This window comes from Haemaphysalis longicornis, unplaced genomic scaffold (assembly GCF_048455015.1).
Source record: "Haemaphysalis longicornis isolate Haplotype H1 unplaced genomic scaffold, Haemaphysalis longicornis Haplotype H1 scaffold_2, whole genome shotgun sequence".
Lineage (NCBI taxonomy): Eukaryota > Metazoa > Arthropoda > Arachnida > Ixodida > Ixodidae > Haemaphysalis > Haemaphysalis longicornis.
Window position 1 is genome coordinate 188,545,537 of NW_027526295.1, and position 144,179 is coordinate 188,689,715.

The following is a 144,179-nucleotide window of genomic DNA, read 5'->3' on the forward strand; positions in this document are numbered from 1 at the left end:
AGAGCGTGGTAGGCTTGACGTTTCAGGTAGCTGCGTTACAAGCAACGCAATGATTTCGTACCTAAAATTTCAACTTGTGCATATGAATTGCAACTACCTAGAAAATAAGAATGTCATAAAAGGTAAGATAAGGTAAAGGTAAGTAAATAAAAGGTGACTCCCTTTAATTGTACCGCAAGAAATACTTATGGAACGCGCGAAGTCTGGTTGGGGCCGAAGAAGCTACTGGAAATACACCCCCCGTTAACTAGAACTCGGATCTTTCGAAATATTGGTTAAGTCGAAACTTTTTTTCGCCCTGAATTTACCTCCCATAGGCGTCATCTATTTGTCACCCTTTATCTCGAAACGTTTTTTTAGGGGGACCGCGGATAGCTCGAAATTTTGACAGAGGCGACACAAGGCAAAGTCCGCTACAGGCAGCTGATAATGCCTCCGTTCTTCCGCTTAGCTCCTACTCCGCGCCCAGCGCGGTCGTGAACGGCAAATGTACGCTGTACGAGGCCGATGTTCCCGTTACCAAAATGCTATTCGACGCCTACAGCGTTGAGAGAGAGAGAGCTGTGAACGATGCAGCTGATAATGAGGATAAAGAGAATCCTCGAGAAATGTCTACAGCTGCAGAAACAAGAAACATGCTGCGCCTACTTTGCAACAAGGTATAATGTAGTGATGGCTACCAAGAGTTTATGCGATGCATTGAGCAGCTGCAGAAGGCTTTTCTGGGACCAGATGTGAACGCGAAACAGACAAGCACCACGCCGTTCTTTTTTCCGCAATAATAAAAATTCGTTTTTCCTCCATATTTTTTTACCTTCATTATGGAAGCTGTCCTGAAAAGCGGTTCATTACTTACCAGCTTTGGCTCTTACTTGAGTGACCTGGCCACAAAACTTTGGCATTCCGCTTATCTTGAAACTTCGCTTGTCGAAATTATCAACGGACTTTACGACTTCGAGTTAACGAGGGATTACGGTGTTCGACAATACACGCACGGGATATCATACAACTCGCTATTTGTACCATATAAGTTCTACGCAATTCGTATGATCGGTACGTAATTAAGTTATTTCATATGCAGAATTGACGTCCCTTGCACCAACGGGATCACTTTCCATGGAATGACTCCGGCATCACCGTGTGCGGGTGGGTGTATAATGCTGGTTTAGAGTATACGGGTGCTAAGATCATTGAAAGCGGCCACAATAGTTGACACGCAAGCATTCAATGTTGATGTCGAGTTGGCAGATGGATGAAGTGCACAGGCTAACGAGTAAAAACTCGAATGGTGGGGATGGTAAGTCTCTAATTGCAGAAATAATCAATGTGCCTTGTTCCAGTTGCAATATATTTAAAGCTCCCCCTTAATTTGATTAAATCCCGATCAATAGTTCATTAAACTGGCTGAATTTCAAACAGTTTATAAATGTGCGAACGCATATCGGAAATTTTTATGTTGTTCAACGTTGTATACTGTTCACCCCCGCGCCTGCTCCGTTCAGGAAAAAAATTACGGAGAACAATTTCTGTGTTTGTGTGTTACATTATGCTTACATTTAACCATGTATTACTATATTTCATAACATGTTATTACTGTGGCTGTTTTAGGATTTTAGAGGCCAAACTGTTACTTCCATGTTTTGAGAAAAGCTTTGTTGTTCTTGTTGTTTTTGTTGTGGCCAGGTGCATAAAATGTCCGCCTCGGGAAAGGGTAAATAAACAACTCGTGTGTGATTCGATAGGATTTGAACCAGAGACCGAAGAGCCGTAACCCGGTGCCTTTGCCTGCGCTACCTCGGCATGCTGCCAGCGGCGGAACAAAACAGAAAGCAGTGCCGGCGGCGGGACACGTGAACTTGACGGCCCCTTAGTAGAAAAGAAGCATCCCGGCCACGAAGAACTGTGACGTGCACCATCATTACGTTTGTTCAAGTACTTCTCACCAAACGATCATGAAATGCAAGCAAACTAAGTGCAGCAGAAAAGAGCTCCGTTAAAGTAACTCTCACCGAAAGACGAAAACGTGAAGGCCAAAACACAAATACGATATAGCCGTACAGGAGCTGTTTATATGTATGGCCAGTCTTTGACCTTCAAAGCAAGTAAGCAGATTAAGTTGCCCAGGGAGTTTTGTTTTTTGTGCTTCTTCTGGGTTTTGTCGCTTATGCTGCATTTGAAGCCTTTTTTTACCGTTAAAACATATATACCAAATTCACAAAAATAAATTCCTCTAAACTGGAGATATTAGTTTAGATCTCAGATGCGTGTTTTAGGGTGTGTTGTAAAGACTTCAAAGCAATTGGTGGACGAAAATGGGGAATTTGAAATTGTGCAATTATGCGGGAGGCCACAATTTAGGGAAAAGAGAGGGGCACGAACGGGAAGGGGTTTTCTGCAACGGGTTCAAACGAAACTGCCCCACATGGGAATTTGTTGCTTCACGCGTCACCCTGCGAGCCGGCGCCCTTCACTTTTAATGCGTTGCATTCTTTGGCGAGTATTCCCACATCCACGACGGCGTAACGCCCGGAACTTCCAGAATAATGCAGATTTCCCTTAGGTTTCACCTGTAATCAATATAATAGCGTAGATGGAGATAATCGAGGAAACGAGTGTCCCCGTGCGTTATTTCAGTACGCGTTCGTTCTAGCGCGTGGCGTCAACCAGTGTCCCGGTGTTTTAGTGCCGTGATTACAAAAGACGACGACATGAGACACCGACAGCCCCAGCCCCTAAGGGGCCTAGCCGCTAAAAATGCAGATTTGGCGCAATTGACACCTGTAACCGTTATAACAGCGTAAAAAGAGATAATTGGTTGGACAGGATTTAGAATAAAAAATTGGCTGTAAAGAACTCCCCTCGAGACAAGCGGCATAAGAAGGCTACGCATTAGTAGACAATTCTCTGAATTTCTGCAGATTTTTTCAGTTTGACGAACTCCCAGTTTTTTTAACTGCAAATCGCTCGCCTGTTTTACATTTTCTGATTCTTTCTGTCCGGGCCTGCTGTTGATTCTTTTTACCAACCCACAGAGGAAGAAAGGAGAGTCAGCAATTTTTAGATAGCGCGACGTGTAATTTGAATGCTTTCTTTAACGAGCATTGTGGGCATACACGATTGGTGAACAGTTGTCTTTGCTTCTGTCCCAACGATTTTAACCCATATCCTTCCAACAATACCCCACCAACTAGCCTCTAAAACTCTTTGATTGTGGGCAAATGACCATGAATACGAGGCTTCTGCAGAACGGCACTGTCTAAAGCATTACCGCTGACGAAACAGTAGCAGTGACATGAATCATTTGCGAATACACAGGCATAACAGGAGCCGAGTGAGCGCATTTCTATTTATTGATTGATTGATTGATTGATTGATTGATTGATTGATTGATTGATTGATTGATTGATTGATTGATTGATTGATTGATTGATTGATTGATTGATTGATTGATTGATTGATTGATTGATTGATTGATTGATTGATTGACGATCCCACTCGCGTGCTGTGTTTCAGATCCTCGGAAATTTCCGCACACGTCATAGCTCTCGCCCGATCGGTTCATGCTCCATTGATGAGCCAGCGTTGCGCACTTGACCTTTCTTTCAGGAGATGTACGCTTGAAGATTTCCGCTCATGATAGCAGTGTATGCAGAAGGCGGGAGTCGACTGCCTGTGCCGACGATAACAAGTTGTTGTCTCTCAAGACGGCAGCGGTGAATACTAACTCCTCCTGTTAGAGTGTTTGTGCCAGCGCCACGTCCGTCTCAAGAGTATGTTTTGAGTCCAAGGAGTAGCGGAAGAACGGCAAACCATACCACGGCTACTGTTGAGCTACAATCTTCTTCCTTATCTCTTGTTACTTTTTGTAACGCGACAGTGGTAAGTCCCCCACCTCGCAAAATTGCGTCTGTCGGTGCGAAGCGTCAAGGTCACAGAGCGAAAGAATGCACCGCAAAAGAAAAAAGGGTTGCTGGGCAATGCCGGCTTTCGGGCCTTTTTCTCCCATCTCCCCCCCCCCCCCCCCCCCCCAAAAAAAAAAAACAACCTCATCGCATCGCAGGCGGGAGCGTTCTATACGCGTGGCCAGCTACACTTCTTCCCTTTCCTGTTTCCCCTTTACTCAGCACTGCAAATACGTAGGTAGCAGTGCTTGGCACAGCAGTTGCTGTATATGACAATGGCGATCGCAGTAGATACGCATTGTGCACATACGATAGCCGCATGGAGAGGAGGTTAGCATGTATACTGTTACGCGGTGGCAGAACAAATGAGGCAAACCATGATGCCAACGATGTGTTGAAAACTATTAAAAATTTGGCAGTCACCGAGACCGCGCTTCCCACTCATCACGCACGTCTTCGTCTTCCTCGGTGGTGTACACCAGAGCACTTCGTGACATTTCCTTCGTCTTGCTCTCGTCGCATCGCGCGCCTCGTCGAGAAGGGCCGTACCGGGCGAACCGCCGTGCCCAAGTGCGTGCAATGAAAACGAAAGATAAGACGAAAATAAACAACGAAGTAGTCCTTGCCACCACACATGACGATGTTGAGATCGGTGAACAATAGATTCAGAGACTTGATGCGCCAAGCACTTCAACCGACATCGATCGTCACCGTCACCAGCGTAAGCGATGCCAAGCTCAGTAATAGCGAAGCTTGCAAATTTAAAATAAAATTAAGAAGACAAACAAACCAAGTGGGAGTCCGCGCACTCATGCGCTACCACTCGCATTCATATTAGAAATGACTTCCATACTTTTGTGATATTCCCGTCTTCTCAACACTTATTTAGTTCGTATCCAGTCGTTTGGTTTGTGTATCTGTTCATTTCACATTCTTTTCTATTGGCAGAACATGACAGTAAATTCACTACCATTCGTGAGCAAGTGGATTTTAAAAAATGAGTGAATTATGAGCACAGCATAACTGTATTTCAAATGTTATCGGCGTTTCTCGTCAATTTTTGTCAATAACCAGTAAATAACTAAATTTTGATAAGCAAAGGGTGGCCTCTGGCTTTGAAGACGTAAAGGGCAGCACTTGTTCCATGTGGAGTCCACATCATGAGGTGGAATAATAAATAAATTAAATCTGTCGAAATAGCGCATTGGCTCGGCGTCCTTTCGGGTTTATCAAGAAGTAATTTGAGAGAGGTTTTTTTCACAGTACATGAAAAAATGTATTAAACAGTCAAGTACTCCAACAACAATCCCTCCAGTCATAAATCATATAAGCACACACCGAAGCTCGCTCTGAAAGACAGAAATGAGTAGGAGAGTGAACTTCGATGCATGGTAAGGTGCATGCTCTGCAACCTTCACCGCCTATAAACCTTGGTTGGAGGCGCTTCACATAGGGACAGATTTGCGCCACCAAGAAATATATTTTATACAACAGGTAGGCCCTCCAAACCTTGCAACTTTCGCTGACTTTAAAGCGTACTGTTCCGAACTGTTTTAGAGCGTAATCACGTGAAGGTGACCTTTTGATGAATGCTCCTCGAACATCATGAATATAACAACCGTTAGATATGGAACGAGCGCAGTGGCCAGGAAATTTCATTCGGATAATTTAAATGTCCAATATATTCCATGTCCCGACATCCCCGTCGCCGAGTGTGATGCTGAAAGCTGTGAGGTCTTCGCGCTTCTTCAGAGGCTCGTCAGTGCCATAGAAAACGCTACCCTTAATAAAGCACCAGATGCAGTTTTTAAGCGCGAAGTTCCGGAGGCTTACGGATCAATTAATTTCGCCAACCTTGAGTTCTTAAAAATGTGATAAACCCCCCCCCCCCTCTCTCTCTCTCTCTCTCTCTCTCTCTCTCTCTCTCTCTCTCTCTCTCTCTCTCTCTCTCTCTCTCTCTCTCTCTCTCTCTCTCTCTCTCTCCCCCACACACCTTTTTGTTTTTCCATCGGGGAAGAAAGCAGTCTACGTGGCCCCGAATCAAACCCGAGACATTTTGTTCCGCAGGACTACACCTTAGCCACTGAGCTTCCGTAATGAGTAGTACGTTCGGAAGGGGAACACCCGAATAGAATGTTAAATACTTACCAAAATAGTTCTTGTTCGTTTCGGGGCAGGTTTTCAATAAGGTTCATAATTTACGAGAATATTTGTTTGGATTTTACAAGAACAAATATTTGCGTTTCCTTGTCTACATGTACTACAGCCAGATCCTCCATCATTCGGTTTTACAATTACAAAAGAAAAGATTAGTTGACTCTCATGAGAACGTCTTCAAATCTGAACCGCTTCCAAGCTTTCCTGATGTATGAAAAAGTTCGAGGCAGGTTGGTGTATATTTTGTCATGTTTGATGGCCAACTGAATTTTTGCCCGCAAAGTTGTGGTGACAGCTGTACTGATTTATGGGGTTTGCATAGGCTTTCAATACTAGAGAGTTTTAGCATATCGTTACCGTCTTTGCGTTACCGTTTACCGGGTTTGCGGGAGTCGACTGCGCATGCGGGACGAGTTACCGGGTCCGGTAACTTTCCGGCACAGCCTTTACCGTCGCCACGGCGCTTCCCTAGGAGACGAAGTGTACCCTCTCGTCTTGATTACAGCAAACACCGTGCGCTCGGCGCTGGATGCTTGGTACAGCCGGTAAACCTATTCTTAGTTGATGTTTTTTATTACATTTTTCTCGGCAAATGGTGCTCAGGAGTACGACAAACAATTATTTCTTTTGCGGATGGGTGAGCAAAATGGCCGCCCGTACTCGTGCTAAGCCTCGTTCACCTCAAATAGTTCAGATACGTTTCTGAGCACACAAAGCACTTTTACGTCTCGAAAATTGTGCTGGGCAAGGTAATGTAGGTCATTGAGTAATTATTTCGACATATTTTACCCATTAAATGCCCAAATATTTAGCGCAGACGTAAATTCTAGTTTACCTTGATTCCTACTGTACTCAGTAGATGGTGCCACCGACATCACTTTTCTTTTTTAAAGCTATACAGGTAATGGCTACAGTATTCTCAAAACTAATAATGTTATTGTGAACTTTTCACCCGAAACTTGAAACATTCAAGCTACCTTAAACAAAAGCAGATAGCTGTGAGCAGCGAAATTATGCGCGATTTGTTTCGATACGAATGCATTAGATGCCGCTGTATGTCCCACGGTGGCCGGTAAGTCATAACACGCAAACCGCAACCCATGTGCTAAAACGCGTGTTACCGTTTTAACCGGTAAACGTAAACTCCCGATTACGGAAACATGGTAAATGGTTACGCGAACACGGTAACGATATGCTAAAATTGCCTACAGACCTCCAGTGTGGGCCCACGTGCGGTTTAAAAATCTAGTATTACTTTTGTTTGAAAATGTTCACATGAAAATACTTTGGATACCTGCTGAAGTCTTGTTTGCAAAGGTTTCCCAGCGTACTGCCTTTGCAGAATAAATAATGATCTTCCCACTTGCTCGCAGCAGTAGCCTCTTTCAAACAACGACCTCACTAATATCTCTGCCGCCATTATAATATATACAATTGCTAATTTAAAATTGAGCGTTTATCTGATAACCTCCAGTTCAGGGAAAAACATTGTGCGCACGCATGTAACAATGTGATAAAAGTATCCATTTTTAGCAATTCGAACTCGCTGTTTTAAATGGCGATCTGACTATTTCTTGGACGCTTCTGTGAGCCGTAAATTTTTTACACTTTATAAATATTCATATTGTATACAGTACAGATATTCCGAAGTACTAGGAAGTTTTTGACAAAGCTGTATTTCTTTTCTTTGTAGCCGTACTGCTGCATTCCAGGCGGATGTCAAATTTTTCTTTGCTATATTCGTGTCATGTTTGCGGATATGCCCCGTTCGCGCGTCCGTAAGCGACATGCCCTTGCCCGCGTTAATAAACCTGCACAGGACTGCACGTCCGATAGTTATTAATTTCACCCTGTGCGTTCGACTGTAACCAACACACCCCTTTGCGTTTACTTGAGCATTACGTAACCGTTTTCGTACCTTACACATTCTTGTTCATGCCTGCGCAAGTGACGGGCCAATTGACCCTATCCCGTATGATATGCGGCCGCTCCAATTTTGCTAAAAGGAACGAAGATACTGTGTGCATGTCCAACAAAATTCGCACTCAGTATTGGGCAACATATTTAAATTAACGCTTTTTTTGTTCAGCATGTCGGACGGCAGATCCGACAATGCCACCACGCGATTGAATGCGCTTCCCTGCATGCGCACATAATCCCACAATGAATTTTTTTAAAACCACGGTGAACTGTCGTTAACTGCAAGCCTCGGTGACTCGTATGAATGAAGCTGAAGGGCTAAACGACTGCCGACATAGATCCTCTCTCATTTTAGATAAAGATTATCTCTGAAACTGGCATGACGCCGCGTGGATCAATCTTTCCACCCCCCGCTCTAAAATTGTTAAGCCCTCGACATAGCTAACACCACTAATAAGGCAGAAAATCATGTTCTTGTGTTAATGCGAGGCAGGTAACGCAAGGCTTAGTGATGACGCTGCAATGGGTAAGCCATATATTGGATCGACTTCCCCGTCGCCATCCCACACTACTCCAACAAAAGCTATTTCAAATTATCCCTCTATCAAGCCATCAGACAGTGCTAGACCATGTCCGCAAGATAGAGCACTGGGCTAACATAGCATCGTAATCTAGCAAGGAGCCATAACGATCCAAGGACGCCTAGGCCAATGGAAGTTGGGAATGCGAAAGGATTAATATACATTTAAAAGCCACTCAGCGCTCATGTAATATTTTGTAGTACGAGTAGTGTGACCTAGAAATCGCAAACTGGGCGGCATTGTTCACTTTTACGTGTAGTGAAGACATTCAGAAATTGCGAGCAATGGCATATAAAGAGCGTAGGGAAAAAAAGCGATCTGGCCGTCGTGCCGTACGCCTTGGAGTGGCTCCCAAACGATGTTCTGTAGTTTGCTGCTTTGAGAGGCCTTGTAAACAGCTTCTATTCGTCTTCAACTCAGTGCAGACCTTGCACGCAATTTTTCCAACATTGCTTTAAGGCGCAGTGTTCCTTCTCAAGGAACTACACTGAGGGGAGCAGAACTTGCAGAGTACTGTTCCCTTTTTGTGCCTGAAATATTTTCATGTACACTTCACGCTGTTTCTACCTTGGAGAACACAACATAAGCCAACAGCGGGAAGTTTTCATTTATTTCTGTGGCCTTGTTCACATACACCGTTGAAAACACCCAGTACTGGCATAAAAGAGAATGACATAGCAACACCCAAAACGATGTAATGAACGCCATAAAAGCTACAGGCGCATGTGTATTCACATGGTTTTCATCTTTGTATTAGTTCTTAAAATACAATCTGTGTTCATCTTGAAACTTCTGGAAACCATGTAAAAAGACTGCGAAAAAATAAATATCTTGCAAATTTGGTCCCCAAAGTTACAAGCTACAGAAAAGTATTGCGACTATGGATGTGAAAATATTAACAGTAAAATTGTATTAATTTCTAAATACGTTTAGGAGGTCCCTTGTCATTGCAATTCAAGAACACTTCAAGGCTTTGCCTTGAGGAAGCATAAAGAAGAATTGTGCTGCCGATAATAAATATTTGATCTCACTCCGAAATGGCTAACAATCTAAAAGGTTAAATTACGGCTGTGTGAAAAGGATACCTGGGTTGTGATCAAAGCTAACATTCATTAGGATCCCCGTCCAAGAATGCATTCGAAAGAGCATTGAGTATTCAACCGAACATTTTCCAGTTATAAATTCACACGACTTCATAAAATTGATAAAAAAGCCAGCACAAGGCACCAATTTCTGTGGTAAAAGTACGTCCTTCATAGGCACCGGGTTCTTGGCAACACCAACACATACCACCAATAACACTTCAGCTGCGTCCATTTCGCTATATCTCTGACGACTTGCTTACGCAACGAGCACTGCGCATGTAAAGACAGTCCGGCGCACGGGAACATTCATAGACCTTTGGTTGAGCCAGCAGCAACGCCTGCTTCATCTACGTGCAGGTAGGCGGGTTGAAGGGTCCGAAGACGTTGAGCTCGTACAGGCATGCTAGTACGATGAAGATAACGTACATGATGACGCAGGCGATTCCCACTTTGTAGTTAAGCGTCCAGTGCGTGAGCACAAATGTGAAAAACAGAAGAAATACGGTGGAGAGTAGTGTAACACTGGTGTAGGTCATAGCGGTGCTGTTGATATAGACCTCATGGGATGTGGAAGCGAACAGCGCCTTGAACAGCCACGGAACACCGAGACAGAAGAGCACGTCGAAGATGTTGCTGCCAAGCAGGTTGCAGATGGCCATGTTTCCCAGACCTATTTTGTGCAAAAAGAAATGCGAACAGAATGAGACACAGAAACGTCGTCATACGGCAGCGGACATAACACATCTTGGCCATCCTAAAGGTTGCTCATTCTAAGACACAAACACGATCATCCTGACGCCAAGAAGATATTTTAAAGGTTACGCTTTTAAATTGTACGCAGCGGTATTAAGGCTTAATAAACGAATAATTAATTCCGGCTGTACCCCCCGGCAGTGACAGCTAACTGCGAAAGACCAGATCGTCTAGCTACTGGGGATAATACGATGGGGCCAGACAAACATTAGGAGCCAGCTATAATTAATTTGCGACGGTTTCTGGCTTAAATTTATATGTGTAGCTATTTAATTTAGCCCATGAAACATAAGTGCCAGCTTCAAGCGCGAAAACTTCTGCATGCCTACTGTACGGTGTAGTTCATGCTTACCGAGAAGTTGGTGTTTGTAAAACAAAAGCTAACCCAGCGGCAGTTCCCCCAAAAGGGAAATTGATCGAGATTATTACAATTACCCTTGACAAATTGATTACCGTCCATGAATTTCAATCCCGCAATAATCATTTTCAACCAAGAAACAATTTGAATGACTCCATTTGGTGCTGAGGTTTGCAGCTCCACCTGATTCTCGCGATTAATTTTTATCTTAAACTTTTATCGGACACTGGAATCACTCTTAGTCATTCTTACTGCTGTGAACCATCCCATGCTCTTCATAAAGTATTACAAACTATGGAACAACAATTTCATCTCCCAGATTGCAGGTATCTCACTTTTCCGCAGCCTTCCTCCGGAAAAGGTTTAGGAAGATTGTTTCGAGTGTCTTACAGTCACTTGATTCATTAATCAGCTATTTTGTAATGTTCATATGTCCTTTTTAAAGGGTTTCATTCCCATAAATAAAAAAAGTTGCTGGAAGCAGCGGTAAATGTGTTGCCTGGCGTCCTAGCTGCATTCGCGTGTCTGTCCACACCAGCGGCAATGTAAATATTTCCCGTTTCGACATTCTAACACCTCAACTAATAATGAAACCAACACGAGGGAGTGTTACACATCGGTATCCATTGTTAATACACACCGGGACAAAACTGCGGGTTTTGCATAGAATCAAGACGTGTACATGCTATTCGGGTAGTTGAAATACGTTTCTCTAGATTCATTCGGGTGTTTACAAGACACATACATTGAAAATCAATTTTACGGCGAAAATAACATTAAGGACGACAGGCATGGCGTGAGAAAGAAGAAAGGGAAGCATACTGTCCCTTCTCAACTCAGCCAGAATAGGCTAAAGTACGTTGCAGAAGTCATCAGGCGAAATATGCCCCTGGCAAGTTAACGTACGTTTCGAGCCAAGCGTTGGCCATTTAGTTTGGAAAGCCAAGTTAGCTGAAACATCCGTTATTGCTAGCTTGGTTATTACAGCTCTCGCCATGTCGTAAGGGGCACCGACTTTGTTTGCGCACTGTTTTTAGAAATACAGTGAAAACTCAATCTAACGAACAAATCAAAATTACCCCGCAGGTGCATACACGGATCAATGCTTTTATGGTGTCGAACTAACGAAATGCATTAATCGCCATTCCCTCTTTGAAGAAGTATGTCGAGAAACATACAGTTAAAATAGGAGCACTTTCGAATGGGTCTCACCAGAACGCCATGGAGATTATTGCACCATGTCAGAAAAACGAACCAGACACCTATTTTTGTTTTTGCCGAGATCTTGGAGCTAAATTGAGCAGTCCCGTGGCCGCAGAAGACGGCGTTCCAGGCGGCACGCTTTCTACAATCTTGAAGTGAAAGGACCGCATCATCCATGCCACTTCGTCTGAAATTCCGTCGAAGAAAAATAACCTCAAGAGCACCCCGCACGAGAATTTGGAGGAAACCCTGTTTACCTGGTTCAAAGATATGAAACTAAGAACGTTCCGCTCAGCGGAGAAGTGGTACAACAAAAAGCGCTGTTTTGCGCGTGTGTTGGGGAGCGACGACTTCAGCGCAAGCCCTCTCTGGCTTATTTTCACCGCAGACTTCAGCGAATTGCTAAATCATCGACTGGCGAGGGCCTCGGACGCCGAAATTACGATGTCATAATAGCTGCTGGGATGAGCCTTCCTTAAACATAGAGTTTATAGAATCAACTGCATGTAAAATTTCATTCCCAATTTTTTGCAGTTCTCGATTGAACGAAATATTTCGCGGTTCCCGGTGACTTTCACAAACCTGATTTTAACTGTTATTCGTTTAAGGCACACTCCGCACCACGTTATATCTCTAAGCATTAAACGACGCGGCATCGAACATCGGGACAAGTTCGCGATGTTCGTATTTGTTCAACAAGCATGGAAATTAGGGCTATTGCGCTGGCTAGAGTATACATGCTACAAATGAAATACGTATGTGAGGAGACAAAGTTGTGGCAACACTGTGGATCCACCACAAGAGCACGTTGTTACGATTCAGCGCGCCGCTGCCCTGGACGCGCGGGCTGAAAGTTTAGTGTAGTGCGGGGAAGGTCTGCTGTGCAGCAGGAAAGCCTGCCTTCCTCGAGGAAAGCCTGCCTTCCTCGAGAACAGGAATGAAGAGAGGGAGAGGTGTTGGCATGCTCATTAAACAAGGGACCGACTGGCAGAGAGTGCATGAAAGCTGTAAAGAGCATCTATGTGTTAGAGGCACCATAGCGGGGGGAAATACATGGTTAGGAGTGGTGTATCTGTTAACCAGAAGTAGTGCTAGGGAGGAAAATGAGGAAATGGTAAACTGTTTGTGAAGAGATATAAACGAGTTCATAGATTCGCGTGAAATAATGTTAGATGAAGATATGAATGCCCACATAGAAGGTTACACAGACCTCAACGGTTCTGTAGTGATACTAGATCTATGTCAGGAAAACCGGCTTGTAATACTAAACATGGAAAGCAAGTGTGACGGACAAACAACGTGGCAAAACGGTAACAGACAGTCCAGCATAGACTATAGTCTAGTATCACAGACAGTATACGAAAGGTTGCGGAAAACGAGTTTAGGTGGAAATGCAACAGACAGCTCAGGAAGTGACCACAAGCGGCTTACCTTGCACTTCGGAGGCGATTCCCGGACAAATTTAGAAATAGGTACGACGAAAGAAACTCATTTGAACAATGAGCAGTTAAAGATCGTCGCTGATAGGATGGAACATGAAATCAATAAATACCCCGACAAAAATTGGGATTACGACAAAATGATTGCGTTCACAAAGGGTAAGATGAATGAAGCAAAGCAACGAAACCGATGGAAAGGGTAGAGAAAGCCGGGAAGCTGGTGGAATAAGGAAATAAAAGAGGCTACTGACCACCAAAAAAAGGCATCGAGAGAACACAGAGAAACAAAAAGAACTGGTATGGAACCGGAGGGAGTTAAGGAAACTTGGGATATCTACCGGGGGAAAAAACTAGAAGTGCAGATCTGGTGCAAGCAATTATAAAGCAGAAAAGCGAACAATGGATGGAAGAAATACAGAAGAAGGACAAAAGCGTATCCAAGAAGTTTCGGAACCATGTAAAATTACTAAGCTTAAAAAACGATATCCATCAAAAATTCTTGATTGATGAAGAGGGGAGACATTTTGAAGGAGAGCACACGTTGGCGCATATTCATCGAGTGATTAGTGAGAAGTTTAGGGCAATGGTGGTAGGGAAGCCTTCACCGATAACATCAGCGCCACAGAAGACTGCGGAAAGGGAAATATATTTTAGCAAACTTGATTGGAAAAAACCAGAGCGAAAGGTTTCCCCCCAGACCGCAGTGGGCCCCGACGGAATGCCAATGCAACTGATCAACCTTCTTGGACCTAAAAGTAAGACATTGTTTATTAGGGCAATAGATGAGGTGATACAAACCAAACATATAACGGAGGACTAACTAGAAAGTAGGATAAATTAAATATATAAAGGCAGAGGCAACAAATCCAGTATTGATTCATACAGACCACTCACAGTAACGGCAGTGGTGTATAGATTCGTAATACAGGCGATAAAATCAGAAATTCAAGCATGGAGGGAAGAAAATGAACTACTTGGGTAAGTTCGGAATGGATTTAGACAAGACAGGCGATTGGATGATAATTTGTTCGTGATAACGCAATGCATTGAAATTGCGAAAGCTCAGGATAAACCATTATGGATTACGTTCTTGGACATTAAAGGGACATATGACAACGTAAACAGATAACTGCTGTGGAGAATGCTGAAACTCCAGGGGTTAGATGACGAGTTAATACTGTCCCTTATACTAATCTATAATGACAATAGAGTGCACCTTAAATGGGAAGGAGAGAAATGCACCCAGCAGGTCAACACACATCGGAGACTGAAACAGGGATACCCTTTGAGCCCAATACTGTTTATACTTGACATGGCAGGGTAAGATAAGAAACTAGAAGAAAGTTAAGCAGGGTTCAGCCTAACACATATGCTGCAAGGAGAAGCGGTACAACAGCGCATTCCGGGGATGAAAAATCGGGAATAATGGTTTCAATTATGCTACCGCTGACGCAGTGTCTATCCAGCAAGGCGAATTACCCAGAGTGAAGGAATATAAATATTTGGGAGTGTGGATAAACCAAGGGGTTAACTACTTAAGAGCTTCCTAGGAGCAACTTAAGGGTAAAGGAAAGCGAAACGCAGCTATAATGAAGCATAGAGCTCTGTGGGATATAACAATTATGAAGTAGTGAGAGGAATGTGGAAAAGAGTAATGGTTCCGGGCCTCACATTTGCGAATGCTGTACTCTGCTTAAAATCAGATGTTCTATCAGTCCTTGAAGTGAACCAGAGAACGGTAGGCCGTTTGGCCTCAGGCACGCATGTAAAACAACTAATGAAGCAGTGCAGGGAGATATGCGCTCGGTGTCGTTTGAAGTTCGAGAAGCGCAGAGTAAAATATGTTTTCATATGAGGTTGAGAGCAATAGAGCAACGTAGGTGGACGCTAAGGTTTTTAGGTACCTATACTTGAAAAACGTGGACACGCAGTGGCGAAGGAAGACTATAGAAGGCTAACCATGGAAAACGGGAAGAACTTTGTAGAGTACAAAACAGACTAAGTAACCAAAAAAAGTGTCAAGGCAGATAGAAACGATTAACTGAAGAGAAAAATTGGAAGCTAAAACGTCGCTAGAGATGTGCAGGACTGAGCAACTGGTCGTCGGAAAGAAAACTTTCTACGAAAATTACAAGGGCAGTGCGTTGCTTTTTGAGTCTACAGCAGATTGCTTGCAAACTAAGAACTTGTGGGGAAGTATTTACAAAATGATGGGGTATGCGTCGCCTGCGAAAAGAAACCAACTATGCGGCACATAGTGCTATAATGGGAGGGTGTCCATCCAAATCTACATGAGGGAAATATTCTGGTTCCGGAAGGCCTAGGATTTAGGGGTAGCACAGAGGAATTTAACTTCAAGGCTGTCGAGGCGACGAAAAGATTAGAATGCTGGTGGACGAAAAGCAGAGAAGGGAATATTGCCTAGGACAGTTACCACCTGTAACAGGAAAAAAAATTATTTTGTGCTTAAGGTTTTTAAATATGCTCCCCCCCCCTTCCCTCTGAGACTGAACGTGCGCCTGCTATGACAAGACCGGCAAAGAGTGTTCTTGTGTGTCTGTACTTTTTCCGTGTCGCGTGCAAAGCACTGTGAAAGCTGTTTGGCCACTGGAGCTTCGGGGTATAAATACGCGTTCTCTTCAAGCTTGTTTCATTCGGTCGACAGCATCTACGGAGCAAGAATACATAGGAAGCCAAATGGCCCTTTGCGGCAAGAGCGGGCGAGCGACTACATAATGTCGCAATAAAACCCAAGGCGGACGGCAAAGCTTTGTAGCTGTGACGGCGAAGAAGTTCGTAGTGGGGCCTGATGGACGAAACGATAGCGGCCGAAACTCATTCCGTGGCTGCCGAGTGAAATGCCGATCGCGGTGGACGCGCAGTGTCTTCACCCGTGGCAGACGCCGCCAGCTTAACCTATGACAAGCGCTTGTGACATCTGGGCGCGCTAGGAAGCCTCGTTTCACCTCCTACCTTATGCTTGCTCGGTGACAGCATCGGATCCGGCTGTTGCTCTGTTCGAGTCATGCTGTAAGCTCACCCGGAAGGGTGCTGTTCCTGTATCGTCGCGATGCGGAAAACATTAAATTTGCCTTCAATTTTTTGTCGTCAAACAAAGGCAGCTGCTTCTGCTCGCGGCACGTCCACCACGCTACCACTACATAAAGGAGGCGATGGAGCCCGGTTCGGGGATGCCTACCCCAATGTAACAATATGCGGCATGTTCATGCAGTCGCAGACGGTAGTCGTACGGCGTATCTTCCCGATATCAGGCGTATGAGGAGTGAAGTAAGCGTTACTTATGACGATGCCATTTGCCCCTTTGATAACAACGAGTAGGCACCCGATACGCTCCTTATTCACCCCTGTGCGAGTTGGAGAAAAGCAAAATGAAGTTCCACTTCCCCTCATTGGTAGCGAGTTTTTGAACCGTTCTTTCTGCCCCTCAGTATCCTAAGTTTGACACGGGGGGTCATAATACAGCTTTCCGTACCGATTTTTACGTTGGTGAAAAGCTGGACGAAAGGGCTGTTTCTTATGGCGCCACACAAACGGGGCCGTTACAGTCAAAGGGTCAGGACATGACTCAAATCTACTCTCTTCATCATTGGGGAGTCCCATGTAACATGACTAACATATGAGGGGAGTCATACTCTCACTCCTTTAGTCGACCAGTCAGGTCAGTCACAACCCCTCCTTCCCTACTGAAATTCGGTGTATGGCTGTTAACATGGCGTAAGAACATTTGTACGAAGAATGCAAAGGCCTGGGAATGTATGTTTTCGAAGCTCTCATTCGTATTCAAAAATGTTTAAAAGCAAGTTATCTATTAAGTAAGCCCCACAATGGCAGAGAATAATAGTATTGTGGTCTGGAATAGCCAGTAATGCAGCTTAGAAATATTCAAAACATAGCAAGGGAAATCCATGTAATAGCGAAATACAATCATGTTTCGTTAAAGCAAGTAATTTTACTCACAAGTATTTTCTGACACAGCCCATGGCCAAGATGGATGCTCCGTGCAGTTGACAATGACGGCACTTTGTGTAAGCTCATGTGCCGAGTAGATGCTTAGCAAATTAATGTGCTGGTGCACGTTCACATGCTGATGCAAGTTATCAATGTTTAGTTGGCATTTGAATGGTGCGCATTCCACAAGCTGCTGATCACTACACCTTGTATTACCATAATTTTCCTATTATGTATTATACATCCGTCTTCTAAAGGCAATTAGCTATAGCAAAACAATCAAAAACGTTGCTGAAACATCGGTACAAGACTGCAACACTGATGTATAGAATTGCTCAGTCGCTGCTCTTTGACAAGGCTATCAGAATTCTGCTCATTGCTTTAATGCAACAGCGAACGCAAGGGGAGGTAAAGGGCAGGGCGAGTTGTAGGAACCAGAAGCCTCACCGCTTCGCGCCACAATGACGCTTGAAATGACCTCCGGGATGCTGGTACCGGCGGCCAAGAGCGTGATCCCTGCAACGGAATCCGGGATGCCGAGGGTGTAACCGATGATGGTGACCATCCAGACAGCAACGTAGGACACTCCTCCGATCCAGACCACAGAGAGCGTGAAGGTGAGCGGGAACCACTTTCGCATCGATGGCCGGCGGCAGTCCGGCACCGTGAAGTGCAGCAGGAATCGGACAGGCCAGAAGAGCACCCACATGATTTGGCTGAACGAGCCTTCGCGAGGCATAGACCAGAGGCTCTCCTCTTCCTCCTGCTTCACCATCCTGTCCACTAAAGGCAGTGGAGAGAGGGGACGATGCCCCATTAGATCAGTAAAGAATTTATGGAATCAAAGCGCTGTTCTGCGCATCAGAATGGTAGCTTCGGTAAAAGCGACGTCTGTTATGCATACCTCAAGGAAGACTACCGCTTTGGGGGGCCTGAAAACTTTAGTGTACCTTATCTGTCGGTTAAGGTCGGTTTCAAGCCACCCGGGGCATTCCAATACTGCTCTCCCGATATAAATTTTATTAGCAAATAAAACACGGGGATCCTTTAGAGCACTTATCAGTAGTCAAAAATGACAAATAAAAGAGGCATTTTATCTCCAACAGCCAGAGAATGGCGTACAGAATACTGGAATCGTCATCCATCGTATCGTTCATTGGAGTACAAGTTACTACTATGAGTAGATATTGCTAAGGATATAAAACGCTGAAGAAGTTTTTACATTCTTTTAGATGTTCCAATTTTTAAACATACAATACATATTGTTACACATATTCCAATACACTTGCATAATAGCTACTGTTGTAAAGGCTGCATTCTAACGTGGCCTCTTGTTTACCTTGATTCATAGGCTGGCGACAATTTTTGAGCACTTTACGCATTACGTCCTGCAGAAAAAAAATCATCTTCAAAACCTTTTATGTTAATTGTCAGTCTATTAGTTATAGATACATCACCGCAGCTCTTCCTTACATGGCATCCTGCTTGACATAATAGTTGCTTAAGTTTTGAATTAGAGATCAATGGAAAAAACTAGACAGAAGACTGGGTGTGTAGACCTCCGTTCGATTGTATTGGACACTGATTGGAGTGGAATTGGTTTTATCATATCATGCACTATCGGCGTCAAATGAAACGCGAACACGAAAATAGAAACCAGAACGTGCAAAATTGAAAAATACTGTTCGTAGAGTTCATATAATGGAATGCGATTGGTATGTCTGGAAATCCACTTTTCCCAACTTTGTTTTTGTAACTAATCCACGCGTCATTTTGGCTTGCATGGAAAGAAAATCGCGCTATTTGTGTGTTCAGGTTCATATTTTCGTGTTCGCGTTTCATTTGACGCCGATAGTACAATGTAAAACAAGTTCAGGCTATTCGTTCCACACTTTCGTAGTACGTGCCGAGGTAAGTGACGGCTCGTCTTCCGGTGTACGAAATTTTATTGGTATAAATTGGGTTGGAAAATGTGTATATTTCTATTTTTGACGGGCGTGTTAACCTGGGGGCTGTGAAAATGAGCACGGCAAAGTAAACAAGATCGCTGTTAGTTCCGAATTTCGAGTACTTCCGTGTGAATTAGCTTAATGAAATTATGTAGGAGTACAGTTCTATCTCAAGAGACAAATATAACGCTGTTAACTCAATTTTACGGTGCTTTTGAAAAGCCATGTGAGGCTGATGGAACGGCTTCGGGAGTCTGTAACTTAGTAAACTCAATTTTACGGTGCTTTTGAAAAGCCATGTGAGGCTGATGGAACGGCTTCGGGAGTCTGTAACTTAGTAATTTATATTAAAGCTGGAGCTGGTAACAACCTGATACCAACGAAACTAAACGTCGGCACTTTTATGGAGTCTTCCAAGCTGTCAAATCCAGTGCATATTGGGTGATAGGCACCAGACTTTCTTACATTGAACTAGATTTGATTACGATAGTAGGAGAATTGAGTCATGAAGAAACTAGAAGTTACCACAGGTTTAAGCCACGCTACCTTTTGTGATTGCTTCGTGTGACATACGTTTCATGTATCCTACACAATAGCCCCTGAAATATTTTGCCAAATTTTCTCCGTCAAGCTGTCATTAGATGTTTGGGTTGGGATTTAGGCAAGTACAGAAGCATTGCTTTCAATTTCACTTATCATAATGATGTTCCATGTACCCCGCACTAAACTTCGTCGCACAATATCGCTTGCCCTGTTTTACGTTTGTTTCCCTCCGTTCCAGCTATGCGCCAAAATGAGCGCGCAGAGCACTTCCCGTACCACTTTCTGAGACGAGAATGCTATCCCTCCGTCGCCTCTCAATGGCGGATATGGCTGAGTCTCTTCTCGAACCCATTCCGCTTGTGTAATCGGGATGAGCTGCCTCCTCGTCGTCAGCTCCGTGGTTGCCCAGAAGTGGTGTGGCCTCTTCTGCCTGGTGCTCCGACGTCTTGAGAAGGCCGCCGTTCTTGCGGTCGGAAGAAACAGGTACGCCCTTGGCAGGGAACCACTTCTTCCGAAGTGTCTCCACCTGAGAAGGAAATCACTTTTTGAGTACTCACCCTGGAAAGCGTGAAGCTTATTTTTTACTATAACAATAAGCAGTTTCCTTTAATATTTGATGAAACGGAGCATGCCCATGGCATCTAGACCAGTAAAGCTGGGTTGTAAGAAGCAGAAGGTGCCTTACAATACGTGCCGCTAAGATGGCAATGCCACAGCTTGAAATGGGGCTAGCTTGTTTTCGACTCGGACCATTGCTGGCGCTAGGCGGGGCAAGAACGAAGAATGCTTCACTTGTGTGTGTAATTCTCCGTCCTTGTCCCGCCTAGCCCCAGTAATGTTCCGATAGCAATGCGTCTGGGCACCTCATCCTAAAAAGAATGTCAAAGTCCGAATTAGGATTTTCAGAGTGTGGAGGAAACTAGTTTGCAAATTCCCATACGCTATTACAACTGGTTGCCTAACGGTAATCCGGCATGGACGTGGAACAGGCCCTACTTTACGCCCCAGTGGGATAAAGTCTTATAGAGCAACTGTTCGGCCCTGCAAGATGTCCACAATGGATCATATGCCGTGCCTTTGTCAATGGAAGTTTTGACGCCGAGAGCTGTTCACATATTCTTAATGCGTGATAAACATTTACGTATTACTTAGGTCAGCCGAGCGGCGTCCCTACATCCTTGCGGTCAGAAACCTGCCATTCAACTTCTTGGCTGCACGTAACCAGAACCCTTTCATCAAAATACCTCATTGCCTGCTAATAGGTTCTGTGCTAACTTGAGGTCCTCCTTTGTTTAAAAGGACGTTTATGGCTTGGAGGGAAGTGCGCGTATGCCAGATGTGCCATTCGAGTGTATGCGATGGACTGCGTTAGCGTTAACGTTACCCTTCAAGGTACAACGTCATGAACTAATACACACAAATTGACGTACAATGAGTTCGACGTTGATTGGCCTGTCATTAGACTCAGCGTAAAGATCACCTAAAGTTAAGGCTGAATTGACGCCTAACAACACACCCATTCAAGTGGATTCACCAGTTTTGGTGATAGCGGTCGACGATGATAGATAGCGATGAGGATGATAGCAGCTCATGGCGGATTCATCATTCCCATTTGGTTGTGAAATAAACATAATCTACAAAAGTGACTAACAGTGGCCGTGATGTAAGACCGGATACAAAAAGGATACACCAGGAAAGCGCTGCTCCTGTGTATTCCTTTCTGCGTTCCGTCGTTTCCAGCGCTGCCACAACGTTTAACTATTAGTCATCTCAGCAATCTCAGTAGCCGGTCACCGAACTAGCCTCTCAGTTTAGGACAAACTGTATCACCGCGACAGCATACTGAGACATGACAAGCAAACAATGATGGCTTCCACTCATGGGTGCTCTGAGTTTAAACATTCCACCCTTCTGTTCTAAAACACGAAGCCGGGGTAATCCTAAGCTTGGTGAAATAAATGTTTGTTCTCCATGAGCTCGCCACAACGTCTTTTTTGTAGAGCTAACTCCCTCTGCTGATTTTTCTTTAGGCGGATATTTTAATCGTTATTATTGCTGAAAATGACAAATTTAATATTGCTACTGCAAAAGTGAACAATTTCTGGGCAAAGGAGTTTAGATAAGAGCGGCCTTTGTGCTATTGTTGGTTCTGTTTTAAATGCCCAGCAACAGTACCAATTTTTAAGAAGGCCAAATTTGTTGCAAAATAAAAAAGTACATCGAAAGTAAAATACCTCGCATTTAGAATACTGGAATTTTTCTTCGATCTTAAAACTGCTCTGCCTATGTGGCAGTACTATTGTGACGAGTGCCTGTCATATGCACGTTTACACGTCGACCCAGCGGCCACGCTATTTTATCGCGTTTTATCCATCCTAATCCCCAGTAATACATCGGAACCCGCGTCCTCCGCGTTAAGTTATACTGATTACGTAATATATTTTAATCCGCCCTAATTTTATTCTCCACAATCTACTTTCATCCACCAACTAACCATTCTAATCATTCTTATCTATAACTAATCATTCAATATTCGGACCCAATTATTCACTGTAGTCCCACTCGATAAACCCTCATTCATCTGAATCCACCTTAATCTGGCCTCACCTCTATACCACTTTATCCAACTAATCGTCCCTATTTATTGCTTATGAATCCTAGGTAACTTTGGTAATCATTAGTCATCTCTAAAACATGGCTGGCATGCTTTGATTCGTTTCTGGCCTTCTTGGACCACTCGGTTTTTTGCATCATTCATGTCGTTGCCGGGGTCCCCTGTCAGTCTTCCAATGAGACATATAAGAATTTCAATATAATAATGAAGAAAACTATGGCTGATCTGTTTGGGTTCGATTGGGAAGTCATGGAATGTAATTCAGACAGATATATTAGTGCCCCTCTGCTCTGAAAAGGATAGCCAGAGAAGCTGGGCACAGTGCAAGGCCTGCACGAAACACAACCCAGATATGTATTTTGCGATCGAGCATACCCCCAGCTGATTTGCTGAATGAAGTTGGGAAGGACTACAGTTTTTCTCTAGGGGACAAACATGAGGTCACCCATTTCTCTCCCGTGGCGTAGGGACCGCACTGTCTGTTTAACACACCACCGCATACTGCTATACCACGGAGGACAGCAGTAAGGTCGCATCTGGCCATGAGACGTCCATGTTCAAGCCGCCCCCAGCGAAACGGGTGTGTCAAAGGGTACCGCGTGAAACCTGAATTCGCGTGCACGCCCCCCTCCCCCAATGCACGCGTAAACATTGCAGGGGAGAGGTGGACGTCGCGCGTGGCAAGCACTATAGGGACCGGGCCACTGGACATGTGGCGCCAGCACTCGGCGCTCCCCTCGTTAGTGGAATGAGCCGGCGCATTGGACTACGCAGCCTCCCGTTATTTTTACCGTGTTTACTTCAGTGCTTTGAATGTTTTGGTGGTGCTGTGAGCGGATAAGTGCAGTGAAGCGAAGTCTAGACAGATGTTTTGGGTTCTTAGATGCAATAACGGCTACGTAAACTTGTCGGACGCTTCTAAATTTGGGTATGGGCTACAATGACGTGCGCTTTTGGCAGCGATCTACGCTTGTCTCCACCCATTCTGAGTAGGAATAAAACTACCATTATTAGTATTCATTTCTTCATAAATGCACTAATGGCTACGTAAACTTATTTGACGCTTCTAAGTTTGGGAATGGGCTACATCGACGTGAGCGCTTTTCGCAGAGCTATGCGCCTGGCTCCGCGCGATCTGAGTAGGAATAAAACTACTAATAGTGGTATTCATTTCTGCCACGTTAAATTATCTTCATTGGTTTCAATGGCTATGGTTTTCACGTCAGCCTTAACGATGGGATACCTCGATACTCGTGCTCTCTAGGAAAGGCAATTACGTGCGAGATCTATTACTGTGTGGCCGTGGAAACGTCGCGGCAGTTTACACTTCCTTTCTGTAACCGTGGGCTTTGTGCATTCGGTTTTGGTGCGCGACGCTGTGACAGAATGGGGGCCTGCGAGCGGAAGCGGAACTCCCACATTTGTAGTGGTCATTTTTTTCAAGAGCCAAGGTTATTCAGCCACCCAACAGCCCAAGCTATAAACCACCCTCCCTTCCCTTCCCATTTTACCACCATCGTGGAATAAAGGCTGGCACCGATAGTTAACCTCAGCTTGTATTTTGTTAATGTTTAAGCGTTCTTTACAGAGTACCTAAAAATCGTGTATTGCGTTGTGAAGAAACCAAATACGCGCGAGTAGTTGACTCAAATAGGGGTGCATCAGCCCGTATCCTCCAGCACAGACGCATTCCCGACAGGCTGGAAGCAGTTAGGATTTGGAAACGGGTGCATGAAAGTGCGAAATTACGCAGCAGAATCATACATTCCTCAGTTTAACGATGACGAAGGTTGAACGCGAAGCTTTCTTCGTCCGAAATCGAATGGGAAATAGTCGAAGTCAAAGACGCTGCTATCAAAAGGCCAAACTGCATGCTGGTCAAATTGAAAGCTCAACTAGTAAAAGTTTAAACCAGAAGGCAACCAAAGAAACGCGCACCAGAAAGCTTTGCGATAAACCGTCATCGTCGTTAGACGGAGGAGTGCATGGTTTTTCATGGTAGGTGGGAGCTTTAAAATGACCGCAGCATCAGTTGTGAAACTGAGTACAGGTTTTCGGCACCCTCATTGTCTCTCGTACTTAAGGCACGCAGGAATTGTTTTTTGAAAAACCATTAACCGGCTAGCCAGAAACCATTGCAATTCTTGTAAAGCACTGCTTTTCCCCGACAAGCAATAACGTTCTACTGTCATGCCGTATTGATTCTGTTAACGATTCCCAACGACTGTAATAAAGGTATTCCTGTGAAATTAAACATGTTTCTACCGTAGTTAACGAGTTTACGGAAGCGTCGTCCGTGACAATTTCTGTTTTGGGGTAAATCGTTGAAGGCGCCCCCAAAATTCAACACTATCTTTCGCTTGTGCCCAGTGCACGACGTCGTTTCGTCATGAGCTGCCAAATGCCAGCGCCGCAGCATTTTTCAATCTCTGTATATACCGGTTTTGTAGGAGAATTTATCTACAATTTAGTATTCCTCAATACGCCAAACTGCATGCAGGCAGGGAACATTTGCAAGAAGGAATGGACTTGCACGTCCAGCTGGTCTTCCAGCTTGGCGCATGGAGCGTAGAATGCTATTTGTAATTACTGAGAATGGGCGTAAATCATTGTGGTTATCTACGCTTTGCAAGGTGCACCGCAGCAGAACGACAGAAAGCTATGCACAATACGCTCCGCTACCCGCCACCGGCATTCCAGTGACGGGCGGTTCGCCACAGGCTGCTCTGTTCGCTGAAGCGATGGTGGTGCCAGAAAACGGCCGCCCGGTCCCTATTCGCCCCGAGCGCGAACACAGTCGGCCCCTGGCGGCGGCGGGACGAACCGCTCCTAGTGTGGATGGCGCTCTCGCGTCGTCTGCTTTTTCACGTTGCGTGCGGCGCAAGACGCGTGCTGCACACGACAAAACAACTAATATGTGTGCTCGTTTGGCAGTAAGCAATGACATAGTTACCTCTGCTTGCCCATTTCCTCTGGAAACGCAATAATCAGCGGCCGTTGCGGGTTAATGCGCTGGTTTAATTCCACGAAACATCTTCGCCCTGGTCACCGCTTGAGTGTGAAGCGTGTTATAAACATTGCTTCCACACATTGCACTTTTATTATTGATGAGTGCAGTCGTCTGCCGTTTCGGGAACGTCGAAGGGTGCTTTTTGAAGGTGGCGTGGTGATTATTTAAAGGATAAAAGTTTAGTGCGCGAAACGGGTAAGACGCGACAAGACCTGTGCATACGCGGGCAAATTCCACACCCTTGTAAAATTGCGCTGTGTCCTTATAGAAAGAAGAAACAAACAAAAACATTTACACTGCACACGACCCGTGCGCTATCGCCCATACATTTACCGGACACGTATTTTACACCCGCAAGCGCCTGTGTGATCGTGTCCTTCCCGTGCCTTTTCTAAAATAAATACCATTTTTGGACAGTCGTTGTTTATACTAAGGAGGAGGAATAAACATTTAGTCAACTGTATCGAGTTGCTAATTTTGCGTATTATTTAAAATACGTTTCTATGGATGCGAAAGAGTATTTAGGGGGGATTTTTTGGTAAAATTAAGCAGTTGTGAGTTTGCGTCTGCCATGTGGCATTCCGTGTGTCATTTTCATATACCGACATGAATCACCTTGTCCAAAAAACGTGTCTCACTCAGCATAACCAAATGCCTAATATGGTCACGTCTTAACCTCTTAAGGTGGACCTAAGTTTAAAGAAAAAGGAGAAAACGCGTAATATAATGCACGTTGTTGCCCGCATGTGTGAGGGGTGTGTGCCATGACTCACTGTTTTTTTTTTTTTTTCCACATTGCTTGCTTTCAATACAATTTTGAAAAAGGCGAGCCACAATTCCTGGACAATCTCGGACCAAAGGGGGGTTAATCAGTTTTGAAAATACGTGTTAAAATACTGCTTTTTCACTGCTACAGAACACGACGCCTAGTGTAATTTCGATTGTAAGTAATAGTGATAACCATAGTTTGGCTTTTCGCGTTACATGCATTCTCTTCTCGCTGCTCTTGCAACGTTGGCAGGACCCCCCCCCTTTCCCGAAAAAAAAAACGAAATGCACAGAATTTTATTTTTTAACCAATCCTCAAGAAGTAAATGCCAACACAAAGGCGATATTCAGTTTACAAAACAAAGTAGTTACCGGGAACCCGTTGCGCTGATTCGCAACTAGAAATAAAAAGGAAATGTTTTACTACGTCTGCAACAGCGCAACTTCATTTATTGCCATCTTTAGGGTTCGTAAGCGACTTTATACGCAAGAATGCAAACACATCTCGCTGTTGCAGGCACTCGTTAGATTTTAAAAGGAACGCAAACGGTCAACAGAGCAGTTGTAACAGAAAATTTGTGCTCACTGTGAGGTCCCAGAAGCTTGGTTTGCACACTGTAAACCTGCTTGTCACTTTGCGAAAACCTAGCTAAACATGAGATGTTGATTGTACTGCGTGCGTTGACAATTCAATTCGCAAGTTCACTTGCGACGAAAGCCGTAAATAAGTCATCCGAAACCGTAATTCATCAAGCCTTCCTTCAGAGTCGCTAAAATTTCATTTGAAAGACCCGTTAGAGCGGTTACATTTATATCTCTGCGCTGATCAAAATTCAGTAATCTTATGTTGCCTCTTGAACACAAAAAATATCGTAAGCTCTTAGAAAGAATTTCGGGGCAGTTACGTAGTGTTACCATTTCAGGGCATCCCACAAATGCAAGTATGCGTCATGCTACCAGTGAAAGCGATTGAGATTGCCGTTGTGAACTGAATTTCAGAGATCAAGGCTCCATGATTTGTTTCTGCTTATGCTTTTATTGAAGGCTCAAAGCCATAGTCTGGAAAGATCGAGCTTGCTACGAGCCACAGCGTACAAGTTCATTGTCACAATTACGGCCATTCTGAGATTCCCGATGAGTCGTCGCTTTTTTTGCCGTAGTAATGAAAACTTACTGCCGCTTCCATGCTATACATTGAACGTTGAGGAACCGAACTACAGCATACCACTCTTGTTTGCACCTTTCGTGCGCACATACGGCGAGAAAAAGGCACGAAGCGCGCCCACAGTGTGCATTCGTACGGGCCGCTCAGCGGAGCATCCACACTAGCAGCGCGACGCTGTCGCCACCTACATGTCGAGCTCGCGGCGAATACTATAGACGTTTCATGTACGGGGCGGCGGTGGTGGAGAGAGGTATGAAGTGGGCTTAACCATACTCCCTTCGTTAACGGCTATGCTCTACTGCGTGACACACTATGTATGAAAGCCAGCTTAGAGAAACCAGGCTTACACCGATCTTTTTAAAGTCGGCTTTTCCTGTAAACAAAAACGCATTGGTAGGAGGACATTTTCTAAATGGAAATACCTAAAATATGCAGGCCCTACGCCGCGTCGTTCTTAACCGCAGAGCTGTTTTCGCTTTCAGTTCCACCGTATAGCGTTACCAGAAAAAATACCAAGAAAAAAGACCGCGCTCTTGTGAGTGCGCGCCTCGTGGGGAGCGCCCGGCTTCGGCCTGTCTTCGCGAGGAGTTACGCCACATGAGGAGCTCGCAAAAAATGCCAAGAAAAATACCGAGCTCATGTGAGCATGCACCTCGTGAGGAGCGCCTGGAGTCGGCCTGCTCGACCTTCGAAAACACACTGCCCAGTGTTGCAGGCGTCATCTCTCGCGTGCTCTTCTACTTTGAGGGCACAGACGCAGAATTCTAGCTACACGGGCCGAGCTCGCGAAACAGGTGGCCACGAGTTCTAGCGCGGGCTAGCGGGGTCTACTTTGGGAGAGGTGTGAAAGCCTGCGGGCGAAACGATCCGGGCCAGCCAGTCATGGAGAACTTGCAGCGGCAAGTTCGGAAACCTATGTGAGGTGCAATAGCCGGGTCCCCGATGAAGAGGGAGGGGCCGACAGCTCTGCTGTTTCTCCAGCCTTGAAGCACTACTACAGGCTGTGGGAGTATTTTTAACAGTGGAGCTGTTGTTGCTGGCCGTAATGCGTGCGGCGTCATCTGCAAACTCCCGGTCATAGTTACTCCGGTCGTTTACTTAACATTTAAACGCGTTTTATGAGGAACGCCCGTGTCGTCCAGTCTTGCGCGTGACGCTCGCAAAAATACTTAGAAAACAGTTCATTAGCGTCCGCGGCTCATAGGGGGACCGTAAGACAGCTCACGTTACAGACGCCCAGTTCGCGAAGCAGGTTGCCGCCGGTTCTAGCGCGTGCTGACGCGTTCCACTTTGGACGAAATGTGAAATTCGGCGGACAAAACGATCTGGGCCAGCCAGTCATGCATAAGGAAGACGACGATATAGATGGATACGATGGATACGACGGTGGCGAATACTACAATAAGCAACAAAAACAATTTCAAACATAATGCGATGCGGGGTGGTGTGTCCTTCAGTATTTAAATTGAAAGAAATCCTTTCTTATTAATTTTTCACACGCTGAACACAAGCCCCTCAATTTTTAATTTCACACGCTGAGTTTTCGCTCCACGCGGGCAGGAGAAGGGGGGGGGAGGAGGATAAGAGATATACAGCTTTGCTGGAAGCACATACAGGCCCGTCCATATTACTTCCATAAAGTGCACGTCACAGGGGAAGGTGGCATCATGCAGTGTTAGCAGAATAATGTTACCGCAGGGTTCTCCCCAGGCTCAGACGACGGACAGACATGTGCACAGAAAGGTTGGGGGAAATGCCTGTGCCAATAAGGACACAAGACATCGGTTGAAATAGACCCAAGGATAAATAATTAAATGTAGTTATACGAAACAATTTTTGACCGAACACTACTCATCACCCACATTTGGCAGCGAATGTGTTATCATAACACATGAGAGGATGCGTAGTGAGGACATAAACGGCACCTCCGGCTGGAGTTTTTACGGCGCCTTCAATCTCTAAATAAATTTCGGCAGTCTTACATACGAAATAATGGTGTTGAAGCCCTGCAGTAGAGGGGCAAGAACTTCACCATTCGTTCCAGCAGTGGTACCGAAGGCAACGGAGTTTCATACGAATATATACTATAAGGAAATCTACCACTGCACTCGCGTGCCTACGTGGACGCCGCGTTGCACCTAGCAACTTTCCTCTCCTACTTGGCTTGGCTGGCCACATGGATTCTTCCAACCGTGTAGCCAAAATTCAAAAAGGGTGACTTTTTATAGCTCGTTTTTTATGAAGATTCAAATATTCCGTGGAAAAATCACTCTTTCAAAGCTGCACTTTGTCATCATTAAAACATACTTAAACAAGAAAAAATAAAAAGAGCGCAAAGGACGAGAACAAAGAAACACAGTAGACGGGACGCGCGCGTCCCGTCTACTGTGTTTTTTTGTCCTCGTCCTTTGCGCTTTTATTATTTTTTCTTGAAGCCATGAACCAACTCGCCCAACAATCCATTTTATACTTAAACAATTTTTTGCAATGTGATCGCTTTTTCGCAGCCACAGGCAGATCTCGAGCTTGTTGGTGAGCCATGCCAAGGACAAGTGGAACGTTACTACCCTGTACATTCCGACACTCTTGCTGAAAAGCTACTCGCCTAGACAATAGCGCTAATTTTCCCTCTAGTATATATCCGTACGAATAAACTCCATGCCGTTAGGGTTAAAACAACGTCTCGCAGAGACGCAGACAACAGGCAGACGAGTCGTCTGCAGCGAAAGTTCCATGCGTCGTCTGCAGCCATGCGAGCGCCGTCCCAGCCAGGGGGAGAACCTGCCTTCATGTGCCATATGTTGAAGTGGTAGTGGTAGGGGTCGTCGATGCAGGACTCGTCGGGGCACGGGATCTCTCCCGGCCCTATGCGGTCGCCGGCGTGCCGATACACAGAGGCGCGAAGCCACGCCTCGCGTACCTGAAGCAGCGCCAGGTACTCCAGCCGCGCGTTGAAGAACAGCACCACGATGTAGGCGACGAACATTAGGATCAGGATTAGGGCTTCGTACCTGCGCGGGGGAAGAGGGCGAAGATGCTGTACAGTAACCGAGCAAGAACCAGCGGCAGTTGAAAAAAAGTGCTTACTTTCCTATGCGAATTTTACTGTTCCGAGAATGGAGACGACAAGTCTCTGAGGGGAAAAAACCGTTAATGACGTTCAAATTATCATTAAGACGAGCTCTGTTAGGGGCAATTTCTCCATCTTTTCCATGAACAACCGCGGGATTTATCAGGGCAATGTACAATAACTGCAATTAAAGCTCTACCATTACACAAAAAATTTCTCGGTCTCCTGTTCCTCTGAAAATTAGTCTACCCTAGGTTGGGAACTGCAATACTGAACATGTTCAGCATAAACTGCAAATGCAACCCACCGGAATTCTGATGAAGAAACTCCGTGTAATGCTGGCGTGCCATTATTCTTGGCCTTCACCGTTGCCCTAATTTGTCGGTTATGAGACCGCGTGGTCGCCTCTTTGAGGATGCTAACAAACTTGTTATTTCTCAGTCTGAGCTCTAGTAAAGGAGCTGCCAACGTCCAAAGTGGCAGTATATTCATACTTTAAAACGATTAAAAATGTCTGTCTTACTTCTGGTTGCCATAAACAGACTGCAGAGGGAGTTCTTGTGTGGGAACAACAAGCATTTATGAATAAAAAGAAAATAAACACTCGTACCGACGTTAGTGCATTTCTTAAAGTACACTCACCAGAGCTTGGCTTTAGGCCTACGAAGGCTTTCATGCTGGCTTATCTAAAATGTGGTTTGCCTCAGAAAAACTGTTAATGACGTCTTCCCAGAGGCCGTGACAATTTCGTACGTCGAAAACTAATTAAGGGAGTTGGAGATGCGACATAAAAATACAAGCAGTTCCGATTCTGATTGTAGGGTTTTAACGCGCCGACGCAACGCAGGCGATGAGGCTCGCCGTAGTGGAGGGCTCCGGATTAATTTCGACCCCCTGGGTATCTTTAACGTGCGCCGAAATCTCGTACACACGGGCGTTTTTGCTTTTCGCCTCCATCAGAAAAGCGGCCGCCGCGGCCGGGAATCGAACCCGCGACCTCGTGCTCAGCAGCGCAATACAAGCAGTTCCAGTCACGGGAAAAGGCTGCAGAAGCAAATGTGTCACTGCAGGGTTAGCTTTCAGTTTCATGAAAAGGCCCACGTGAATCGAACGCGTCGACGAAAGCAGCGATAGGGCGTCTTAGGTCCTTCGGCATTTTGTCAACTGCAACCGTAGCAGGCGAGAGAAAAAAAGTTGCTCCATGCAGTGCCCGTTGTGGCTGCATGGAGCAACTGAATGTTGAATGTGTGGTACTAGATTTTCTGTTTCCGGTGTCTACAAAGGTACTTGTTGCAAGTAATGATAACGCAACTTCCTGCCAGAGAGCAAAGTTCTCGCAGTCCGCTGGCTGCCAGGACGCCGTAAACCCGAGAGGCCGAATGGGAGGTACTTTGCGTTATTCCCCGTTTTGGAGATCGCCATCTGTAAGTAAAGCCGCGTTACCAAAGCTGGCATCAGCCGTGTCGTAGCTGACATTTATTAAGATTTTTTAAACGAGTAACTAATCGGGGTTCAAACTTGCTTTCCTTTAAGGGCGGAAACTTTGGTTTCCGCCCTGTTTTTTTCGCAATGTGCATGTACATTTTTTTGCCTTTCAGCCAATCGCATAAACATGTGTTTTAAGTGCAGATACGAAGGAGCAGTAGGAGTGCTGCTCTGGGAGCGAAACTGTAGTCTTGCCTATTAAGCAGATAAGGAGAGCTACGACTTGCCTATAGTCTTGCCTATAGTCTTAACTGTAGTCTTGCCTATTAAGCAGATAAGGAGAAAACGACGACTAGTAAATGGCGAGACGCGTAATGCAAAAAGACCTTACCAGTGACTATAGTACGTTGTTCAACATGAAGGTCGCGACAAATGGACTCATAAAAGGCGGCACAGCGAGATTTCATCCCCAGCAAGAGATTTATCTTCTGTCAAACAGAAAATGAATGTAAATCTTGGTTATGTAGTCTTTTTCACGTGTATTTTAAACTGAATTTGCGTTGAGCACAATATTCGAGCTAGTTATGCCTGAATTTGCCCAAAGCGTATACTTGCCATTCAACGACATTGTTGCTGATGACTCCGATGAGGGCAAGGACGGTAATGGCGTACATGATGCAATCTCGCGTGATGGGATACCAGTCGATGGGAACGTCCTAGAAAAATAAATTAGTTGGGACTGTAAGAGGTGAAGTAAAACAGATATTTTTGGCTCACTTGTTTATTTGCCACAGCACTATAAGCTACATTATGGAACATTCCGACATTAACGTCAATGAGACGTGGTGCAGAAGAATGGCCGGCTCGTGTTGAGTTACAAAATCACGTCAGAAAATCTTTCAGTCCCGTCAAATTTCGAAAGGGGGTATTGTTAACAAATGAAGAAGGCATTGAAAATAAAATGTGTTCCATTTGAGTATAAGTCATAAAGAATTGTATATTCCAATTGGCGGCCGCCTGCCAAGCCACCGCCGCAAAACAGGACTGCGCACAGGTAGTATAAAATCTACTTCAATTTCATCGTGTCATCTTGATGCTAAGTTGTAGGTAACTCGGTGATACTTGCTTTTAGTTGGTCTTTTATTTTCCAGTACAGAGCAGGTCCTGGGCAATCCAGAACTGTTCTCGAAATAGAAGTTCTATAGACAAATGAAATACTTGACTGCTCTGGGGCTGTTTCTAGCAAGCCCAAATGACAAATCAAAGAGGCCCAATATTTATTCCATACCGTCATTACTGATGTCATGTAATGAGAAATTTGAAAATTAGAAAAAAAATATTTTCTATCTTTTTTGGCTAAACACTGATTTCAGAACAGTAAATGAGTAGCTGTGACGCCAAAGCAGAGTTTCTTCAACCTAAACAAAGCGGTGTTTTGTCTTCCTAACCCTCTACAGCATTGCAGAAAAATTCACAGCGCATGCGGACGAGGACAAGAAAAGAAAATGTCAGAGACACCACGGAGCGCTACGGGTCAACTGACGAACACACAGACCTTGATGTGTACGAAATAAAGTTCTCGAGTACGGATTGCTGGGCGAGTTGGTGTTGCATTGCAGATGGTGTGTCTTTTCTTTTCTTATCCTTGTCCGCAAGCACTAGGAAGTTTTCTGCAATGCAACACCAACTCGCCCAGGAATCCGTACTCCTGACCTTTATAGCAGGTGTCGTAGCTTAAATGAGTTCTTGCACTAAATGTCGTGCTGTATAACAGGACACCCGATAAAATAAACAAAATTTTGGAACGAAAAAGTCAGGCCTTACGTTGCACCACGCAGATATATAAATTCGTGGCGTTTGTCGCACAACGATATCCATAAAAGACAACGAAAAATGTTTATTCTCTTGCAAATTATACTTAATAAATTAAGCCGTTAACAGATGACAATGAGTTATGGTTGTCGGGCACTCATTTCTTCTCTAAAATACATCGTTTTCTCCTTATTGAAATCTTAGTTCAAAATCTGTAGATGTATTTGGTCCCTTTTTTATATTTAACTTTACACGAAAAGCTTTTAGAAAAATACCGGACTCATACATGTAACTGCTAGCTAGATACCACTCCCACAAGTGTTGCGAGATTCCAATCAAAGGTATCCCGAAATTGTAATTTTGCGTATTCCTTAATGTAGAACCACAAAATCAAATGTCAGTAAAGGACTCCATAGGAGCGACCAATACGCCGCCACACGGGTGATATCAGTGTGTTAGACTAAGTGTTCATTCCGGACCGTAGTTTTGGAGCACAATACCGACATGATAACATCTTTTTTGACGCGTGCGTGGAGGAAAGTGTCCCGAATGCATTGCTATCATAATGCGCGAAATTGGTCCCATGAATCACCTTTATAATGAAGCTCCTAAGCTGGAAATTGCATTTGTATAACGCCTCCTGACAGACGTTTTAGTTGCTATTACAAGGCTTATGATTTCCGCGGTAGTGTGAATTCCAGGGTGATTTTCACCAGCGTTCAATATTCAGGTGGAACGCAGAGCTCGTTGCTCATTTTCCTTTGACCTTGTCATTCTAAGAACGGTTGAGCTAGGATGCGCGCAAAGAATAGGGCTCACATTTTTCCACACAGCGAGACCAGCAACCCCAGTGACACCTAGTACGTTGAAGACGGCCGATCCAACAATGGTGCCGAGGCCGATGTCCCCCTCAGTGATGAAAGAACCTGGAGCCAAAGGGAAGGGTGACAAACGTAAGTGAAACCTCCCATTAAAGGGGGTCTCGTGAAGCTGTTTTTATCGATACCGAGAATTTTCAGGTCCAACGCTTTCCAGTAACTACGAGACACTTGCTCCTCAGCCACTTTTCACGAGCAAATTGTAAACATTTGTGCTTGATAAAGAAGCGAAAAATTGAAATTTGTATTAACATTTTAGCCTTCAAAGTCAAGTTTCAAGTTTTCAAAGTCAAGTTTCAAAGTCAAGTTTTCCAACGCGCAATAATGAAAACGAATCGCAATGCTGGGTGCGAGGGTAATTAGAGTAATTATAAAGGAGATTAGAGGCCAAGTTTGGTCAATTTTATGGCGAGTGCGGCCGCCTACACATTGTTTTTCAGTATAAATGCATTGCAGACGTTTTTTGCTTTAACGCATTCAGAACTTAAAGCATGCAATAAGCAATCTTGCGCGCGCTTCCTTCAATGTAAATGAGGGTTGTATTGAGCGCTCCATTCTTGCACGCCTATTAAGTATTTGCGACGAAAATGAAAAGAAACGTGGACTTTCAGGGCCTTTATATGTGCGAGTTTTTGCGACGTACCGATCGGCAAAGTCTGGTTAAATGATAGGCCCTATTTGTCAGAACTCAAGCTTACGCATCCATCTATGTGGTGCGAAAAGTAATTAGTCGACGTACTCAACAAACCTGCCGACACTAGACACTGAATTCATAGTACAGTTTATAATTAGTAGAACATGAAACCACAACATACCTCGTGTTAAGTGATAATTAGAAGCATTTTTCTCCTTAAGTCTTCTCCTCAGTGAGTTTCCCCAATAATTACTCGGCTGTAAGGTTCATGAGGGAACCGAAAAGTTCTTTAAAGTCTGTACTGAGTTATTGCGTCACGCTACGAAACCGTAAAACTTAATATTGTCACAATACTAAGTGGACTATAACACAACGCCATGCTTGCCCATCTTCCAAGATGACGAACATGTGTGACATACCCGTGCTGGCGCCATCACGGCTGACGCGCATTAAATTCATCTCATCATCCACCATGGTTTGTGTCGCCTTCATTATGCCGCCACTTAAAAATATAACCGCAAAGCTTGAGACATAACAATATGGGCATGGTAATCTGTGGAAGCGTAAAAACAAACATTACACCAAAGTGATTTTAAACTCAAAACAGATGGCAAATGCCGAACCAATGGGTGGATTTTGTTCATAAGTACGAATAAGGGCATAGGTTATGGTTATTGGTTAATAGCTGTAATTATTAGGATTTATTAATTAATAGTAATGAAAAAGAATTAGTGTGTTGAAAACGCCGTGTGGGCTTTAAAGAGCTGCAGCCCCGTACAGTGTAAGTGGAGGGGAATGCCGATGTCTGGCTCTCCAAAAATAAATGCCCTTGCGATTGTAGTCCCATGTAAGCTTCCTCGAACAACTTTCTTGGTGAGTAACAGAGCCAATCTAAAAGCATGTGCCTTTCGTGCAGGCGAAATGATGAGGAGTCCGCACGGCAAAGCCCACTTTCACAGCGGAGCTGCTGATGCGACTAAAAGAGCTTGAGATCTTTACACGAAGGCCTTTCCAGTGCAGTGGACCAACAAAATAATGGACGGAGCTCACATTTCGAGTATATGGGGTAACGTAAAAGGAGATGCTGGGCGAAAGTTTCGGATTTCTTCATTGCTGAAACTGGGAGCTGGGGAAGGAGTTGAAATGTGACAGCCAGTTTAGAGAAGTGATAAGGAGAGCGTAGAATATATGTTCCAGGTCCTAAAAGAGCTAAAGGAGGCAGGCAGTTAACAGTTGTGGTAAATGAGGGGGGACATTTCATACTTCATGCTCGGGCATTCTCTAACGTGCGTGGAAGAAAAAAGCTTGAAAAATATACTGCAATCTTTTAAAAGTGTTACGCGTACGTCTCCTGGGGCAACTAACCGATGTTCCAGATTTAAACTACATCGTGTTAAAACTTAATATTTCCATTGGCTAAGCCCCTGCCACCGCAAGAAAAGACGAGGTCAGATTCCCTTTATTGGTCTATATAAAACAAACACACCAAGTTTCATCCTTTCTAGTATGAAATACCCAATAAACGCCAGTATTCCGGTGGAATGCAATTCTAAGCGACGTTGTTCTATGTGGGGAAAGCGGCGAGCCCCTCATGGCTTATGAAGCGAATTTAACTTCTTTCTACCCTTTCACGGAAATCTTCATCTTGACATGTTTTGTTGTTTGTCCTTATTTCCCGCTTACAACCCGGATATCGCTCTCATCCGCAAAGTACAAAGAATACCAAGACGAATGCCGACTGCGTACCTATTATTGACGAGAAAAGCTCCGGTGCTGAAGTGCCGACAGCCATGAATGTCGCCCCGGCTACGTCACTTGGAACGTTGAGAGCTGTAAGGAAGTTTTAAGCGTTAATACCTGAAACAAGAACACTTTATATATACATCTACTAGATATTGTTTTGCTGATCTTGGTAAGCGTAATGATGGGGCAGGAGCTCAGGAGTTCAGTTGGAAAAGATTGTCTGATGGATAAGGCCTATAATTATGCGTTACCGTGCCTTATGCAGTGTCTAAAGCATTGGTTATAGTGTCACGCCATTGTTCAAAGCATCTGAGGCTTCCCATTCGAAGTTTATTTGCTTAGTTTTTGTTTTGTATTCGTCGTACTTTACAGCGGAGGGAATGTAGCTTAGGGGCGGCAATGCTGCAGAGCCAATTTTGCAGGATAAGCGCGCTATGCATTCGTCAAGAGAAACACAAAAACGTCCTCACATTCAGAGATTAACTCCAACGAGGGGACGAAGTAGTCATCACAGATGTAGCCGAGGAAGCCGCAGAGGTAAAAGACGATGATGAAGTGAAGAACCACGCCCCCCTGTCGTCGCTGCTCCTGGGTGAAGAAGTCACCAGGGAAGTCCTCTATGGAAGGCCGCACGCAAGCCGGCCGCCCATCACCATCTTGTAGAATGTGCCGGCTTGTGTCTACAACAACAAAAACGAAAACATTTGCTCTTTTGTTTTATCGCTCCCTGGGTTTTTTTTTTGTTAGCAGCAAAGTCGCGCTAACGCGCAAAATGAAATTGGCCCTTTTGACCGTGAAGCTGAAGAACACTACGCGTCAGTAGCTATTTTATGGGGTAAGAAGACATCTCAATGACAAGACCAGTGGCGACGCGGTCAGCAAGGCAGAGCACGACCGAGCCAATCTCATTTTTTTAATTCGCATGTTTGCCATGCGGCATATAAAGAAAAGATAAGAACATTAGGTAGAATAAAGAGTACGGGTACCAAAGCACAGGTAGTCAGGAAATTGATGACCCTGTACAAGTCTAAAGGTAGGCATGGAGTCCGGTCTCGTGTAAAAAGTTCAGCAGCGACCTGCAGTAGCGGTCTTCGTGCACCCACCGGTTGAAGTCCCCCAGTTTATCCCACCGAAGACCAACCACTCTTAGCGCATTGTCCCGAGCTGTTCTGGTTCCTGTGCACGTTCACAAGAGATGATTGACATCAGCTTCAGCCGCCGAAGCCGGACACTTGGGACATGTTCCTCGGTCTTCTTGTGCGGGTCTCCAAGTCCAGGTGACTGAAGGTGTGAGAGCCACCCCTGCCCGAAGCCTCCTACTTTTCGCCGAGTTACCACACAGACACATCCGCTATGCGCTACGGCGGCATTGACTGCTATAGTAGAGCCCCAGCTCTTTAAATGAGCTTTATCTGTGGCAATATTTAAGCGTCTTGAGGTGCAGTGTAGTTCAAACTATGGGTGCTATAAAAAGGTGTCTTGTGCGAGGTCAAGAGGGGCATCCTTGGCGCTGATAATGGAAGACTCGTGCGCTAGCCTTCGTCATGCAAATCTCCTTCGAGCGTCAACAAGGTTTTGTCTACACAGTGCTTCCATTTATTTGTCAGTTACGGCGTCAAGACAAACGCGTTGTCAAAGGGCAACAGGTGCCGTTCTTTTGCTTTGAAGGTATGCATTGGGAAGCTACGTTTTCCTGAACTACATTGGGTATTTATTCGCTGTTAATCTCAGAGCTAGGAGGGAAGCTATAGTAGATTCCAAAATAATTCAGAGCGGCTAGGTTTTTCGAGCTGTGAACGCATGGTTTTATTAAAAGGTCTTCGTGGGAACACAGAAATCTCATGATTTGAAGCCTGTACCATCCTCGTGACGCACGGCCAAAAAAAAGAAACATGCAATCATTATCGTGGTAATCATCTATGGGGCGAGGGATCGGAAGGAAAGCAATTTTATACCCTCATCCATTGGGACATCGTCTTCACCGGTGAGGGGATTAGAGATGGGCCATAGGCTTGAAAATGATAGCTGTTAACAACCTATCATGATGATGATGACTATGATGATTATATTGACTATTTTGCCCAGAAGTGCGTGACAGATGGGCTGGACGTTAAATCAAAGCTCATTAGCGTTCCCAACGAACACGTGTTGAGAGGCTGCATGACGCCTCAAATGATTTACCGGCAAGTTGAACGTCAGATAAGATACAGCAGGGAAATTAAGCACGACCGCGCAGTGGTGCTCTTGCTCGTAAAGAAAAAATCATATCGACGCATGCTTTAAATAAAACTTAGGACCAATAACATTCTGAGGCACTAAAGGGAAAATTGATAAGAAGCATTGCTTTGAGTCAGAATAGAGCCGGTCCTAAAGCAAGAACTCAGGGGCCATTTTTTGTAAACAGAAACTGATGGAACCTGTTCTGGCAAAGAATTTGTGAACAACTTCAAGTTTTACCCAAACCAAGTTCTACGTGTTCACCAGCGAACTTCTCGCTGCCGAAACACCAGCATTGCAGAATCGTGTTATGTACCCGAGTGCGTCAGGAGGCGCCTATACGCCATGCGCGAAGTTGCCTTCGATTTTTTTCTTGAGAAATCCGGGTAGACTCACATAGGTAATGCACGAACATCCAGCGTATCCGTGTGTGGTGCTTCACGATTTACCTTATAAATACTGATCAACCGCATTTAAAAATTATTCTATATTTTAATAATTGTGCAACGTTCCTGTTTTGTACGCCTGTTCTCGCATCCAATTGGTTGCTCTTTAAGGTTTGTACTTTACGTGGCGTTCGCGCAGTGAACATTCTTTGACTTGCGAAGACGTTTAGTTATATTAAGCTACACGCGACCACTTTTAGGTAAGCAGGAACCGCTCAAAGCTTTACTGGGTGAGATACACGCCGAGGACCGGCCTTCCGGCCACAAAAACACTACATCCCCACACCAGATTGATCTATACGGTGTTAAAAGCGCCATACGGGATTCGTTTAAAACGTTTGGCACTGTTCGAGCCACCAAAACGCCACATCGGGGTTTTACGCACCGAAGCTGCACTTGAACTCGCCCAGAAGATCCCGCCTGGGGATCTTGAAGTGCGCCTAAATCGAAATGGTACGTCAGAACGTGAGCGATACTTCCAATGTGTGAAAAACAATGTGTGTGAAAGACAATGTGCAAAACTTGTGGAAAAACAAATTTGGAGAAAATTTATTTTTGTGGCTCTAACTATCTGGCGCTACCCGTATATAAACTGTCGTCATCGACTGTTTCTATGTGTTATTCTGAGGTATTAGTTTTTTTACAGTATGATTGCTTTTATGCCTGTATGTTTTGCTGAAAGGATAAACCAAATGTAAACCTTTTCAGTCATGAAACTGCGTGACTTCGCTGTTTGTGATGTTAGAGTGTAATAATGCCAGTAATATGCACACCATGATTACTGAAACCGTTCTGTTATTGTACATCATTATTGTGCGCTGCACTGCTATGCTTTTAGTACTGACTACCACATTCTGTGATGCGTTTTTTACACTTCAATGTACTTTCCTTTGCCCACCTGCTATGATCTCTCACGACATTGGCAGTATTTCTAAATACATAAATTAAAAACAGCCGTCGCACGGTAACGATATCAGGAAGCAGTTGCCATGACGCCACCTTCACTTCTTTGGTTTCAGCGTTCTCCTCGCCGCATGAGAGAGCGAGGAACTAAAAACTCACGCATCTCCACGAAGTGAATCATGACGAGTGGGCGAAACACTGGGGATCGTTCTTACCGTAAATCACCCGTGAGAGTACGTACGGCTGCTAAAACGATTTATAATCCAATCCAATACAATTCAATTTAATCCAATCGAATCCAATGCTCCTCGCGCATGTGCAGCTCGGATCTCTAGGAGACCTCTCTCTCTCTCTCTCTCTCTCTCTCTCTCTCTCTCTCTCTCTCTCTCTCTCTCTCTCTCTCTCTCTCTCTCTCTCTCTAACCCTTTGTGAACCTTTTATTATGTTCTTCTTAACCTTTTGTTCCCACATCTTTCGATTTACACGGTGTTGTGCCGTGAACACGGACGCCGGACGGACAAGCCTCGGCCTAAGGCGCTTCGCCCCTAAAACAGAAGATAAAACCAGCCGTGTCTATTTTGCTCAACTGCCATCAAAGCGCATGGGGTAGACCCCATGTTCAAAATTGATTTTATTACTGCACTCCATTCACGGTCACCACCAATATTTGTACTGGGAGCGACATTGGAGTCTAGGTTTGTCCAGATACAACCGCATCGCTATCAATACGACTGCGCCCTCATGGTAATCTGTGATGCGCCTGCGCAGTTAGGTCTGGAGGGAAACAATGGGTCTATACAACGACAGCTTACGAAACCGTTACGTTGCATCCGGGGCCTTGTCTTGCAAGGCCAGCGTCGACGTACGGCGATAAACAATGAGGGGTCTATTCTCAGAGACCACGGCAACTCTTTCGCTTTTCCGTACGTCGAAGCCGCTGCCCACGGCCAACGTCCTGCGATAAAAGACTGGTCGGGTCCGGCTTTTGTCCATGCCATCCGGTTCTTCAACCGCACTCGTGATGATTCGCGATGTTAGATTATGAGCAGTTGCCAATGTTCCTGCTGTAGCAATTATCAGCTTTCCAACTCTGCACGTCCCGTAAAATTGTTGACAGCTTCCTCGGAAACCAGCCATTACCTAACAAAAGCCTCCAGACAAAGAGATGGTAAGGTGGATATGAGTGTGATATCTGGTACGCCTGTGTTAGGGCTCGCCAGATAACATCGCCATCGATTAGAAGAACGCACGAGGAGCTACTTCCGGTGCGTAAAGAATAGAGCTTACTTCATTTCGTGTTGATCCCATGGTGTCCACGTGCAATGAAGCTCGTTATCGCTGTTCTTACAGCCCGCAGCCTTTCTCAACAAACGATAAGAGAGGGAGCTTGTCTGACCGGGGTATAGGTTTGGTGTTTAGCCAATTGCGAGCTTCATCACGCATGGATAGACTTTTATAAATGCATCTTGCATGAGGTTCAGCAGCCAGAAACTTTGAACGTATGAAACGCGTTAAGACCATGATAGACAAAAGCGTCGATTCCTTACATTCTATTGTCATGAAAGATACCCTTACTGTAACTGTTCTCTGCACATCAGACAAGCTTGAAACTCATTTGAAAGATTTTTTTTGCCCGCAATCCTCGAAGATTTCAAAAGCCGCCTTACAGAACAGTGCAACAAAGCCGATGTTCTGAGAACTGTGTATGCTGCTGGTGTCAGCGAGTCCCACCGCTCTATGCTGCCGATAACCATAGCTTCCACAGCAAGGCGTGACGTTGGGCTAGTTGGTATGGTTCTGTACTTTGCGTCGTTTCTGTGTTTGTCCTCCGTTAGTTAAAACGCGTTCTCCTGTTGAGGAATGTGGTTTCTGGGCGAGTTGGTCATCCATTGTAACAAAAACCTCTGGGGGGTGGAGGGATGAAGGACACAGCAAGTAGCCCGGACACTGCGCTACTTACGACTCTTGCTCACTGCGGCTTGTCCGATTTTATACGGGAACACAGCAAACGGAAAGGAGGAGAAAAGAGGCAGACAACATATAACAGCACTGGGTGAAGAAGGGTTACAGGGGAAAAGGTCGCTGTACAGGAACGCACGTGCATGGTAAAACTTACTGGCGTGACAAAAATTGCAGTTATTTCTAGGTCAATGACATTGCGCCAACCATGATTTGTGTATTTGTGGCTTTTACCGCCCGGCTGCGCCGGACTGTGTTATCTGTGTCCTGAGTGAAGCGCATGTTCCATTTTTTCATTCTGATGCCGCACGGATTATCTCATTTGATAGGGAGAATGTTTCGCCCTAGCGCCGCTAGCCTAGAACAATCTTATCTACAGTGTGCTCGATGTAATTCGGCGGTTTGAGAAACACCCACGCCGAAAAATAAATGCCCGCGGAGCAGACGCCGCTGCCACTGCGAAAGATGTAACTCTTGCTACGCGGCCGCGGCACCCGATTCACCGACACTCGCCTGCGCACGTCACTTTGTTGACTGCTGCTTCGCCGCCTGTGTAGTCTGAGTTGTTAGGGGAGCACTAGTTCACTCCAATAAACTTGTTTTTTCTTCAAGACAACTGTGCCGTCTTTGGCTTAGTGAAAATATGAAAGCAGTGCTAACGCCCTTGTCTTGAATTCAATGAAAGTCTTTTTGGCCTCAATTGTTTCTCTAGTTAGCTGCGCCTTATGTCGTGCTGCCATGGTGGCCTTATGAAAGTGTGGCGTACATTTTTGGCGCAAACGCACAATCTCTGCAGCGGTTAACGATATGTCGCATACCCGTGTGTTCCACGTTATTCCTGTGTTCTCTTAGCCTATCATTAGGGCACCGCCAAGATTGACCGATATACTTCTTGCCACATGATAATGGAATGAGCTTCCGCAGTGCTATCGCACGCTAACATCCGTTGCTTGCAGGGTTAGACTGAAAGGGTGCAAAAATAATATAGGAATAAGAGCGCTTCCTGAAACAAAAAAGCATCCTTGCGCCAGAACACCACCTGGATACCATGCTTGAGTATTCGACTAAACCTCCCATACGTGGAGAGGCCTTCCAGCAGTGGAGAAAAATAGGCTGGTGGTTGATTGATTGATTGATTGATTGATTGATTGATTGATTGATTGATTGATTGATTGATTGATTGATTGATTGATTGATTGATTGATTGATTGATTGATTGATTGATTGATTGATTGATTGATTGATTGATTGATTGATTGATTGATTGATTGATTGATTGATTGAACGCAAAATCTGTGAGTGAAACGGAAAGATGCCAACAATGTCGAATTGGCCACGCAGAGCATTTGTCATGGAGTTAACCGTAACTTCCACTTGTAGGGATTGCTTACACGCTGTTCTTTTCAGCATCAAGTAACTGTGGACTTTTATATAATGATGGGGTAATGACTGTGAGCAACACGCTTGCAATAGGTACTGCGCCGCTGGTGGAGGAAGGCGAGAACGAAGGTCGGCTCCGGACTTACGCTGCTGATTACCTCAATGCCTTCCAGCTTATCCTGTCTGGTAAATATTTGCAAATAGACGTCTTCTTGCCACGTAACATAATTATAAGTGAGGGTGCCACAACCTATGTCCCGATGCCATTGAACTCGGAAACGTTTACACGCCACCGCCTCCAGCAGCGCAGGAATTCAATCAAAAAAGATTATTTCTTTTTACACTTCACTGATGAACGATCCACGGCATTTGTTTCACATATTCTGTGTTAGTAGTACTGTCGTTGAACTATCGCAGACAATGACTGTGGTATTTTGTGTGCTAGTACGGTATACCCACTAACCTGAAAAGCGAAACTATTTCCAATTTCGAGTTCCCGGGCACAGGCTAAGATGCCTGGCTTTGACTTATGCGAGACTTATACAAATGAATTCTTGTAATTTACACGCCGTAACTCTTAACTACCAGTCATATAAGGCGGGCCGTGATGGAGAGCTACAGATTTATTTTGAATGTCCGTGGATCATAAACGTGCGCGAAAACCTTGACACACGATTGAGGTTATTCGTATTCTGTCTCCAGTATAAGAAGACTGACTGCTTCAAGCTAGATCCTTTTAGTGAATCAAGGAAAAGAAGTCGGGCATGAATTGATATTCTGCAACGGTACAGAAACACTCAGAGAACATTTCACACTGATCCTGGCGATGAAGCAACTACATATATGAATGAATATCTACCTGAACAGCTGAACGTTCTGAGGCAGCGTTTACACAGTTCTAGAGGAGCTGGGTGATGGTGGGGCTGAAGAAATGAAATTCATACCTGTCTTATTCTCTAAGCCCTGAGGCTGTAGAGTAATTAACATCGCGACAAACCCGCATCGTTTTGAGTTTCAGAACGAAGGTGTCATTTGGGATATACAGTAACGCCTCCTTAACTGCAATTTCTAAAGTCCACAAGAAAAATTCGAGCGAAGCGAAGCTTTGAGTTAAGCGAAATGCCCAACATCGGGGCCAGGTCACTGAAATACGAGTTAGTGCTGGTTATAATAGCTGCACTGCAAAGAGAGTTTCCGTAATAAAGACAAAATTATTCACTGACAAAACGTGATCCAATTTACCTATAAAGAACCCGTGATCACCCGCGAACAAGTGGCGGCATGCATGGGAAGAACGTTTACGCACAAGGTATCACTACCACAGTTGCTTTTCACGTAGGATAGGCGACTGCCGCGGCGGCGGGAACTTCAAATCTCCCGTTCACGACAGAGTTCCGCGATATGTGGGAGCTAGGCGACCGCGTTCCGCGAGTAGTGGGATGTAAGTAGTGGAAGCTAAAGAGCTAATGCCTGTAGCGGATTTTGTCTTTGCTTTCTGTCTTCTGTCTGCTCTGTCAGCTTTTTGAGATATCCGTGTCCCCCGAAAAAACGTTTCAAAATAAATGGGGGCAAATAAATAGCACCTGTGGAAGGTAAATTTACGGCGAAAATAAATTTCGACTAAATGGATAATTTGACATATGCGAATTTGAATTAGCAAGGGTTTACAGCATTTTAAAGAAAGTAGAGAACTCATGCGGAAGAGAAAACGGGCTGTTAGAATTAAGGATTTACCCGGGCTCCCACCGGGTCTTTGACGGGCAGAGGGAAAAGAACCGTACAGTTGGTCAAAAAATGGAACCATCCGATGTTTCCTAACAGGAAGCTTTGCACATGCGCAGTAAGGGCGGGGGATGCAAAGTAGCAAGTAGCAAGCTACACGCGCAGTTTGAAGCTACAGCCAACTAGAATAACGAGGCGGCTCGCCAGTACCTAGGTCGTTATCGCGGCATTAACTGTGGTCGAGAGCCTAAAGTGAAGGAGTTCATCGCACTTTGAAAGCGACATCTTGCAGTATTAGAGGCTATTAACGTAAGTAAAAAGAAAGGGCGACCTAATCGTTGAATACTTTTCTCTTTAATCTCATAGAGAATCGAGGCAGAAGCAAGGGTGGCACGCAGGAACTTGCGCGCAAGAAGATTGCTGCTGCAAGAAACGAGGCCACTGCTGTGAACTTTTTAGTTCTTTTATTTTACGTGTTTCGTACGCAGCACCGTATGGGAGAACGGCTAGTAAGAGAAAAATAACTTCAAAGGAACGTGAAAAAACGTGCGAGAATTTAGCCCATAGGCCCAAAATTTCCGACGCATTGAAGCGAACAACGAGAATACTAACCGCTGGAAATCTTGAAAACAGGCATAGCCTGTAAGCTGTACCTGCAAGATGCTCCCGTCAAGAGAATAGCGTTGCGACACTTCAGTTCCAGGAAATTTCACCTCAGCTCGGGATTGCGCAACATACAGGCTAACAAGGAGTTTTGAGCAACTCGCGGATCCCCTGAAGAGGTTAAAACTTAATGTAAGGTTCGTGGCGCTCAAAGTGGTTTGTGGGCGTTACTCGTAAGGTGAGAAAAAAATTTTGCCTATTAATGACTACCCGAGAGTCGATGACCTGGAGTGAAAGGAAGTATCGAAGCGCAGCACAAGACAAGGGACAAACACAGAAGACGAGCCGTCCTGTGCATGCTCTTCGATACTTCGCTATGTACCAACTCGCCCCGCCCAAACCAATACTATGCTGGAGTGAAACGGGGCAAGAAACGTTTTAGCTATGTTCATGTTTTTTTTCGTGGGTGAATGTCTATATTTCAGCCAGGTACCAATCAATTCACGTCGAAGAAGTTCATCGTGGTGGTGAAAGTGATTCTCGGGTTTTGTGATTATAGAGAATGGATTACAAAATTATTCAACATTACGTGCCCACACGATCTCCATATTGTATGGTTTCAGGTGAAAAGATACACAAAGAATTCAACGAATGGTTCGTTTCAGAACTGATGCCGCTGACACAAGAAAAGGCAGCACCAAAAGCAGCAATGACCTTTACCAATATTTTTGCTGTGGTCGAGTGTTCCAAGTCATTTATTTCCTCAACAATTCGCACTTTTGCTCGAATTCAAAAAGGGCGTGCAGTCCGGTGGTATCCTAAAGACGTGCTGTTATCAAAACTGAAAGTGCATGTACAGTCAAAGGATTTTTAATCGTATTCAACATCGCATGCAGCTCGATGCATGCAGAGCGCTCTATGTGCGAGGGCGGCACACTCAATTTTTACGTTTAGCGGTTCCACTCTCTAATATCCCTCGATCGATCGGTTGCCTGCGCACGTCCCGATATCTAAATGAGAGTGTATTAAGGATATTTTATCATCCAGTCCTGCAGCGAAAAACAAACGCTTCATAATGCCTTTTTACCACATTTTTTTTTTAATTTAAAGTCCGGCGAAATGTGCAGCTCCTATTTTACAAAGGAACAAGGGAGGAAAAGATTAAGACACCATTGTTTTCGAATGTAATCATGACTGATGGAACTTTTACACACGTCATTCACATAACAATATGAATGATGTGATGACATTCATGAACGACCATTTTACTATATAGGCATCCTTTGTGGATGCTCAATGAGACTTTAGCGAGCCCTCAACACTGTCTGTATTACCAAGGAGAGCAACGGCGTGTAACGGAGCGTTACTTGAAGTAATATTTGCAAATATCCATTGCTGAGCTGGCCGGTTAAGGATTGAAGATAGTAAGCAGGATTATATAGGTATAGCGCAATGAAGGTATGTTAAACAATCGTCCTCATCCACTCGACGGCGAGCGACGAACGAAAAGAAAGAAGAGGAATGTCTTCTGGAAATATACGGCGAATGAAGTCAGGGTATTAAAAATATCGACTATCTTCGGGACAACTTAACAAGTTACGTGATGAGTAGCAGGGGCACATAGCTGAAGTGAACCTCTCCTTTTTGTCATGTGATAAACAAGGAACGGCGAATTGTTGTGAGAGAGAGAGAGAGGGAGAGAAACAACTTTTATTGAACGGAGGTACTACGACGTCTTCTCAGACGCCGTATATGGAAGTGGTTCCGTCTTCACGGGACCCATATGCTTCTGTAGCCACCTGGCCCCTGGAGATCAGGACGAGCTGGTCTTCCAGGGCGGGGCTGGTTAACAACGTCTCCCATCGCTCGGTAAGAGAGGATGACGGATGAGGTGGGGTAGTAGGAAAGGTAAGAGGCGGGGGGATTGGCTTGAAGAAATCGCACACTCCAATGACGTGCTGGAACGTGCCTAGCTGAGTGTTGCGGAAATTACATTCCTTTTCGTGCCTCTTCTTCTTCGTGTTCGAACGGCCACATGTTCACGCCGCTCTGCAAATTGTTTGGTTTCTTCCGTGCCAACGCTTCCCTTGACGCCAGTTTTGGGATTCAAACACCGATTTCATCCTCCCGCACCCCTGGACAGCGTAAATTCGGCGACGGCAAGTCTCTTTTCTCGCCTTTTGGCCCATTTTCTCATCTACGTGCGCTAAGCCTAACGTGACCCCGGGGCGCCCATATAGCGGCGGCCAGGGCGCGAGCCCTTTCGCCTTCTTCGAGCACCTGTCCTAACGCCGGCTTTCTCCTCACGAAGATGGGCGACGATTGGGTCACAGTCTCCTACAGACGAGAGAAAGATGCCACCAGCTCTACAATCATCGCAAAGTTAACCGACGGAACCGACTTAGAATCTGTCCCACGCGGACTTCTCGCCAATGCTGTCATGAATGCTGCGGGACTGAACTCAGCGGAACGACGTGACACCTACTTCAAACCTCGCCCCAGACAAAACCTGACGGTGATCGACACCTACCGCAAGTCCGCCAAGGATAAAATTCTAGCCATCAAGCAAGTGTCTCTAGAGGACGGTGCACATCCGTTTTCGGCTTACACAGCCACGCCGGAGAACTCTTGCAAGGGTGTCGTACATGGAATCTCCGCTGAAACAACCGAACAAGAGCTTCGGCAACACCTGGAATCAGAACAAACCCGCATTCTGTTCGCCCGTCCCATGGGTCGGTCCAACACCATCCTTGTGACATTTGAAGGCCTAAGGGTGCCCCACTACGTGCTATTTCACCGTACCGCCATGCGCTGCTATCCTCATCGCCCAAGAAGCATATTATGCCTGAATTGCATGGTTATCGGACACAAATCCGAAGTATGTCCCAAAAAAGGCATTACTGTCACCTGTCCCAACTGCGGAGGCATCTTTGCAGCCAACCCGGGGCTGGAGGTGGCCCACTCTTGCGAGACACGCTGCTACAACTGCAACGGTGAACATCCTGCTACAGACCCCGACTGCAAAGCGAGAACTGCCGCGGACGAGAATGCAAGAAGACTGGCAAACACACGTCGAAAGCGCCTTATCGCCGCTAATAATGCCCGCGAAATAGAAGATAAACCAGCCCGGACTCATGAATTTTTGGGAAAATGGCTCAAGCATCCCCCGGACTCACGGCGAAGAAGTCCTAGCCTTTCGCGCAGGAACGCAAAGCACGACGCACAAGAACCTCGCCTGCCACGACGTGTCCAACTGCAGCAGCCACCAGGAGGTGCAGTCAGCGGTAACTTCCAAAGAACTGCAGTTGATCAACCGGTGAGACCCCCCCGATGTGCCTCATCTGAAACAAGCCGAGAGACGAACACTTGTGGAGCATCCAAAGAAAATACGGGTACCCCCCACCAGACCATCACTGTGACAACGGCGCCGCAGAGGTTGCGAGAGGCGGGTGCCGGATCTGAGGTGAGCGAGCCACTCCGTCCTTACTCCCCTCCCCTACAGGGCAACAACCAAAACAAGCGGACCACACACATCACACCAATAACAGCCACCAAAACATACAAGCAAGCATTAGGACTAGACACAAACTCGCACCCCCTATTAACGAATGAGCCAGTCCAAGAAACCGACGAATGTGTACCGCCACCCATTCAAATGGAAACTGATGCATCGAGCGGATCGCCCGTCCCCCCCATAAGCGATGTTTTCACCATGCTCCAAGAACTACGCTCGGAAATGAACGCTGTAAAAGAGGAGCAGTTGCGCACAGTTGAGGCAATTATAGAGGCAACCCATCGTCGCCTAATCGAGACTACAATAGACACCATTGCACTGCGCGTAATAGATACTGTAGTCGCCAGGCTCTCCGAACGTTTCGAAGAACGCATAAGTGACATTGAGGCCCGTATAGGTATCATGCCTAAGAGACGAGCCGTTGAATCGTCTGCGCCAGAAGCCAGTCACTCACCCAATGATGAGTGACCAGGACTGTGCCACCGATACACAGCAAAGCGCGCAAGAAACTACGCCCACGACAACAGCATGTCCTGTCATAATCAGAGGTTCCCACCCGAATGATCTCGCAGTACCACGACAGCCCCTCCCTAGACCAACCCTGACCATACTGCAATGGAACTGCCGCGGCCTCAAGCGTAAAAGGAATCTGCTGGCAAAATATCTGGATACATTAAAGAAAAAACCACAGATTATACTCCTGCAAGAAACAAGGGGGGGATTTGGAATCTCAGGTTACGAAACCTTCTCCCAGAAGAGTATCGTACAAAAGACGCGGAAAGGCAATCGGGAAGAAAAAAGCGCCCCCACAATGTGTGTCACGCTGGTACACAAATCACTGGCAGCCATTCAGCACGACTCAACGCACTGCAACAACGAAAGACAAGAACATGTCACCGTAGAAGTACACCCGGGATTTTCAGATCGCCATGTAATCCTAGTTAACGCATATTGGCTCCCAGGAGGATCGCATCACAGCCCCAAGAATTGGCTTCATGGGTTGCTACAGAAGCATAGAGACAAAGACGTAGTCATTGCAGGAGATTTTAACAGCCCGCACGTAGCATGGGGCTACACCTCAACATCAAAATCCGGGCGACTCTTGGAACATGCCATGGAACAGCACCAAATGACTCTTACAAATGACCTAATGCTGCCCACCAGGTACGGGAACAGTGTGCAGAGAGACTCTAATCCCGATCTTACCTGGCACAAGGGACAAGGAGAAATCTCATGGAGCAACACTTTAGAAACTTTAGGCAGCGATCACTGCGTACTTCTTGCGGATTTAGACCTGGGAACGACAGCAAAGAGGAATACGGCCAAAATAAAACACACTGACTGGGATAAATTCCGAGAGGCCATAGGAAACGCACAGACAGTGAACATTCCCTTGTGCGACTGGACCCAACTGGTCCTAGAGGCTCAAGAAAAGCACACTACGACTTGCCCTGCTGAATTCAAGGAGGCCGTTCCAGACCGGCACTTGTTAAACCTTCTCGCAAAGCAAAAGAAACTAAAGAAGAAGTGGAGCAGGAATAAAAGAGACAAACAACTAAAAAAGATCGTGCAAAACATTACAGAGGATATGGTGCGCTACGCAAATGAACTGGCCTCGAAACAGTGGATGGATTTCTGCCACACTAAAATCAACAGATCACTAGACACAAAGCAAGCGTGGCAAATCCTGCGCAGCTTGCTGGGACAAGCCAGGCCTAGGCACACAACGAAGAAGATCCAGATGGCCATGGGGCTTTCAGACGAAGACTTCGCTAAGGAGTTCCACCGAACGATACACCCCGACAGCTACAAGCCAGAAACTCTAGCCGATTACATTCCTGGTCCTGGGGAATCATTGGAGGAAGGTATCAACGCACCGTTCTCCAGGCAAGAATTGGACAACTGTTTAAGTAATATAAAGAAAAACACGGCACCGGGAAAGGACCGAATCACATACAAACTTATCAAAAATTTGCCAGAAAACGCTATGAATGAACTACTTCGGTACATAAACGAAGCGTGGATATCCGGCGTTCTTCCCAAAGAATGGAAAGAGACAATAATGACACCCATACCAAAACCAGGGAAACCACCCAATCGCCTTGAGCATCTCCGCCCAATATCACTAACGTCATGCTGTGGCAAACTCGCGGAGATGATGATTCTAGAGCGCCTTACGTGGATGATAAACATCAAGGCAGTGCTGCACCAAGACATGACAGGATTTAGGCGGCACGTGTCGACTCAAGACTGCATGCTCCGCCTCAAGCATGATATTTACGACTCCCCCAGCAGTGCACAACTAAGGACAATTGTAGCGCTCGATATCTACAAGGCATTCGACAACGCAAGTCATAAAGCCATCTTAGAAAAGCTCCAAAGTATACAATGCGGTGAGCGATTATATAATTACATACGGAACTTTTTAAGCGACAGAACAACGGAGGTCCTTGTAGACGGCCGCTTGGTAGGCCCTTTCAAACCAAGTAAAGGAGTGCCGCAAGGCTCTATTCTTTCCCCAACTCTTTTTAACATAGTCCTCAAAGACCTGCCCGCCAAACTAGACCCCATCACCGACGTTCACTTCAACATATATGCTGATGATCTGACTTTGTGGTGCTGTCAGGGTTCCCCCGGGCACCAGGAGCACCAACTACAGCAAGCGATTGATGTCGTCACGGCATACATGAAAGACGTTGGTCTCAGCTGCTCCCCCTCTAAGACCGAATACATCGTCGTGGAGGATGGTCCAGCCGGCCGCTCTGACCATAACCGCAATTTAATCAAATTAACACTAGACGGCACAAACATAGCAAGGAAAGAAGAAATTCGAGTGCTCGGCTTTTGGCTTCACCAACAAGGCAAAGCGGACACTTGGGTTAAAAAAATCACGACACAGATCAATCAGATCACGCACATGATGAAACGGATTTCAAGGAAGCGACATGGGGTAAAAGAACATGAACTACTACGAATTTTCGAGGCGTTCATCATTCCGCGCATCATGTACGCAGCCCCTTACATGCGGCTAACACGCACTCAGATAGAAAAATTAGAAACGCAACTGCGCAAACCTATTCGTGTTGCCTTGGGACTCCCGAATTACACCCCACTACATGAGATTCGACGAATGGGAGTTCACACTCCAATATCACTCCGCATAGACATCCACAAAGAAGCGCAAGAGTCTCGGCTGCGCGCCTCTAGACAGGGACGAGCTATACTCCGTTCCCTAGGGGCACAAATCGAGGAACCAGAAGGCTACATTACAGAACGCCCTCCTTGGGAACACCTGCCAAGGCTGACTGTACATCCTATCCCCCGCCACATGAGTGTGGAAAACGACCACGAGCGCAGAGCCCACAGAGCGCGTGCCACCCGCCATTTAGTGGCGCAGAAGATAGACCAGGGTTACACTCCGGTCTACACCGACGCCGCCGTATCAGACGACGGTATAGTTGCTACCGCCGCGTACTACGGGAACGGACAAAGTACTCGTCGCTTCCTAGGAATTAGTGATCCCGGTCATGCCGAAGCGTTAGCCATAGCAGATGCCATCACGAACTTCACCGGCCGACGGAAACTGCTTATACTGACTGACAGCCAGGATGCGATCCGCCTCTTCTGCCGCAATAAAATAGCCACGCACATTCGCAACATTCTCGAAGTGCATCTAACCTCCCAACCAGAGCTTTCGGTTGAACTCCGCTGGATCCCAGGTCATCAAGGGATACCAGGAAATGTGGCGGCTCACCAACTCGCGCGCGAAACTCTCTTCCGCGAGTCTGAGCCTCCAATTGCGCTGCCGGAGGAATACGACCGCCACACCAGCCGCGTCGAAGAAAGACAAGCCAGGCACCAAAAGTTGGTAGACCTTCGCACCGATCAAGACACACACTGCGTTCCTCCCATCTCTTGGCCGCGATCGAAGACAAGTTGCATCCGCCGAGCTCAAGCAGGTGTCCTACGCACCCCACATATCATGCACTACATAGAAAATAAACCTGGCCACCCTAGCTGCCCACGCTGCGGTCACGGGTACCCTAACAACCAGCACTACATGTGGGACTGCTTAGAGATTATACAGACAAGAAACATATACACAGACTCCCTTTCCCCTTCTCCTGGCACTTGGGCGGAGTGGCTTGACCCCCCAGAGGATCCCCAAAAACAACTCAAACTCGCTCTCCGCAAGCGGACGAAAAGCGCCGGCCGGTACGCGCCCTCAGTCCGACAATTGACCACCTCCTCATTACGACTGACAGAAGAGGAGCACTGGGAGGCCCTCCTCCAACACATTGAGGCAGTTCTTGGGGGCGACTGGTAACAGCAGCTCCTTCCCCCAGCAACGCAGAAGCCTTTATAGAAGGGCAAATAAAGATGTTTTCCTCTCCTCTCTCTCTCTCTCCGGGCTCATCTTGTTTTGAAGGTAAGGATGCGGCAAGGACCCTGCTTATATCTGCGCGAATTGTTGAGGATGGCGCATTATATGACTTTCCCTAGCCAAACAAATTTGAGAGAAGATTGGTATTGATGTGCATGTTTTCCCACATGCAGCGCCGCCTGCACGAGGCGGCATTGACAACTCGTCGGATGGCTGCACAAAAGCCGCTCCTCAGCGGCAGCCACAAAGGCAACAGACAGCTGTGGCCGATACAGACATCGCACCATGCCAAAGCTTCGTTGGAACTAGAACATGTTCAGGTGAAGGAGTGGTGAAGGTCACGTGTAGATGTTCGGTGTGAGCATTTTGGTTTGTCTTCACGCCGCGTTCGGCGCCCGTTCATTCGAGCGTTAAGTAATTACGCCACTGCGCTGATGAAAACGGCGCGCGCAGCTCTATTCCTGTAGTTCTTTATTTCGAGCTGAGCGCTCAAGAGACGATGGAAAGACGATTGTCTTCACATATAATGGTTGATCCCGAACTATCGTAACCTGCTATAGCTGCGCATACGCGGCCTGTCGCCAGGATGCGCGGCATGTACTGAAAGCCGCGCGCTCCGTAGTTTGTACTTCAATATGTCATGATAGTACATTTAGCGGACTCGGTTTCTAGAAGCGAGTGGCCACGCGGTTGTTCGTTTACATCACACCATCTGCAAATATAGAGCAAATTGTGTCACCGAATTTGAAATATTGATTGCGTTTCGCTGCCTGACTAGGAGATTAATACCGCCTTATCGGCACGTGTCTTTCCCTCGATGATTTACAGATATCGCGAGAAATACCGTATAGGACAACATCGCGATAAAGAGCTCTTATCGGGTTGGTCCGTCCAACGTACAATGAGACTGCGCCAGCGTCTCGATAGAGCGGCCTGAGCTCGCGTGTTCACTGCCATAAAGCTTTTGACTCTACAAAAGCCGCATCCACTTGTATACCTGCCTGACACCGAAGGAACAAATCATCTGCCTGTGATTCATCCATTATAATAGCCGGCAGCGCTCCGCCTGCGCAGCGACGAAACGTGAACATTCCGAGCACACCTAACTTCAAAGTACGGCAAAGTATGGGCCTCGTGCGCTGGTATTGTGGCGCCACTTATGTGCTGCGTCCGGCGCTATCTTGAGGACAAAGAAGGCATAACTTCTGAATTCCGGGAGCAGACGACGTCCCGAAGCCTGGCATTCAGCGCAGTATGATTACCAGCAAGAGAAAGAACAAATGACCGCTAGTATATTGCAATGTGATGCGAACATCCAAACGGCACTGTAATGAACAGAAAGTGGTTCGAAAGCGATCAACCACATCAAAACCAGTTGTATACAAGCGTGGGACTGTCTCCGTGCTGCGTGGACACGGTCATTTCGCAATGGTTTCAACTGAACACCAGCGGTGGCGCTCAAATGAAAGAAAAATAAAAAGACGAAACTCCGCGAACCGAATTCGAGGAGAACGGGAGGTATGCACGAGTGTGAGCGCGCGTCTGTGTGTATACATCACCCCCTGGGAGCGGTATTGTATGTGTGAGAGAAGGCGTGGTCGCTCCACCAATAAACAAACTTTTGTGGGGCCGCCGACCCCTGAAGAGCATGAAATAACGGCATAACGTCCCAACGGCGCGGGAAACGCTTTAGTTACTTTAGTAGATTTGCTTTATTGAGCTTTAAATCCTGGACAGGGCATTTGGCATAACCCAATAGCTGGTGGACAGCTCATTGTCAGAAGAAGACCGGCAACACGACTTGACGGTACTTGTAGAAGCGAGTGTGTCCCGTGTAAACTCCACTGTGCTTTGTCCATGCCTGGAAGTGATTTGATGTTCGTTATGTGTGTGGAGTTGCAGAGAAATTCTCGTGCGTATATTGCGAAACCCAGGATGCACGTCTTCAAAAGCCGAAAATTCGGGGTTTGTGCGGGCAGGTTTCTGAAAATACAATCGCGCAGCGAAGGTAAACCTAAAGCTGCTAGAAGTACTATGAGTGTCACTGGATGGACTAAAAAAAATGTCGCTTGATGATTTTTTTTTAAAGCAAAGCTGTAATGAACCTCTACCTGCCAACGGTTTTTTTTTTTTTTTATAGCGTGCGGGACAAGAAACTGCCAACGCGTCTGCGAATGGGGAGGGCGCTTTTCACTCACGGAGCATAGTGTAGATGACACGGCGATAGGGCGCTATTACCCAGCGTTCCCCGCACGCAGGCGATTGCTCGCACCGGCGTGCGGGTCGGCGGGACAGCTTTGTCGTCTGCTTTAGCGACAGTTGTTTTGAGCCTGTTTTGGCGCTGCTTCGCGTCCATTGCGCGCTTTCTTCGCATGGCTTGATTAACTTTTTCGACAGCACCTGCTGGGTAACCCGGACCTGACAGAATTAAGTGAGTGCGCGGCAAAGATACGTTAAGGATTGGTTCGCAGGGCGGGAAAACAAAATGTACAGACCACAAACAGGCATCTGGCCGCTAGAGAAACGCTACCTTTTGCGCACTGCTTGCCAGGAATGGGACTCCGTTTTCTAAATTGGTGAATACCAATTCGGTTGTGTTTTAATAGGTATTGCAAAATGCGAAAGAAGCAAGTGGATCTGATAAAGAGCGGTTATAAAAACTCCTTCAGCTTTTTCGCAATTCTCAAGCTTACTGAACTAAGTATTTTAAATTTGTATAAATGGGAATCAGTAAGCTCACGTGCCAAATTGTTTCGGTGTCTGCACTAGCGTCCAGCTGTGTTGTAGCGCCGAGCTTGCCCATCAGGATGGCTAGGTTCCGCTGTCACCTTTCTAAAGACGCTCTTCTCCGTTTTCTTTCCGCCGACGCATGGCTAGGCTATAGCGGCGGCGTCCGCCTCTCTAGCCCGGCCGTACCCGACGCTGCTGCGTTCGGGATGCCGCCCCCGCAAATTCCAGGTAACGGCTGGCAGAATCTCTCGTTTCACTCTTTGTAGAGCCACGTGTGTGAATTCAAGTGACGTCGCTGGGGCAATCGTTGTGGGTGTCATTTAAACTTTTGCTTTCCAACCAACTTCACAGCGTGGATTGGAGCCAATTTTTTAAAGGCGTTCATATATTGATAAACGCGTACTTGACATGCGAATATTTTTGGACGTATATGTACAGCCGGTAAAACGCTTGTCTATAACAGCGACTTCAACTTCAACCAGCTACATCCGAAAACTGCCGAAACATACTCGTTCCAAACATGTCGGAGGCAAAAGCGAAGGGCTAAGACTTCAGAATCCCGCAGTAGTTTTATTCAAATCCCGCTCCGGCGGGGCAGGATAGGGCTGAGAGTACGAACGCTGTGTTATAGACAAGCCTTTTACCGGCTGTACATGAGGAAGCTTTCACGAAAGCATGTTTAAGCTCATTTAACTTACTGTTGACCCTTCTATTATTTGACAACGCCAGGGGCATGGACATGGTAGAGCGCACAACGGTAGTTGTGATTTTACACGCATGGTTCCCCTCGTATTCGTATAGTGCCGATGAAAAAACAGCCGTTTGGAATAATAGCGATCGTTTTAAAGCTGATCAAGGTGTACGTGGTTGTTCGTGTAACTGCATGCGAACGTACGTACTTGCACGTGCACGTGCCTGTTATCTATGTCAGCAAAAATATTTCCCACAACAAACTGCACTCCAACTTGTTTCCTGTGGAAAAATCGCAATCTACAAATTGTACAGGACCAAAGTTTGAGATATTTCAAGACAATTCAATGAAGCTGTAAATGCGGGTCTCCGTATTGTGGCTTCTGTGTGTCCATCTGTTTATTGTTGTGCCGCTGCGTAGCGTAATCATCCACGTTCTTTGTGTTTTAGTTTTAAGGCTATCTTTATATTTTGCCGGCATGGAATTTTTTCGGAGCCTTCGCAAAGTAGCGTGCAAATACGGAAATGCAACTATGGTTCTGTTTTTCTGCTATTTGTCCTCGGGTACTGTGTGCCTTGTAGACGTCGGCGTCGCCAGCAGCTCATTCGTGAACTGTCGTCTGCTGGTATTAAAAAAATGTCGGTTTGTAAAATGCTTTCGCATGCATTCACATACAAGTGGTAAGAGGAATGTTTATATCGAAATAACGACTTGGAACGTAACAAAACGTAGTGATGTCTTGTATAATAATTTCCCCGGTTGGTGTTGCGACTGAGCCCCGTAGAAAATCTGCTGTATAGGTGTATTTTCTTTGCTGTATAGGTGTATTTTGCTTACTTGAAGCTGCGGTGCACGAGGCTCATACCCGAGTAGGCTCTGCAGTCACACCCTTACTGCTAATGATTCAAGCTTCCAAACGCAATGTCAATCGACAGAACTTGTGTGGAAATCCATGCGCGTGTGTAGTAAACTACTTTTTTAATAATATCGCACCAGCGTCGACCAATGGGTGGGTTAGTGCCTCATCACGGTGCAAAGCGGAGAAATCAACGAGAGTAGGTGTATGCTCAGAATGATCAGGCCTGCGGGAGCGCCCATAGAGTTTCATATTAAGTATACTAGAGAGGAGACTGCAACAGGAATCCACGTCGTCGCGGGGGGTTATAGGCAGACGACAGCTTCTGGCATTGGCTTGGCATGACAACTGGATTCGTAAGCGGTTTTGGGGATTTGTTTTCTTCGTTATGCATTAACACGTCTCTGAGCTACGAGGCAGCCGACATCTTCCCTGTTCTGTGGTAGCCGTGAGCCGTGGCAACTGCGTGTTCGTTGAAAGAGCAGGCAGTGCGTGATCGTACCTTACGTTGGTCATGCCGGCGCGAAGGAGCGTATGACTGAGCGGGTAATATGCCGCCGCGAAAGTTGTAGCTGACGAAACAAAACAAAAAAAAAACATGCGTACTTAGACGAAGACAAGATACGGCAGATACGGGTGCCTGTATGCGTCCTATCTTGTCTGCGTCCATGACTGTAACGCCACGTTTTCTTTTTTTTTCTTCAGGTATGAACGAACTCGCTCAGCAACAAGTTTTGTTAAACTAGCTGACGGTCGGGGCACCGGTTCACCACAATGGCGACGTTTCATTGGCACGCTAAGAAACAATTCCAAGCTCTTAAACAACTTATAAAAAAATGGCAAAATTAATGAAATAATAAAATAAGAGTCTCTAATGAGTTCCCCCCAAAATATTAACAATGTTGTTAACTAACGGCTTGGCCTTATGATTCATTGATTGTAGGGTTTAACGCGCCGACTCATCGCAGGCGATGAGGCGGCGCCGAAATCTCGCACACACGGGCGTTTTGGCTTTTCGACTCCATCGAAAAGCGGCCGCCGTGGCTGGGAATCGAACCCGCGTCCTCGTGCTCAGCAGCGCAACGCCTTAGCCACTGAGCCACCACGGCGGGTTGCCAGCTTGGCCTGTAGAACAGTAGGTCGAACCGCTCCGGCAAAATACACTTTTACTTCCTTTTTAGTTACCTTTAAAACAGCCAGTTTTATTTTCCACTTGTATAATAACACACCATTCTTTGCGTTTTAGCGGCGCTGTGCTCGAACATATGGCCATTAACACGTTTTAAACCAAGCTAATGACGAAACTCAAGGCGAGCGCACGGTGTAATGGCTAATGTCGGCCCATGGCGACACAGACGGCCTGGGTATGAGCCGTATAGACGCTGGCGCCATATTCCTCTCTAGTGTATATAGTAAGAACTCTATGGAGCGCCGTCTTCTAAGCTATTTCTCCATGTACGACGCATGTCCCTCCACTGTTGATCGGCCTGCTCCGTTTGGTGCCAGAAGGTATCAGCAACAATTCGTGCCTGGAATTGGTAGAACTTGTGCTTTACGTGTCTTGATTTCCTTGTCTGTTGTTGCGGAAACGTGCGCTTGCGCAGGTATAACTCATAGGCACAACCGAGTTATCTGTTTTTTCAGTGCCGTAATGCGCATGCCTGCCTGTCTTGCGACCATAATGAAAAATAACAGCGAAGGATGCGCACGCAAAATCGCTGTCACCCATCGCCGACGATCGGAGCCGGTTGATGAACGACGGAAAAGTTATGTGTTGTCCTTAGAGACACAGTCTAGTGGATGACGCTCCGTCTATTGTGATTGTTCTGCGTACGCACTATTCTCGCTTCTTTCGTCACGCTATAAGGTGCTGTCTCAGCAGCCGATCTGCGCTCCCGCGATGTTATTAAGTGGCCGCCTGTAGAATATTCAGGTACTTTCCCCGCACTCTTTATATTATTATCCCCCGGTCCCGTCAGGTGTGATAGCATTCATTATTCTCTGTGAAATCTGCCAATTATTCAACGCTTATAGGCACGTTACTCTGATATTTGCCGCACAAGCTGCAGCGCCATTTTCCATACCCTGGTGGTCCAAGGCGTCATTTCTATTGTAAAAGATGCCACGCTCATCACGACCTCTGTTCGTAACATTCAATTTGCGTAAGCGTCACCGCCATTACAGAGATACCAACAGCCATGATGATCACGAGTGAGCCACGGATGGACAGAAGACTCTGGGTAATGTCATAACAGAAGCCAAGATGAACGAACAGTTTACGCGGCGCACGTGAAAAGACGTCAGTCGCTGATATTGTGGCAGACAAATCAGGTTATGGATAATGAAATAGGCAACGAGGAATCGATGCGTTCAACACTGCTGTCTTTCTTTACACCTTTTTTCAGCGTCAGCCCCGTAGTGGCACGCTGTAGGCATTGGCTGATAATGGGTCGAAAAATCACCACTCCTTTGTCAGTGCCTTAGCGTCGCAACAGGCGACTTTATTAGGAAACGTGCTGCTTTCAGAGCGGCCTATGTATGTTGCAGGGTGCCTCTAGCACAAAATTGAGGTTCTTGTTAGGCGTGCACGCTCTTTGTGACAGAAAACAAAATACCTTGTCGAAATTGAAGACATTGCCACTGAAAATAACACCAGCATCGCCGCTAAGACCAACGTCAAAGACGCGGTCTTGAACTTAGCACCATAGCAAAGCGGATCGCTTCCCCACTTATCCACATTTAGAGCTCAGGTAGAGATCCAACCGTCCACTTCCGGTTGATTGATTGTGGGGTTTAACGCGCCGACGCTACTTAGGCGATGAGGAGCGCCGTAGCTGAGTTCTTCGGATTAATTTAGACTACCTGGGCATCTTTAATGTGCACCGAAATCTTGAACCCCAGGGCGTTCTTGCTTTTTACCTCCATCAGAAAATCGGACACCGCGGCCGGGAATTGAATCGGCATGTTTGTGCTCAGCAGACCAAAAACAGTCCACTTCTAAACTGGCGGTACGTCACGCAACAAAATAATAGGTTGTAGTCGGTTTACGGAAGAGTAAGGGTGTCGAAATCGCAAAAAAAAGTAGTTATTTCGCAGTAACCACTAGTTCTCGGCGGTGCGCAGTATTTCTTGGCGGTTGACAAGGCGACCGAAATAGCATACATCATCAATAAAAGACGCTCGACTTGGGACCATATTACGCAAGCTCGAGCACACGGCTGCGGATCGCTATAAAAGGACTTACATGGAACTTGAAATTCTGAGGCGGCTGGGTCCGCAGCTGCTGCGGGACCATTGTGTCCTCTCTGGAAGAACACAACTTGTACGATCACGAAGATGGGGACCAGCCAGAGAAGCCGTCTACGCCGGCTGTTGAGCTGTAGCGCGCCTCCACCGAGTCTCAGTACTCGTGAAGACGCCCCAGCTCCGGTTGCGGGCCCTCGTGTCGTGGCGCTTACAACCAGGTCCCGCATGATTGATTCTTGGCCATACGCCGCCGTCAGCAGATGGCTCGTTCGCTTTGCGGGCGGCTGCAGTACGCCGAGCTGAGCGGCGCGCTCACGTGCGTGGTGCTGCTCAGAGCAACTTTCACTGTGACCGCCACTCCTCCAGTCCGTCGGTGCCCGCCCCGCCACGATACGGCAACGGACGTAAGTGCGTCATCGCAGCGACCACCAGATAACGGTACGCTCGTACCATACTCTGCTTCCAGAGCAAACCCCTGTCCCAAAGCAAACAAGAGACCTCATTGTCTGCTTGAGGCCGATTTCGTCCCGTCTGCGGTGGACTTTGCTGTAGATATCGCTCCGCTGCCGTCATCGGCTGGCTCGGCATTTTCATTTTCTTCTCAGTTTTGTTCGCTGCTGTTTTCTTTATCTGAAGATCTGCTAGAAAAGTGATACATTTTGACAGTGAGCACGACCAACGCCAAAAATAGATAGGCTGGCTCGGCAGCAGTTGCAAAGTGTTTTGTGCGAGCGCCTAGACGCCTTAGTCGGATGAGGCCGTTGAAATTTTGATCAGCGCGTGAAAACGTCAGACCGCCATTGTCTGTGACACGTTTAACAAAGGGTCAGTTGTCATGCTAACTCGAAGCACTTCATAATGCCTAAAAACTCAAATTCATGGTATTCATGTGTAAAGAGACGTCATAGAAGAAAAAGTGTTTTCGCTTTTTTTTCTATTTTTGTCAATATTTATGAATGAATGCAGCTTAGGTCACTTTGCCACGATTCCGTCTTTTTTCTAGTCCCGTGGCAAACTGAAACTTGTGAGTTACTTGGACAGGCCGGCCTACAGCGCTGTGGATCTATTTTGCTCAAGATTAGAAAATCTTAAGCCAAGTTTTGGGCTATGGAAGATCGTCCATTCATTGCCGTCTGCCTTTCCTACTTAAGCCATATACCATGGCCAAAATTACAGTTTTGTCTTCTAAGTTTTGTTTGTTTCAAGTGCCCACTTCTAGCAAACCCTCATTGGTTGAGGTTATATGATACGCATGTTACGCAAAAGCGTGGCGTTGGTTTCTGCACAGTGCTTACAGGTTAGAGGCCTTGCAAGTGCAGCGACGTCAAGTGATGAAATGAACGCGAACACCCAATTTGAAACGACTAAGACATCAGCGTCATCAACCGTTGAATGTTTACAAGGACTGGCACCATTCAAGCCTGTGTTGAAAGATGCTTAACAACATTTGATGCCTTCCTAATTGGCAGTCTAAGATTTTCATTTTTGGGCTTACCAGATTATCTGTCTGGTCTAAGGTGCCATTTTTCATCCCCGGTATCTGTAAAAAGCCTCATATGGTGCTTACGAGAGTTTAACAACTTGGATTGATGTGCATCAATCAACCGTACGAGGATGCGTCGCGTGTCTGTTGACGACTTGGTAATTGTGTGTTCGTTGGCGGCGGCGGTTGTTATTACCTGAAAGGAGCAAATTATCAATATAACCCACAGGACGTCGTCTACCGCAGCCGAACTGGTGTGCTTATGCAAAGAGTTTTACACCGTTTCTTATGAAATCGCGCAACAGAGGACTGCCTTTTGGGGCTCCATAAACCAGCGTCGACAATTAGAAGGTGTCCAGGAAGGGACCTGCAAAGCAGCAACACACCGCTAATGTTGCTTCCCAATTCAGAGAGGTGTGAAAAAAGGGCTACACGGTGGAGCTTCAGTGGATACCAAGTCGCTGTGGCATCACATGTCGCAGAAGTGCAACGGGCACACTACAAGTAAACTATTCTGAATATACGGATCACAGAACAAGCCACCAACCCCACACTGTGTTGTGCACGTGAACAGGCTGGTGCTTTACATTGCTCCGACCGACACAACCGACACGAACGGCTCTGCAGGCTAGCCCCCGAGCAGAAATTCCAACTTTCTGTACGTTACAGTAGCCGAGATAACTTCTTGCGTAGGCTTCGGCTTGGTGTAGCATTTACCGCCCACAACTGCCTATAGTAAAACGGGAAGACAAAGTATACAATGGTGAACGAACATCCATTGAATCGGAATTGCTACACTTGGACACTTGCTCTCAGTCTGAACAAAAGATATTGGGCACATGAACTCCCATTCGGAAATAAATATTAAAGCGAAGATTTCTTGGTCACCCTAATAGCGATATCGCAACTAAAACGTATTGCATGAAATCGAGCTTTGTACAATGGGAGATCACATGATAATGACGATGATGAAGAATATGACGACGATGGCAACGACGACGATTATGAAGCAATAAAAAAAATTGGCCGCGTATCTACTCCTTGTAGTCAAGAGTTCGATGAAAGTTCGTCTGGTCAGGTAGCATGATGAGAACGAAATGCGGTCACTGACCAAGCTTCTTGCCTGCTTAGTGTGATCAAGGAACCCGTACGGGTTCCGAAATGTCTCTGTTTTTTTTCACCTTGACTTGGTCAGTGACCGCATTTCGTTCTCGTATCTACTCCTTTCGTTGCAGATGTCGACAAAAGATGATAGACTTTCGTTGAAATTTGCCCAGTAAATGCCTCCCTTCACTTTTCCCCTCACCTCTCATGCTGTTCCTGTTCCGTCCCGCCGCTCCTCCCAAAGTAAAAACGCAAGAGGCTTGCTGAAGTCAATTTAAATTTTACCGCGTTCCAAAGACGCACGTGAACCGAGGCGCCCTACTTTAGCGTTTATAAAACCACGTTGCCCGACTCCACGTGCGTTCCAAGAGGAACATGGAACCTATCTAGTGGAGCCTAAATTAACTGTGGCAGCTTGCTTTCTTAAAATGCCGCCAGATGCTAGAGTGGCGCGGGAAACAGCAGGTGACGGAATGATTTTTTTTGCAGTGGATGTAATACTTTATTTCGCAAAAATCAAGCATCCATGAATTTTATTATAAATGAACACTGCAAATATCACTTATGTATTAATTTTAAGCCCTATATTTGCGTAATGTCATGTTTTTGTTGAACACTGCTGGAAAGTATGAACATTAACACAGGACTTAGACTTTAGGTTTGGCTGTGGGTATATAAGACTATTGCGCAGATTTTGTTTCACGTTGGCCGGGTGGCTGAATCGAGTCAGACAAGCAGACAGGCAGACCAAAATTTCTGCGTTTAAGTAGCCCAAGAAATACTATCGTCTTCAAAAAACGCTTTTCGTGGTGAGAATCGATCGTAGATCCTTCGCGTTATGAAGACGACGTGCACACAATTGCGCCATCATCGCATTCTGGTCGCTCAAAATTTCCTTTCAGTTCGTTGTACGGGCGTTGGTTTTGGACCTTGGCAGTTCGGATTTTTCGCTTTGAGGGCGTGGATTTAAAAGCGAAGCAAGGCGTACGTCCTTTATATGTGCCGCCTCTTCATTTAAACAACACCACACAATGAACATTTAGCGCCTTTTCTCTTCAACTAAAGTTAAAATCGCATCCGTCTAACGACGCAGGTGGTATAACAAAGACCACGAGTCAGGGGCGGGGGCTCAGCTTTTTCGTGAGGGATTTGTTTGCTGTCGTCCGAGTATGGACTTTGACTCGGAAGCAGTTCATTGCTGGTGTTTGGACTTCGCTTACAGTGCCTTTGACTTTGGCATTTCGTCATTTGATTTTCGCACGGAAGGCAGCTTCGAATTTCAACGATCGCCGTCGTCAGGCGGAGGAGATTTTAACTTTTTTTACTCTAAAGCACTTCTAGTATCTCTGAGCAACACATCTCTGCGTTTCAAGATCTATGGCCACGGAAGTGCATATTGCGGGAATTATTTCTTTATATTTCATTTCTTTCAGTTGGGCACCGCCAAATGGCATGAACCAGACTGTGACAGCGGGTGTCCGCACCCCGTTGCATGTTAGACGTGCCTTGAGCATGCATAGTTCACCGGCTGCTTTCATTGCCTTTTACATTCCTGCCTCTCTGTCTTGTTCCCCGCGCCCTCGCTTTAGTAAGGTGTAGAAGGTCAAACATTTGCAGTTGAGCCCCCTCCCCTCTCCTCCTCCAGTAAAAATTTATCTCTCAAGTTCCCCTTCAGAGTGTTCTACTCCGAGGCGCGTCAAAAGGGTTTTCATAAATTCTTTCCCGTTATTATTCTCTGCGCAGTTATAAATTTACCAATAATAAAACCTCTTTAAACCATATCCGCTTTAAGCCGTTTAATAAGAAATCGTATATATATATCGTCATGATTAAGGGGGTAATCCCCCCTTGGGAATAAAGATGACGTGTCATAGCGGAGCCAGAGGCCGACGAAGATGAAGACGAAGAAAGAGAATGCGAATTTCCCGTGAAGAGGGCCGACTAATGACGAGGTGACGCAATGGAGGCACGTGGAGAAATAACCAATGTGGTGGTGACCCGTGCGGCGGACACGGGCACAGCGAATGCAACAGTGCCGCGACGGCCGGGCAAAGGCTATTTAATCCCGGGGCGCAGGCCGGGAGAGGGAGAGATCAGAAGAACGCCACAGCAGGAAGGTCAGGTGGCACGAGTCCATGCCATCGACCAGAGCCACGTCAGCCTGGACCGACGTGGCATCGGCTCCTACTTCCGCGTCGTACCACCAACCTGTGCTTTGGTGGCCCCAGCAGCGACGGTCGGGCGCCTGCGTACAGCGAGCACGCACCGTCAACTAACGCCTTGGCGGTCCCCAAGCGGCAACGTTCTCGGAGCTCCCCGGTGCTACCTGCTTCCACGGCGACGGCCCCGAGGCCAGGGGTTGCTACCTGCTACGAGGGCTACCACGAGAGGTAGCTGAAAAGCGGTCCACCGTGTGACTACCACGCACAACTACGTCGGTAGCACCACCAACGGCACCGCTGCAGCGGACAACTACGACTACCAGCGTGTCACGGCCACGATATGGGTACGACACATCAGTGCCGGAGGCAGCGGTAGGCCCGTCCGCTAGGGACTTGGAACTATATGACAATTGTTGTTAGGATTGTTAACATGGACGTTGTATAGACTGGAACTAGGACGGGTTGCTTTATTAAGGGACTTCATTGTAGTAACTTTTGGTTTGCATTTGGTTAGGGATTAGTATTTACGAATTTCTTTGCTTGAGTTCTTTGTTTGCTTTGTTGTTTATTTTGCTTAGGTGTTGGAGTTGTGCATAATAAATGAGTGCTGTGGTAAATGTGCCAACGATTCTCCCGTGTCCATTCTTCTGTGCTGGTCGAGCGTGCCACAAAACGTGACATATATATATATATATATATATATATATATATATATAGTAAGGAAATGAGGGGCTCGTTGAGGAAATGCAGAAAGATAGGTCAGCAGTCTACAACGCCAAAGGAGGCATAGGGGTGTGGTTAGGCTCTTTTCTTTTTTACTACGGTTAATGAACTAAACATTTTTTTTAAATATACAGAAGAAAGAAAGAAAAACACGCGCCCAGAGTGGGGACCGAACCCACGCCTTTCTGGCAGCCTTGATGCCTAGGTAGCATAAGAGGGCTTCCCGCCAGTTACCCGCTCATGACAGGCTGTAGACGTTGGAGTCACGCCCCGGGGGTTGAAAAGAAGGTCCCCTTCTCCCCGTGTAGTCAGAGTGGCACTGGCTACCACCCTCAAGTGTCAGGTACACTTCTAGTAAATATAAATAGCCCAGAAAGTGAAGGAGAACACAGTCGCCCAGATAGCCGAATTGGTAAGGCATTCGATATGTAATCGAAAGGCGTGGGTTCGGTCCCCACTCTGGGCGCGTGTTTTTCTTTCTTTCTTCTGTATATTTAAAAAAATGTTTAGTTCATTAACCGTAGTAAAAACGAAAAGAGCCTAACCACACCCCTATGCCTCCTTTGGCGTTGTAGACTGCTGACCTATCTTTCTATATATATATATATATATATATATATATATATATATATGTATATATATATATATATATATATATATATAAGGACTTGGTAGTCAAGAAAACCTCGGAAAGCAAAGGGGGGAATGCGGTAGGTCATAGAAAAAGATGATTTTCTTGAGTCAGAAAGTGGTGAAAAATGCCCGCCGGGTGGGATCCGAACACACGACCTCCAGAATACCGGTCTGGTGCGATGGCCACTACGCTACCGGCGGGGCTGTTTCCTCACCATTCTCTTGGGTATTTATGTTAAGGTATTTTTTGTTGCCTGCACTTGGGGGTGGTAGCCAACGACACTCGGACTATTCGGGGTGAAGGGGACCTTCTTTTTAACCCCCGGGCTGTGACTCGAATGTCTACGACATGCCGAGAGACCAGGACCCGGCTGTTTTACGCCTTACGTTTACGCTGTTTACGCCTTCCGCCCATTTCGTGTCCGGTATTTTTGCCGACCCACCTTGTTCTGATAACGAGGTTTTGTTTCAGATTATCACCTACTGTAGTCTCCTTTTATCAGCGTCTGCTGTCAATGTCAGAATCTAAGCGCTAGTCACGTATGGCGAGGTTAATGTACGCAGAAAAGAGGACATCTGGCCATTGGTTTCCATGGAAAAACCACACCAACAGAGATGTTGGTGTGGTTTTGGGAGTGGCTAATGGGACCGATAATTTAACCAGTTTTATTTCACAATGATTGATGGCTGGGGTCAGTGATGGCGACGTGGAAAGAGACAAAAGTTCCAGTGGTTGTTGGTGTATTCTAACTGGGAACTGGGTTTTGCAAAATTGTATTCTGGGGTGAACACATTGAATAATAGAGCCAAAGCATAAAAGCAAACACAAGACAAGAACGAAAAAAGAAGAATGCCGTACGAGCACTGGCGGACAAAAAAAGTTTAGGGTGACATACAGGTATGTGCTAAATGTGTCGGTCTATCTTTATAAGCGCGTGTACGTCCGCAGGAGGTACTCAGTGTCGAGTACTGAGTTGGACGGTCGTTTCTTAGATTCTATGAGAGTGAATCTTGCTGGTTGTATACGTTCAGGGTTTTAGTGTGGTGATATAGTGTCAGTGGCCAGTGATAACCCCTCTCGCCCGTTTGTGTGTCCGCTGATTGTAGGAGTTGGCGAACTTTCCAGGCACCTAATTCACCGATACACACATCATTTTGTCACTAAATGCTTATTGCTTGGGAGCTTGGTGGATTGCAATATATATATAGCGTTTTTGTTGTATTTGAACAAGCGGTCTGAATGCTTGTTGGTGGTTGGGGTAATAGCATGGGTATTAAATCCAGGGGGGGGCTAATTATGCCGGTTTCCGGTGATCACTCCCCCTGTGATCTGACCTGCAGGCTACGCCGTCCGAATGTCATAGATTTAAGCAAATCTGCTGCGGCTATGAATCGAAGAGGTAGATGCTACACTTCTCCCTGAGAAACTCTGAGGCTTCGACTAGCACAAGCATTACCTATTACGTGATTTTAGGGGAGGGGAGGATGCGTGGGAAAGAAAAACATCTGGCAGCGGATGCATTATGTGCGAATGAAAGAAGTCTCGCATGAAGTGAAAATTAGACTAGCGGGGGTCTAACTTTCTGGACGTTGTAGAGCCCTTCCCCTTATAAACACAGTTGCCATAGTCTCCGAAGCGGCACCGGTCGTTTCTGCACACATCTTTTCGGTAGAAAAAGCTCTGGTACTCTTTTCGGTACGTGGAGCTTTTGACACAAAAGAGATGGGCGTGGGAATTATTCAGATTAAGAGGAACCAGCGCACAAAATTGGCGGGTAAATTATTGAAATTTGAACAAACCGGCGCACAAAAAAGTGGACGAGAAGAGCCGTCCTGTTCATCAGTTGGAAGAAAATCTTTTCTCATAAATTAAAATAAAATGATTGATGCCTACGCTTTAAAAAACGTTTATAACTTGAGCTGTCAGCGAGTGTTAGGAACCCTTACTTTGAGAAACTTTCCTCCAGGTTCTTGGGCGATTGGAGTTGTAGCGGCTCACGATAACCTCAAGCCACTGTTGCAATCGGCGTCTTTTCCTCGTTTTCTTGACACACTCGACATGCGGATAAGAGCTTTGCTTGCGGTAGGTTCATATCATATCCATGAATCATTCCATGAGTGATTTTTTATGCACCCTTGGGGCCGTATTCTGTGTGCGTCCTCAACTGCACGTTCTCCCTCGACTCGGCTGAGTTGGAGACCCTACAATGGCTTCCAAGGATCTCCTACACTGGAAGTTCAAGTGGAGGAGGCATTGAGAATACCAGGGTAGGTCGGTGCAGAAGGTGAAGGAGCAGCAGACGATATTGTCCTCGGATAAGAGTAAAACCACAGCCGAACTCTGACCAGTGGTATATTAAAGCGAAGTTTTCTTGGTCTTACTGAGGACGGTGTAGTTACGCATAATGCACTGCAGGAAAGCCAACTTTACAGAATTAAGGGCCACATGACGACGACGACTACGATGATGATGATGACACAAGAAAAACACGCTTTTCGTGGTCGGAATCAAGCCTGGGACCCTCGCGTTATGTAGCCAATGTGTATCCGATTAAGAAATTCCGACACGGTCGCCTATGTGGGTAAGGAGGTGGGGCACTCGGTGGGGCACGGACTTTCAGGCAGTTTGTACTTTCATCGCTGACGTTTGAACTTTGACTCGCCGGCAGTATGCACTTTGATCGTTAACAGTTTGACTTCGATTGCAGTGGTTTTGACTTTGGTACTTCGCCATTTGATTTTCGCACGCAAGGAAGCTTCCCGTGTCAACCATTCCCACCGTCAGAAGGAGGGGATTTGAACATTTGTTGCGGAACGACTCTGAAATAAAAAATAAGCATGCCCGCCAAAAAATTATCTTGATTGCCTATGCTGCACAAAGAATTCTGCGTTATTCTAGGAAAGATTTAGAACTTCAAATTCCAGACAAAAATAAACGCACCAAAGGGACGTGTAAACATCAATTAAGCGGGGACGCGTTGATAATTTCTATCGCTGATAGCGCAAACAATATGATAAGAAGTACGTGAATTGAGTTATCGGCATAATACAGGTTACTTATATTCAGCAGACTAAAATGGTAAGTCCTTCTTCCGTGTGTTAAACCAACACAGGTTCTTTTTTCTGTGCTTTACGCCGCTGTTATTACCTATTCACTGTTATTACCGGTCACTTCAACATTGATTTATGTGCCTACATCACGTTTGATCAAAGTAGAACGACACGCCTAAAACATTCAATGAGACTAAACGAATATTCATTTAACACAAATTGCTTTAAGTACTCTTTTTTTCCGTTAGCAATTACTGAATGGAATCAACTAGATCTGAATATCTCGAGCAGTACCCAATTAGATAAATTTTTAACACTGGTTGAAAACGAAATTAAACAAAATGCGAGGGGAAACAGTCAGGTGATATTCGTTTTGTGTATTTGTGTGTATATTTTACCCCACTGATTATGTACTCTTAAGTTACACTTAAGATGAAATACCCTTCAGTATTGTACGTTGCACTTAAAAAATTATTCCTGAGCTCAAATACTCTGTTTTCAGATCATGTTCTTTATGTACTTATATTACACTTCTCTTACTGAATTCTTTACCCATGCAGTACTTTTGCTTATCATTGTTTGCGTTACATTTATCAATAATTCATACAATTTTCCAGTATGTGAATTTGCTTTGTACTTGCACGTTATTAGTAACCCACATGTGTGAATCCTGTTCCGATTTTGTTTTGTTAAACCGATTCTGTTACTAGATTTCAATTGTTAATGTGTGTGTCTTATTGTACACCTACTCTGTAACTTTATGTCTCAAGCCCTTCCTGCGAAAATCCCTGATGGGATTGGCAGTATGTTTAAATAAATAAATAAATATTGCCGTTCGTGAAAATTACCAACAGTAATTCTCCTTTCGCAGATTGTAAAAATAAAGAGTTGAAGATGATAAGTCCTCTGAAAATTACGAGCCATTCCACTCTGCTAAGGTGTATTACTAGCATGGACTAGCGAAGCTGTACAAAATACACATCCCACACAGGGTCACAGGATACAAACACATTTATTTTCTTAATCATTTGGTAATGAATTGACTATGACTTTGGGATTACTTAAAGAAACTTGGAAGGACTACAATTTTATCCTAGCAGACAAGCATACGGTGGTCCGTATTTCTCCCCTAGAAGCGCATGTATCGAGAACAGGTGGGGAAATTTCAGAACCTTTGCAACAACACTGCGAACTACTTAACTGCGGAGAGTAAACGAAATCCTCCGTAGTAATATATTCGTCTTAGCGCCCAGTTGGGATTTAATTGTTTCCTGGAATGTTTTCGTAGAACAAGAGTTTCCTGATTTCTGCTGGGAAAGTGTTCTCCTGGGCATTCCCTATAAACTTGCTCTTACCACAGTGCGCTTTTGGACATGCAGGACAGCAATTCCCGGAACGCTAGCTCATCTCCGTCACATCTCGCGCCATTTCATCATGTTAGTTACGTAGAATCAATAAATGAAAAGCTTTCTTGACGCATTAGTGATGTGGGCCGCACTCGAGCCCAAGGCAAGAGAAACTTCCGGTGGGAAAACATTCCGGTGTGTGCCATAACCGCGCGGTCAGCATCGAAAGAGAGGGAAAAAACATAATTGTGCATTGAATGGCTAGCTCAAAACAACGCAGAAGCTGGCTGCTCCAAAGTGGAACAAGGGAAATGTACAGTGCTTTTCTGTTAAGTGGAGTGGATAAACTTTATGTAGACAAGCTTCAGGCGCTGATGGTTGGACGCCCGCCCCGTGGGGGGCCTCCTCTAGTCCGGGCAGCCCTGGTCCGCGCTGGCTGCCCTAGCCCTCTCCACCACGCTACGCTAGACTGAGAGTTCGGAGCTGGCCAGCTGGCGCTCCCACTGCTCGTACGTTGGGTGAGGATTTGGGGTAAGGAATGGGGTTTTCTGACACTGCCATACCGTGTGGTAGAGGGTGCCGGGTTGGGGACCGAAATTACACGTAGAGTAGTAGAGGGTGGGGTACATGGCAAGGAGGATAGTAGGGTGAGGATAGGAATTTGTCTGAAGTTGGCGAAAGGCAGTCGCCGCTGCTCTCGATAAATGGGGATGTGGTGGCGGAAAGCGTCGTCGTTCGTGGCGGTAATGGGCGAGGGTGTCCGCGTATGAATTGAGAGTAGAGGGCTTGGCGTGACTTCGCCTTCTTGAGAAACGGCCCGGTTTGTATGAACGCAGGCAGCGGCGTGTGCCGCCTCGTTCCCCTCGAAGGACTCGTGTCCGGGGGTCCAGATGATGTGCATTTCCGGGAGTTGGCGCACACTTCGCAGGATTTTAAGTGCAATGCACTTCTTAAGCGACCCTGAACCTGCGTCCACCGGCGATGTCCGCGCACGTGGAGATGGGCGCGCGCAGCCTGGCCGCTGACATAGCACATACCCACGTGGGGGATTGACCAGGAATCTCCTCGTCTTCCTTGGCAACGGGGGAGATGGGCGCGCGCTGCCTGGCCGCTGACATGGCACATACCCACGTGGGGGATTGGCCAAGAATCGGGCGTGAGAAGGGCTAATGCACCTGCTTAAAGGAGTACTGACACGAACTTTCAAAGCTAAGATCCGCTCTAGCAATCAAGTACAACGACAACACAAATAGGTGTCTGTGAATAAATGCATCTTTCTTTCTTTGTAGTTGTGTGTGTGTGTGTGATCTCTCTTTCGCGAACATTACCGAACCGCGCAAATTCAACTCGAGCATTCGCACTTTCACATTCTCCCCCTCGGGGAAATGCGGGGATTTTTTTAAGGCCGTGGGTGTTATGCGACCTAGCAGAAAGTTGCGGCAGGCGGCTTGTGAGCCTGTCATTATAGTGAGGTAGTCTTTTCCAGTCGTGGCGGCTAGAGCGACGGCAAATTCTTCTGCTGCCTCAATAGATGTCGTGGGAACTGTAGCAGCCGTCAGTTATGCACCATTGGCGTTGGTGACATTCACGGCATGGGCGGGTTGTTGGGGTTATAGAGAGGCATCTGTGTAACGAGTACAGGGAGAGTTAGGGAAGCAGTGTCTAAGGGCCCGTATCCGGGCTTCTCGGCGTGCCTTGTTATAGTGGTGTGCATATTTCCAGGAATGGGTGCGACTTTGATGTACTGCCGGATGGTTAGAGCGATGCGTTGCCTCTGTTCGCATTTTGGGGGGGCCTGTAGCCGAGCCGGATAAGTGTAGCCCTGCCGGTTGACGTGAGCTTAAGTCGCGGGAATAGGGAGTTGCGATGAGGTTAACGCGGCAATAAAAAAAAGCAGCTAACGATTACTACACTCCCTAATGCAAAATTAGTGCGCAGCTCGAACTGCAACCACCTTCTCGGTCACGGCGCATAGCTCCTGCGTCTGAGGAAGTGATCACGTGATCAGCGAACGCACGGCGACGCGCTACTCTGGCGCTACCTCGCAGCACGTCGCCGCCGCGGAGCATGGTGTTGCAAATCGTGGTTGAACCTCCTGCATAAATGACACGTGGTTTGGAGGAGCGACGCAACGAGGAGGACGCGAAGCACATCCACTGGTTGCCTCACTCGTTGTTGAGCCCTCGCTATTGCTGCAGTGCACTGAGGCAGCACTCACTCGTGAGTTCTCTCGACAGCAGCGGTGGTAAGCCTATGCGTCGTCGAAGCTAACAGCCTCTCAGGAAGTGAACGCGTCAACGTCGACCGTACGCCACGGCCCAGCATATATCACTGCCTCACCTCACACTTTCGCTATGCGTCGCCGCCGAGGAGCGCCCTCCCCCTCACACGTTCGCCAGGCGCCCCTCCTTCGTTTTTCTCAGCCTTCGGTGTCTACTTTGCTCACTCGTCTACCAGGACATCGCCACCGCGAAACTACAGTAGCAGGCGCCTAAGTGGTGCGCACTAAAATTGCAATAGAATGGATTACTACTGGAACATGTCGTGTGCGCCCACTTCACAATACTCTATGTAAGGCATGTACGCTAAATATACAACAACAGTATAGGGCCCGCATATCTTTGTCGCTTTTATAAAGAACTCCTAGAGCGCAAGAAAGTATTTTGTCTGGTTTCTTACATTGCCCCACGGCCACAATGGTTTCTGCAAAGATAGGGGCGTCGCAGATAAGTTACAAACTGCTTGAAAAATAACCACTCCTTCATATGTGCTAACTTGGCCTGGACACGGATCCCCAATGAAAGAGCGGTCCTGTGCAGTGATAGAATCAATTGGATTTCAGCAGGGGAACTAGCTTTTAGAAGGAGACGAAAACCAGAACGCAGCGCTGAAATGATCTGTAAAATGAGCTTGTTAGACATTTCTTCATGATAGTGCTGAGCTGGAGTCCTCTCCGATCGTGTAGATTTTCCTCAGGACTGGCGGATGTGTGTATCCAAGGGTCACTGATGGGATCGATGAAATCATTGGCCTTTGCAACATGATACGCACCCCAGAGGCTCTCCACAGTCAAGTAGAGTCGACGGAGTCAAGGCTGTCTAATACCGCCTTTTTATTTAAAGAGCAAGAACGGTTTTTTTTTACTTTTGAAGGACGACGAAATTGCACTGTACCATGGCCACATAGAGTTCCGCTCGAAAACATTACCTGACGTCAACAACCCAAAACACATACTCTCAGTCTCACAAACTGCTTCTGAAATTGCACCTTATTGCAAGTCAACCAATGCGCTAACCAACATGAAAGAGAGCTCACCCTAACTTGCAAACAATCGCCTCAAAACAGCATCGCCCCGGCACGAGTAGCATGTCTGAATGGGTTGCTACGCGAAGAAAGAAGGAACTTTCAAGAACTACCTTCTCTGTGCAAATAATGAGCTGTCCAACCTGATATTATCCGTCTAGAGAACTCCTCACACAAGTTAATAAATTCAAGGGCACCTTCAAGGAATACTCTCAAACCTGAAGCAACGACAGAAATTCTTCATTGAGCCCGAACACAGTAGATGCAGCAATCTCACAACATGCGTTATGACATTTCGCCTTACGGTAAGTGAACAAACGCTAACCAACATATCAGAAAGCTCACCCTAAACTTGTAAACAATCGTCTGGAAACAGCATCGCCTCTGTACGAGTACCATGCCTAAATGAGCTTCTATGCAACAGACAAAAAGGCTTTCCGGGACAATATTTTGTGGACATAAGCTATCCCAGCCCATGCCATCGGCCCACACAACTGAACACACAAACTACTAAATTCAAAGGCACCTTCAGAGAATACTCGACAAACTGAAACTTCGGCCCACATTCTTTTCCGAAAATGAGCACAGAGTGCGGCGCACCTGAAGCAAATAAACTAACTTTGCCTTGTCTCATCCTATTCTGCAGAAGGTATACTGAATCCCAAGTTGTCTGAAACGGCAAATGCGCAGCAGCCGCCCAAACACACCCCTTCGGGCAAATACCTCTTTTCCGCTGTAGCGTTACCCTCCTTCATAAACCCACTACCTACATTGGAAGAGTGGCGGTAGCTCAACTGTTAGGCACAGACACCTAATTATCACTAAAAATTGAGCATGTCGCCTCTAAACCATCTCATCGTGACCTGATACGGCAACTCAGGAAAAAGCGACTTAAAGGACGAGTGCGGCGGTAAATTCTTGAGGTAGAATACAGCCTCTTTTCTCTGTCTCTCTCAATCATCATACAAGCAACTATCAGTATGCTAAGCTAAAAGCTCTTGTTACACGAAGAACAAGGCTGAAAAATCGACGGCCTTAGGAACAGTAATCTTCGCGTGATTTTCGTACAATTTTATTATCAGCAAAAGTAATATCGTGTGCTGTTCTGCATTATTCACTGCTGCTCTTAGATACAAGTTCCACACCTTGTGTTGCTCGATTATGACGAAGAAAATAGCTGATAACGAAAGCTCGTTGTTGACGCGTACGGTATCCGAAGTGATGAGGCTTGTTACCAGAGTAAAACAGAGCATTGAGCCAAAAGCGAAACTGATCGTTGTGTTTACGCCTTTGTTAACACTGAAAGTTAAAAAAAAACGAATTGCTTTCTGAGCAACAACACATCAGCTGCCTTGTGTGATCACGGAAATGGCAGTTAAGGGAAGCGACATAAAATGTGAGTAAACAAACTTCAGAGCCACCTCTGACGAGTGTCGGTAGTAGTATTTTAAAGCAAGAGCTTTCTGAGGAAGACTCATCGCGCCGTGTCAAAAACAAATGTATTTCCCCATTGACCGTTTGGTCGACGGAATATCACTGAGAAGATCTCTCGACACACGAGGCGTGCGTTAAAACCGGTCTTCCATTGTGTCAAAACGAATACTTGAAAATCGCGAAGACGGACCGGTTCTAGGTAACACGATACACGCGTCTATCATGAGGAAGGGGTACAATACTATTCCTTTATTTCATAGACCACGTATCGGTATACATTTAAATCGTTCGTAAATGTGTTAACTCAGTGCGCGAGAAACCGCCGCACGGTGTCGCTCTTCGTTTGCGATTTGGTGCTTTGGAGGTTTGACGATCGAGTGGACGCCCTTTCACCGAAGGTTGGGTGCACTTTTAGCGAAGGTTTCGGCGCACTTTTGGCGCAGTTTTGGTGTTGGAAAGCTTCTGGGTTTCGCTCAATTTTTTGGGAAGGGATGGGAAGTTCTTTTTGTTTTCGTTTGTGTGACAGATTGGTGGTGAAGAACTGCCCCTCCTGGCTCCACACGAAACCCTCCACCCTCTTCCACTGTCCCAAGTTTGAAGTGACTAAGGCTGACTGGTAGTTTGCATTCATTCTTCCCTTCCTTTTTTTCCTACTTTCAATCCCTCACATCACCCCTCCGCTTCTTCGAACCTCTTCAGTTTTGAGGTGAAATCGATGTCTTACAACATCAAATTAGTTAAACAGATACCGACCAGAAGCTTCTGGGAGTATATAATTAACGCCAAAAGTATTAAATAGCTGAGCTCTTACAAACAATGATCTTTTGTCTAACGAACTGTGTTTCTCTTGCCGGACGTAATTATCAACGCAGCTTATCGTTTGAGGGCAAGTACGACAAAAAGCGTTACACTGGAAAATTTCCATCCGATAGTAACATCACGCGGCCGACAGAATGACCCAGGAGAGAACTACATAAGTGCCTCCTGGTCTTGACGCGTTAACAATGACGTGGCCCAAAGCGCGAAAACAGAAAATCACCCAAAAGCGGATGGCCTTTTCTCAAGCGCTCAACGGAAAGCTTAAAATAGCCTGATTGAGATTTTCTCCTCGTGCTTTTTCTGTCAGATATAGTTCGCGTAACCTTAGCTCTGAAGCAAGGTTAACCAACATAAGTTCACTACTTAATTTCACTCGACATTTGCTATGTGAAAACGTCGGCAATGTACCTTCACAAATACTTTCCTCTGCATCGTTTCCTTGTCTGGAAGTTTTCTTCAGGGCTTGAATAACACTCGTGGGAACAAAACAACCTTAAATGCCTGTCTCGAAACCGGAGTCTCGAACCGAAAAAATACCGGTTCGGTTATGGTTAGGGTTTAAGTAAATTCATTTATTTCGCGCTCATTTCTGCTTCGCCCCGAACTGATTCGTAAACTTGCTTGAAAGCTTGAGCTGGTTCGCAAACCGGTTCAAGGAGTTGAATCATTAACGAAGTGAGAAAAAAAATATTTTAAAATTAGTCTAAAGTCAGCATAAAAATCAAGTACAATTTTTGTTGAATACAAAGACCGTTTTTCAAAAACAAAATGGTGAGCAATTTTAGCCAAACTTAACCAATCAGTCCAGATAATAAGGATAACGTGGCAGCCGCATTTTCTCCCAGCGACTATGTCGTCCAAGGACTAATATAGCTACCGTCAAGAGAAGGGACTGTGGGATTTATTGGGGGTTTTCGTTCCGTTTTGCCGTACCACTTGAATGCTGATAAAGAGTTAACACACTGATAACTCCGTTTTAACTATTTTCTCCTAACATCACTGCGGACATTGTGTAGCAGAAAGTTTGAAAGTTTTTCCGTGTTTTATATTTAAGAAAAGCAACGTCCTTGAGACCATAATGGAGTTGAGCGAGTTACCAAGGACCTGTTATTTCAAATAGGGAAAGGTTGAACTTTGTCTTCATGGTTCACTGAGGGTCACAAGCCCTCAATGAACCATGAAGATATGAGGCATATGAGGAGGAATGAAGCATATGAGGAGACGCAGCAGAGAAATAGCGCCGACCTCGGGCGGCGGACCCTTCGGTATCGAGCTTTTTATCACGTCAACCAATAACGCATAGTGTCTGCGTCCCTACACCAAAAGAATCTACAAAAAACTTCCACGTAAAACATGCACGCCCACGCACAATATTGCGTTTTATCTGCCTATGAAGATCAGCTTTTCCAGTACAAGAAACTAAATTACTAGAGAATCTAGTGGCAACCAGTGAACTCGAACATCTAGTGCCTAATGCTGGGCCCACCCCTCAAGTTTAAAAACTCCAATCTCTCTGATCTCAAATTTACTCTTGAAATGTTGTGTTTTAAAGCTTACTTCAGCGTCCGCACTTCGCCCTCTTTTTCCCCATTTCTTGTTGCATGGGGTTAAACTAACTTGTATAGAGCATATGCCCCGAACCAATAAACACATATACCGTAAAACCTCATAAATTCGGCGCCCCTTAGTTTAAAAATTCGGATAATTCAGCATTCCTACTGTCTCCCTTCAAATACGTATGTTGCCGCATGTCTGGGAACCTTCGTTATTGCGGCGCAAATTTACACGCGCACTGCTTAATTCGGCCAACGCCTTCTCGATACGTGAGCCGCAACGCGCCGTCCTTTGCTCACCTCCTCTCTCCCTCTTGCAGAGCATGTTATTTTGGCTAGAACATGTGAAAACCTATAATCTACAGGGCCAGAAGACGATGGTTACGAAGGGACATCGATCTGCCTGCCTCTGAAGTTCAGCTTCAGAATCGGAATCAGAAGAAGTGTTTATTCGTTCATTGATAATGCGTCATGAGGGGCAATACAGAAGATGGTCCCAGAGCCAAGAGCTGAAGCCAAGAACTCGCTGACTATGTTGTCATTGATGATGATGTTGTTGTCTTCAGCGAGTTGAGCGATGACGAGGTCATCAACGATGCCATCGGTGTGGCGGATAAGGTGTCCAATAAAGAGGACCCGTGCGATGTCGGTCGTACTGCAAACGAAGCAGCGGATGCTCTCGCTGTTCTGAAAGAATTCTGCTGTGATGCTCCACGCAATACTGTCGCTCCGCACGTATTGTCGCACGCCCGAACACGTTTTCTTTCCGCCCAGCTATCCGCGAAAAGACAAGCTAGCATCACTGACTTCTTCGCAAAGAAAAAGTACGCATAAAAATTGTAAATGTGCTGTTTTTGTCGTTCTTTCGGTAATTGGACATTCAGATAAATGGCACGTTTTATTTACTCCTGAGAGATCCAGATTAAAGAGCTTTCACTGTAAGTGCTACAGGCGGTGTAAGTGCACCTTCTTTACGTGTAAACCCATTTACTGCTTCAGCCGTGGCCCGTACACAGTGCAGCTATCTGGCAGCCTAATCGTTCTTCCACAGTCCATGCGAGGGAAGGGCGAATTTGCTGCTTCAACTTCCTGCAGACTGCCGAGAGTGTGGCACTTCTTTTGCCCAGCCTTGCACCGTTCTTGCGCGACCCACAGAAAAATCCGCCGGCGACCCGCACGAAAAAGTCCATCAGCACTGAAGCTTCCTTGAGCGGTTGGAAAGGCGAAAGCCTAGCAATTTTAAGATTTCTTCACACCAGTGCTGTACGGAACGGCTTTGCTGGAACTAGTTTATTTTGGGAGGAGCGGAGGAACCCAACCCTTCTCTTCAGGATCGGTAGAACTGTAACGGAAACTCGTTAAGTTTACGAAGGAACGGCAGAGGGAACGGCGTTCCGGCTGTAAACGTTCCTTCGCTAGGATTTGGCTGTTTTTGATGCCAATGCTTTGGGTTGCTGATGCTAGTACGAAAAGCCACATTCCGCTACTGTGTTTCTTTTCCTATAAGCTGCCTGATTTGCCTGCCCTTCCGCGGAACGTGCTTCCTCGAAGGTCAAATGCAGAAGAATAACTACGCAGCGGACCGCAGCCTGAAGGCAGGCTGCACTAGGTGCGCAATGCCTTGTCGTTACAGCGGCTACAGACGCCAATGAGGCACTAGCTTCGCGCCACGTTGACTCATCTTCCGCCGCGACCTCTTCTTTTGTACAACCGAAAAACTTGAAGGATGCTTAAGCTCCGCCTTTAAGGGTGGAATGCGAAAGACCAGAAGGAGCGGACGTGGATGCGCCATACGCACTCGTAGAAGACGCCAGCTCGCAAGAGCTCCTCGCAAAATTGTACTGCGCCGCATTCGTCCCACACGTGTTCTCTTCAGCCAGCCGATGGGTGCCGTACGAGACTGCTCTGCTGTCTGTCAATAGACACCTGGGGCGCAAGCGTTGTGCTCACCACGAATAAAAACAAGGCGCTAAATTCTCAGCTTCGGAATCTTCAAATATTGCCGCTGCAATACCAGAGATATGCAAGAGGTAGATCTCATACGGAACAGGAACCATACCTGACAGCTGCAAGCCGAATCTGGCCTCTGACGTTCGATTGCCCCACGGCATGGAAATGGCGTTCGAACGCACCGCCGTAAACTTTTTCACGCACCGAGCCGACCTACGGTTACGTGATGTTTGCCAGGTTTCCTGCGACGATTGGCTCCCGCATTCTACTGAAACTTCCAGCGCCACCTTCCCTTCCCAACATAGCAGTGGAACGACTTTAGTGTATTGTTACAGACCTGCTCCGACCGGTTTTTCAGCCGCGCACGACTGGCGCCCGAGTCGTGGTAGCGTGTCTGGTGACTGCTGTCGTGCGTAGAGTTGCTCTGTCCCGACGACGACTAGCCAGAGGCCAACTTAAACGGACACTGAAGTGAATTTGTCAAGCTCCTGTTTTTGCTTGCACTGCGTAGACTGGCTCTAATAAGCACAGTTCTCATTTTTTATCCGGTCGATCAGGCGGTATGTATTTTATAAATCCTGAAAGAAGAAAAACTACCATGCGCGGTCTACGGCGGCCGCACCATCTAAAGCAGTGAGTCCATACGAGGTGCTACGTATGGACGTCTGTCTAGGAGAGTTTCTTTGGATTCGTTTAGGTCCAGATAATCCGCTGTCGGGAGTTCTTGTTTCCGCATAATATACGTAGTTCGATGTGAGTTTTGAATTGCTCAGTTTATTTCGCCTCAGGATTATCTATAAGACGATGCCCAATATTAGAATTCAAAGCATTTTCGGTTCCGTTTCTGTGAAACAACATGCTTGGCATATCTGACGCTATCGGTGGTTGGGCATTCAAGGCATCTCAGTTATCGGCCTATCTCGTTTCTGCCATGGTGTCAGCTGTAAAGTGCGTCAGATAAGCCTACCAGCATGGCTTGGAATCGTAACAATCACTAGCCGAGATGTACGCAGTGGATGAATGCCATCGGCTTCACCGGTGACGCTGAAATGCGATGCGCTTTTCTCCCACCGTTGGAGCTTGCCTGGCTCGCACCTGTGTCGTAGGAGGCCTGCTCGCAGCAGGCCAGGCGTCGGCTGATTGGGGACTGTGCCTGAAAGCCCGGTGTTCGAGGCGCTTGTGCTCGGTGCTATATGGCAGCACCACGTCAACGGGAACTCGCCAGTGCGTCAGTGTCATCTGCACGCGTCTTGCGAACTCGCTCGTGGAGCAATGAACATTACAACTCAAAATGCTGAATTCAGTATAGAAAATATTGCCCAAGAACAAATGAATCAACTTCAAAACAGACAAATGAGCATGCGCTACCGGGGATTCGAACTTGAGAATTGCAAGCCGATATACCTAGCGGTCCCAACTCGGCCTGAATCCAGTGCTCCAAGAGACGGAAATATAAACTATATAATTTACAGCGAGTTTGCATTTCTATTCAGTTTTAGTATTTCAAGCTGCTTACATGACTATTTCTTGAATACCGCTCGTGAAGTAAGCATCCCCCCAAATTCAACAAATATCTCATTTCTAACGGCTGTATTCCTTAGGCGGTAAAGCGTTCGCAGATGTGTGGTCGTGCTGCTGACCGCTGTGCTAGATCACCCAGTGCAAAAACGAGCTACCAGCACCTTGCTTTTACGCTGTACGATTAATGTGGCGGTTGATTTTAATTCCTTAGTACCTATATTAACTTCGCTGACTCTTCTGGCGCTTTCAATTGGCCTTACATTGCTCTACTAGCGTACAAGTCACCGAAGCGTCGCATATTCGGTGGTGGGGAGCGACTTGGGCTTAGAGCTTGATGAAGTCTACAAAATAGCAAACTAAAGGCACAGACTTCCAAGCACAAACATAACGTGGCTTAGTTTCAATTGAGCGGGCGAATCGCGGCGACCCGCCAGCGGCGGGGCCGATTAAACGCTGGGCCAACTGATTCCGCCGGAAGGTCGGTGAGCCGCGCACTAGCGCGGTCAAGCGAAGCCATCTCGTTTTGATGTCATACTAAACGTACTAGGAAATGGGAAAGAAGTATGCAGAGAGGAGGACAGCACTTTTGAATTGATTTGTCTACTGAATAAAATGGCGTAAACGCACGGAGTGGCCAAAACATGGCCTAGATTCTCCAGACTACAATTTGCGCTAGTAATCCCGCAATGTTTACAAATCACTTCAGTGTCCCTTTAAAACTGTCTATTGTATGGTTAAGGGGAAAGCATAAAGTTACCGCAGACAAAACTGTAGCCAGAAGCGCAGTATCCTAAGGGCGCATTTGAAGACCAAAGTGGAAAGCACCGTGTGTTGCACTTGTAACAGACGAGCACCAAAGTTCCAGTTAGGCGTGTCTAAGTATGTTTGGGGCTCCCCGAAAAAAATCGTTTGGGAGCGTTTCTTTGGATTCTCTTATGTGCAGATAATCCGCTGCCGGTGATGTTCATATCTGCATAATGCATACGTAGTTCGGTGTGGGTTTGATAATAGAGAGTTTTAGCTGACCGTTTTTGACGCTCCGCTATGCTCCCGACGTACCGCTCAGCACAACTCAGCAGCCGAAAGGCTTTTAGCTAAGCGATAACCGTATCTCCCTCGACGGGGAATGATTCGCGTGACTGGTCGTTTCGCGTGCGCCTGTAAACCAAAACTTCAACCAAAAGGAAACATAAGAACTTGGATTTGGTCGCCCAAACAAAGCAAAATACCGTGTTTCTTGGCCTCATTTAAACTTTTTAAATGCAGAGCATTTCTTAGCCTCGCCTGTTCCTGCGTCGGACGGTGTCAACAGTTCCGCGTCCGCAGCAGGTGCACCTCTCCTTCCCTCCTCTCTCTCAACAGCAGCTGGCGCGCGCATGTGTCGTAGTCAGCCCGTTCGCTCTGTCGTGGTCTCGGCGTAGCAGGTGCGTGATAGCAGCGCGGTGGGGCGTGGAACGGCGCGCGCTGCTTGCGCATGCGTGCTCTCCCGCCCCCCCCCACCCCCGTACTGCTCTCCCTCTACTGCGCGCGCTGCAAATATAGCGGCTAGCGGTCGATCGTGTTTCAGTCACTGCGTTGCTCCTTCCTTCCTTGGTTTACGCTCGTGCCCACGTTTACTCGTGTCTGCTACTCCAGCATCACGTAAGAAGCGATGGAAGCAACACTGCCTTCAATCAGTACTGAGGCCCCAATGCTCTGCATTTACTCGTGCTCCTCTCGCGGGAAGGCGCGGGAATTTTTTTTTTTGTATAATGTAGGCGCTGACATGGTATAATTTTTCTAAATAACAATAAACAAGCCGATAAACTTTGGAATAGCCAAGCCAAGGCTGTCTTTCTCGGCGCTGCATAGAAGCAACCCCACGCTTCGTTTGATGTTTTTCGCTTCCGTTCTAAAGATCTTTGAGGTGTGTGGCACCATTGCCTATTCAGAAGCGCTTTCGCGGCTTCGTCGGTCGTGTTTCAACTGAAGAAACGAAGTTCGGCGGAGCGCGCTCGCATTGCGGGGGCAGCCATGTTAAAATTCCGCCCGGTAGCGTCAGCTGCCGCGACGGTCCGCTAAGAGGCCCCGGTTAGCGGAGCGGGGCCCCGCTCCGGTATCGCCGGTAGCGCGCTAGCGTGCCACGCATGCGCAATGGCGCTCCCGCTTGCTATCGGAGCGGAGCGGACCGTCAGAAACGGTCAGCTAAAACTCTCTATTGTTCTCTTTATTTTGCCTCAGGATTGTCCGAAACTATAAAAAATTAAAAAAAATTAAATGTAGCATAATGTAATGGCCCGTTCCAATGTTCGAAGTGTGACTGGAACGCGTTCATTTTGTATTAAAAGAACTTGTAACGGGAACTCGTTTAAAATAGAGACGGAACGAGGAACGAGCTTTCGTTCGTGTTTTAGTGGAACATTTACAATACTGTTTCGCAGGTACATAGTCTTTGTGGCTCATCTTTTTTCTTTTTTTTACGCAAATAATTCCGGCAGGAAAACAGGCCGCACTATGAGGCTGCAGCTTCCGCACAATCCAACCTCTTCTCCGCTTGTACCCGTTGTACAGTCGTCAAAACTCTTAACAACAAGAAAACACAAGGTGCCTGCCAACGCACAGAGTGGCAGCGCACGATAGCCACAGCCGCATCTTTGGCGCCTGGTTATCGGCACTCACGATGCTGCCCTACTGCTCTCGGGTGCTTCAGCGCATGCGCACAGCCTGGCTTAGCAGCCCGAGCGCTATCGTAAGCTGCCGCTCTGTGCATAGGCTGGCACGTCGTTCTTTGTCGTTGTTAACAGTTTTGACGACTGTATACACGTACGCCCACGTGTACCTGTCACGGCGCACGCATCAGCATAATTACGGTGCCGTTCTTCCCAGGTTACCGCTATGGTTAGAGCAGTTGGCTGCTGCAAGGCAAACCAAATTCAAGTCCCACACGAACACCAAGTTATTTTCTCTTTACACCGGTGACCATTTTAACATTAGGGCGAAGGTGACGACTACGACTACGGAAGATGAGGAGGAGGGATATACGTCTCTAGGATCACTTTTAGCGTTTGATGCGACACCTAAGGCTCTCGGCATAATATTGCTGCGCAACCCTTCGTACATGTTGTGACCACTACACTCTGAGAGCCAAAGGTAGAAAAAGGGAGAAAGGTGCAGGTTTTCTCCCCCAGCCCAGCGAGTTTCTCCCCTTAGCTCATTACACCTAGCGCCCTGTGTACGGCCTCTACGAAACACGGACACGGGGGAGCATACATTCTCCCCTGCCGTCTGCGATCTGCCGTCGGCGCTGACTCCGATAACGGAACCATTCTTCGTTGCACAGTGGCTTTCGGGCGTACACGATGACTCTGTGCAACATCGCCCCTGCAGTGTTGTGCTTCCTTGTACTCTTACTGACTTTTTTATATGCGAAGCATCTCTTGCTCGGGGGGATGTCCCACGTCCGTGCCCCGTCCGCAGTGCCTCTGATGATAATTGTGGCATGATGCCCCTAGGGATTGGCCAACCAAAGCATCCATTACGAGATAGCTTCGCGTTCACCCACCGTCGTCATCTTCCCGTAGGGGAACCGCTGAAGAAGAAAAAGGAGAAGACAAAGCTGCGAAGAGGAGGGCGTGTACGTTGCTCTCAGCCGGTGCACGAACGCCAACAATTTTTTCCTCAGCGACGCTGACGGAGACTACCGATTGTACCACAGAGACGACAACATCGGCAAGAACATGATGGACGAGGTTCGGCGCCTCGAGAACCACCGCATACTCACCGTAACACAACAGTACTTGCGTGCCTTTGCCACCGGTGTGGACCCGGACGCGGAATTCCCTCTGGCGCTACTAAACACCAGATCACTCAACATAACGGCAACACAATGGAACCACACGGAACCCCAATGATGCTTCGCATCCTCATCAGGGTTCCCCACGGGAAGATGGTGTAATTTTTTTATCACCATGTGCTCGCCACGCAAACGCACGGTTCACCAGCCGTGTGTTTCGCGGGTATTTTGTGGTACCCTCTGCATGTTGCTGGGTGCGACTCGCTTGCTCCAAGTTCAACGTTACCACGGCATTTGCGGACGCTTCCCACGGACGCTCAAGGGTAGCGATGATACTAAACGGCCCCTTTCTTCATCAGCAAGCCCGGACAGCAGCATATTTATGCATGAGCTACCCACAACAAAACGACCCATTTAGTAGCATTTCGGCCGGCGATTCTGAATGGTTGCCAGACCAGCGGTGCGCTCTTCGCTAAAAAAGCGATGGCAAGGCAATGAGTGTCGTTACTCGAACATACGCGCCGTCCTGTTTCGTGACACGTTTTTTTCTTCTTTGAGCTATTCTACTGCTCCTTACAAAATCTGAACCTAATAAAAGGTTGCAGTTGCACGAGTTACATTTGACAAACAACAAACCACAACTGAGGCTTACGCATTGCTGTGGGGGTTTCGAAACAAACAACAAGCTGTCTGTTTCTACTTGCACGCTCTACAATCCGTGTTATAAATACTTTGTGGCCGTTTACGGTTTAGTTGTGCTTTGTGATAACGCGGATATGCCAAAAGTGTACTTTGTGTTGTGCAGTGGGTATGTATAGGTGTATTATGCTTGCGCTGTTGTCTATTGCATGTATTTTGCGTTTACAATGCCTCCAATGAAGTGTTTGTCGCTGTGTTGTGCTATGGTTCTTCCCAATTTGTGCCCGCCAGCGTGCGGCCTCTCTAATGTAGCCATAGAGGAAACGCCTTTATGTAAGCACCGCACCCAGGGCTAGTGATGCTTAGTAGCTGCCCCTTCTTCGCCACAACGTTTTCTTTGCGTCATCTACCGCCATTTTTAAACGTGTACGACTGCTTTACTTCGAGCTCGCTAGATGGCGAGCAGTGTCATCTCCTCGTTCGGATGAATGCGGCGGATTCGTTTTTCGTGCCCCCTGCACCGTCTTTGCGTTCAGATGCACGATTTCATACGATCTGCGTTTTGATGCATCGGTGTTAGCGAGGTAAGATGACTAACAAATATGGTTGTTCTCTACCGGTCGCATTGGGTGCTTGTGATCTAGTGTGTCGGTGAACGGCGGGATTACGAGCGTTTGGGAAATAAAGGCCGAATTTTGAATGCAAGCGTTATCACTTCTGCTCTGTTTACAGCGACGCGATCGCGCTAAACGCGTAGACGGAGCGCTTAGCGAGACGAATGCAAGAAGTCGCGCATATACGATTGGCGTCATGGCTTGCTAACCGCAGTTCTAGTGCTCGATAGGTAATGTTTTTGGTATTTTAGCGCATTCTAAGTGCACACAACCACTGTAACCTTCCTTTTTTGTACTTCCTCGATGCTCAAACCGATCAGCTCGCTAGGCCTTTCCCGCATAACAAGCCTTGCTCGGGTAGCGCCGCAAGGGAGGAACTCTCCTCCATTGGCTCACGAAAGGGGGAAATCTTCCACCACACCTAGGGAGAGAAACGCGCTCCTCCCTCTTAAAAGGAGAATGTTTTACCTTTTAGGGAACAATATATGATACATTCCTGTTTTACCTTTAAGAAATAAACTACCACACCCTTTTTTTCTTAGAGTGTAAGAGAGTGTTTATAGAGTCTTGATTCACCTCAATGGCAAAAGTCCGTGAGAGAGAGCGAAGTTCATGGTGCGTGAAAGTGAAAAGCCCCGAATGACATTGACAGCCATTATGAATGGCGGATGGTGGAAGCGTTTTGTTATGAACCGGTAACCGTTATTTTGAAGACGATAGTCTTTCTTGGGCTTCTTCAACGCAGAAATTTTTGTCTGTCTGTCGGTGAGTCAATTCAGCCACCCGGCCAAAGTGAAACAGAAGCTGCGCGGTAGTCTTGCGAACCCACCGCCAAATCTAAAAGTCGAAGTCCGTTGTCAATTTTCACATTTGTCAGCATTGTTGAACACGAACAAGACCCTCCGCAAATATGCGGCAGAAAATCAATACATAAGGGAGATTTACAGAGTGTTTTTGTAAACAAAATCGTGGATACTTGATTTTTTCGAATTTTTTTTTTTTTTTTTTTGCGAGAGTTTGCCTTACGGCATAACAGTCATATATACAACATTACATTGGTTTCACGCAGAAACGTCAACAGAGACCGGTACTGAGGCCCCCATATCCACCGCTGTAGATCAGGGGGTCTCCCAGGATGGAGCCCTGTGCCCCGGAGCTGCTGCAGGCGAGAGGTTTGAAGGGCAGGGCAGGTCCATGAAATGCATCTACTGCAGAAAAAAACTTCCCTCCGTCGCCTGCTGTCGCCCGTGCCACTATAGCGTCTGGTGGCAATTTATGAAATCACGCTGCAACGAGCAACGAGAGGATCCACTAGATAGATTCCACGTTCTGCTTGGAAAGCACGTGCAGTAAGGCAACGGGGTGCTATAAATGCTGAAGTAGGGAGACTCGATTCACGCGTGTTTCCGCCGTGCGGCAGCGCTGGCATTGAGGCACCCGGACTGAAGCAGTGGAGCGCGGTAAATTTAAATTCACTTGAGCGAACGTCTAGCCTGTTTGCCTTCGGGGGAGCACGACGGAAGACAAAGAGCGTGAGAGCTGAGCGGGAAAGCTAAGGGCGGCATTCACTTGGCAAATGTCGACGTAAGACTATCGCCTTTTGTCGACATTTGCAACGAAACGAGCCAATTTTTCTTTTTACGGTTCAGTTCAGTTTCGGGCTCAGCGGGCTCCAACAATAACGGTTCCGGCTCGGGTTCAGTTTCATCAAGTATTCTGGTTTTGTTCCTATTTTCGGTTAGTTTCGACTCCGGTTCCACACTCTGCTCGAGACTATCTTCAAATTTTGTGCTGCGGGTGCACGTGCGTGCTTACGTGAATATATTTAACAGAGACGTAAAAAAGGCATTTTCAAGCTTGCACATTCTCCAGATAGAACGGGGACGCCCCATGGCTTCCGCGGCAGGACCCATCCTTTCACAGCCAATAATAACTACAAAGATTTCTATATAAATATTTTAGCCTCTTGAAAAGTCCACGTGGCGGAAATTACAGATTTTGAACAAAGTGGTAAACTCTACAACAAAAGATGTTTTCTCGAAACAACTTCTTTGCAAAATTCTGGCTGTATGTGTGTTCGTGTGCAGACGTCTGTGTCCACCCGACGTAGCGTGTGTATATAAGTGAGGGGGTGCTTATTATTAGCGTTGCTTGTATTACTTTCAACAGTGCTGTACATGTACAGTTATCGATAGTCCTGATTCACAAGCCACGTGGCATACCCATGCTAAACTGTGTTGAGGAACACCTTTGCTATAAACTTCCAGCTCATTTAAAACGACTTCACAGTGTTTGTGTATTACGTTTTTTTGAAAAACAAATGTTACGCGCGCAAAACAACACTCGATAAAATCAAAATACTCAACTCGCGGAAAATGGAAAAAAATTTGTCGAGCGGAGGAATATTCGGCGTGTTATTGAAACCAGGCGCAACAAAAGTGATCAAAGTCGCGTACTGTGCATGCAGCCCAGAAACTGGGAATAAAATCACATGCGCATGGGGGTCCGGGTTTTGACGTAACCTTCTGTTAGTAGTTGCGCGTTCATGGGACAAGTGTCCACGCCAACGTCTGCCTTTCCCGCGCTCACACAAAGCATGCTTCAAACGGGAATGCCCTCAAACGGGAATGCCAGTGTTCTGGTTCTAGCTTGTATGCGTCCCGGCAACAAAAGAAATTTTCGCCGGGTTTTTGTTATAAAAATCTAAATTCATTAAGCCTAATGCACCGGTTGTAAAGGTGAGATACCTCAGAGCCTTCTACGTGCTCTGCAGCCCGTACGACCATAAGTCCGACGTCCCTTGAAAGGCCAGTCCGGTCAGATTGTTTTTTAGTTGATAGAATCACAAGTTAAAAGACAAATCCTTTATCTCTGACCCAGACACCTGTTTCGGCATTCTGTACTGTGTGCCCACGTGAGAGCAAGATATGTCTGTACTCTTAAACTGTAATTTCAAGGTCGTGTGGAAGCGTCGCGGTGGAGCTTTAAGGCGATTCTCCCAAACTTCTGCACTTTGGACTACGGCTGATTGCTTGGTCCCTGTATTAATTACAATTTTATCTCTTATTATTATTTATTCCGTAATTATGCTCTTACGTGTATTTAAATTACTTATATTTGTTGATTAGGCTACATTGCAAGAAAACATATATTGCAAACGGAAATATATTGCAAATATCATTACAGTGCTGCGCAATATTCAGAAATGTACAAGATCCTGAACAAGGTGTTTCAAATCAGTAGCAAATGCTTTACTGAACATTTGCTGCGTAGAGTAATGAATACGTAAGTTAAAAGAATATCTGAGAAGAAAAATAAATACTGAGAAACCATTGCATCAGTTTCAAGGTAAGTTGTTGAAAACTTACAAAAATTAAGACGCATTAATAAAAGTATATATCTTTAAAATATACCCCGCATGGAGTAAAAAAACCAAGCACGGGGTCAGTCAGCCCCAGAAAGCAGGAGTTTCAAAAAACCTCCAAAACCAATTCGCTTTTTGAACGGGGTAAACGAAGGCAGTGTAGACATGCTAAATCACAACCTGTCAACGGCAATCAAAGAGTCTGCAGCAGCTGTGGGAGAAGCAGCATTCAGGAAACGGTCTGGAAAGATAACTACGAAAACGGGGTAACTAGTCACGAAACATAAGAGCATAAAAGTATCGAGTACCGTGGATCATATTGAATTAGCGGAGCTGTCGAAATTGATTAACACGAGTAAGACGATGACATTCGTGCATACAAAAAGACGGTAATAGACGAAACGTAGGACATAGGAGGAAGCTTAAAAGCAGCCATGAAGAAGGTAGCTATTTGTAAAAGCAAAATGTACGTACTCAGGAAGGAGCAGGGTAACATTACGCAACGCTTAGGTGGTATAATAAAAGTGGGAGAATGATACTACACCAGGTTATACGCCAGCGACGTTAGACCAAGAGACACTGCTGAGCGTAGAAGCTTAACTTGCGATGTCGTACTAGTACATAAATAGCAAGTAGAAAAGGCTCTCAATGGCATGAAAAGAGGAAAATCTGAAGGTGATGTCAACATAACCGTGGATATTTTAAAGGAGGGCGCAGATATTACACCGGAAAAGTTTGCTGCACAATTTTCAGAATACTCAATGGCTCTAAAGGTGCCCATAGCCTGGAAAAACAGCAACGTAATTCTGATTCAGTAGAAGGAAGATACCAATTACCTAAAAGATTACAGACCCATCAGCCTACTCTCGGTTGTATAAAAGCTCTTTTCCAAGGTAAAAGTTAAACATATAAGTGACAACAACCCAAAAAAACAGGCTGGGTTTCGGAAAGGATACTCAACAATGGATCGCATCCATGTCGTTCATCAAACAATGAAAAAATTCGCAGAGTATGTTAAACCCTTATACACGACATGTAGAGACTATGAAAAACCGTTTAATTGGCAGTGCTGAAAGCATTAGGAGACGAGGAAATAGACGATACTTACGTAAGATTTCTAGACGACACAAGGGTCGGATCATCCTTCACAAACAAAGCGACAAATTCCCAATCTGAAAGGGTGTATGACAACGAGATACCATCTAGCCAAAACTGTGCAGAGCATGTCTGCAGCGGGTATTCAGGAAAGTTGACTGACTTTGAAAACACAGGTTTAAGAATGAACAGAGAATACTTGAGCCCTTCGAGATTTTCGGACGACAGAGTCTTGCTAAGTGAGTCTGCGGAACACCTGCAAGAAATGCCTGAGGAACGTCATTCAGAGGCATGGCCGTTGGGCTAAAAGTATATGTGAATAAATCTGAATTAATGATGAATAAACATGCCGCAAGCGCCATCTTCAGCATGTGTAACGAAACGCTGGAACAAGTACAAGAATATAATATAAGGAGAATATACCGTTGAACACCGCTATTTTCGGGAAAAAGTTAAAGGAGTACTGACACGAAATTTCTCGCTTTCAGTTTTTATGCTGTAAAGAATACCTATTGGCCCAGTAATTACGAAAATCGAACCGAAAGCCGTCAGACGTCAACACAGAATTAATTATAGCACGTTTATTGCAACCAATTTCAAATTTGGTCGCCGCGCGGGAAAATGGCCGTTCGAAGGCCAGCCTGCAAGCGGGCCAGCCTTACGTCACGGTCTCACCCGTGACGTCAGGGACGTTTTTCTTTCCTCCATGCGTTCGCCGCAGCGTCTGCTACGATTGCACATGGTCCGCCTTCGCCCGCGCAGTCGACATGTCGTCTGAATCGTCAGACTCGGATGAGTCGCTTGCCACCCGACAGACAGAACAACTTTATTTGGCCAGGCGATCAGGCCGGCGATGTCTTCGCCGTCGTCCGTTTTTTAATATCACTGCGGCTCGAACCGGCGCAGACCGTGATAGCAACAGCTTGTCGCCACTCTTCTAATCAATCTGATCGCGAGAAAGACGTTCCACATGCGAGAAAGTACATGTTAGTGTGTTGAAAAATTGTGCTAGGGGTTGTTATCAGCGCTGAATTTAAAAGGGGCGTCCAGATATTTGCCGCGATGGTAAGCCTACGCTGACCGGAAGCGGAGGTTCGGCGCTCCGACCCAGCACTGCCGGCACAGCGGTGCGGCGAGCGGCCGAAAGATGGCGCCACCTGCGCACTAGAATCAAAACAGGCCGCGGCAGATGTCTTGGTCACCGATCGCTGAAACGGAGGTTACTGCCAAAATAAAGCTCCATATGCGAAAAAGGGGATGATAGTGTGGTGAAAAGTTGTGTAAGGGTTGGTCATTCGCAGTTGTACAGATACCAGCGATCAAATAGTCGCAACGATACCAACGATACTAAGCCTAAAGTTCCCAACACCCAAGGTGACCCGTGCAACACCGAGCCCGCTGGCTTGGGCGACAGTTCTAGCGGCCGCCGCCGCGCACTAACTCAGTCCACGTTTAGCGCTGCATGTCGTCGCGTGGAAAATAATGCATCTTGGCGTCGTCGCCGATTTGCTCGGACAGGCTTCCACGAGCAGTACTTCGCATACCGCGAGCTTGCCATAGCACAACTTGGGCGAGTTGGGCGACGCGCACCGCCGCGTCACCGCGGTGCCCGTCGACATCACGCACCGCGCAGTTTTCGGCACCACTGCAAGGGAATACCATGCGCCGGCCACGAACTGAAGAGCAAAGACGGCGAACACGCAACGTTTACAAGCATTGCTCACACAGCTACGCCCACGTCTCCTGCCCAAACGAATACCACCGACAACAGCAGCGCAGGATATCGTTTCCTGTTCCGAAAACGACTATATGACGTCACCCTGAACCGACCAGACACGCAGGCCGATGTTTCGTCACGCCGAAAGCGATTTTGCTAGTGCTGCCGATTTGTGAAAACTCGCGGCCTGGGCAATCAAAATCGATTTTAGATGTGATTCCGGCCTCGGATCGCTGCAAAAATTTCTGTAAGGCATCTGCACAAACTACTGAAGCCAATGATATCATTTTTTAGGCGTCAAAATTTGGTGTCAATACTCCTTTAAGAACGGCAATAGCTCATGTACGGTATCACTACGCCTAAGCGAAGAACCCGGATGTCAACGGGCGCGCGCGTTTTGAAAGGAGATTGCTATGAATGCGTGATATAGTCTTCCTTTTCTCGCGTAGTCTGTTTGTCGTCACTGCAGTCATTTATAAGCATATAAGGTTCAAAAGATCACGAAAACGGCTCGTTCTATGTTCAATATGTTCCCAGTAATGCACTACTTGCACCGCGCGGAGCAACATCCGGCTGCGGTGATGAGGCACAGCGGCAACTTCCGTTACCGTACTTAAGTTGTATCCGAGTATACAATAAACGCTTCTTCTACGAAATAGCCTGTACAATGAAGCACGCCATAGGCTCTGGCGAGAGTCTTATGTTTCCTATGTATTGTGAACGCCACTACAGCGAAGACCACTACGATGAATTTGGCCGCTGAACGAAGAAATCCGTGCATTCCCAATCGCGGAATTGCTGCTTGATAACAAGTTGCTGGCGCAGTGCTGGCTTCGCTGAACCGGACGACGCAGCTGATAACTGTGCCGACGACCGTGAGCCACCACTTCGGCCACGGAGCTGCAGGAATCAGTAAACACGTACAGTGCGTGTCGCGACGCAGCATCGGTTGTGTCGGCCGACCATAGAGTCTCAGTGGACTACGAGGTCCTGTTTAGCTCTGGCCTGACAGCTGATGACATAGTAGAGGCCATCATAGAGAACAGGGACGCAGAAATAATTAGGCGAACAGTATTTGAAGAGCTTGCAGAGAAGCCAAGTGTTACGACGACCCGCAACGCGGCAGCGGCATTTCACGCGCTGCCGATATGTATCTCGTCACTCCCTCACCTTGCGCGGCAGCACACAGTGAACCTTGACAGCATCAGGTCCACGATGGTTGCGCATTCACTGCGTCATACTACTGTGCAGAAGAAAATTGTTGACTCTTTTCCCCCCTATTGCAGTTTAAAGCCGATTATTCTTTCTCTCAGTATATTTATATGCTTTATAGAGGGTCAGTGAAGTGCGTGATGCGTATAACCATGTGACGTCTATAACGACCAATTATTGTGGTCCCACACGCTTCGCTATACAGGCGTTTGACTATGCAACCAATGCGTCCTTCCGGTGATGAAATATGGAGCGGAAACCTGGAACCTTACTAAACAACTTGAAAGCAAACGTAGGTCGGCTCAGCGGCTCTGGAAAGAAGAATTATTGGAGTATCGTTAAAGGAGAGGAAACGAGCTTCTTCGATTAGAGAACAAACTAGAGTGGAGGCTACCATAGTTCAAATTTAAAAAAAAAAAAAGAAACGAACTTGGCCTGGACACATAGTTAGGCGAAATACCAATCGGTGGACTGCCAGGTGACAGAGTGGACACTGAGAGGAAGGCCTAGAAGAAGGGAAGGCCAATGACTTGGTGGAGGGACGAAATGAGGAATTTCGGGGGCAAAGAATGGACTCGTGGGGCGCGGGACAGGAGCGGTTGGATGTCGATAGGGGGGCCTTTATCCTGCAGTGGAGTTAAATAGGCTGCTGCTTATGATTATGGTGATGGTATTTTTTTCCAAAACATGAATATTTATCAGGAGCGTAACCGTATAGAATTCTAGTAAGCCGCGTCCACCTAGCAGTTACTAAGGATGCGAGGTGAGCGTCAACTCCCTTCCTCAGGTGAAGTGTTAGCAACTTTAAACAAGGTATACCATTTATGAATGCCTAACTGCACTCCGTTTGGCGCAAATAATGCACAAGGTGTCGTCGACGGGGGCGCTATGCTTCTAAAACACTAGGGTCTCGTCTAGCTAAAGAGCCCAGTTTTAACAACGCGCCACATACGGGCTTCGCTTAGCATAATCTTGCTCCCGTGTTGTTATTAATAACGCCATGCACGCTCCCGCAAGCGGCCCACGCTACTGTTCCCGGCCTCACATAATGACTTCAGTGTTTTCAGCAAAGTTTGGGATTAACCGAACTTGGCCGCTGTACTCTTACACACTAAGATAGGCGCAGTTCGGCATTCTTCGTTCTTTTTCATTTTTAGTTGTTCTGGTCGGCATTTTAAGCGCGTTCTTTTACAAGGGAAAAGGAGCTTTCAGAGATAAATTTAGGCAGAAGTTATCAGCCGCTAATAAATAGTTTGGCGCATTTTAATTCTGTGATTGGGGACATGGTGCTTCTGAAACCTTCAAGCATCGCATCTCGTAAGTCGAATGAGTACGAGTACTGTGAGTGTATCACTGTCTCTTTCTCTAATTTCTGAACAAAGCGAGACATTCATCGGAACTACAGAGACTGTAATGGAGGGTGGAAAATATCTTTCGGTCGTTCCCTTTGCCGATTCGGTAAGCCAGAATGCTATTAACGGCATTATCAAACGACCTCCCCACAAGTGCGACATGTTGGCGGTGCCCACGCCCCACGCACTCCTTAGCCCTCCTAGGTATGCTCATGCCAACCGTACTCATGCTCTGCCCTAATGAAGAAAGCTTGGTCATGGAGCTACAAATAAATGCGAATAAATCTAAAGTAATGATAAATAAGGATGCTAAAAGCGCTCTCTTCAGCTTTAGTAACGCAACGCGAGAACAAGTAGAAGTAAATAACTACCTCGGACAAGTTGTCAGTGCTGATCCAAACAACGACAAAGAAATCCCGCGCACAATAGGTATTGGCTGGGGAGCACTGCCAAGCCCTCCCAAATAAAGAAAAGTAAGCTATCTCTGTCACTGAAAAGAATAGTAAACAACAAATGCGAGCGGCCGGTGATTACATACGGAGCGGAAACTTGGTGCCTTACTAAACATCAGGAAAGAAATCTTAGGTTGGCTCAACGAGCTATGGAATGAATAATGATAGGGTAACACTTAGGGTCAGGAAACGCGCCTCCAGGATCGGAGAGCAAACTCGAGTAGACGATATAGTTCAAATTAAGAAAAAGAAATGTACTTGGGTTGGCCATGTAGTGAGGCGAAATCACAAGCGGTGGACAATTAGGGTTAGAGGGCGGATACCGAGAGACGGAACTAGTAGAAGGGGAAGACCATTAACTAGATGAAGGGAAGAAATAAGGAAATTCGGAGGCAAGGAACGTACTCGGAGAGAGAGAGAGAACCGCATGACAGGAGCGGGTAGAGGTCAATGGGAGAGGCCTTCCTCCTGAAGCGGATTTATTAGGCTAGTTATTATGGTAATGATGCTGCTGCTGATGATGATGAAGAAGTATCCCTGTGCACTAAAGGGGAACAAAATAATACACTGTGTATGTGTACACTTAGTATAATCTGTTTGGAAGACGGTCGATTCGTAAATCTTGTCAAATACGTACATTCGGCCAGCTGGTTGACAACTACCAACATACAAATTCAACCTGCAACTGACTGCTGTGGCGCACTCAAGTAGCCTGTCTGCCTGACTGTCTGCCTCACTCACTCACTCACTCACTCACTCACTCACTCACTCACTCACTCACTCACTCACTCACTCACTCACTCACTCACTCACTCACTCACTCACTCACTCACTCACTCACTCACTCACTCACTCACTCACTCACTCACTCACTCCTCTTACTCACTCACTCACTCACTCACTCACTCACTCACTCACTCACTCACTCACTCACTCACTCACTCACTCATGATAAGAATTTTCGCCTGGCGCATTCTCACGGGAGCGCTTCGCTAATTATCAAACAACTTGGCAAGTAGGTCCCAAAACTTTCTCTGAGCGACGATGACATAATGTAATCCTCCAATGCGCACTGAAACGAATTTCTCGTTCACGCCGGGAGATCTGTTTTAAGCCTCAACCAAGCACGGCTAGAACATTCATTTGTTCTTATGCAGAGCAGTACCTAATCAGCCCCAATTAAGAGCAGCTTTTTCGTACAACACTCTGACAACACTCCTTTGAGGAAATTGAATTCATGGCGGAGCTTCCTAAACGCGGTTAGCGATCAAAACAAAGGAAATTACTTTCCCTCGGCATAACTATGCACTTATTGTTATTTCCCAACTAACGAGCGGGAAGCACAGCCACAAGAGTGCGGGACGACTAAATTCATCACCGCGTAAAGAACCGTCACTACTGATTGCATGCTAATGCCGTTCACGTGCGACTGCCTAAGCCACTCCTGCTGTAACAAAAGGGTGTAACAAAAGGAAGGCATACCTTCGGTTTGCGCTCCTGTATTAGCAGATTGCTGGCATTGGAAGCCGTCGGCCATCCTGCGCGTAACCGCTATATACGCGTTCGTTGCGGTAAGATGTGGAAAGCGAAGCACATGTGTTCACTATGTTTACTCTCTAGAAAAGCAACACAGACTCTTCTAAAACTATACATCTTCAAGGCCCATAGATGCTTTTGTGTTTTCGCAATAAGAAGTTTATGGACTTTCTAACAACCACATTCGATAAGCTGAGAGTTTAGCTAACTTTTTGTTTATGGAAGCACAACAGGCAGTCTGATAACACTCAACGTCATTTTCATGAGAGCAGAGGCCAAATAAGGAGAGTATGTACATACCTAGGGGTGCTAGTCTCCGCTTCTGAAATTTCTAAGGAATTCATGATCGTCATAGCTACGGCGTCTTTATTAATTTTTACTGTTGTTTATCGCCTCTAGTATTTGCAAGGTTAAGCAACGGAAGAAACAGATAGATTCTAGTTACGACGGTCAACCACCCGAGAATTCCGGAAGTTGAGCATAGCCTTATGATCAACCCAAGGTCTTCCTTTCACGACGCGGATAGCCAGCATATGCAACGTATTGGTTATTTAATCAAGGTGCCATGCTCCACCGTGATCAGCTGCATAAATTCGTTTTGCTTAGCGTGCACTACGCACTACGCTTCTAGTGCGGACTACGCTGGACATTTTTGTCTACAGAAATGCAGTTTCCGGAATGAAAAAAAAAACAAACCTGTGTATAGATAGGTCGATATATAACTTTGGTTGAAATTGTTACTAATCATCGTCTCAATTTTTCCTCGGCAATTCTAATTAAAGCACAAAGTAACAGAAGGTAACCTCATTCTTGAAAACTCTTGCGTATGCCAAAATCAATCCATGTTCTGTGATCGTACGCCCAATTGAAATTATAGTTTTAAACGAACAAACCGACAATCACAATTCAAGCCTCGTGCTCCCCTCTCGTTCATCAATAACTAATCGCCGGCTGGCACGTCCTCGAAGGATTATGTCGTTCATTAGGCCAGAAATCACTTCTCCACTTTGAGTTGGTTCACTCACATGACGCTCTTCACAGCTGAAAAAACGTCTAAGCTTTTAATGATTAACGTCCACTTTGATGGGGGCTAAACCACGCGCAGTGTGTTCGGTTCCAGTGGCTGTTCTGTAATCTTCTTCTCTAATTTAAAAGCGTAGTCTTGTGGCCATTCTGCGTTGCGTAATCATTCACGTTCTCACTCCCTTTGCAAGTTAACGATATAGCAACGCTGTTAACTATGAAACCGAGAGAAAAGATGGTGGAATTATCTTATCTTGGCTATGTGGTTCAAAGATTCGGGGTAGATTGCTTTCCCCACTCTGGCACTCCTTGAGCGGTGCGATACTTTTCTTTTGTAGGCGGAATCTGGAGGTTGAGAGTACTATCGCGCTTAATGCGATTCGCAGCTCGTAATCGGTGGCTGGAGCTGCTCCACGGGCTGCGGTGGCACCACTCTGCGAGGCCCTCGAGAACTAACGACAGGGCGGTTCAGCTCTTCGGATAATAATCAGCACACCCCGCGGGTGACTACTGTCTTTTACCTAGCGAATGAGCAACGCTTAAATGCGCGTAATGCAGTGTCACATACGCCCAGCTTTCCGGAGCGGCCTAAAGTGGCCATGCAGAGAAAACGTAAGAAAGGATCATTGGAAGGATTGCCTCGTTAGAATCATACTAACACCACTATTAATGTAAAGTTCACTCAAATAAGCTATATAATTAGGGAAAAAAGTTAATGGCCATACGACCCACAAGCTCATTTCCCGCTCTAGCACCTATGACGTAATATGAACCGCTGGGCGATTGGCTGAGGCGGGCAAAAGTGAATGCAAGTTAGGCAGGGCTCATAAGCTTGCAGAACGGAGTAATCTCGCTTAAATGCAATGCTTATTTATTTTATAGCACTACTAATGGTGGGGTAAATAATGGAAGTTACGATACACGTAAACATTGAAGTACCTGCACGTACTGCTGTTGGCACCAGGGTGTCGAACCGGAATTTTTTCGGGTTCGGTTCGGGTTCGGGTTCAAGCCTTTCGGGTTCGGTTCGGGTTCAGTTCCAGAGCCCCATTCCGTTCCGGTTCGAACCGGTTCGAACCCGTTCGAACCGGTTCAAACGGGTTCAAACAGGTTCGAAGAAAAAAAAAGCAGGCGTGTTCTTTTCTGTTAATTTTTTGTGCTTGTTTTTCGTTTCCTTGTCAAATCGGCATAACAACAAATTCATAATGAAGGTTTCTTTGTCCAAATATTTTGTCTTCGCCAAACTAAAGCGACCCTGCAACACGTTTTTCAACTTTTGTCTAAATCTTGAGTGCTTGCTGAAAGTAGTCAACCAACGCATTATACTATGGGGTCGCAATGTGCCTCAGCCAAAAATTACTGTTCTCTCATCGTCAGATAACATAGAAACTTGCTCAAAATATTTTTCTCTCCTTCCCGGTCTTCGTGTTCTTCGACAGCTGAATGACGTCATTACAGCGGTGTAGCGGCTGTTTGCCGGCTTTCCTTAAGTTGCAGAATAGAACGCATTTGATAGCCATCTAAAAAAAGCCACAAAAGCGAAGCAGAAACCTAAGTGTATCCGCAGCCACGAGCAAATCACGCACTGTTGCTCTGTGCTGGCAATAGCTATAGTTTTCGCAGTGCTTCCAGATGCGACGAAGATTCAAAGCGTTTTCGAAAGTGTTTATTTATTTATTTTCTGCTTTTATTTATTTATTTATTTATTTATTTATTTATTTATTTATTTATTTGCCTAGTTTTATTTATTTATTTATTTATTTATTTATTTATTTATTTATTTATTTATTTATTTATTTATTTATTTATTTATTTACTGTAGGGTTTAACGCGCCGTCGCAACGCCGACGACAAGGCGCGGCATAGTGGAGGGCTCCGGATTAAATTTGACCACCTGGGGATCTTTACGTGCGACGAAATTTCGCACACACGGACGTTTTCGCTTTTCGCTTCCACCAGAAAAGCGGCCGCCGCGACCGGGAATATAAACCGCGTCTGTGTGCTCATCAGCGCTACGCCTTAGCCACTGAGCCACCGCGGCGAGTTTATCTAAGGTGTTGAAGAGCTCCTTTAACTGTACCCGCAAAATGTTTTCTATGGTAGTGCGACGAGTATGTGGCTCCGACTGCCAAGCGTGGCAGGTGGCATTTACAAAAATTTCCCACTGCTCATCTTTTATCTGCTAACAGAGCTGTTAGAAAGAAAGAATGGCTGTAAAGACTCATTTGACGGCGGGTATAGGACGACATTGGATAGGGAACCACTGGAGATAGGAACTTGCTAATGGCCCTTCAGCGATTGGTCACAGCGATTGGGCTCTAGGAAAGATGATAGCCAAGTGAAGTCACAAGCAGCAGTAATGATCACTTGTAGAGAAAGCGAGAGAGAAAATGAAGTTTAATTCAATCGAGGCAATGTTTAAGAGAGGCGTCCTCATTCGAGGGGGCCCAATCGACAGCCGTTTCCATCAAGAAGAACTGATCTTCCAGGCCGCAGCTGGCCATGGCTGTCTCCCAATTCTGTATTGAAACGTGAAGGTTGGATGGATCTACGGCACAGTAGTCGCAGCCGCCTACTATGTGTATGAGGTTCCCAGGCTCTCCACAGAAGCAACGCAATGGAGAGAGTTGTGTCCCGTCAAAGAGGTGAAGTCTGGCGTTGTGTGGGAAGGTGTATGCCCACAGGGTGCGGAGTAATGTTTCCTGGTTAATCGGTAGCGATTTGTGCGAGGAGGAGTACGTTCTATGGAAGAGGCCAGAGTGCTGAGTAACTTCTTGGTCTGTTACTGCAGGATGCATGCACTCGGGCCGGGCTTCATTAGCGCCGGCTAAGCGAGTCAAATCTCGAACCACGAGGTTGGTGATCTTGTTTGCCGTGAATGCCAGTATGAGCTGGCGCCCATACAATCGTGACTGGTCTCGTTGGTGGTCTCTGATTGATCATCGGAAGTGTTGTAACATGCAATCGACCGTTGGCAAAGTTGAGCCACGCCTGCTAATGGTCTGTTATGAGAGTTTTGACACCGCTTTGGCTAAGCGCACGTGCTGTCGCCGCTTCCTCAGCTTAGAGGGGGCTGTGTTCGGCGGTTGAGATGCTACACCTGTGGGAGGCTGCTGAACGGTAACACAAAGACAGGTACTGAAGAATGCGATCGGGCGGCTCTTGCATCAAACCAGTTGATCGTCCCTCCCTTTTTTTCTTGCAGTTTGGTTTCTTTCCAACTGTCTCCCCTCATATATACACACGTTTTGAAAACTGTTTGATGAATATACAATATGCATTAGGCAATTAGGTATTAACTTTAGTCCCAGATGTCAATTTTAATATAGCAACAACATAATAGCGCAATACGGGCATAAAGAAACACCTTTTATAGCATTCAGGCAGTCTTCACATAACTTTGCGGCTGCTTTGTGCGTGACAAAATTTCCTGATTGGTCGGCAAGGAGAACGCTGCAAAATTTCAAATGCCAAGGACCCCAAAGATATCATGTTTGGTCCGACCGTCGAATCCGCCTTAACTCTTTCGCTACCGCGCCTATCGAAATCGATAAATTTGATCGATACTTTTGGGAGCGCCTTTTCATAGCGTTCCACGCGTTTCTCGAACAAGTAAAGCTGTTCGGAGTTACATCAGAAAATGGCCTTTCAATATCAGTTTTGTTTTCATTTTTGCTACGGAAACGTGATTTTTGACACCCTTTTGAATCACCTGGGTGTGGAAAAGGTGCGTGGTCATCGCGCGTCACTGCTACCAACGAAGAATGCGTGCAACTGGTAATTACTCTGCACCAGCGCTTGTTTTTTGCTATCAGGGCGTGAATGGGGAACTAGCAAACGATTTTCAATCGTCCAGTTCCGCTCTGACAGTAATAATCCCAGAAGTCGTCTGAAAATGTCAAGCAGTGCCTGGTTGCAAAGCTACTTTATGGTTTTAGGCAGTTTTATTTCCTTTGCGCACGCTGTTCTAAGTACTGTGGTAGTTCTACTTACCCCAGGACCATTCGCAAACAGCTTACAACAGTTTCGGTTTCGTGTCTGCATCGCGAAATTCATATTTAGCGCTACTACGCAGTTACCCAACTTCAAGGCTAACTGCCATGGCGCCTGAAGCGTCCGCGACTGATCCTCGAACAAAGCATGACGCTCCTGATTTCCCCCACCCTAACCCCATTTCTGCGATAACAACTTCAGCTGCAAGTCAAAAGGTCACACCCAGTCGCCAGATATCTGTTCCACTGAGGACAGCGCTTCAAACCGGCCTTACACTGCCAGCTGTTGGCCTTCCAGTTTCGTTTCCATGGAAGTTCCGGGTGTCTAATGTTGCTGCTTAGTTGAACTGTCTATTCGGACGGAGTCTCCAAGAATTTTTTGTACTGCTTCATTTGCAAATGTTTGGTGGCGCTGCAATAGAGGAGGCTCGTTGTGCTGATCTTTTTCATCGCGCAACTGCTACTCGGCCAAAGATCGCAGGGCACGATTCTAGCTTACCGTACCCCATTTTTGCGAGCAAGGCTACAATTGTGAGTAAGAAGATGATAATAAAGCTCAGCTTTATGTTTTGAGAGATAACTGACCGTGAACGACAACAAGCATCAGCCACGGCGTTCCGTTTTCAACTTCATGCATGTTTTTTTCCACATTGCGTGATAGTCCCAAATATTGTGCTCGCTGCAAATGAAAAGTCAGCCATTGACATGATGTTGTTACGTTATGTGGGGGCAAATTGGTGCCTCTGATAATGACAAACCGCCAGGTTTATTCCAGGAAACCACCCGAAATTGCACATTTTGAATTGGAGGTTGGGCTTCACTGCATGACCGAGCACCTGCATGCTAACATTTTTTTTTTCAATCTGACAAACTGTTCCGCGCAAGTCGACATTTTTTCTAGGGCGTGTTTTTGAAATGTTTCTCTACAAATTGCATATTCTAATTTTTTTCTGCTACCTTGGGTTTGATAAACACAATTTCTTTTTTATAATTTTTTTCGACAACGACAAAAATTTTGATTTTGATATATTTTTTACAACTATGATATATAAAAACCTTTAAAAAACTGGTGTTATTGGAAAGGCCGTTAAATAATTTGCATTTTGTGTTCCTGCAATTAGTGCCTAACCAATGTTTTAGCAGGAAAAAAATGTTTTCTTGGACCCCTAAAATTAGTCAATTTTCCGGCGGTAGCGAAAGAGTTAACTGACACGCTAATTCTTTTAATCAAAATTAATCAACACACCAGTCCCAACAATTCACATTAGCTCATTCACTCACCTAAGTAATTTCAACTTCAACTTTATTGAGCATTTCGTACATAGAAATGCAAGGACAAACACAAAAAGCTGCAAAACTGCAGCTTGACGAGGTGTTTGCACCTTACGGTTGGCGTGGCAGAGCAGAAACAGGAGTTTAAAGCATACGCACAGGAAATAATCCTAAGAAAAGGAAATCCCGCCTTAACATGTTAATATTACATACAAACATAAAAGAAAGCATTCAAACGCACTATAGCTCACAGTTTGTAAAATATACTTATTAAATGATGTACATACACGTATATTGGATCTCATAGGTACATACATACATATAAAGGTTAAAAAACAAAACAGGGTACACAGGTATATAAAAAGAGAAATATTGGATATGTACGGAACCTGTGAAGACACAAAAAAGCAAAAGACAAAACTTGAAGAAAAAGTCATGTTATATACAGGTATGCATACACTCATCAAAATCTGCACTACAGAAGTATCCACATAAATAAATACACACAATATTGGCAAAAATTAGTGTACGGTACTTTTTAGATGCTAAAGTTTTCAGGGAATGAAGACAATGCCAATAAAACGCTTGAAAAATATTACAAGTAATTTTGGCTAAACCAAGGTTGCCACGAGAGACAACGCTTAATAGATTGTCAGTTAAAAATGTTCTATGTTCAGCAGTAAAGTTTTCCTTAAGTCTCACTTAGAAATTGTATTTATAGCTATGCCACTCTCGGCTAGGTTATTTAAAAGGCGGGCAGTTCGGGATTGCAACCTATCATTGCCATAATTCGTTCTTGAAAACGGCACGAACCATGTACTCCTTCCCCTAATTTCGTACGGTACGTCCAACGGTTTTCTTAAACTACATCGACTTAGATATGCTACACCGTTGTGTTGCAAGCTATTTTTATATTTTGTTAGAAGATTATAGTTGTAGATACATTGGACAGGAAGCAAATTATACTGCAGAAATAGTTCGTTGGTGTGAGAGTCATATGGTACAGGCTTTTTCTGAAATAAATGCAGCTTATTAATATTTATTACGGAACTGGTTAACCATACGAGGCTGCAGTAATTGATGTGAGCTGTGAATATGGCATGATAAAGAATAAGTTTAATATTTGATGTAACCACAGGGCGTAACCTGCAAAGCACCCCACACGGTCGAGATAAAATAGTGCAGACGTGATCGACATGGGCATCCCATTTTATATGTTCATTAAAAACAATGCCTAATCTTTTTATTTCACGAACTATACAAATCTTTTCAGATACGATGTAAAAACTGAGGCTTCTGTCAACAGATCTTTGAGCTGGTGAAAACAACACCGCTTTAGTTTTCTTAGTATTTATTTTTAACGAGTTTGCTTTATCCATTTTTGAAGTTTTGGAGGATTATGTTTGCTAAATGCAAAAGCTGAGTAGTATCACACTATTGAAAGAAAATGCTGGTATCATCTGCGTAAATAATAAAATATGCAATGTCAGTAATTTCTACGATATCATTCATATAAATATTAATCAAGATTTGCCCTAGAAGACTGCCTTGCGGAACTTCAGCCTTTACTTCGTGTGAAGAAGAGTTGTGTTCCTTTATTGCTACGACCTGTTGCCGGTTACCTAAATAAGACTGCAAAAGAGTAAAGCCCCCGGAATCCATAATGTTGTAATTTTTAAAGCAATGTTAAATTACTAATTTTATCAAATCCTTGAAAAAGTCTATAAATATAACTAACGTTACCTTTTTTTCTTCAAATCCCTGGATTATTATTTCTTTTTGCGTTAATAAAGCTAATTCGTTGACATAAGTTTACGAAAACCGAGCTGTTTTGATGATATAATAGAGTGTTTGTCACAAAAGGACACAAGGTGTTTCGCGATTACTTTTTCTAGTCTTTTAAAATCACTGGAAGTACAGAAACCGGTCTATAATTGGAAAAATTGATTTTGTCCCCGGATTTAAACAGTAGCGTGACCTTAGCTTGCTGCATCTTTTTTGGAAAAACACCAGTAGTAAGGCATAAGTTATATATATAGCTAAGCGGCGATACAAGAAGGTCCAGTACAAACTTAATAGGCCGAATCTGAAGCCTGTCGATGTCTATGGCATTGCTATTTTTATTGACAAGAAAATCGACCTTATTTCCTGAGGCGTTACCGGAGAAAAAAAGACTCTGTGGGGGTTAGAATCGTTTAGGAACCTGATAGCGCTTTCATTGTGGGAGCATTGCATAACATTCGTTAAATAGTGAATAAACTTGGTTGCCAGTTCCTGACTCTTGAGTGGTTTATTATCTACTGTCAATTCAAAGTCGTCGTTACGAGGGGTAAGTGGGTGCAAAAGTTTATTCAATTCCCGCCACATGACATCACGCCGGGAGGAAGCCTCAGAAAACATAAGTTCGAAGTACATTTTTTTAGTATAGCGTAAGAACTTTGTCACAAAGTTTCGGTACTTTTTAAAGGCTACAAAATCGTCCCTGTTCTTTGTTTTTACAAATTTATGGTACAATAAATCTTTTTTACGGATCACCTTCAGACATTCGTCTGTAATTCATGGTTTCCTTATATTCTTATTTTTCATGACGATCTTAAGAGAAAAATACTTTTTACATGCATCTTTATATGATTCAAGAAAAGTATCGTAGGCATCATCTGCAGTGGTGCACAGAAGTAAAGGGTTCCACCAAATAGAGGGAATTTTCTGACGAAAATTAGTCAAAGTATTCTAATTAATATCGTGAAAAGCGAAATATTCGGGGAATTGCTTACATCTTAGTATTTCTGTTTGCATTGGGAACATATATATAGGTAAATGGTCCCCTATATGTAGACCAATCACACCGGACATGGTACTGCTACTTGTATCACTGGTTGTAAATACATCAATAAGACTTTGGGAAACACGGCCCATACGAGTCGGTTCTTTGATCACGTTCATGCAGCCGAAATAACCGAAAAGGAGCTCTAGATCACGCGAATGTGCGCTTGCCTGTAATATGTTAATGTTAAAGTCCCCACCAATGGGTATTTGTAAACCATAAGACGAAACAAAATTGCGAAGGTCTTCTAAAAATGCGAAACAATTTTCGAGTTTTCCATCAGGGGGGCGGTACACAACAACAAAAATTGCATTTTTACATCGCACCATTAAAGCTTCATAATCTGTCGTAACTGTCGAAACTTCGTTCATGGTACTACAAGAAAGCTGTGTAGACACGAGCTGTAACACACCCCCACATCGCGGTAGGACCTATTTAGAAAGAACGTGTTGAAGACCGAAAGGCGCAGCACTTCTGTGTCACTCGTATGCGAGGTTTCCGTTATCATGACAACGTCGAACTTGAAACTTTCAAAGCTGCGTTTTCTTTTCTTGTAGTTTCACATTCTTCTTTCATTTCCTCGTAGCTTTTGTTGAAGAATTCGCAGCTTTTTTGCATTTTCACATTTTCTTTCTTAGTGGTTTCATATTCTTTTTTAATTTCCTCGTAGCTTTTCTGCATTTCCCTTACTTCTTCTCGAAATTCAAGCTTAAGATCAGCGATCTCGCGTCTTAGGTCAGCAATGTCAGTTTTCATGACCAAAGGAATGCGGGATTATACACAAGGGCATACAATAGCAATGACAATGGGTGGTTGGCACGAGAGGCAACAGAAAAAGTCACTGAGTAAGTGAACAAAGATTACTGCAGAATATTCAAACCTGTGAAATAGGAAGGCGACTATCAGGCGACCGTTCTGTTCGCTGCCTCAGCTGCCAAGTGATGCTGAGGTGGACGGAGCGTTCTTTTAAAGGATCCACTTCGTGACGAAAGCCACACGTGGTCCAGGAAACAGGGGGTGTGGAGAGGCGATGTGGCGAGGGGGTGTGGCGAGTCTACCCGCTAACCCGCACTAATCGACTTCAATCCATTCTCCTCTTAAGTTTAAGGTTAAACAGATTCGAGATAACATAAAAATGCTATCAAATATACTTTAAAAGTGGAAATTAGGATTCCCCATTTTTTTAAATCTCATGTTCTCTTAGAGCAGGAATCAAAAGACACAACGGCACTGTATACAAGAAAAAGTTACGTTAATTTTGAGAACTGCGAGTGTTTGTGTCTCAGTGCTGTTTGTATATAACTTTCCATTCAAACTATAAGTGGAAGATATGGATGTATTGTTGAGGGTGTCCCTGAAGGCCTTCACAAGCAGACAGGGATGCATGCGAATTAACAAGACATTAAAAACTTTAGGCGATTTCAAACACCATGTATAGAAACCATGAAGAATATTCCATGATATGTTGCCTCGTAATAGGCGTTATAACTTAAGTTATTCTAAACGTAAAAGATAATTGGAAGAGAAGGGCAGTGCCTAACGCAAAGTGATAGTATATAAGGACAACTTTACATTAAATTGAGGGAAATAATTAGAAGAGAACATGATGGGCCTTGGGAACTGCCGACTACGCAAAATATTTCGTGGTTCTGTCCGGAAAGTGGCAAAATATCTTCAGACGCAAGGTAGGGTACCGAACTGGAAAACTAGAAATCACATTTTTGAAGCCCCGGAACCGGTTCGGAACGGTTCCTTTGATTCGTTCCGGTTCGGGTTCAGTTCCAAAATGGCGGAAAAAATACGGTTCCGGTTCAGTTCCGGTTCCGGGCAAAAATTCGGGTTCGGTTCCGGTTTTCGGTTCGGTTCCGGTTCCGGTTCGACACCCTGGTTGGCACTGCGCAAACTCTGCTTGTTATAGCTTCATAGCCATACTGCGGCAAAACTGGGCGCCACTCACTCACACTCACACAGAAAAATATATTTTTCCTCACGCACTCCCTCACACTCACACTCACCAGTCGCCCTCACCACTCGCACTCACGCTTACTGCGCGCCCTCCACCCCTCGCACCAGCTCGGCTCACGCTCACCACTCGCCGCGACCACTCGCGCTCACTTGCGCTCACGCTCGCCACTCGCCGACGCCATTCGCACTCACTCGCGCTCACGCTCACCGCCCGCCATCATCACTCGCACTCACCATTCACCGTGACCACTCGCACTGACTCGCGCTTGCGCTCACCGCTCGTCTTCTCCCCTCGCACGCAGTCTGGTGTGTGCAGTAGACCCTCCATTAAACCGAACAGTATTGGTGCATTACGGCGTCAGAGGGCCATCCAAGTCATATTTATAAATCAACACGCCAACAGAGAATTAGTTGTAGGGGGCCCCATAGCAGGATTGCAGTGACGACATTTTTCCGAAGCTAAAAGCAATCCCGCCATTAACCACCTTCACAGGGAGCGGCTCCTACGACGAATAGTAAACAGGGAGTACAAGCACAATAGTGGCGCTCACCGCGGTAAGCCCCGCAAATGGCGCGAGCAGCGCCAGTGCACTCGCGAGTGGTGAGCGGAGCTCCTAGCGAGTTGCTGTCGCACTCGGGAGTGGTCAGTGGAGCTTGTCGCGAGTGGCGCTCGCAATCACGAGGGGTGTGAGCTGGGCTCACTGCGTGTGCACATGGACTCACACTCACTCCCTCTCGCACTCGCCATCCCAAAACGATGGCGAGACTCTCTCACCACTCACTCATGAGTGGTGATAGGAGGGTGGGGGGTTGCGTGCACTTGTGAGTGAGCCGGCCGACCTACGTTCACAGCAGAGCGGCACCTCGCACGACAATGGCCGATTGGAGGAAGCGACTTTGCCTTACGTGAGCCTGTTTGTCGAGCGCAGCCCTAGTTTCACGAAATGATTACAACCCACCGTAACAAAAACAAGCCATGTGCAAATACGGTCAGAAGCAAAGCAAAGGCGGACAGCGGTCCTGTGAAGTATGGTGGCGCCATCTAGGTGGAGTGACGGTAAACAATGTGTTCCGCAGTCCACTGCAGTCTAAACAGCGCAGTAAAGTCCGCTTGAAGGCGAGTTCTGGATACCTCGACGTAGACGTCAGGAAACAGGATTTGGCAGGGGAAACAAAATTTTAAAGGAGCCATGGAGAGAAAATAAAAGTTTGTTTTATTCGAAACATTAGGGGTTTCATAGTACCCCAAGCGCTTTCCCGGAAGCAAATGATGCTTTATTCACTGAGAAATAAGGCAATTTAAGCCAAAATTTTAAATCTCCAGCTAAAATTGCACATTTGGTGACGTGAACAATGGCGTCATACGAACCGGTCCATGAAACAGATACTTAGTATGTCGACTCCATATAGCACCCACACGCGGGAATCAAACAAGAACCGGAACTCGTGCCGAAACCGAGACGGCGGCCATTTTAAAAATACTAGTAAAACCTAGTGCACCCGCAGCCCTAGTCATGGAATCGCCTGATCCGGAGAACAAAAAAGTGCACGAGCGGCAGGAGTTGTGGGATACGCGGTGGACGGGAAAGCGACCATTCCGCGATAGCCACAACAGACGAACGCCCTGCCGTCGGCACCGCTGCCTCGTCAGCTCCGTCGCGACGGACGAATACAGACCGGTACGTATGTGCCGTATTTTTATTACGGTTAATAATAGTTCAATTTTAGTAGCAGTATCGCTTATGCCAGTTGGCCGGTGTCGTGTATGGAAAGCCGTTCGCGCGAGCTCTCTGCTCCGACCAGAAAGATACGAGCGTCAATGCGCGCTGTGTACGGCATTTTTTCCCCCAAGGTCAGAGCGCTTTGACGGCGATTTGACGAAGTCGGCGACGAGCGCTAGCATGTCCCAGGAGTGAGCTAACGTAAGGGTCCCTGCCTTAATCACTTCGTCGGAAATTAAGCGAGCACACTCGCACTTCCTTTAGCTCCCTTTCTCCTCCGTTTGCAAAGTTCACAAAACGTAGCCACTTGCTTCGCCGCGGTTCGTCGTTTGGCAGCACATGCAAGGAGATCTCTTCTCCGTCGGGGATGTCGCACTCCCTCGACGATTTGTCCGTACTACATGGGCATTTCAAAACGCAGCAACGAAATTTCATTGTAAAGTACTCGAACAAACTGACGTTTTCAGTGGTTGTAAACTAGAAACAGCTCGTAACGACAGCAGCAAGCCAACACCATTCGAAACTTATGCGGCGACTGGCACTATCTCGTCGCTTCTTGCTGTTCCTTACTCCCCTCGTTTCTATTTTTACCTTTGCTGGTTGGCGATATGACGGCCAACCTCCTGTCAAGGGACTAAGATGCCAAGCAAGGTCGCGGCTGTACGTGCTGGAACGGTTCGTTGGCCCCTAAGAGCCTCGAACCAGAAAATTCGTCTGCGCGACGGCGAGGTGTCGAGCTCGGCCGGCGGTAGTTTCGTACGCATTGGCGCACACGCTTGTGTGTTCGTTCGGAATTCAACCGTTTACTCCACCGTTCTTTGTCATAAAAAGAATGTGCAGTATGTTTCACGGGCATATAGCTCGCTATGCAAACTGTAAGCCCTCCCTAATATGCGTTTGCTTTTGCCGGCCTCCGCCAATCGCAGAGCATTCTCGAGTGACATCATAGGTTCTGTTGCGGAAAATGAGCTGGTGGGTCGCATGGTCATTTCCTTTTTCCCTAATTATTTAGCTTATTTGAGCGAAGTTTGCGTTATAAGTGGTGTTGTTATGGTTCTAACGAGGCAACCTTTAGAATGGACCAGACTTGTGTTTTCTCTTCATGGCTCCTTTAAGTATAATAGAATTATTTCTCAGTGAATAAAAAATTGTTTGCTGTGGGCAAGAGCTGGGGGCACTGTAAAACAAACTCGTATTTAGTCTGCATGGTCCATTAAGAAGTGTGACGCATGATGCGTTCCTTGCTGTTATCACTGAAGAACTGCGGATCATGCATTTCCCTTGCTTAAAGCTGCTTCTTCTGTCTGCTTGGAATCTTTGCGATGCTTCTTGCAGTCGAAGGCGTCTTTTCTTCCTCTATTATGTCACCGATGGCCCACTATTCTGTTTTGGTGATGTAGGTTCGCTTCAAGTAATAAAAATGAGATAATAGCTGATCTACAGCTTTCTATGCGACAGCAGTGAAACCTCCATCCCTCATAATTTTTGAGCCGCTGCACAAGGTTCCGCTGAACTTAATCGGGCGAATTTTGCGTAGCGCATTCGCTAGGTCAAAGGCAGTAGCTTACCAGCGGGGGGTGCTGATAATTATTAGAAGAGCTTAACCACCCACTCACCAGTTCTCCAGTGCCTCGCTGCATTGTGCCAGCCTCGCCCGAGGAGCAGCTCCTGCAATCGCTCGCGTGTTCCGAGTCGGATTGAGCGCGATAGTACTTCTTTCTACCATTACAAGAGCTTTATGATACTTCGGGTGGGGCCACTCTGTTACGGAAGACGCACGGGTAGGGGTTCCGAGGCAAAGGAGGCAAAATGTGGAGGTGCTTGGCGCTTGGTGATAATTTGCATCGAGCTAAAATGGTCTCACCATGGGACAAATAATAAGGGGCGAAGTAACATGGGAAAGAATAAATAACATTCCAATATTCAAGAAATGCGGTAAACAGCAGTATATTTTTATACAATGTAACGCTATCAGGGAATGAAAAAAGAAGCGGCGACGCGCTTCTGTGTAGGCTTCGGGGATACGGTACTTGCTAGAGAAATGAATAGGATTTGCTGAACACTGTTCGTACGTACTCGACACAGGAAATGTATCACCCTTCTTTTTGTAAAAAACGGCATAATAAAGATGTCAGTCTTGCCGAAGAAAAGAAAAAAACACCCAGGGAAGTGCCACGCCGTCAAGCTAGCGATGAGAAAGGAGAAAATACAAAACTATTGCAAACAGACGACACGATTACACCGCAAATCATTGAAGCACATGATGGCAGTGGGGATGGTAATGTGGTTATGCACTTTGTAGCGGGTCTCCACAACGTACAAACGCGCGGTCTATCCAAAAAAAAAAAAAATTACGCCCACCTCCCCTCGCGGGAACCCTGGTGTGATGCGACGCTGAGGGGGTTCAAGCGCAAGCAGAGAGCAACCGTCGACCGAAAGGCCGCCGGAGAGCGGCACACCGGTTATATTCTAGGCACTATATATGCGCTGCGCGCCCGAAGGAGAGGAAACCGCGGAGAGAGAGAGTACTGCACATGCGCAGCACCGCGCGCAGCGCCGCCCACCGGCGGAGTGAGAGCGCGCTGGGCCGCACACGCTCTCACCTGGGCACGCGCCGGCGCCAGTGCGTCTGCCGCGGCTATGACGTAACACAATCCAACACAATCCACTTTAATCCAATCCAATCCAAATCCAATCCAATCCAAGCTAAGTCAAGCCAAGCCAAGCCAATCCAATCGAATCCAATCGAATCCAGCCGAATCCAATCCAATGCCCCTCGCGAGAGAGTGTTCGCTATCGGAGAGGAGAGCGGGAGAGTGGCTGCGGAGAACGGACGCACGCCGCGGACAACAACGGACGCACGCAGGAAGGACAGGGCCGCCGACAAGAGATGCTCTGAGCGTCGCATCTAAAAAAACAGCTCCTAACCCAAACGACACCAACCATGCAATGCAAAGGTTGCTAACTACATTTAATGGCGAATGAATACCTTTTACGAGCACCGAGTCTAACATTCCAGATTGGGGAATTCAGAAAATTGTCATCTCGTGAGGAGGATATAGTACTGAGGGACCGGCACCTGCACAAATGCAGTACCCGGCAGCTTGTTTTCATCAACGCAAGGAGGCTGATAACGATTACAACGAGAACGTCAAGGCCAAGGACACCAGCGAGCTCGTGTGCAGCAACACAGATGGTTAGAACTGGCGACGCCAAGCGTTGCCTACGGTTTAAGCCAAGGCAGAGTCCTTCAATGCTTTCAAGGACTCTGGCCAAGGTAAGGGACGTGATGTTTCGTGTCCACAAATAGGCGGGTTGTTTTCTTTGGCATTGTATCTGCTTGCTCCGGGAAAAAACCACAATTATTGTGGTATTCAGATCATGCCGTCCGTTGTCGCAAGATACGGTCACGCTTCCTCCGCCCATTCGTAACGGTGGTGCAGGCGCAACCACGGTGACACAGGAGCTCTCTCTGCAATAAAGAAGACGCAAGGACGAATATTTGACAGGTGCAACTGTCAAGTATTTGGGGATAGCGCAGCAAGCTTGTTAGCATTCCCATTAAGCAAGCAGACATTTTGTGCGACAAGTTATTACACCAGCATTTCGAAAGCCCCGCGAGTGTAACAAAAGCTGTCCCACAGTACCAGTCCTTAACGTTTTCATGCAGCAAAACAACCCTCCAAAAAAAAGTTCTCGGTCACCCTGGTTGAAATATGCTTTTAGTAATTTACTTGCGGGTAATTCCTCCTGGACATTATGTAATTATTTCACTGGTCTAATTTATGTGCCTTCGCGAAAATTTAGCAATGAATGAAATAACCTAAGTGTTTTTAAATTGTTTTTCATTTATTACAATATCATTTTACAGTTTGTAATTAAAATGGACACTTGCATTCCCATATTCTTGTTTGTCTGCAGCGTTGAAGGTGTTGCACAGTACTAAATTAACAAATTCCCCGATGCACGCGGATGAATTCTGGCTCAAAGTGTGACACGACGGTGTCTTTTTTAGAGAGACCTGCATTCTGTACTCGTTACTCATATAGGTGGCTAGCTCTTTGGTTGGATAAACCGGATGACAACATACTGAGTGCAGAACAACACGTGCTCCAAGTCCCTATTGAAGTTTTCACTGGCACCCATACTGCATGCTATTGCAAAGACCTTCCCTCCAACGAATCCTCTAGAGTTCATCCGCGTGAATCGGGCAATTTGTAAATTTAGTTCGGTGCAGCATCTGCAACGCTGCAGAAAAACAAGAATATCTAAATGCAACTGTCCATTATAACTGGTCTTGCTTCCCTTACAATCTGCGATTTTCATAGCCTTGTCCTTCCCTTGCTTTCATACCCCTTTTCATTTTTTTCCCTTAACGTCTCCTTTCATACGCCGCACGACACCAACAAGAAAAAGGGCTTATCAACAGTACCAAAACAACGGCCTTAATGGGGGGAAATTTGCGACACAAAAAGAGCAATGATATCTGAGTGCCATGAACAACATAACCAAATATCGAATAAAAATTTTCGGAGGCGAATGAAGAACGAACTATGTGTATGTACGTATATATGGCGAAAAAAATTCTTCGCATTGACGCACGTCTCACTTCAAGATTGCGCATAATGTTTCTACTAAACAATGCGCTTTCGAAACGTCATGAGCAGGAAGAAAGCCTCATCCTCTCTATTCGTGTTTCAATTCGGCGCATTTCAGGCCATCGCATTACGTCTTTGCAGATCCGAAGGATTGCTGCCTAGCGGCCCCTTCCTAATGACATCAATGATAATTTGAAGCGCATGCGCGTATATGCACACCACATTCCCCCCCCCCCCCCCTCCCGAGAATGGGGTTTGTTGACAGAGGCCGGAAGGAAACCTTTGCTCATGCACTCGACAGCTTAGGCGGTTGACCTACATATTGTGGGATACATGGGGTCGGCCCGATGATGGGCCACTTGAGAGCGATTATTTCCGCGCACCCGTTGATTAACGCTTCCTCCCGGAAGGAAAGACGCATTCGGCCGTACCAAGGAAGCGCGGCATTGCAAAAGAGTGCCATTCTTCAGGGTTGTTTTCCTTTCTATGGATGTGCTGGGACCGTGCTTGCTTAGTTTTCTCTGTGTAACCTAGCGTGACAGAATTGTGTATATTCACAGGCTATTTTATCTCCCTACTTCCTTCTTGTGCAGTACCCTTCGCAGGCCTTCTTCTGGAGGATAAAGGAAGGTCAGCCGTATTTTTAAGTACGACGACTGGGAAACCGGAGGGCAGAGCTATGCCATACCCTAATTCAGTTAGTGCATTCGTGGTTTAGCTCTCACCGCCATGGTAAGGAAAAGACATGCCAATGGTTGATTCCTAATTTGTAGTATTCGAAATGTCGCAGTTATGGAGAAGCATATTGCAGTCTATCAATAAGCAACTCCATAAAAATTAGGGCACGGACGAACCAAAGTGGAACAAACCTACCAAGCATGCATGCATGGTGTCTTTCCTTCGGCGAAATGTAAGGTCCACACGGCAGTCCTTCTACTGAAGTGCCTTCTGTCTTTAATCCTCTTTTAGTCTTTGAAAATCATACTAACTAACGCGGGTATGGCTCTGCTGTGCGTGTCATCGGCGTCTAAGAGTTTGGTTAGTGTGGACCTTTTCTCGTAGACTTCCAGGTCAATTACCATTGCTTCATTTGATTTGGCGTGCGACTCTGTTACTTTTCCTTTTGTGCCGTGTTGTATTTTATAGTATAGAAGGTTCTCAAGTATGTGCCTTGCATAGGCCTTGCTTCTAATTTGCGAACTTGTGGGCTTGTATTTCTACCTGAGTTTTATCGTTACATCGCCGCCGTGATTCTTTCTGCCAGTAGTTCCTATTTTGTGCTCCAAAGTTGTCTCCGGAACTGTTAATATCACTTTTTAGTTTCCACAGTCTGTCCATATTCAAGGAGCTTCCGAATGCCGTGTGAAGGGCAGTTTTATTGAATTCGTGTCCCATATCCGCGTCTTGAAATTGACCCACCTCACCAGGTTTTGTTTTTTCGTTTTTTCCCTTTCAGGTTCCTTGTAGGTACAGATTTCGATACTCACCACCAGGAGTGTGCACTATGTTCCTACATGGTCGCTCGGTATGCCAGTACAGTAGCCCTTTCTTCTTTTGGGTACTTCTGCCGGTACAGAATGTGATCAATTTCGTTTCGGCCGGTCGTACTCACGCAGTTACTTTGTTAGCTATTACGTTTTATACTATATAAAGTTAAAAATGACTTGACAAAAACTACTTCAAAACCGTCTCAAAGTATATATTTACTCTGTGATTATTTTTTTCATAACTGTACACCGCTTTCATTTTTCTCGTTCAGAAATTCTACGGGTTTAGCGGATAAAGTAAGAAAGCCTGGATGAGCACCCGCCGCATATCGTCCTGTGACATGTTTCCACTAGCATAGAAATAGTATTCATTGAATATCCCGACTCAACATGTATAAGTTACGTAGTATTCTGTATTGCTAGGGCACCATAGCGGGTGTTTCCCTGGCTGAACAACTATTAGTATGCTTTGCAGCCTTTCAAACACCAGTATTCTTATAGTAAACAGAGGCTGGGCAAAGGTGGAAACTACGCTTTGTTTCTCGAGACGTGCACTGGCAGCCCCACAACTAAAGAACATGCAGGCAAGCCGGCTGCCCCAATATATACACAAAACGTTCCTGCTTCGCATGCACCACCAGACAACCAATACGCCCATATCAACACCATCGCGAAGTTATCCTAATCGGAATAGCGGCTTGACCAAGACAATTCTGTTTATACATGGTTTCCTTCCTGGCAAAAATCGGTCGTTAGCGTACACCCATATAGTTAGAGCGTGACTTTTGTCCCTGTATTACGCACGGCCGAGTGGCGTTTATGAAAACTCAATCCGCCTCACCTGGCTTATAGATATTCTTCACAGCTGCCCAAGCATTCCGACCTCGGTTGGTGACGACTAAGAGTCCCTGTTCTTACAGGGGGTGGTACCTCACGAAATGGCTTGTGAGGTCAGTTGGATGCTATATCCAGAAGCGATGTATACTCACGTTGCATCCTTCCGTTGAGTAGAGACTAGCGAGATGAAATGAATCCACTTTATCAACACAAATCTTCCACTCGAACTTAAGAATGCTACTTCATTGAAGATAGGCTTGGCGTGCACTTTGTAGCCATCTATCCAATCCTTGCCGAAGCACACTGGTTAGGAACCTTAGTGAAACTTCGAAACACTTTGTGCCATAATATACACCTCGGCCCGCCAAGAGTAGCCGGTATTAAAGCTCCTAAAGTGCACAACTTATACTTTTAGCCTCAATTCCTACACGTCGAATCTACGACCTCTGGAAGACAGCGCCGGCTCTTTTCGCCAAGGCTGTAATTATTACGTGTTTATGTCGAGCTGCTTTTAAATAGAGCCAGGAACAACGTAGTCAGAACTGTGTCTTTTGCAGCACGCGGCGGTTCGGAAGCACGCAGCGGTTGCGTTTACCCCGATTTCTTGCTCCCCTCTGCAGTTTTCGTGTTTCTGTGTTACATTTTCAGAAGTTCTATATTCGCTGCGCCTTTCACTTCCCTCTCTCCTTAGGTTTTTGTTATTTTGTGACATTTTTTTTTCGTGTTTGGTTATCCACCTCCATCTGGAGGAAGAAATCCTGCTATTAGTGGAGCGAATCTTTTTCAGTTCTCAAGTGCGTTCTTTCCCTCTCTTTTCTTCCAGCGCGTTCACACCAAAGCCGACTGATTTCAGATACAGCCATCTTTTCGTCACGACTTCATCGAAGCTGGAGCGTGTGGCTCGAGCAAAACGACATGGAGGCTGGTCAACGAAATCAGACCTTACTCCTGTGCCAACTGATCTAATCCCAGCCCTTCATCACCACCCCAGTGCCGATTATGTAGGCTATTGGACGATGCAGATCACATTCTCTTCTCCTGACGCGTCACACGAATGTGCGTTACCTCGGTCCAGTTCGGGCAGCCATTAAGCGGTTCTAACCCTTCCAATTACTGGCTAATTCAGGGCACGAGGCTTTCTGCCTGCAAATTCGGAAGGACAGACTTCTAGGGAGGGTTCGACTCCCCATCTTGCATCTCGGCTAACCTAACGGGAGCCTAGCTACTATTCTTTAATGTCGGACTTTTAGCAGCTGTTCTGACTTTTGAGTGTATGCTTTTACATGCGGGAAGGCTTCCTCGAACCGGGCTCCGTCGCCTCCGTCATGCATGGTAGCGTGGTGAAAAGCGGCCACCAAAAGTTACTCCCTTCGTTATGACGACAAGAAGCCGAAGGCAAACATAACTGGCGTACTGCATGGCGAAAGATGAGTCGAAGCAATACAGGAACAATACCTTCGGGGCGAGGTTACAGCTGACTCGACAGGGCGACAGCATTGATTTGCTGCTGCAAAACGAATGCGACTATCCACCGAGAGGGCGGGTTTTATACACAATATGCGGAACCGGTGCGCCGCTTTCAGAGCGCTTCTGTGCACACGGCCCGAAAATAGCACAGACACACACAACACACTTTCCAGAATTCGTGAGGGGCTGGCAGTAGAGGCGCTCGTTGAGTCTAAGAGAGGGGGGAGAGGAGATCTCGGCTTCGGCGTCCGCCTCCCCGGGACACGTCTGTACATGAAAATCCGTTAGCTTCGTGCTTTGTAGTTCCAACGGCTTGAGTCACCGACAGCGAGGCGCCCGCTCGGCGAGCAAACGTAGTGGCAGGCTCTGCCACAAAGCACAAGAGCATAGCACGGAGCTTGCCGCACGCGCGAAAGGAATAGCCTCCCGCTGAATCGTAGCAATGCACAAAAGCAGAGGTGAGGGTTCGGGGAGGGGGGATAGAGGAGGCTGCTCAATTGTTTCAGCACATTTTAAAGTTGTTATTGTAGTAATTTTTTTTATGATGGCTCATAGCAAAAGCGACGGAGCGATACTTCTTCTCTTTTAAATTTTAGCAAACAGTTGATCGCTTTGTACAAGAAATAGCTGTGGGTGGCCGGCGGCACCGACAGAAGCATCGAGCAACAGCTGCAAGCGGCGGTTACCACCATCGAGCAGCACCTTGAAGGCACCGGCCTAGTGTGCGAGCCCGCAAATCGGAGCTGTTCGTCTTCACACCACTACGACCGGGACGGAAACGCGCTCCTCCTCGAGAGTGCGATCACATCAAGATCGTGACTGCATCGGGGCAACACATTCCCGAAGTTTCCAAAATCAGGCTCCTGGGCCTGCTGCTAAACAAGAGTGGCCGCAACGACGAGACCATCAACAAGTTTACCACCAAGGCAATGGACGCCATTCCGTTCATACACCGAGTCTCTACGCGGCGGGCGGGCATGCGTGAAGACAGCCTCGTGCGCCTCGTCCTGTCCTTCGTAATCAGTCACATCGCATACGTTGCGGCCAACCTCAACTGGCACGTCACCGACAGGACCAAGATCAACACGCTGATCAGACGGGCTTTCAAGACGGCTCTTGGCTAAACGGAGACCACGAGTAGGGCACGGCTCCTGCAGGCGTCCATAACACGCGAGAGGAAATAGCCGGGGCGCAGCTGACCGCGCAAATGGAGCGCCTCTCTGCCACCAAGACGGGCCGCAGTATCCCGACGTCCCTAGGTTACAACCCGCGAGCTCCCAGCCGGCAACCATGCGAGATCAGCGAGGAGGCGTGGGCCCTCATCCGCGTGGACCCCATCCCGAAGAACGTGCCCCCCGAGTACAACCAAGAACGGCGGCAGGCGCGGGCCAAGGCCCTCACCGAGCAACACGCCCAAGACCCGCACGCCCGATACGTAGACGCATCGTACTACCAACGAGAAGGGTTTGCCGCAGTGGTCGTTGCGGTGGCTACCGGCACCAAAACAACGGCAGCGAGCGTGCGGTGCACAGACGCCATAGACGCCGAGGAGGTTGCCATCGCTCTGGCAATCTCCGAGGCCTAGTGTCGCATTGTGCTCAGCGACTCGAGGAACGCCGTGCGCAACTGTGCCAAGGGGCGAGTGTGCGCGACGGCGGCCGCCATCATCGGCAAGTTCAAGCTTCAAGACCGCGGCAGCACCATCCGTATCAAGTGGTTCCCGGCTCACGTGGGCGAGTGTGCATCCTCACCGAACCTTAATGAGACGGCCCATTCGGCGTCGCGAGCGCTTACCCTCCGCTCTCCCAAGAGTGACCGTTCCGTGTGGTGGTTTGAAACCAAGGCCCGAATGACCAGTTATAGCGAAGTCACCAAGTGTTATCGCCTAGCTCGACGGACAATGCCGTCTCCCCACCAGGCACTCAGTCGCGAGGAGGCCGTCATCTTATGGGAGATACAGACCAGGCCACTCCCCGCCCCGGCAGTGCTACACGTGCTTCACCCAGAACTCTATCCGAGTGGTATGTGCAGTGTTTGTGCAGTGGGTTTGGCGGATCAATGGTACATGATGTGGGACTGCGACAGGTTCCCGACCGAAGCTACCTCCAGGGCATACCCGCCCGAACTTCAAAGTGAAGTGCAGTCTAAAGACAAGGACACTCAACCATGGGCCGTCCAGCAGGCCCGGGGTGCGCTCAAAAAGCACAAGCCTCACGACCCGCCACAAACGGGCCGAACTGGTTTATTGCAGAGTTGGGCATAACCCCGGGTCGACGCTTGGCCAACGTCACGACGCGTTAAACCGTCGGTTCCCGGCATTAATAAAGTTATTCCTACCCACCTACCTAGCCATTAGGTTGGGAAGCATTTAGCCAGACAATTGAAGGAGTACCTGGAGAATACTGAAAGGCGGGACTTTTAAAATTAAAGCAAGTGTATTTCTTCGGGCGACAGAACCGCCAGCCTCATCATCATACAGTAGAACCTCATTAATTCGAAGTCGCATAATTCGAAGCAACCGATAATTCGAAATGATTCATTGGTCCCGGCAAAGTGACGTGCATTTGAATGGGGGAAACCTCTCGCTAATTGGAGCCTGAAACACGTACCATGACTAACTCGTATTACCCGTCCGCACAGATTACCTTTCGCGAAATTCGAAGCCGAACGCTAAAGTTCAATGCGTCGCTAGCCTCCGCAGCTTCCCAAACCCGTAACTGCGTGGTTGCTCCGCGTACATTAAAGCGGCTGTCATAAACCACGCGCCTCGCATCGCGCGCTTTCGGCTCCTTTTCTTTCTCCCGCGGGTGCTGCATTTTTTTACAGCGAAGCTGTTAGCCTCTCGTTGGTGCGAAAATTTCGTGTCGTAAACAAAAAACCGAGTGCATGCGTCAGGCTAGCCAGGACCCAGCATTAGCCGCCAGAGAAGCCAAGTTCAATCTTGTTTTTTTCTTGTGCAATCCGAAGGACGGGAAATACCGTGTACTTTATCGCGCATGCGTTTCGAATACTGCAAGCCTGCGCTGTACCGCCAATCAAAGAGACCCCGCTAGTCCAAACTCCGGGTAACTCGAGCAGATTTTCAATCCCCTCGGATTTGGAATTAATGAGGTTCGATTGTGTATATTCCCTCCATTCACTCTCGCTTCATGTTCATGGCCCTTGCTGCAGCAAAAATAGGGAAATAGTGTCTGACTGCAATCAATCCATGTAGATTCTAATAGCTGTAAGATTCTAATCATTTGTTCTCGGCTCCTTACGTCGTCAGGTTCTAACATGCCTCAACAATTGATTCCAAATGCATCCCTATCTGCCATAATGTTAATTTTTCACGAGCTCGCTCATTTTACGAGATCCTGCGCCTAAAGATCCCAGACGGATCTCCTGAACGGTATTAACGGGACGCGGATCATCTCCTGAGCCCTTTCAGTAATATTTTTCTTCTACTTTATCTTTTTTTTTTTTTGCTAGCATCGTCGTTTTTTGGAGTCAGACAGCTTGACAAATGTGACACGAGCAACTCCTCTGACACTGAAGTCGGGAGACCATAAAACTACTCTCATCGCTCATGTAAAGCGAAATGAATGCGCTACGCACTCTATACATAGCTACACATGCTCCTAAAGTAAAAGATTAAAAAGTGGTGAAAAGAGTATTACGGCGTCGTAGGTCGGATTTAATGGACGCGGGCGATGTACGGTGTCGGCGAATTTCGGCGAATTTCGGCGCTTTAGGTCAAACTGAGGATAAATGGTCCGTATGATGGATGGCGTTAAGACATCTGCAGGGTGCTAGAAATAATGCTTGCTTAAAAGTGGCCATCAGCTTTTCAAAGGGCGGAAAAACTACCAACGCTCACAACTCTGCGTGTTTAGGAACGACATTTCGAAATACCGCTTTACTTAGCCATATAGTGAACGTTTCTATGCGACTAGAAATATATGTTGGGGGTGAAAAAGAAGCTCTGGCTTCCTCTGTGCAGCGATCATATGCTATATGTTTCATTAATCATTAACATAGTGATTTTCTGATATACACGATTTGCTGATTTCCTTTTAGGAAAGAGAGATTCCTGCTTATAAATACCCCCATCCCATCTTTTTTTCTTTTGTTCTACCTCTATTGCTGCCGTCTTGTCCTTTTCTCCGTCCCTTGCCCTAACCTCTCCTGCGTCCCCTATTCTTAACGAGACAACAACCGGCAAGTTACCCAGTATCAACTGCGGCGGCCCATGAATTCGCATGAGAAGGCTCTGTGGAAGAAAGGAGTACAATTCCCAGCAATAGAAGGAACAACTCTATTTACATTAGACTGAATCTACTAACCAACCAAACAGCTACTATTAAGCACCATGGCATCCGCTGATCCTCGTCCTTCTCATCTTCTTTCTTCCCCAGCGTCCTCAAGTCATGTCCTCTTCTTCATCTCGGTTAGTTTGCTATGTGCTACAGAATAAAATTCAACAGGCTGTCCGCGGAAAACATCTAGAACTTAGCAACATGGAGGAATAAAAAAATGAGAAATTCGGCGAAAATGATTAATCGGAGGTCGACCAAACACGAAGAGACAGACGGAACGGGTTTTTGTAACCTAATTTGTTCTTTAATAGGGCTGAGACTATTAGTTCGACGAATGTTAGTGTTTTTATTTCATCTATGAGTAGCGTAAATTGCTTGACTATTCTGCCGAGATTTCCCACTTTGCGCTTACCCTTTCATTTCAGTTACGAGTGGTACAAAGCAGCCCTATCGTTACTGAAGAATATCTCTTCAGGTGACTGCTAATTCTATCGTCGTCAGCTTATTAAAATTGGGAACGCTTATTAGAACTGAGAAACACGCTCCACCTGGTACACCAGTCCTCTTGAAGTCACTCAAGTTGTAATTTTGCCAGAGGCTACACGATCATCGGCGAGACACCGACTACAGAATGTATTACCGAGACAAGCATGAGTGATAACACCTAAAAACAGAAACGGGCTTAAAACAGCACCTTCTGGAGCACGACTAAGGCTTCCTCCACAGGCCTTCCAGCCACTTCTCCCCGGCGTCATTCAAGTTTATTTTCTGCCTCACGAATTTCTACCCCAAGCTTACTCGTCAGATTCACTACCTCCGCTTAAGGCCTCGAGCGGCGCCTAAGGGCTTTCGAATTCCAGATGGCACGGCCGTCGCAATAGGCTCCTGTCAGCTGCCTAGGCATTAACGAGAGCTGCTGGGTCTCCGTGTGCAACCATTGCTAAGCTCAGTGGGTTGTCACTTGTCTGTAGAGCAATTAGAGCGGAGATAAGTAACCGAAGTTGAGGCGATTCGTTGGCGACAACTGTTAGGAAGTTTCCGCCGGCATTTAGGTCTCCACGCTTTTGCGGCTGCACTTGGCCGTTTTAAATAAAGCACGGGCTCTAGCCTAATGAAATGTTAGGCTGAGTTTCTGTCTTGGCCGCCAGCGTGTGAAAGTCACGTTTGCAGACAACCTGTTTAATGCGTTACCGATGGTTAGGTTATTGTTCGTGCAGCATTGCTCAATTTGTGTGCCTCGATGCTGCGAGGGTACGAAAATCAAATAAAATTAGCACGCTTAATCGGCACCATGTTTCACGATATGTACAGTCATTTGCGACAGCTATTTGCAAAGCAGAAAATTGTTCCCTACACTTCAATGATTGCTTCCAGAAGGCCGTTTTTCCTTCTTCCATTTCTTCACTATATTCACTAACCTCGCCCCTGGAATAGAAATGCGCGGCATTGTCACGTGGAATCTTATTCCCACTGGCAGCCGCTTCGAGTGCATGGTACAGCATAGTCCTACAAGCGTAAAGTTGGAGGAAGTTGAACAATCGACCCGACTATGCCTCCAGAAGAATTTCTGGTGTCTGTCTGTCTGTCTGTCTGTCTGTCTGTCTGTCTGTCAGCGCTGTGGTTTGTCGTTTCTTTCGCTAGTGTCCGTGTTTAAGTGCGCTACCTTCAAGATGTCTGTCTGCTTCTGTCCAGTCAGTTCCCCGGAGGTTAGGCTGGTGGAAATACCTTTTGCCCACCTCCCTCGGCAGTGCTCCACCTGCCTTTAAGCTTGAACTTCCGCACCTTTTACCAGGAAATTGTAGCTTTTCTTGTATCTGTACCCGCCGGGGTGACTCAGTGGCAAGGGCGTTGTGCTGCTGAGCCAAAGGACGCGGTTTCCATCCCGGTCGCGGTGGCTGCTTTGCTAACGGAGGCGAAAAGCGAAAACGCCCGTGTGTCGAGATTTCGGGCATGTTAAAGATCTCCAGGTGGCCAAAATTAATTTCGAGCCCTCTACTACGGTGCGCCTCATAGGCCAGGTGTAGCTTCAATGCATTAAACCCCACACTTATTCATTCATTCATTCATTCATTCATTCATTCATTCATTCATTCATTCATTCAATCAATCAATCAATCAATCAATCAATCAATCAATCAATCAATTTTCAGGTATCTCCTCCACGCCCTACTCCTCCTCTAAAATAGCAAGAGCAGTCTTGGACATTCTCCTGTATTTTATATTACAACCCACTGTTATTTACCTGATATTTCCCAGCGGTATTAACCGTTAACCGCAGTTATCTCTACCAGTATAGATACACCTGGGTTTTTTATTTCAATAAGCGGTGAAAACTACCTCGTGACTAAAACTGAGCGTCGCACATGGCGCGTTGTGCTTGTAAAGTTGCGGTCGGGGCGGGGTTTCGCGTAATCTTAATTTCCACGAAGTACCGGATTTCATGGAGCAAATAGGTGTCTCACTGTATGCTTTCCGCTGTATTTGCTATTTCGTGCAGCTACACACGCAATACGTCGGTATGATTCCTGCTCAGAAATTGCACTTAGGAGAGTGAGATAATGAAGAGTCTTACCACACAACGATCCCTCACACGTAAGTGATGCAGCGATGTTGCCATATATGTGCGGAACAATAATCACTAGCGATACGACGTCGAGAGCATGAGGCAAGCTGTGGTTAGGCCTATCAGTGCTTATTATCTCTGACAGAAGGTCATTCGTATGCTTATAAATGACGAAAATCTGTAAGTGTCATTGAGAACAAAATTGCTGCCATAAATATGTTCTAGGGTAACACAATTGTGGAGCTTGCACAGCCTAGCGCAGCTTCCGCGCATGGGGAGGAAGAGCAGTACAGACAAGGAATGCTTCCCATTTTTAATTCCCTCTTCGACTTACCTCCTCACGGGTGAAGGACCGCTGTGTAAGAAGATCTAGTGCCGATAGAAGATTTTCTTTTAGTACACGAAAGAGAAGGCGTCTGCTTGCCAGGTATGTTGTTGCATTCAATATCATCTGTCAGGTTACTCACTCTCGCTGAATGGAAGATGGTACTGAAATATTTCCATACCCGGGCAATGATCCCTCGCCGTCGACTTGTGAAAGTTACGCTCGTGCTTGTGTTTCAACGCTGGTACAGAAAGAAAACGGCATATCAGCATTTCGATCAAGAAAATTTGTGCACATCCCTGAAACTTCCTTGGGAGTCTGTTTTCTATTGAGGATTTATAAAGGGGGCCTATGTAGTTTTTCCATAATGCGTGTATTTACTGACAAACGAGGATCACTGCATCCAATATAAGATCGCTTTACACGGGAGAAGCTATAGCTATTTAGTAGCTGGACAAAAAATCTCTTTATCCAGACAGTCAATCGGAAGTCCTTTACATTTCTGAAATTGCGGTTGAATCGTGCTTTGTGTTATGTGGTTGCACACGTAGTTATTCATTCGTTCCCATAACGTTGATTTGATTGGATTAAACTATTTCCGCAGCTCTCTTGTCGTTTCGAAGCTCGCTATTGAGGAATAGCAGCCATGCGGATAGGATATCCACTCCATGATCAGTTCCCGATACTTTGAAGATCCCGGCACCCCGGAGATGAGGAAACGATCACTCACTTTTGCCAACCTTTGTTGTAATCTTTCTGTGTAAGCCCTGCCAAACAGTTTGAGTTAAAAAATGAAACACGGTGAGCTTTTTTTAAGCCATCTTACACGATAAACGCCATCTATCAAAGTGTAATCCTGCTGCCGCCGAGCTCCATTATAAATTTCTACTGCAGTACACCGATGACAACGGCTGCCGATTTAATCTCCTCAAAATGCGGATTCAGCCTGGCTGAGTGTGTTTAATCCCATGTACTCTTTTGCTCGAGCAGTGTAGAAGATCCTTTCTCACTCAACGTCTGCCGTCCGCTCTTGCCGTAAATGTTCGCGCGCTTATCGCGCTAAAGTCTCAGCTGAGCGCTATAGAGTTCGTGAAAAGTGGGAGGCAAGCTTAGAGAGTGCCCTTGTGTTTTACAAGAGGCGGGGGGCATGACCAAGACGCCTACGCATGATGAAATGCATCTCAATGCACGCATAAGGCCTAAGAAGGTTAAGCCTTTCTTTTCGTCCTTATATGCCGGCCAGATTGAAAAAGTTCCATGAACTTTAATGCTCTCTCGCACAAAGCATGGAGGAAGCAGAAAATAAAACGACCCACACCCAGTTCCTCTCATACAATAAAATCGCGGCGCCCTGTGTGCTGATAAAAGGAGTGTAGTGTACGCAAAAAAAATGTACGAAAGTCAATAAACGCAATAAGCTAACCCATTTCCGAAGCATGGTCTGTCGCTGGCCAACATATTAAACTGTACTTTCTCCGAAACATAGCGATGCATGGAAGGAGCGGGGTGACGGAGTCCATACCTCACTGATTTTTTACTTTGAACCGAAATATGGTTCTGCAAGACTTGATCTCGGGTTCTAATAAGAAATGTACAGAGGATCACCCGGGGCTGATGCGGAACACTGCGAACGCTGTGGTCACACAACTATGCGGCGATTTCAACGCTTCCCCGTGGATAATATCTGATGCTTTACGTTGGCGGTAGTAGCTCCGAAAATAAAAAGAAAAGTAAGGGGAGCGGGCATGCGCCGTGCGTCCATATATGGTTACTAAAATGGCACTGATGACCCTCCGATATACTAATAAGACCGTGACATTGTCATTTTTGGTTATGCCCATGTGGATGGTGCAATTTATCATGTGTGTGTGGGCGTGACCCTGGAACCGAACTGGCGTGTATTTTTAATGTGCCACATTTTAGTTGCACTAAAATATACAAGCCATAATGAATTTTGTTCGTTCTGTTAAGCTGTAAGACAGAACCCAAACATTGTATGCAAAATCCGCAAGTACAAATCTTTATCGCAGGGAGTAGTGTCCGCGCCCTGTTCGCCGACAACTTGCCTGTCCTTCGGACAGGCCACAAAACTTTAATACAAAACCTAAAATTACAACCTATTATCCGTTAGGCTTGGCGGGCGTGGAGAGGAAGATGCTGTTCCGAACAACTGTGTTTTCTCCCTGATCAAAAGATGAACCCTTGCATAAGGTTCTTGAACTTTACGGCATTAAAATATTTACAAGATCGTCCTCCCCATTCCTGATATGACACCATTATTCTGAACACTGTTTTCTGCACGTTGCTCTCAGAAACAGCTAATGCGTACCGTGCTCCTGACTTCAGGGATGCTCTAACGCCTATTGTGGATATCATGTCCATTATCAGCATTGTCCAGAATCAACAGGCGTGTACAAATGATAATGAGCCTCAACAGCTTCGCGAAGCAGGAGATTGGGGGCCTAATGACCTGGGACTTCGTTATTACGGAGGTTTACTTATGCGCTCACTAAGTTCAACAGGTGCAGAAATTAAAGCAACAAGCGAGACAAGTTGAGAAAGGTACGGAATAATGACGTGTCTTCGGGTCTGAAAGAAATAGAAAACTGATCCGTGTTTGTGAAGAAACATTAAGCAGTCTCAGATATGATGACAGGCTTCTGTCTCTACTAATCCCATGGGGAGTCTGCGAACCAAAATAGGCGGGAATGGTGCCGCAATTCCACTTCCCAGCCACAGCGCAAAACTCCGCTGCGGGCGAACGCTAAACGAAATTGCGGAATAAATGCTTTTGCAGGCACCTTCAGGTGACGTTTGTTCGGTTTCAATTTTTTTTTTACTGCAATGAACAGCTGATCCCACGAAAGGCATACGCTCCGGACCACCTGTTTTGTGTACACCCCATAAACGTGCAGTGCACAGTGGGATAAAATTATTGCTGGAAGTTCGGTTCGTGCTGCAGCCGGAAGCTTTCTTATTTTAGCATGTACACGCTGTGTACCGTGTGATGCTTTGCAGAAGCTCTTAGGCGCAGATGGGTAATCTTGAATGCTGACACGGGACACGCCGACCCGACGTGAAGCGTGTAAGCGCTCCAATCCCTCACCATCGTTCATGGCTTTACTCAACCGTGCGATTTCATATAATCACTGAAAGCTTTGCTGCATTTACACTAACAAGGACTGGTTGTGCACTGTTATGACTTACCGCGCCATAAGGGGGTCAGCCCGTAGTTGAAATGTGGCATCTACGAGCGTAACCGGTTCACCGCAGAATGCATTGGTTTACCCCGCAGAATATTCACGACTTACTAAGGCGTTGTTAGCAAGCTTCATGGGCATGGAATCGCCATTATTGTCGTTCAAACGCCAGCTTTGCCGCGATGGTCTGCGAAACAGACCTCCTAGCGATCGGGCCACATCACAGTCGCATCAGAAATCTTGACGCTCCCGTGTTCAGTCCGACCGCTCTCTTTCCCTGCATAACTTTTATCTCCAACTAGGAAACCGCTGCCGTGAACGTGGCAAAAAGGTACACTGACGATGGGAATCCGGCCAGTACGACCCGCAGCTGCATTTAAAACAAGCCGCTAGGGGGGTGGGTACAGGAAGGTTATTTCCAAACGCTTCGCTGCACAGCGTCCCAAGTGACATGTCTGTTCGCGCGATGCAAAACGGTTATTAAACGTGGTCATAGGATGCGCCCAGAATCCCGAGCGACCTAAAGTATACCAAATCGCCATTATATCAATACCAAATCCACAAAACACGTATAATTGAGTTTAAAAAATTGCAATAAAATATTTAAAAGTCTACCCGCTGGGGTTCGGATCAAGACCCTTAGCGCCAGTACCCAGAACTCCGTGCCGTGGCCACAAAGCCTTGAACGGCAGGCTCCTTTTAGCAGGAGCTTGATAGAGCGCACGCAGTGACATCATACATGTAACGTTGGGCGCTGTGCAACGAAGCGTTTGGAAACACGCGTACAGGAAACACTAATGGCCCTCAGCGAGGTGGTAACGTTGAAGCTTACCGTCTTGAAACGAAATGACACAGTTTAACGCCCACGATCCGTAGGCTTAAAGTTCTGCATCTCCCACCAACATATATAACCTAATAATTTTCATGGAAGAAAACCAAACAAATCTAAATGTAAAAGTTTTAAAACCATGGACTCGTCGCCCTCCATATCAGGCAGAAATAGTGCCAAAAATCAAATCATTCAACAACTTACAAGAAAGCGAGGGGGCGGAATAAACATTTATTGAACTGTATTAGTTTCTTTGTGGGAGGTTTCACTTATTCCAAGAAGCCTTTGTCCTTAACTGCCCGGCGGGCCCTGTCCACCAGTCGTTTCTAGTCTTGAGGGCATGAGCTGGTCAGCTGGTGTGGTGGGGGGAGAGGAGAGTACAACAACTTATACGAGAAAACAATAGTGCATTCACACTTCCCGCGAAAGTATTAAGGTGTGCAGGCGCCAGCGCCGTCTGCTTTCGCCTGTTGAACTCGGGACGCGGCATGTGTTGCCATCTGTCGTTGCCCGAGCTAGATAACAGAGCGCGGTCGATATAGCGGGAACTTTTGTCTGTTTGCAAGCGAAATGCACCTCATTTTACAGTATAAAGGTTAATTTCCTCGTTAAATACTACATCGGAATACATTTGCGATGCATGCCGGCCGCAGATTGGGATTTATTCATCGTTTACAATTAGAGTAACCTAATGTTTATTCACAGATTACGAAAACTGGTTTAATTCAGGGGGTACCCCGCAGTAAATGAAGCATCACGAAAGCTGGGAGTAAAGGGGAATGATATACACATCTTGGAGGAACGAATAGCCTTGCACGAGCAAGGCAATGCGGGGAAGTCTCACATACAGCTATATAAAAAACAGATGTAGAACCGGGTCAATTTGTGCGCACAATGCCAGGAAAGAAAAATGAAGGAAACTCACACTAACGCGTAAGACTTGAAGGTAACCAAGCTGCGCGCAACCTTAACCACCATCAGGACGGTGGAAGTCCACGATTCCACCGATTTGCTTCTTTTTCGCTGCCGTAACGACCTCCATCATTGTTGCTATAAATGTGAGCTTCCTTCATTATTTTAAAAGTGATAACCGTTACACATCACCTGAGCAAGATCTCAGCAAGTGTTGCCACTATTACGGCTAACGCTGGAGTTTTCTTTTTCTTTTTCTTGGGGGGGGAGGGAAATCTTGAAGAATCTTTCTAATTGGGTATGGTAGCCTTGAGAAACATGCGCCAGGGACGCTGGGTGGCTCACGTGCGCTCACGTACGCACGGGCTCACGTGCGCTCGGCATTTTCTTGCTATTTTTAACTGCGGACACGAAAAACCAATTTGATAAACATATTTGCTGTAATAAAACAGCCTCCAACATTCACCTGAGAAAGTTGGCGATAGCGCGAAATGTGAAAACAGAACTTCGGAATGAGTGAACAAATCCGTGAGCAAGCAAGCCAACAAAGTCGCATTTATAGTACGTCATCGATGTCAGTCGCAAGAGTACGCATGTGTACATGGGTGAGTGCTTGTTTGCGTGACTGGGGCAGGTGCCACTCCAGATTTTGGTGGCAAAGAATTGCCACTTTCAATTTTCTTTCAATTTTCGGCCAAGTCCCCGCAACAGTACGCGTCATCTTGAAGTGTGTTTGTCAGGATCTACAGCAGCAACAGCTTTTATAATTGGAGGCTTACTGAGCGAAAAGGCCGTTGTGCCAGAAACACCGCACAGATATTCGCGGCAAGGAGGAGGAATAAACATTTAATTGAGGAGTCCTTGTTGTTGGGTTGACCGTCAGGTGGGGTACCTTCTTAGTCCAGGAAGCCCTGGGTCTTGGCAAATAAATTCCGATTAGCTGTGGCACGTTGCATGTCAAGTGCCCCCGATATAAAAATTCCCCCGCATTTCCCCGAGGGGGAGAATGTGAAAGTGCGAATGCCCGGTTGTCGGCCCGCTTGCGGCGCTTGCGCTCGGCCCCCGCAGCCCACCGCCTCGCCGCCTTCTCTTCTATCTCTTCCATCGGGTTTGTAGTATCACGTGTACACCACGCAGTTATCAAGCCGCTATAACGCCGCTGAGTCGCCAACGCACGCCGCTGACGACGTAGTTTGAATGCGTTAAAGATATAAGGCGCGTTACTAACACTGATATCAGCGTCGCGTCCGTGGCTTAGTCGGTAGAGCGTCGCGCTGTGGCCGCAAAGTCCTCGGATCGAAACCTGGCGCCGGATGCTGTTTTTTTTTATATAGAGAAGAGGACTGCGTTAAAGATATAAGGCGCGTTACTAACACTGACATCAGCGTCGCGTCCGTGGCTTAGTCGGTAGAGCGTCGCGCTGCGGCCGCGAAGTCCTCGGATCGAAACCTGGCGCCGGATGCTGTTTTTTTTTATATATAGAGAGGAGGACTGCGGACGCCGCCACCGCCGCCGCCGCCGCCGGCGGTGGAAGGTTTGGGGTCGCTTATAAAGTGCATTCGCACTTAAAACACACAGAAAAGGAGTGCATGCTGCCAAGCAGCACCTCGGCATGCAGGAACCCACGTGGAAAAGCATAAAAAGTGGCGGCCGCCATTCCGCTGCCGCTTTACTGGCACACGCCTTCGTGTTCCGATCGGCCTGCTGCACTCGCCCAGCGGCCCAGCCGTCATGCTGCTCTGCGCGGAGCAGAACGCTCTGCGTTGTTCAATTTCACACTAAGCCGCGTTCAATTAAACATTGCGCTTTCGCATTTTCAAGTCATGAAAATTAAGCGCTTAGGTGTCCTCCAAGGTCTCTTATCGTTGTTTTGTTGCTGTTGTACAAGCACTGACGAATATTCTTTTCACCTCTGGGACATTAAAGGAACACTGAAAGTAACGAGCGAGCTGTTTTCAAATGAAAGCCTGACCTTCCCATTCCCATTTTAGCATTGATTAGGTACGGAAAGATGTCTTAATTGCTGAGAAATCGCTAATCAACAACGCATTTCCCTTCCTCATTTCCCTAACAACGATAAACCAGAAGAAGTCAAATATACGGGGATGTATGTCGGTATAGAAGCAACCGAATACAACGCTACCAGTACCGAGCGGATTCGTGCTTTCCCGAACTCCCACGTCCTTTGCTGCTCCGGACCACCAAGCAAAATGATTTTTATGGGGCTTTAATCAGTATTTTACGCTTTATTGAACAAAAGCATATTTTCCTTTTTAGGCAGCGTGGATGTTGGCGTGTTGGCGTCGAACCAACAGCTCGTGCGTAGCTCGCTCTCCCACCCCTCTTGGCATAGCGGAACCGCCCAAAGTGTGGGCGAATAGCGCCATCCATCGGCAGCTAGGGAAGTCGTTGCGTACGCCACGCGTTGCGTGCACTTGAAAATATTTCCCTTAGCCAAAGTAAGCGTCCCCGTGATTTGTTAGCGCGTACAAAGCACGTATGTCACAATAAAAATTCCCCGCATTTCCCCGAGGGGAAGAATGTGAAAGTGCGAATGCACGATTTGAATTTGCGCGGTTCCGTAATGTTCGCGAAAGAGAGATCACACACACACATACAACTACAAAGAAAGAAAGATGCATTTATTCACAGACACCTATTTGTGTTGTCGTTGTACTTGATTGCTAGAGCGGATCTCAGCTTTGAAATTTCGTGTCAGTACTCCTTTAAGCAGGTGCATTAGCCCTTCTCACGCCCGATTCTTGGCCAATCCCCCACGTGGGTATGTGCCATGTCAGCGGCCAGGCAGCGCGCGCCCATCTCCCCCCGTTGCCAAGGAAGACGAGGAGATTCCTGGCCAATCCCCCACGTGGGTATGTGCCATGTCAGCGGCCAGGCTGCGCGCGCCCATCTCCACGTGCGCGGACATCGCCGGTGGACGCAGGTTCAGGGTCGCTTAAGAAGTGCATTGCACTTAAAATGTTGGTATGCCCGCAGTGCTCTAAGAGGGTCGCACAGTTATCCGGTCGAGTACTGCATCGAAGCCGAAACAAACCTGTTGGAGTTCGTGGTCGCCGCGTGAGCTGTCGGCTGGGCTCCTGTGATATGGTTTCTAGATTTTGTTGTTCGACGTTCAAACGGACACCACGAAAACTGCCGAATAGCTTTTTTTACAAACTTTTGAAGGCGTATGGTTAAAATATTTGTCACGCCATTTTAACCACTTCCTGTGTAAGTTGCGCGGTAGAGCTAGCGGGGGCACACCTGTCTTCACGATTTCTGTATCTGCTACCCTATTTCAGAAAAGCTACGCGCAAGAGGAGTGCATTCGTGTTCTCGGTCAGCTGATTTATCAATTTAGTGTAACCGGTATTTTATCCTCAGTGTTCCTGAAGATAAACGATCGCCGTTAAATATTTTTTTGTCAAAAATGGAGTTGCACAGGTGTTTTAGAAGGATCTCCGTTTCAGAACGACTGGAACCTGTCTTCAATCACCAGGAATCCTAAAAAGGCAGAAGTGTTTCATTTTTCTGTTGGGTGGTCAATGGGGCCAAGCAAGCATACATGTCGGCACCCTAAAAATCAGCATTATTCTGGACTGCTGAAGCCATTCATGTGTAAGAAACTTTACGCGCTAAGAAAGAATAAGTCGATGACATACAGTATGCCATGGTTCCTGGAGCAACTGTACGTACACAAAATTGTCAACAGCAAAATGCTTCATTTATAATTCTATAATCTCTCGCGAATGAATTAAACATTCCTATAGGCAGCAACATTCACATAGGTATACACTCCATGGGTAGGAGTAATCGGAACCAACGCACACTTGGTAGTCGTTGCTGTGCAGCAAAACTTATTTCGTATATGCCACACGTAGTTGGCTGCGATGAGCAAGACCTCCGTGTCGCGGGGACTGGCCATCAGAATCAAAGTAAGGCCGTGGAGAACATCATTAGAAGTGAATTCTCTATCGCATCGTTGAACCACAAGGTTTGTTAACTTTTGTAGAAAACTAGCGCCGCAAGTTCGTGGCGGAATGTTAAAGAGATGTATGGCACCAGGCATAAGCATCCTGAGTAAGCTCGGCTGTGAAAAAAAAACCTCACAATAGCTCTTATTCGCCGGAATGTTATTTCATTTCATTTATTTCGCCCTCAAGCGCAGTCGCATTACAGAGGGGAGTGGGAAACAAAACAAAATGCAAAGATAAGGCACGATACAATCAATACAAACACATGGACAGATACGTTAACACTGCTTTGATATGCCATAACGCGAAAACGAGCTGCCAGCGCAGTAAATACAGTGAATGGATAAAAAAAGCAAATACAGCGGCGTAAGGGTTCTAATACACGCAACCAAGAAAAATAAATAAAGCAACAGACAAACAGCATAGTTACAGTTCACAGATCTTGGTGAAGAACAAAATTGGTGACGTCGGCATGAAACAGTACATTATCCACTATTGAGACCAAATCTGAGGGGAGGCAGTTCCACTCAGAAGCAGTACGTGGTACAAAGGAATGAAAAAATGAATCATGATTACATGTGGTGACGTAGACTTTGTGGCAATGATCGCGGCGAGACAAAACGTAGAAAGGGCGGCTGATAAACTGATGGCTCAAGGTTTCGTGATGGTAAATTTTATGAAATAGGCAAAGCCGAGCTATTTTCCTGCGCATGACCAAGGAAGGCAGGGACAAAGTTTTTTTTCATTGACGTAATACGTCAATGAAAATGAAATGACGTTTTTTTTTCATTGACGTTATAGTGAACCTTGAGGAATCCGTTGAGAAAAGTTCGAAATTGAAACGTTTGAGCCGATTATACCTGTTGGATGGCTGACAGTGCCGTGCAAGAGTTGCTGAAATGTGCACTGCCGTTGCAATGTCAGGAGACATGGGTTGACTTTTCGCGTAATAAAGAAGCCGGGCGCCCTCTTAAGGGTGCACACCATCAAGATGGCGCCCTCAACCTCGTTTTCTGCCCCGTCGCACAATGTAGGTGAGCGTAAACGAAGAAAAGGCGATGAGAAGAAATATCAGAAAGGTTTTAGTGAGGGAGATTTCAAAAATTGGCGCAGGTTGCACTTGTTGTGTAAGGCTGGAGAAGCAGCAGAGCTGGCGGCCAATCTCCCTTCGTCTGAAACCCATCATAAGCAGCAGCATACTGTGGCCCGATGTCACCTCCCATCAACCTCCAACCGCTTCTTCCCCGCGCCGCTGAAGTCCATTGTTTGCCTCCGAATTTTCTTATTTCCTCTCTCCATCCTCTCTCCTCTTCCCCTTTTTCTAGACCCATTTCTCGGTGTCAATTCTGTCACCCTGGGAGTCCGCCGACTGTCATTTCGTCTAATTAGGTAACCAGCCAAAGTTCCTTTTTTTTTTCTTTATTTGGACTATGACATCTTCTACTCCACTTTGTGCTCTGATCCAAGAAGCTCGTTTCCTGTCCCGAAGTGTTCTTTCCTCTTTCTAAGCACTCTTTCCATGGCCCGTTGAGCCCACCTAAGATTGCTTTCAAGTTGATTGGTAACGTGCGAAGTTTCCGCTCCATATGTCATCACCTCACACTTATCTCCAAACTTGCCGCTGAGAGTTCTCCGTGACTGGCAGGCCCGGATCGTTTTGTCCACAGGATTTGAGCATAAAAGATACGTTTTCTGTTCAACAGTTGTGGAAGGAATGCTTAAAGTCGAAAGTTTATATTTCCAGTGTAGGGTACTCTTTCTCTTAGCTTGTGTGTCGCGCGAAACATGGAAATAAAAGCACTCCGGTGCCGGCGCCAGCGTTGCGTCAGAGCAATAAGGTAGGACTCTTTCATTAAGTAATATTAGCCCCTATGTCTGCTCGCTTTGATACGTCGCGAGGAGCGCGTTTGCAGTCAGAAACATCAGCGGCGCATGTAAAAGGAAAACCCTTTCAATTCAATAAGAACCTCAATTTGAAGAGCAGCCTGGAATCGCTGACCCCTCGAATAGCTGGGATCAACGTAGTCCTAGAAGAGCCCATTTGTTTCCGTTAGTTTTTAACATGGTGAACACTTTGGGGCGGGGAGGGGGGGGGGGGACTAGTTTTTGAACTTTTTTATTGATTTTACCGGCCCTAAGAAATTCCACGCTTTCAAGTTATATGCCTTGTGAACACCACTGAACTTTTATTGTAGCCTTTTTCGTTCCTTTGTATACTTTTTTTATCAATCAAATGAAGCGCCCTTCGGCACCCAAATACTTCCTCGCAAGTGGCCGGTAAGGGTGAATACCCTTCTTAACTTGCTTTTCGAAACTGTCGATGAAACTGACTGATCGGGGTCAGCGCAGTGTGGATGACCGCAAGTGCAGGGCGGCCATTCCCCTTATTTCACCTTAAAAAGCACTTTAGATTAGGGAACCCTAAGCTGGCTATTACAAAAAGATATGCTCGTTTTTTGTTTTGTTGTTGGGCGGGTAGATGGGGGGGGGGGCTCAGGCCAAGCTTTAAATCTTTCCATGAACATCTACTGAGACGTAGATGAAACTAAAGCTTAAGAAACGAAAGCTTTAAGGAAAGAAGTGCGAAGAACAAGTTCCTGGAGTGCGGGACTAGTTTAGTTGGAATCACGTTCTCTTTTCGTGTTCTTAGGCTGCCCGTGGAATTGGATACAGCGATCATTCCACCGCACTGCAGCTCAAAAACTCTCATTGGAGTCTCGCCGCGCTTGGTGCTGTTCAGCACCAGGCCGTGGTGTGCTTGAGGTGAGGTGAGGTATTTTGAGGTGAGGTATTTTTTATTTCAATTTATCGTTATTACATCGCAAGGCTGACGATAAAAACTGCATAGAAGCAGCTTGCGAAGCCCGTCAGCCCAATCGTCAGTCCAATTCACAACATCGGGAGCTGGGCATCTCTTTGAGGCGAAGAGTGGAAACTATCCAGCGTGCGAGATCCCTAAAAATTCCCTAACTGATCAGTAGCCCTCCGCTACTGTGCGCCTCATGGGCGGTTTCTGCATAACTGAAGCAGGAGCAATCGCTGATGATTATGGCTCCTTCACGACCTCGGCGGAATATTGAAAGAGCGAACAAGAAGGCTCCCCGTAACAGGCACAGATTTTCAACCAACACAACCAGTTGAGCCATTTAGTGACGGCGAAACCTGAAAGATACTTTTTTTCTCGTGAAAGCGGCGCTGTTTACGATATGAATAAGACCTCACGAATACCGCCGTTGTTCTGCGGAGCCCAAGGCCGCGGGTGAGATCCCGGACGCTGCGACTTTCTTTTCTGATGCAGGCGGAAAACAAAAACGCCCCTGTGTGGAGATTTTGTCGTTCTTTAAAGGTCCCATGGTAAACATATTAATCCAGAACCCGCTGCTGCGCCTCGTTTCATAGCCCACGTACAGCTTCGCAGCGTAAAGACCCGAAATTTTTGAAGAATGCGCGATGATACCCCAAATGTGGTGTATGTATTTCACGGTTGTTTTCACAGAGGTGTATGTTTTTCATGTGACGTATGTTTTTCCTATTGTTGTCCTGATTAGCAACGCAGCCATTTTCGGAGCGTGCGGGTTATGCAATACACTATAAATAAATAAATAAATAAATAAATAAATAAATAAATAAATAAATAAATCGGAGGGTCAGTGAGTTATGCAGTGAATAAATATACATCTGTAAAAAAGACTAACACACGACAGTTGGTGCACATTGCCTAAACTGAAAAAAAAAAAAACAGCGTGAAAGATAGGACCAGCGAAGGGTTGTATGAGTGTAGTCTTTCTTGGTCCTGTCTTTTGCGCTGTTTTTCCGCTAAATAAATGTACATCCACGCACTCAGTTGTTACGAAGATTCCCTGGAGCTGACCACGCTATGCAAGCCACTAAAAGCTGAGCTTACCGTCATGGAGCACTTCAGTTCCTTCCAGCGTGATTTCAAGCCTCGCACAGTGAATCGTTCAAAAGCGAGTTGCTGTTTTATATGAGAACCAGACTGCGCGGTTTAACTTTACGTAGGTTTTATCGATGGAAACATTAGAATTTCTAATTGACTTCGCTTCAACGACCGTAAAACCGCCATTGCCCGGCCGTTATGTTGCCTGTTAGCCCATGATGTCTAGCAAGAGCAAAAAGAAATAATAATAATAATAATAAACGGAATGTCGCTCGACACTGGCTGGAGTGATACCATCCGTTGTTTCTCACCCGCATCTTCCTATACCTTATTCTTGAGTGAGCACCGTTTCCGAGGTTCTGTGTTTGAACGGGAGACGGCGTTGTTATACATCTCGGTGACACACACGCCCATGCCGATAGTTAAGACGGCACGAACGTGTAGTGCCCTCGAAATCAGGTTTGTGCAAGAAAGTTCGTGACAGACTACAGCACTCTTGTATACATCAATTGGTTGCTTTTAAAAAAAGGGGGCAAACTGTATTCTAACTTGCCTCCGGAATGACCACTGGAGTGCAGGCGCATGATTTATAGTCGTCGCCCACTATCGCAACGTGCACACCGTCTCTTTCGTTGCCATGGAACCCTAGTTTTGGCAAGGTTTAGTTTTGTTAAGGCCCCTGAATCACGATTTTTGTCTCCGCCGAAAGAAGCCCCACCGGATCTCTATGTATTAGACTGCCGCGCTGTGAAGTAGGTATACAGGCGGTGATGCAGTTTCGTTGCTAAACAGATTTCGCATAAAACTATTGAAACGCTTAGCTGCTAAATTGTAAACCCACAGCTGATAAAAACGTTAACATCCGTCAAGCTACACATGCCAACGAAGTTTGTTTCTTGGGTCGAAAGCCTCCCACCTTCAGAGTCAGCTCTACGAAGAACGGTCCGCAACCGTTTCGTTGTTCACGCCATAATATTGCTTAACCCGCCTAAAAAACCAGCCACAAGCAAACAAACAAACAAACAAACCAACAAACCAAATAATAACTAACCAATTACCTAACGAGGTAACTAAATAACTAACTACCTCACAAACTAATTAACTAACTTACCGGAAATGAAGAAAATGATTGAAACCGCTGACAGGGGCAAGAAATTCTTCGACTGTTAAGCCTGCTTATGTGATTTCAGGGTGAGAGCCTGCTATTATAAATTACTTCTTGACCCCCCCCCCCCCCCCCCTAATACCACAAGCAGACTTGCTGCAATTCACGTTACGGCTTCCCCAAAGTCTGAGCTCTTCTTGTGCGCTTGTTCTACGAAGCGGCCGCAATGTTCACCTGTTAGGTGGAACTCATCAGGCTAATTCTTGTTCCCCTTTGACGGGGTTCCAAGCTAGCGCAGTAATAGGGCACTCCATTCCGGCACTGGCAAGCCGGTTGAAATGCCAAACGAACCCACAATTGCTTTTAAGGCGAAAGCCCTAAATCTTTGCACTTAAGCTATCGCTTCGTAAGCTACTGGCAATGGGTGGTCCGAAAGAAGTTGAACTTGTGTTAGCCCGGTATCTGGTGTCAGGAAAGAGCGCTAATCGGGGAGCGGGAACCGGGTATTACGGGCCGGGAAAGAGCAACCCATTGCGGAAGCCCGGTATCTGGTGTCAGGAAAGAGCGCTAATCGGGGAGCGGGAACCGGGTATTACGGGCCGGGAAAGAGCAACCCATTGCGGAAGAGAGTCAAACGAAGGCCCCGAAAAAGTGCAACGCAGCGTGCACCAGGAGAGCGAAACACCAAGTTAAAGGATACCAGGCCGCTGCCGCTCGGGCAATACGAGCCGTCCTGATAGGTGAAGGTACCGACGAGGGTGAACAGGGGGCTCCTGGCGTTGACCAGCAAGTGGAGCGACCTTCGAAGGGTCGGTCCTTTTCTTAGGGTTGACCAGCCCAGGGGGCTGGTCAAGTGGTGACGGACGCGGCCGCAAAATTCAACGAAAAGCTCAATAGCAGATCACCAGGAGGCTCCTGGCGATGGCGAGTGAACGGAACGAGCCTCAGAGTGTGTTGCCCAGGGGACTGGGCAAGTGGTGACGGGCGCGGCTGCAAAGTTTTACAGAGTTTCACAGCAGATCGTCAGAGGCTCTATCAACCGTGAAATTCCGAGAGAGCGCCCCCTCCCCCCTTCCCCGAAACACCGCCCAACCCCTTAGAAGTGAAATATCAAGTTTACTATAAACTATAACACCCCAAAGATTGCCCACCCCCAAAATTGATGCCTTCAGCACCGATGATTCAACAAAATAAGCGCGAATCATCTATTCGCGTGTTGATGGGGTCACTTATTTGTCCTTTCCGCACTTGACCCAAGAGATCGCCCATCCCATATTTTTTCCTTGATATAACTGTACTTTGGGTGGGCGTTATTTCAGAATTTTACGGTAGGCGTTCACCTTCACATTGATGGAAAGTTCCCATGATCCCCTATCATTTTTTGCTTATTAAGTCTAGAGCGGCGGCCGTTCGGTACCAGTCGTGTTGACGGATGCCGACGAGGACTGCGGTCATTTTTGGCGCTTCATGGGACTAGACACCTAATGCTTTCGCCCTAAAGAAAACAGCCGCTGCGGGAACAAGCTGATGCCGCAGCTGCTGAAAATGCTTCAGATCGTTCGTGCGGTTGACAAGAAAAAGAATGTTGCCAACGACGCCTCCACCATACAGTGCATAGCAGCACTAGAAGTTCAAAACTAAACCGACACCCATTGCATGACTGCTGTGAACTCCACAAGACGGATCTTCGCACAGTTCGCATAGTATCTCGTGAACAAAGCTGGCGCAAATTCACACAGTGCTTCCGCCGTGGCATGCAACCATCATTTTATTTATTTTTTCATAAGTGCACATAAAGAAAGCTGAGAAAAAGCATCCTCATTATGCACGTCCAATGTGCCTGTGAGCCAGCAGGTGTCTAGAAGACGATCGAGGTAGAATATTTAGCATCGTTTAAATCATTGGCCTGGTTGGTTTGGTTGGCGAAGGCAAGATAACCGTTTGTCATTAAGGGCAACACAGTAGATCCCTAGACAAGGCAAGCGTGGCAAGGGGAGGCAGAAAGTTAGGTGGGCAGATGAAATCAAGAAGTTTGCGGGGATAAATTGGTCACAGTTAGCACAAGACCGTGACAATTAGAGATCTATTGGAGAGGCCTTTGCCCTGCAGTGGGCGTAGACAAGCTGATGATGATGTGATGATGGAATCGTTGGCCACTATGCTACGCAATGAACACGAAATAATGACGATCATCACATAGTGTGTCAAGCGCTAGCTATGAACGTATTTATTGTGGAAGATTCAAGAGGGAAGGACGACCCAGACACCCGTTCTCGTAAGACGATAGAACACACTATGAGCAAGGCAGTAGGCGCAGCTTCGTCGTCTTCTTCACCCAAGCTATCGCCCACAGCCTGCACCCATCTCATTTATTTACAACATTTACATCGTATATTAGGAGAAATGTATGGCTACGACATCATAGTTGTAGCTTTTTTTTGGTAGAAAATTTGTTATATCGAAAGCAAACTCCCTCAAAATCCGCAACAATCGATTGCATGCAACCATCATTTTACCACCGTGGATATGTTGAGAAGTAATTTGCAAGGCTCTTAAAGTATTCTTTAAAGACTGATAGTTCAAGTGGATTACTTCGGGGTCCGAAATTATGCTGAGGACAACTTCCGAGTGTGGCCGAAACTTTGTATGCCAGTGACGAAGAACAATGCTTTAACGAGTGTGCGAGCGTGGATCATGCTGGTTTAACTCAAAATTTGCGCTCATCCTTTGGATATTGAAATCTTGGAAACATTAGACGTTGTCCCTGTGCCTTTGAAGAAGAGCGTACTTAAATAGTTAAACAAATCATTAAAAACTAGCGGATTGTATCTCTGCTCGACGTTTATGAAGTTGTCGACTTGACATTCCTGCATTTCTAAGATAAACCTGCATGCCTCCCTGTATTTTCGCCAGTAAAGTAAAACAAAGCGAGTAGAAGAGAACAGAAGGCGAGCTTGTTATCTAATTTTATTGGTGCGAGGTCATAAATTTTTGGCGACAGACAAGTCACTGCACGTCACTCGGCTTAAATTACACCACAATGCAGAATTCGAGCCACCTCATTTTGAATTTTCTGTCCTCGCCTTGGAGATATTTGTTAGCAAAAACATTTGATGCCCAAGTCACAAAGCCCTTGCTGAAATCTCGGCCGACTTCTTGGGAGCCAGGTATTAGATTTCGTCTTCTTTACACTCGAAACTGGAGTTTGAATAAACTGGCCGCAAATGATTTCGAGGTGCTGACGCAAAGTAGGGCTCCGATGGCCTTTTGAAAGAATCGACTTCGCTGGATCAGCATCCAGGACCACGAGAACAGCCATTTCTCGGAGTAAAATTGCCTGCGATGCGACGCCTTTTCAAAGTTCGAACAACTTCGGTTAATTTCCTGCTCTAGCTGCCTGCATCAGCCAACCAGTCAACTCATTT

At 46.3% G+C, this 144,179-nt stretch overlaps 1 protein-coding gene across 2 annotated transcripts; it reads right to left on the reverse strand.

Moving 5' to 3' along the window:
• Positions 1-9,153: 9,153 nt before the first annotated feature.
• Positions 9,154-62,160, reverse strand: Zyd (sodium/potassium/calcium exchanger zydeco). 2 transcript variants are annotated; one of them, XM_077698927.1, is made up of 9 exons: positions 61,628-62,160; positions 37,449-37,658; positions 36,982-37,065; positions 34,543-34,649; positions 32,527-32,627; positions 30,202-30,427; positions 20,136-20,385; positions 17,815-18,150; positions 9,154-10,315 (listed from the first exon to the last, which is right to left on the reverse strand). In XM_077698927.1, exons 1-9 carry the CDS (start codon positions 61,854-61,856, stop codon positions 9,993-9,995), a joined length of 1,866 nt encoding a protein of 621 aa, XP_077555053.1. In that variant the 5' UTR covers positions 61,857-62,160; the 3' UTR covers positions 9,154-9,992. The 2 variants fall into 2 exon arrangements, with proteins under 2 accessions (XP_077555053.1, XP_077555054.1); XM_077698928.1 differs by having other exon boundaries at positions 30,337-30,427; positions 61,628-62,155.
• Between the last annotated feature and the right edge of the window lie 82,019 nt (positions 62,161-144,179).

Excerpts from the sequence above, each read along its gene's own strand:
- Zyd (XM_077698927.1), bottom strand. The coding sequence starts at position 61,856 with ATGCGGGACCTGGTTGTAAGCGCCACGACACGAGGGCCCGCAACCGGA. Across the intron at positions 34,650-36,981 it reads GCTTTTCTCGTCAATAATAG|GTTCTTTCATCACTGAGGGG; the intron begins GTACGCAGTCGG and ends CTTTGGCTCCAG. Across the intron at positions 30,428-32,526 it reads AGCAACAATGTCGTTGAATG|GTACGAAGCCCTAATCCTGA; the intron begins GCAAGTATACGC and ends TCCCCCGCGCAG.